The sequence below is a fragment of the Ylistrum balloti genome, unplaced genomic scaffold (genome assembly GCF_031769215.1).
Source record: "Ylistrum balloti isolate Yb309-2 unplaced genomic scaffold, AGI_CSIRO_Ybal_v1 Utg370230, whole genome shotgun sequence".
Classification (NCBI taxonomy): Eukaryota; Metazoa; Mollusca; class Bivalvia; order Pectinida; family Pectinidae; genus Ylistrum; species Ylistrum balloti.
In genome coordinates, this window is record NW_026782190.1 from 1,492,006 (window position 1) to 1,617,055 (window position 125,050).

Below are 125,050 nucleotides of genomic sequence, written 5' to 3' on the forward strand. Positions count from 1 at the left end.
TGATAATGTGTTTCATCGTAACTTTCAAACTCTTTTATGCCAATACATTCATTGTGGATTTGATAGAATTTTGTAATTCGAATATTGTTTAGAGTATTCCCAGTCCTACATCCAGATAGCTTAACAGGGACATTTAGATGCAACCTTTAATAAACTCCTTCCGATTTCCTGACAAGGATTTCGTGTAAAATAGTACTACAATAGCCTGAAAATATCCCGGGAGCAGTTCCTAGTGCAGAGACCCCAATTTAATTTTCCATACAATGCAATAACTGATATTAACTTACCGATGGAAAAAAAAAAAACGATGATGGAGCGAAAGTAAGATTTTTTGTTGTTCACAATTAACAAGGGTTCGGATAAGTTGAATAGTGTACATTCGTGATGGACTGGTGATCAACTAATAAGTTAGAATGTAAGTCGCTATTAGGCTTTTTCTTAACGCCTTTAAGTAATTGATTTAGAGAATGTACTGCGAAGATATACTGTCTATACATGGTTTTTCATGAGGTTACCCAACATGTTTGACTGTGAATATCGTAACATTATAACATTCAACAGCTTATCAGATTGAAGTCTACGTTCCCAACTGAACAAGAAGCAAGGGGTCTCGTAGCTCTCTAAACGCTATGTTTATAGACGTAGCGTGATTGTAAATCCTTGCTCATCGACACTGGTCTGGTTGATATTCACTTGAAACAGCAATATTATTATCCTCTGCATCCATCTATATCACAACACCTCGGTATCTTGCGTTTGGTAAGATGTTGATCATTAGATAAATCCTTACATCTCAAATGTATACATGATGATGTATGATTTAGAACCTCAATTTATATTATTTTGAATTACTATAACAAGCTAACCGGTAATACGTATTTATATATCAATGTATTATAATGTAAATGTATAATGATAGCCAATGATGTACATTTTATAGGATACATATTTTGTGCTGTCGCACGGACCCTTTGTTTACAACTAAATAGATACGGTACAATTATTTTGACGACTGTTTGTTTGTAGCTTGTTACGTAAGTGAAAAGTAGTCGATAAGTTTCTAATATTTTTAGTTATGAAACTTAAGAAGCTTTTTAATTAGAAATGGCCGGCAGTCGTCGAGCAAACGACGGGAATTAAAGTTAACAACGTAGATTTCGGCAAGTAAACCTTAAACAATGTCCTCATGTGATCTGATCATAGAATTTATCAAATATCGTTAATACGATATTCAAGGGCCTATTTCCATTATCCTACTAATGCCATTACAAGACGTTGTCCACTTAGGAACAAACTTGATGAAAATTATGGAGAAGTTTTACGGTAATCAAAGTGATCTCAGTGAGAAATATTGTGTTTCTTTGTGAAGCTAGGCGTGTTTTATGACCAATCGTTTACCTGCTGGTTTCCTTGTTGTATGTCTTGTTCTTATTAGCGGGTGTCGTGGATGAAGCACAAGAGTTAACTCTTCCGAAACACATGGTCTTATTACCATTGTACTTTTTCAGGCGCCTCCGTATAAATCTTTCTTTTCTTTTGTACTTTGCCCTAATTGTCTTTAATTTTAAGTTTAGATTGTTGTTTTGTTGACATGTTGGTATTTTCTTGTTGTTTTTAGTAACAATGTACCTAGATCAGGTGTGGTGTAGTCGCTACGATCATTTCAAATGATTATTATTATTACAAGCTAACTGATAATAATTTTCGGTATATGATCTATATCATTTCGCCAATTTGATTGATGTCTTAATTTTGCAATTACCTAACTTTTTTCATTGACTTACGTCCCATTCTAATCATCCGTAAGTGTTATTCACTAATCCATATTGAAGTCGCCATCTTGTTACCGCGAGCCTGTAATCAGACAATGAAGGTCAAAAAAAGTTATTTAGTTTTTTTTATGAATTAAACAAATTGCTAGAGCAAAATACAGTAGTTAACTGAGTTAAAAGAGTTTATCTTTTGAACATGGGCGTTTAGAAGCTTTGAAAATTTTTGATACGTTATCACGTATCATCTTCGTACTTATCAATACACACTGGAAACCACACATGTGTATTTTGTTTATGTTATTTACCTTTAGATGAAAACGACGTTGATCCACACATCATCTTTATAACAGAATCATACTAACCCTTTCAGTACTTGCAACATTTCTTTTAACAGCACCATGTTCTCCAAATTGTACTTTTTACTATAACTTAGAGGCCTATCAAATACAGCGAGCAGACGACAGCACAGGTAGGTCCATAAAGTAATATAATGCTGCAGCTACATAGGCAATGGATACGTCACTGTTTTTGTAATTTAAAGCGGCCATGTAAATGCCGATGCCGCATATAATCAGTTCACAAATCACTGTAATATTGGACAATATACTTAAAAGCAAAAAACTAAAAGTCTCAGGGTATAGGTTCTTGTTCATGTGAACGCGAATCCTGTACCTACATCTCAATTCATGAAGTTTTACATTGCTGAACGTCCGTCAACATTCGGTTCCAAAACGCCGATAGATTTCTACATCTTCTGCATGGACTCCAAAAGAACTAAAAAACATTACCGAACCATACACGTTAAATTCTTATGATCTTGAAGCAAAGTCAAATTTCACTCAGAATGAAAAATGGAGAACATATCTGTATGACCCCACTTTGGAGGACATATCTGTATGATCCCAATTTAGAGAACATATCTGTATGACCCCACTTTGGAGAACATATCTGTATGATCCCACTTTGGAGAACATATCTGTATGATCCCACTTTGGAGAACATATCTGTATGATCCCACTCTTGAGAACATATCTGTATGACCCCACTTTGGAGAACATGTCTGTATGATCCCACTCTGGAGAACATATCTGTATGACCCCACTTTGAGGAACATATCTGTATGATCCCACTTTGCAGAACATGTCTGTATGATCGCACTTTGCAGAACACGTCTGTATGATCGCACTTTGGGGAACATATGTTTGTGATCCCACATTGTATGTTTAGATTTCCTGTAATCTATAAGTAATATTTCTTTCATTTTATATATTAAAAGTATCTTCATGGTTTAGGGTCTTCCGCGAACATAATTGTACTTGATTTATATACAAATGATATATTTCCAACCTTCCACTATCACAAAAGGAGTTTGATATTTAAGTTAAGGTTTTATCTCATTATCAACCAGTATTTAACTCCGCATGATAAATTTCTTGCTGAAGTCCTAACAACATTTAACCTAACTGCTCCTGTTATCAGTCTGCATCGGCATTTCAACTTTCTTATGCTTAACGAGCATTGATGCGTATTAGCAACGTTCTCTCGGTATTCTCGTCATCCTCCACAAAGTCGCCACGAATATGTTTCTTTTCTGTGCCACAATTGAGACTATGAGGTCCATAATTAATGCGTTAACAATGCTTTTCACGTTCAGATATGAGTCTGGCATTGTTTCTTCGAGTTCCCGTGTTTCAAAGGTGCGTTGATCAGGAAAAGATAAGTCGCCCTGATTGATAAAATTTCACTTATAGCTACATGTTTTTTTTTCAGAAATATTTTACTCGTACCATTTTCATTACACACATTTCTAGTATAGTACAACAGCGACGATTTTTGATACACTGAACATTTAAAGCCGCTTGTAAGATCGCAAATATACCAACCGACTTTTCGTTTTACTCAGAAATCCTACTTACAAATCCTTAAAACTTTTCACCGTGAAGGTTTCCGTCTAGAGCTTAGAGTCTGAAACAGCTAACCTATACCAAGTCTAGCTGATCGCAGACAAAAATGGATTCCGAGATTTCAAATCTAAAGCTACTCTGCTCTTGTACGTTCAACAAAAAAATATAGACTATTGTCCGGATCGCAAATAAATCAAATTGTGTACCTGGTTTGAATTGCCATCACTTTTCCAAGATTCAAACCGTGATAGCAACATTGGCAATACTTGAAGTTTCGAAAAGTCTCCATTCGGACAGTTCCCATTGATGTTTCTCAACATTAACATTGTCCATAACTATTGCACAGAAAGATGTAAGGTTTTCGTATTTGGTACGTGTGTTCCTTGTGACAAGTCATTTCCGGTGGTACCAACATTTTGTACAATATGACATTGACCTTCACCTTTGACCTAAATTTGGAAAACTGAACTATTGCACTGTAACACATAAGTGTTTCACAAAGTGTGCATGCAATTACCACAAGCCATACACGGTGCAGTTCTAATGTTCCACATCAGAATTTGTTGCAACTGGCGACATAGTGTTTTATAAGCACAACTTGATCTTACGTTTTTGGCTCTCCATGTGTGTTGTCAAAACGTGTAATTTTTACCATTATTCAGCTCTATATGACCTATGTGTATTGTCAACACTTTTGTTAATTTTTAAAAACTTTTATCGGCTATTTTTGACCTTTGTGTATTGTCAACACAATATATCTATCTGAATCTTTTATCCTACAGAACCGAAATGCTACCATGAAACAAGATCGTAAACAGAATGAACATGCAGTTGCACACAAAATTAAAAAAAAACAAACAAAAAAAACGATGTTTTGAACAAGATATCGTTGGAAAAATCGTATATGTAGGTTGACTAAAACAATAGATCTATCAGTAGGTATGGGGTTTATTTCATGCCAGATTATAAAGAACGTAATTCTTACAACCGATAACTCTCTAGCTGGCTTGTCGACTGATTTGTTAACGTCATAATAAATCTCTCGATGGCATTCTTGAAACCAACTAGACAACAGACAGGTGCCTATTTTTCTCTGCTTAAAACTAATAATCCATGACTATAAACTATATCTGTATCGCCGAATTCAAAATAACTAGTACTTTATGTACTGAGATGTATATCAATCCTCCAAATATTTAAGACGTAATAAAAGGTATCATGTAACGATACTGATCATCCCGACAGCTTGATTGTTCACAGACTGCTTTGATTTATTTAACATTGGTCAGTCAAGGAGAACTCGAGATCTTATCATATCGTTATATATATATATATAGTAACAGTGACTTTGACCTAAATTTTCATATCCACTTGAATAGCAATCGAATCAGCATGTAACAAGCAGTCATTAAGGAAAGCAGCGTCTAAAACTAGAATCCAATTTTGAATAAGATGAGTGAATTATACCTTTCAATTTTTACATCAAGAAAGTCATTCCAAGTAAACCATTTCCAATATCAATCCCACGTAAACACTCGATGGTGAAACGGACGGAATGACGGACAGTGGCAATACAATATTCCATTCCTATATTTAAGTCTTGACACTTTCCCTGTGAACAATCTTGTCGTTTTTTTTTTTTTTTTTATTATTATTGGCGCTACGTTTTGAAGCTGCTGAAGTATTATTGTCACGTCGTATGTATGTATATGTTGTTGTCTACGTTCGGTATTTTCGTTATCCCTGTCGAGCGACCGTACTTGTGCGTGTGACCAGGTGAGTGGGAGTTCATGGAGGTCGCGTGAATTCCGCAGGGGTTGTTTACCGGTTATTTACCCGATGTAACCACTACAAGGAAAATATACAGGCACAGATTGCAGACTGTGGTAAGTCTATCTTAATATCTCTTTCTTCGCATTATTGCTTTCTTAGCCTTTTTCTTAATAAATATCTTTGATAAACACTCGTTGTTTGTGCGGCTCAGTCATGCGTAGCATTGTTGTTTTTATGTCTAAGGCTACACTAGGGTGTCCTTTCTTAAATTGTATCTTAGTATTTGCTAGGAATGTTATTATTGTAGCTGTTTCTATAACTTCTTCCAGTTATTATAAGTTATATGTATTTTATAAGCGTATAGAATACTCAGGTGAGAACGTATGCGTGTTTGAAAAAGTATGGAAGCCGTGAGTTGCCGTATAATGTCTCATACATTGTTTGCTAGATGGTCGTTATGTTATTCTGAGCCTGCATTAGTCGTTCATTATGTTATTACCTTTATAACTCTTCGAAATGTATCATGTACTGTGTAATTTATGAGTATTTCTGGGGATAATTTCATTTATAATAGTAGTTGATTGTGTCATAATAATGTGCAAGTGTTGTATGCGAGTCAATCTTCGTTACTATTCTTTTAAGCTTTTCCCACCGGTCACAACGACACCAGCTACCTCATCAAGGCCACGACGGTTTTATCAGTGAGAGTCGGCACCAGGGCCTTAGCGGACAGTAAGGTCAGCCAATCACGGGAACTACAGGTTTGGCATTGGGGTACACGTTCCGAGGAGCATATCGGTACAGATATGGCATCTATAACTGTGAGCTCTACTCTGCTTGAGATTTTGTGTGGCACGCACAGCGCCAGAGTACTACTGCGGAAGTAGTTCGTCAGTTGTCTGGATAGGAATCCTCTGTCTCCATTGAATCCAGTATTTGGGGGTAATCTTGAACTTTTCATTCCTGGTGTGAAGGACCGTTGAGGGGTGATCAACAGAGACTTTGTGTAATACTGAAGTGTAATCTTTTGTGTGAATCTGAGGGAATGTGTGAGTGTGCTTTGTTTACGTTCATGTTGTAAATAAATTGTTAATCTTTATAATGGTATTGTGTTTCATTTTCCTGATAGCTTCTCGCCGCTCGTCCTACGTTACAATTATTACACGGCGTAAGTGTCAGGATTTATGATAAAAGATATTGCAACATATAGCATGGCCGGAAAGAGCTTCAACAAAGTCATAAGGGCCAAATATGTAATGTATGGCAACGACACCATACTACAACCTTGAATAAATCTTATATCTGAAAATAAACCTTTTGAATGTTATTGCGATAATAGATGCCTTGATAGAGACAACAAAATACCACTAATTCTTTTTCTGAAGATTATTACTCTCAGAAATAAGAAATAAGAAATATATAAACACATGCGGGACTTGTAAGGTGTGAAAGACAAAACCTATGTGATAGGGAAGTATAAATGATAACAACATGCATAAATACATTCTTCATATAAATTCTTCATGACTAATGTAAATTGCATAGGAGGTTTATTTTGTCTTGTCGTAAATTGTGAAAATGCACGTTATATGCACATTGCACACTACTCATATTTTGCTAATGATCCCTTTTATATCTGTGCATATCTGAAAACAGATATGAAATTTACATTAGTCATAGAGTATGTTCCTTGAAACTCACTTCACAGAAATTACATAACCTGATCACTGAAAGTCTTACAGTTTATGACTGTTTCTATATTTGTGGTAATTTGATTCCAACAGCTTTGAGGTCTTTTTGCTTCAATGTAAGACTGTAGTTAATGCAGACATTTTAAGATATGATTGGAGCACTAGCTTGTTTATCAATGTTGCTAATTGCTTCTGATGATTCAATCTATTATCTTTATTAGAAAATAAACAATTATCCGTGTTCATAAAAGAAAACTTGATAGGATCAAGTTGTTTTTTTATATCTTGAAATAGAACGTTCACAATTTTTGTTCATTCCAAACGCCACGTGGTTGGCCATGCTACAATAATATGGAATATAAAACTGATAAAAGGCTCATATGTGACCAGCAAGTTCGAATACAAAGCTGGAATCGGACACAGAAGAGCTAGATAATACAGCTGTTTCGTCCTTCTCAATGACACTAAGGGCCTATATTTAGAAACCCAGGAGGCGATGGAGGGAAACAAAAATTAATTGTAAGGAATGTCAAAATATAGAGCTGGGATGTATTATCCAGATAAATTAATTGATGTCGTAATTTTTGTATTTCTGATAATTACAAAAGTGGAGGTTACGGCAAACCTAGAGGATAAGAAGTTCGCCGGCAATCTGTGTCTAACACATACAATCTCAAAGATTGTTCAAACGGTTCACAAATGAGAAGCACCTTTCAATACAAATGTACAGCAGGGCTTGATAATGAACGATAGGACTTATTCCTTCACTCATAGGTACAACTTACGACTTGTTGGCAAGGTCATACAATGTACATTGAAATGGAAATTAGTGAACCTAGTTAACATATTAGAAAAAAATATAATGGATGTCTTCTACGAAATATATAGATAAAGAAAGAGAAGAAAAAATACACAAAAATCAAAACATGCTATATCATTTCTCATTTATTGTGGTATGTATGATAAACCTGTTGTTCAGTTAGCAGGTGCTTGGTCAAATAATATATAGATTTACCAGTACAAAACATGTAACTTCTTATACAATATCAAAGATGTATGTCGCGAAACAGATATCGGGTTTATTGTAAACTTTGGAAGTCTTCTAGGCTATTTTACGTAATAGGTATTTAGTTTTTCTACTGTAAGTTGCTCACTGAATAGTAAAGAGAAATGATGCTTTACTTTATATATATTTCAAAATAATTTAAAGACCTTTTGTCGGTCCAATATAGCAGAGGACGGTTATGGTTATGTTCAATATCGCTTGCGGCACCCCTGAAACATTTCATGGCAATACTGAAGGCACAAATGAAGTCTCATGAGAAAAAAACTAACCAATCACAGACTGATACGCCCCTTTGAAGCTAACGAAGTTTTTTTTTCTTTCTATGACGTCATGCTATGGTCTCAGTCGTGAAAATCTTAACATTGATGTTAGAGTCAACTTTAACATGGGGAATAGATCTCTAATCTTCTCCTAGCTAGATCGGTACAATCATGAGATAAGTCCAGTATTACATGGGGACGCGTGTAACGCTGGATTCTGTCTGATTGAGACAAACTAAAGTCGAAACCAGATGCTAAAACCTGATCTCTGCTTGACGTTAAGCTTCACTCCAGGTTTCTGAGAGCTAGTTGGACTACTGACAATATTTTTTGTAACAAGGACGGGAGAGACGCAGTATGCCTAACAATCAACACAGGTTCGATGGGTACTGGAAACGCAATACTGGAAAAACAAAAATTTGCTCACAGTTACCTTTAAAACATATATATATATATATAGCCTGGCTACGATATACAAAATTGCAGACCCCCATAATATTCATAATGGTACGAAACTGTCCTGTAGTTATCTATGTATCAATACTTTTGGTATTAATGTTTATTTACAATCTTTAAATTCGGAACTACCCAAATATATTTCTTCAAGAGACAGACAGGGAACACTGAAGAGAAATGACAAGAATCAGTTAGATGGTAAATACAAGCATACCAATTCTTCTTTGTTATAGTCGGATTGCATCAGCACATATACATGCAATAATAAACATGCTTCGCAAAAAACGAGTCAGAGTAAGGTGTAAATCTAACGCTTGTTATACTCAGGAAATTATAGATAAAAGGTTTCGTTACTAGTTTCCTTATCTATATATCATATAGCCTGCCGCAAGGAAAAAACTTTACCCAATCTACCAATACATCTGTACAACAAATGTTCGCCTTACATGATATTGATACTCGTTAACTAGCAATGCAGTGGATTAATATTCCTTTCTGATGTAGATCACTTTATAACGTGTCATTATGATAGTGAAATAAAACGTTGCATACAGGTTACATATACGACAAGCCTTTGGGACTTAAAGTCCATCAGCAGTTCATACAAAACTTGCAACGGTCTTAAAGCATAAATAATGCTAGAGGTCTTAAATATCATGAGATGTCTTAAGAAGCATTTTACATCATATTAAAGTTAACAACATTCTTTTCCTGTGTGACTGGTTTGGCATGTCGTGCGCTACACATTTAAGATGTTTTAATCTTAATTTCTCCCATCTGATGACTTACATGTGTCGAAACACCATAAAAAGGGTACGCAGATAAGTAAACTTCACGATCGATAAAAAAAATGTTGCCGCAATTTCCCTAGCAACACTTGTGACCTCCTTTATGTCCTTTTCTTCCTAGACGGTGGATCGTGTCTTCGGCTGCGATTAACATACAATTTGCTGAATAAAAAAAACTGAATTGTTAGTTGTTTTTAAGAATATTGATGTTGCTATTAGATTTAGACAAAATAATAATTTAAAACAGAAAATCAGATGTTTGAAATGGTAATGTTGTTATTTTCGGTTTCTTCTTTCTCGTGAGCTGAGTAACGTGATAATTTTAGATTCGATTGTGCTCAATCGTTTGTGAACACTTGAGACGAAACGATTCAAAAGTGCTTATGAGCATTTCAATCAGATAACTGTCGTTAGGGGTTTCTTTCTGACAAAGGCCTCATAAGGTCGGAGACATTTATAGATATGTGGGCGATTCCGTATTAAGAAGAGTATATTTTAAAATACAACGGAGTTGCTGTTTCAGAAATACACATAAGCTATCATAAATCCTTGACACCAGCACTCTCAGAACTAATTGCTTACACAAATATCTTGTGTTGTACATTTCTAAATGGCAGGCAGGGATAGGTATTAATTGGGTTTTATTATTGCCCCGGGGAAGTATCCGGCGTTGGTATAGCACACTGATCTGCCAAGATCTCTTGGCGTCATATTGATGTACGAACGACTGGTCACTGTATTTGATATTGTCAAAACGTCTCGATTGGTAGCAAGCTTAGTAACAATTTATCTTCATTATAAATAGTGTCATACACTGTCCTTCGAGATCCGTAACGGAAATTTTAATTGGATTTCTAGTTTTTAAAAAGTGCTCAATGAAGAATGACAATGTCATCTTGACTGATGTTTACATCCAGGTTTCTTGACTTAAACATCGAGAACATATCATCACATATCAATGATTTGGCAACCTGATTAATTTTGTATTGATTTTGGAATACAAGTTTTGCTTGTCAATGTTTTGCAACCTTACAACCGCTGAGGTCGTTGAAAGACAGTGTCAGAAGATATATCAAAAGTTTCTATAATAAAACGACCTAGCACTGTAAGGATGTTGTTCACCTGTATCAATTCAGAATCAAAATTAAAAGTTAAAGAGGTAAAAGGGAGGGTCTGTCATTCACTGACACAACAAATTTAAGAAATATTTAAATACACATCATATATGTAGATTTGAAAGCTAAAATACGAGCAATTCATCCGTAACTTTAATAACGCCACGTTACGTGCTTGAATTGACCCAGTATCGTCGATGAAGCAGATGACGCTCTCCCTTTCGCAACACATTGTTTCATTTCCCTTGTATGTTTTAATCCTCTTCGTACGAATTTTTTTTTCTTAGTCTACACACGTCTGATTGATACTGGGCTTTATTAAGGTTTTGATATTTAATAATATATTCATTTCATTTTTGTTTTTATAACGGTGTACAGTGTACAATTTCAGAAGAATTTGTGTTTCCATAATGTTTGTTTTATTTGCTTTTTTTTTCAAGAAATATCTACTAACATACAAAAACGACATGAGATGAAAGATATCAACATTTCTCTACAGAAATGTTAGACTACGTTACTCATCCATATTTCAATATGTTGGACTACGCTACCCATTTCTACGAAACATTATTTCCCTTTTTTCGTTAGTCAATGAAGCTGTCATAACCCAGAAATGCTGAATCAAAAATACAAGTATTCGTCAATAGAGGCAATACGTATCCCGGTATATCTCAATAGAAATGTTGGTAAGTAACGTATCCCTGTATATCTACATAGAAATGTTGGTAAGTAACGTATCCCGGTATATCTACATAGAAATGTTGGTAAGTAACATAGCCCGGTATATCTACACAGAAATGTTGGTATGTAACGTAACCCGGTATATCTACATAGAAATGTTGGTAAATAACGTATCCCGGTATATCTACATAGAAATGTTGGTAAGTAACATAGCCCGGTATATCTACACAGAAATGTTGGTATGTAACGTAACCCGGTATATCTACATAGAAATGTTGGTTAGTAACGTAGCCCGGTATATCTACATAGAAATGTTTGTAAGTAACGTATCCCGTTATATCTACACAGAAATGTTGGTAAGTAATGTATCCCTGTATATCTACATAGAAATGTTGGTAGGTAACGTATCCCGGTATATCTACATAGAAATGTTGGTAAGTAACATACGTATATCTACCGGTATATATACACATAGAAAGTAAGTAACGTATGTAGAAATGTTGGTAAGTAACATAGCCCGGTATATCTACACAGAAATGTTGGTATGTAACGTAACCCGGTATATCTACATAGAAATGTTGGTTAGTAACGTAGCCCGGTATATCTACATAGAAATGTTGGTAAATAAGTAACGTATATCTACCGGTATATCTACATAGAAATGTTGGTAGGTAACGTATCCCGTATCTACATAGAAATGTTGATAAGTAACGTATCCCGATATATCTACATAGAAATGTTGGTAGGTAACGTATCCCGGTATATATACACAGAAATGTTGGTAAGTAACGTATCCCGGTATATATACACAGATATGTTGGTAAGTAACGTATCCCGGTATATCTACACAGATATGTTGGTAAGTAACGTATCCCGGTATATCTACATAGAAATGTTGGTAAGTAACGTATCCCGGTATATCTACATAGATATGTTGGTAAGTAACGTATCCCGGTATATCTACACAGAAATGTTGGTAAGTAACGTATCCCGGAATATCTACATAGATATGTTGGTAAGTAACGTAGCCCGGTATATCTACATAGAAATGTTAATGAATAACATACTGATATTATTTGTGTTAGTATGGTAACCCAGCTCAGAGACTGCAGCTTGTTATTTGTTGTACATGTCTTATAAACAACAAGGAAAAGAAATGTTGTCAAATGGTCATTTATTAAATGACAGGAACATTTCAAATACAACCATAATATCAATCACTGTTGTTATATAATATGTAGATCTGAATGTCATTAACTTCAGTCTATATGTACAACAAAAAGATGGGGTACAAATTATCGGCACCAATGAGGGGCGCAAGATACATATGTATGGAGGGATACATGATATGTAGAAAAATGCACCTCATCACCCCATTCAAAGGCTATTATAAATTATATCTGGCTCCGATTATCTTAAGTTGATAAAGTTGATAGTATTCAATTGATAACTTGTTAACGTTCTTGCTGTTTAGTAACTCCATCTACTGCTAAGTTTCCAGTTTAGAGTGGGATTAACAACAACGGAACCATCGTGCAAACCTATCAGCTTCAACCACGTCCAACTTCATATATTTCACAATGACATCACTATAACGACGTGAGTGTTCTCTTTGTCATCCTTGCTCTGCATCTCTGGGATCCCTGTGTCGTGAGATCGTCGGTCAGTTGCCAACATCTTGTACGACGTGATAAGAAAATGGATATCGACTTGTAAACACTATAGGTTAGGGGTGCAGGTATCCAAATAGGGAAAATAGGAAGATCAAAATATTCATGCTTACCATACCGCTTGGTGGTTATCTGTCCCTGTTTGTGACATTGCAGAAAAAGGTCGAGATAAGCGACTAACATAAATTGTCGAAGATTCTGCCTTGTCCTTGGTTATACCGATATCCTTCTCATCTCCTATCGGCTATCGAGCTCATCGTGATGACTGTACTAACAGAATAAAACAAGGGAGAGTACATGTGGAAGATCAGAATGAGCTATATACATGTATGTATGATGATATTAGATTTTGACTTTTTGATGTGGTGGGGACTACCTTACAAAACAACATGCAATAGCAGTCAGGCGTGGATCTAGTTTTACCATCTATAGAAACTTCATTTAAGTGAAAAACAAACAAACATACAATATATCGACAAGTTAATATGATATTATTTCAAACTGGAAAATTCAATGAAATTATGGCAAAATTTGACCAAAAGAAATATTTACACGGAGAACACCAGCACCTGTGACGTATTTCCTAGGTGTAGGCGTCCTCTGCTTTTTCGACGAGACAGCCGATACATAAAAAATACATTCATATCAGAAAAAAAAGCGCCATGTCGTCTTTTCCAACTCACAAAGGGACACTAGAAGCCCAAAGCAGACAATAAATGTCAGTACCAGTGAATAATACTGTTTGAATGCCGCAGTAAAAAGTCTATGCAATGAAACATGTTTTATGTTATATGCAGTACAAAGTCTGCATAGTACCAATTAAGACGTCTATTTTACTCTTTCCTTTTTTTGTATTTTACTTTTTCACAAAGTCTGAGATTATGTATGGTGTCAACGAGTGAATGAATCAATTACGAGCAACGTCTTAGTGCCATGAAAAAGTCAATGCTCGGAAATGGTAATAAAGACTTTCAACCGGTCACATTGTTTTAGCAATGCTGCACACAGTCGTGAACCCCGATACCTTGTACATGCAGGCGGGGCGGACGTGAAAACGCAATTTCCTCTCGTTTCATCGTCATTGAGTATGACTGACAGTATAGTGAACTTGTTCGAATTTTCTTGCTTTCATTATTGAAAAAAAAACATACTGCAAAAGTAATATCTAATATAAAGAACTTGACTGTAAATCTAATCGGTTTTCCGAATTGAAATATAAATACGAGCCTAATGTTTCCTATCTGAATCTGTACCATTAAGACGAGAGGTAGTTCATTGTCTTGTTAAAAGAACCTGTATTTAAAAATATGCTGCACTAAAAACTGACGACATGTCAATTCAGCGATCTAAGTGAACGAGACTGCCAAGGAAAACTCGGGTGGTTGGGTTGGTGACGCTGTAACGTTTGACATCCGATCATGTAGTAGCTTTCCAACACCGCGCAAGCATCTTGTGCACTCACTTCGCGTACATTTGGAGGCCAGAGTAAATCGTTACCACTTTTTTATTTTAACCTCTTTCGCACTTTACTGTTAGAACCCACTTTTTTTGAACGTCTAGCATATTTCTTCGGTAATTCTGAAAACCTTCTGATCTTTGTGTTCGCAACTTTTCCTTTTGTCCTTGTGCAGATGGAACTGTAATTTCTATGACAGCCAACCAATCCCTTCTAGCGCAATATAACATGAGCATGTAGACGAAAGGCAAACAGGAAGCAACATGACACGTGTTTATGTCTCGTGAGGACCGTTCCTTAGCTACTACTCTCTGAACTAAAGAACGCAAATATCGACTTTGAAATGAAAGATGTGTGTCTGTCTGCGCTAATCACTATAAACAACAAGAATAATCTGTTATTTGAATCAAATTTGATATCCATGTGCATATGTCTGATGATATTTTTCTCGCGAAATCCGTTATCATTATTACATATACCACATTAACTTTAGAAAACAGCAATCGACTTTGAAATAAAAGGTTTTGTTTGTCGGTTCTTATCACTGTAAAAGAAACGGGGGAACCTGGTATTTTAGTAACACTTTGATTTTTTTATGTCAGAAGGTTGTGTTCTAAAAATATCCTCTGCTACTGTCATCGTCGCCATTTTCTGATGTTTATTCGACAACTGATTGTCACAAAACAGCCGAAGTCGGATAAAATTACGGATGATACGTGAACGTGTTATGTTGTACATACGTGTCTGATCTCTGTTAGACTTGCTCTTGATTAAACTTGTGGTGATGCCACGTATCATGTTGGTCGCCTCACACTGATCCTCTGCAAACTGGTAATTTAGCTCTGGTGTATTCTGGTGACGTCCTACATATATCTCCCCATGTGTATAATTATTTTTTAGGTCTTGATTACAATCAGTCCGTTGTGTCTTGTTAAACGCCTTACTTAATGATATTCCTCATATGACTCATAATGTCATTTCATACCAATGGAATATATCTCCATTAAAGAGAAATTATTATGTAGCTATGTAACATTATAAACAAGTTGGAGTCTCTGAACTAATCAAAAAGTTGATTGAACTGTACATTATTATTCAATTTATCTTATTTCAATGTTTTGGTTAATTAATTAAATGAATAAATATTCTATTCATTTCATTATTTGTAATATATATAAAAAAATATTAAGCTAACTGCATGATATTTTTTGCTTTTTTCATATTACTTCGCTCTGCAGGAAAATATTTTTATGTTAGTGTAAAAATCAAACTAAAACAGTTTATTCTATGGTTACGCTTCCTAAGCTTTAAACTATTATACACTTAATGATTTGACAATAAGTTATTTATTACTTACAAAGTAATCCTTATAATTGATAATTGAAACAGTAACTATGTAGTGACGCCGTCTCTATGGCAACGATTGTGACATGATTTGACAATAAGTTATTTGTTACTTACAAAGTAATCCTTATAATTTATAATTGAAACAGTAACTATGTAGTGACGCCGTCTCTATGGCAACGATTGTGACATCCGAATGGTCACGGATGAGATATTCCCATACAGACGTACATAGGTATATGGAATTGTTGCTTTACCCGAAGTTTATAACCGTATGGAAATATTTTCAAAAGTTTGAACGATCATCATGAAATGTTAAGTATTTCACATAGATATCCAAATGATTTTATGATCTGCAAGATCACGAGAAACACATCGTTAATTGTGTCATCAACATGTAATTTAAAGATCGAAATAAACGTCACAGCGTGAAATACCCTGATCCATTCAAGGTGTTAAACACGATAGTAAGATAAAGACAACTTATTTTCATCCACAAATTTGGGTCACAACATGTTTGCATATCTACAACAATTGTCTTCATGTCAGTGAACATATAAACATTTGATATCTATCATAGCTTCCAGCGATTAATTTGTCGTTTCTTTGTGCTATTTATATATTGCACCAGATGTTTGTTACCTAGGTCAATTAATCAACTGAAAATAGTTGACACGCACCCAAAACCGGATACAAGTTTTCCTTTGGTGACAGGGATTGTTCTTCAACACAAAACTCACATTGACTGAGTCGAGTATGACTAATTGCGCGGAAACAATCGTTGTTACTGAAAGCTTTATAAGAATATTTAGAATATGTGCACTCTAGACACAATCCACTAGAGATCAAAGTAAGCACCGAATGATACTTCTTAAGGCTACTTCAGTACGGTTGAATATCCTTCAAAGACAAATATATAATGAGTTGAGTTTAACACAAACCTCCAGGCGAGACACGGTGCCAGACACCCAACTTCAAAGCCATTACAACGTACCGACCCTGAGATTCGTGTGATGTACAACGCACATTAAAGGATCAAGCAGGTCTTGTCCACAAGGTGTCGCACATGGAACCTTTAATTTTGTCATGAAATATTCCAACGGTGTAGAGAGCGAAAGTCAGTGTAACTCCTGTAGTATTAAGATAATTTTAGATATATATTCGTTGGCACCATTTTAGAAAGACGATATGGTCGTTAATGGAAATTGAAACTCCTCATAATAATCTCCTTTTCGTATATATCCATAAACCGCCAACATTAATGTACCAATCACATTTATCCGTGACCCTCAAAGAAAAATGTCCCACTCAAATTGATCCGAACAATAATGCCATTCGTTTTATTTATCCGTAAACGCCCAACAATAATGTCCATTCCATAATTATTCGCAAACGCCCCATAATGATGACCTGCCTTATTTATCTAGCTATCAACGTTAAAGCAGGTTGATTCAGAAGCATTTTTTCATTAAATTATATTTATAGGTTTTGGTTCATACTGGAATTAGATAGTCAACATCAGCATAAGATAGTTGTGAGATGTAACCACACTTTGTTATTAACAACCTCTTTCCATTGGATATCATTGTATTAAAATTCTGGTCGTTTTCTATAAAGACCACTTTGCTACATACATGTATGTACATTGACCATGAAGAAACATCCACCATTATAATGATGTTTTCCTGTATATGAGTAAGTGTCATGATATTTTGTTTCTTTGATTTGTGTATTTATTTAAGATCTAGTACAGTTATTATATAGGTAACGTATGATTTAATTTCGATAAAATATGATAGACTTGAATGAATAAAGTTCTACACCAAATAACATTGTTTCTGTATATTTCATTGACGTAACTACATTGTGTAGCGTGGATTGCCTATTAATAATACATATTGGCCTAAGATAGATATAATAAACGCTAAATTGAAATATATAAATAGGGATTAAACGCTGTCCTGATTACATTTAGGTCGAATTACATTACAAACCCAATTGTGCTTTGATCTTTGGATGAAACTCGCCATGACATTGATACCGCTTGTATTAAATATTATCTATATATACTTTTGAACCTTATGATAAAGCCATTACAAAGACTGTTAATCTCCTGATTTACTATTTCAATTATTGTACGTTGAATCTGTTAAAATTGAAAAAAAAACCTTCAAGTGCTGATCTCAGTAGATTTCAACAGCGTTGTATGGTTTCAGTAACCTTCTAATACTTCTGATGCAGAATGTTACGCAAAGCACGGGAATTTCAATAAAGTATAAAAAAAAAAGATTCAAAGAGATTAAATGAATAGCTATATTTGTCTACTTGCACAGAATAATAACAATTTTTGCATTATTATTTTTCTTATAACGTTAATGAAATAGATTTTTGTGGGAACTTTTGTTAAATAAGGAAAGAAATACGATATAAAGCAAAGCGACGTTCCCATTTTGTACCAATACCGGTTGAGATAATTCCACCTGAATTTATATAATTTTGTATTCACAAAATTTGCTTATGATATTTCATACACTTTTGTACGAAGCTTAGAGATAAGAAATGTATTTATACAGCTGGCTTACGTATGAAGAAGTATAGTCATTCTATACTAATAACATGCTTGCAGGTCAAGACCTAAATTCAATTATTTGCCGTGAGTTGGACGTCGTCTCTATTGTAATTAGCCTGTAATACTCTTCACTTGTCCAAGTTCCTTCATCTCAAAGTTACGACAAACGTTGTATAATGACCTCAGTTGATAGGATCATAAACCTGCCTGATTGTTCAGATTGATATGGATGACGGCGTTTCGTTTACGTCAATCTCAGTGATCATTGTTAATGGGAATAAGAGAAACAATATAAATCTCATAATTTTGAAAGAAAAAAGGAACGGCAGAGAAAAACATCTTTTACATTGTGATATCTATCTTAGAAACAACCAATGAAAGATATCAATACGTGCTCGCAGCATCTACAGATATTCAAGTGGATAAATGGGATGTATAAAACACACAAAAAAAGTTGAAAGAACATGACACATACAAGATGTATGTGTTTTAAGGTCATACCAAAGTATGGCCTTATTTAATTATATTCTTTTCTAGAAAATGAATCATCCCAATTTTTGATAGATTAAAAAACTATTTTAATATGTTAAAACATTGTATGTATAAAAGTCTGATTATGTTACTTTTAAAGAAAATAATTAAAAGCTAAAATTAATAGAGTTTGGCTCACGATTGTTTGTTGTATAATAAGACTTGTCAAATCAACTAAGTGATAACGTCTGATTTCTTAGGCAGGATGTTTAAAACAATAGGGACAGTGCCGACCTGTCAAAATAATCAAACTCAATACTGAAACTGAGGAAAAAATCTATACAAGTACAAGGAGAATGACATAAGGTGTTCCGGGAGGGTAAGCGCCTTCTTCTCCAACATCCCGCCATGTAATCTGTGGTAATCAAAGTAAACAAAATAATAAAATAAACCCAGAACCGCTAGACAGACCAACAGGAACAAGCTTCATATTACTCAAAGACTTAAACCAGAAAATTGTTTTACCATCTTCATCAACTTTAATTTCTCGAAACCATATATGTGATGAGTTAATCAGTCAAGTTTCGACATCTTGCAAAATAGTTTGATATTGCGGAAAAAAAACTGAACATGGGACGAACTGTGATATGTAAATACCACAGGCACGCTGGGGAAGCAGTGAAATTTCAACCTTGTAATTCTACATGAACGCTAGGGATAAATAAAACGATTAATGCGTAACGCTTTTTATACAACTTCACGGAAACTTGTAGGTTTTTATTTCAGCAAAGGATCGAGGTGATCGGCTGATGTAAAAGAATCTGTTGTTGAATTCCTATTCCAGTGGGATGATACGATATTTTAAGACCAGACATCATGAATAATCTGGAAAAGGAATTATAAGATCCTTTTTCGTAAACATTTCTTTAAGTTCATCTTTGTATGAAAACAAATGCATTTCGGTAAAAGGAGTGGCACATTTTGTTCCTATATGTATCCCTGTAGTCTGTTGGAAGAGTGTTACCAGTAACAAGCAATCTCGTCGAAGACCAAAAAATTCGATCACGTTTACGGTTTTGTTCTTTGTGTATTTCTACTTTGATTTGGACCTATTCATCCCGAAATAATCTGTTATTTACAGCCCTTGTTTGTTCCATCGGTCACGTTCACATTTCTTTGAAATCAATTTCTCATTACTAGAAAATGAACGCGTTCTTTCATTGTACAAATTGGGCAAAGTGGTGTACAAAGCAAAAAAAAAAAAAAAAAACCCAAACGTACTTATTTTAGAAGAAGGCGTTCTTCTTTGGTCAAACAACTCATCATCACTCTTTTGACAAATTCAGATTCAAATACTTAGAAGATACAGTTGTGGGTCGCATAACGTTAGACGGTGTGCGATGTGCGATAAGAAAACTGGACGATATAAGCTATCACACATTTGTGCGCACGTTGTCCGCTTCTATTACATAAATTAATTAAGTCATTAATATATAGGTTGTAGATACATCAGATACCCACTGAATAGTTAGATACACTCGTAGTTTTAAGCGGTTTGTTAACAAAGAGTCACAAATGACCAACATTAGTGTACGGGCACTCATTATATATATTACATATGTAAACATTAAATGGAAATCTCTTCATGTTACAGCCATGAACAATTTAAAATCTCATACCGTCAGAATGGAAATTTTCTTTTCATTACTTTCTTTCCTGTATAACTATATATTACTGTTGTGTTTGTTACATGGGCGACTCAGCCAGTACGGACCCGGACCTGCCATGTCACTCGTATACAGGTAAGCTTTTGTTGCCTAAGGCATCACTACTCGCCACTTTCTGAGTTGTGAAACTATATACGAAAAGATTAACTAATGCAGGTCTAGAGTCATTTCGAAAACTGTCGAAATAAAAATGACTTTTATAAACACCGATCAATTTAATGTTCATGTGATCACTGTTTAGTAATAACATCACGATTTTTCCATTTAATTTTCAATTCGTAATATTAGCCAACCAGTTTTACGAAACCGCACAAAATGTGATATACTATCACACAGTTGTGCGCACGATTCTGCATTGGGCGTGTGTGTGCACGACGTATGCACGACATGCGCATGAAGGTTTTTTGGTGCGTTGTGCGTTACCACTCCTGTATAGAAAAAAATTCCAAGGAAGTATGAAGAAACCATAAGAAAAAACACAGTCTTCCATCACTAAATGCATACGTACATCATCTTCAATAAAACACATACTACTGCTTGATGTGGATTTTATCTAATGACCTAGACCTGATTATTACGCATACGCATTTCTTTAGATTAGATCTTTAGATTCACAAGCTGCGATAAAATATCAAATGAAGGTTTTGAATTATTTGTTGAATCGTCAAATGAACAAAATTGGTCGGCCATTGTCACTTTATGTTCAATAATACATTTGTTTTGTATTCAAGTCATAGTCTGGGCGACAATAAAATGCATTTTACAGCTGGCTCCTATAAAAATCACTATTTCTTATACAAATGAGGTAATTTGTCAAGTCTTTAAATCTGATATTACTTTTAAAGCTTAGATTTCATCTGTATATCACGTCACCCTTGGAGATAAGTGAATAAGCGCTACTGTAACAGCAGACAGACTGTGGTAACATATGGTACGATAAATCAGACAAGGAGCTTTCGGAGAAACGGAATCATCACTGCATGTTTGTATTATCAAAAGAATTTTTATCGAATACTTCATTGATTGCATCAAACACAAGGACATGAACCTAAAATGTCAAGAACTTGTATACATGTAGATGGTATGTGTTAAAGATGCAATAGGGTACTAATAATATGCACGGTCTTGTAAATTCACATTTTACAATTCTCTGGCGTAAGTTTATAAGACATGTAAATGAAAGCAGACAAAGCCAAGTGGAGCAAAGAGTTGTACAATAGTTCGTTGTATTTAACCAAACATGTATCAGGTGTATGACTTATATTAAGAAATTTAGAGAAAACAAATAAAGGAAAACTCACTAATATCTCTACGATGTTCAGAAAGGTCCATTTACCCATAAGAATGTAATACCACGGACGTGTCACTATCATAATCACAAGCTACAAAAGGCTCAATATTTCATTGAATGCGTTTTCGTGTGTCTTAATAAAACTATTTAAAAAATGTAACTTTTTTAATGTATTCAACATACACTCTTGCAATGGCACATCATTATGAAATTCAGCGATTTTAAGTAATTAACAATATTGATTAACTGGTATGATATGGTGTTGTTTTAGGATCTGTTGCCGTGGCTTGCATTCAGCACTGAAAGCAGGAAACAGCCTGGCTGATATCTTCAAACATCACATCTAATGTTTTCCTTTTATCCTATAACGATTAATAATATCAAGAATATCACGGACATCTGTAAGTATCCACCACATGCAGCTGTATATTAACTGCTTACGTAATGACAAGTATCTATACTGATGAAAAACGGAAACCTTTTATTTCGACTTTTTTAATGTTATCGATTCATAGGCAAAAAATGTCGTTTTGTAAAATTCCTTTACAATACAGTATCTCCCTTTTGATACAGTGAATCAGACAATCGGTCAAACAGAATTGAAATTTATAGCCATGAAATCGAAAGAGGTGATATCTCAGTTTCACAGGTTCAATACTGTGTTTTTCAGCAGTCAGTTCGCATTTAAGCCCTTAGTAGCATCACTGGCGAGTCCCAAAAGAACGAAACAGTTGTATGATGCAGTTCAGTTTATTATTTGGCTCTATTCTATCTTATTCAAACTTTGAAATAAAAAGTGCCATTCACTAGCACAACACACATGCCACAAGACGCAAGGAACTGATCAAAATACACGGAGAATGTTGCCATATGAATGTCATATGCAGGAGGATTGTTGTTCCTAATATATACGTCGCTCTATTTCATCAAAAACATACCTGATTGGAAATACATTTCATGCCACTTTAGAACAAAGTAGCACGATGTACCCTCAATGTGCAGTATGGGATCGTGTGTTCTCTTGCTGCAAAACAACATCACGCGATAAGTGAAGCAATATGAAACTATACGTGTTTGATGTTCATTAGCTTGCCTGTTGGTTCCGTTGCTGTATACATTGTAAATCTTTATTTTTGTTCAAATTTTGCCCTGGTGTTATTAAATTTGAATTTGGCTAATGATTATGTTGACATGTTGGTATGTTCCTCATTGCGGTTGTAATGCCACCTCAGATCGAACATAATGTTTCTGCTGAATTGATGACGCTGAATTACACTAATGTTTTTCCAATTCGACAGGACACCCATACACGACCGTTACTGTTAGCAAGATGAAATTGACTTATATGTGAACAGCAGCCCCAACTAGTTTGTGAATCGCATCGTGCTATGGCAGTCACTCTAAGACATTGAAGCAAATCTGTGTGGATGGAGGGAAGTCGCGGACTGCAATGCTTCTAGAACTGATTCGTCTAAGTCTTGGAATGCTTTAGCGGTCAATGAAGTGGACTGGAAGCGATTACGCAAATGCGACACGACTTGAGATGTGCATCAACGATTCATTCCTTATGAAAAAGAACTTGTTAGATGCAGTTATTTTTCATCAAACTATGTTGCATATAGGGAACAATATTTTTACTTAGAATGCAATATTTGCAAAGTGCGCTTTTTCAGCGACGGAATGAACCGGAATTTGATGATATTTCTTAAGTTTCTAAATAATGATTTGGTGCATTTCGCAAGTCTAGACAATAATGTTGTGGTCTTGCCAATGTGGCGTCACACGCGAACGTCCTGTTTATCCCTTACCCAGTTGTGTACATGTGTTGAAAACACCTCAACAAATTATCAATCGTTTTAAAGTGCATTTCAAACTGTCTTGAAACATTATTTTAAGTTATACCGACCTCTTGTATGCCAATAGCACCCAAACGTTCATTTTCGCCCACACATGTTATATTCCTGAAACGATGAGAAACACTGATACAGTGCGTAGAATACTACCCATTAAACGCTATAACTTTTGACTACCCGCATGATATGCGTTGTAGATTCGAAACTCGAAGAAAAATGCGAAACGAAAACAAAGGTTTTTTTTACAAATCAAACAAGCTTTTAATGTTTCAAACTGTATTTTTTTTAAATAATCGACGAGAAAAATGTAATTAGGCAACAACACATTTAAGTTTGATATTCAGCGTTAATACATAATCCCTATTTATTTTTGTTCTTCAATCATGCTTCAATAATGTTGCAGACGCTTTATTGCGGTATTACGTCCTCGTAACGGTCAGGGTTATACAAGAAGCATCCATTCGTGATGAGCACACTTACATTTATGTTTTAGTGTCATCACACTTAAATATCACTCGCTCGACATGTTTCTAGCAAAGAAGTTGAACTATGGCATTCTAACAATCTGATTTCATTTTTATTGGAATGATTCGTTTCAACAAAGACATGATCATTATCGTATGTACAAAAGATTTTTGTGGTAATCAATTCAAGTTGACAACTTAGTACTTTCCTTAAGGATGTGTTCCTTTGTAAAGTTAAAAAAATAACCAGTTTTTTCCTGTTTTTGTTAAACACGGTTTGATTTAATAGAGCAGTTTAAAAGCAAACGATCAATATGTTTCATCACTACTTTTTCTGATACAGGCGTCAAAATACGTGTTTCAGACAAAAATTCATTTTCATATATCATTCGTTTTCTTCCTAAATAAGGGGCAGTCTCTGTTATGTGCATTTTCAATTAAACATTTCCGTCTTTCACAACAAGGTAAGGGTATGATACTTGAATATTGATAAACAAATCTGTAAATGCTATCTGTTCATTTGCTTTAAGGAGCTTTAATCTGCATAAAAAACAAAAAATGAAAACAATTTTTGGTTTGGATAGAGAAATCTTCATGAATAAAAAGAGGGCATCTCTGTGCTTTTATTTTTGCAATTTTACACAGACAGTTGTTCGAATATCAAGAGACAGGCTGAAATATTCGTTTTCGAGTCCTAAATGTCCGGAAAAGTGGTTCACTGAGTCGGAATTGGCGAATTTCAAATCAGTGATTTATAGTAATGATTAATACAAAATTTAGTTGACAATTTCCCAAGACTTGCAGAATTATGCCTTAAAAACCACGAAACCTTGAAAGTGTTAACACTATTAACCGAATCATGCCATCAACTAGGCCGTCAAAAAAGAAGTCCACGTGAGATAATTAGTACAACTATTGATTAGAAAGTGTATAAGAACATTATTCCGCACTTCCGGTCAAACGTCAAAAGAATACATCCTTAAGTATATTTATCATCAGCAGCAAAATTTACAATGATACTTCTAGTATGGCCGAACACATGGCACAGAATATAGTAAAACATGATTAACATATCTAAAATTTATAGAGTTATATATATGTTTATGTAATACTTGACACTCTCCATTCAGAAAAGGCACAGTCATTGTACATTACCAATCAGTTTGATAGAATATAAGTTTAACGACATTAAAATAACGTAAGGAGACAATTAAATACTGATCACTATGTGTATTTCTCTTCTCCTAAATAAATGTCGTTTGCTGTAAACTCGCACCCATCAAACTTGTTAATCTTATTTCGAATTTTTGATGATTGGTACCAGCATACACGTTTTCATAACATATTTGACCTTTTCTTAGAATATCTAAGCTACTTATATGTAAATACATGAAAAACAAACATTTGAAAAAATGAGCCAATATTATGTTTAATACATCAGTCACCAAACCATTTCGTTTTCTGTTGACATCTATTAATCTGGTAAAATATCTAAAACATCTCTAGATGTAAGCAACTTAACACTGATGTGCTGTTGTGTAGTGATTGTTTGATGGATGGATGGTCATATCATTACTTGAGACTTCAATGTGTTTTGCTTGGAGCTGTCAGCAGCAAAGACCACATCAACATGGTAAAAATGATGACTTTTTAAAATCACCATGGCTTCAATTAAATCTGATATATTTGAATCTACAGCATAATCACCTTTCCTGAATTTATAATAATATTCAAATCCAATGCCTAGGCACCCGATATGTAATATCGTGATGTTTAAAAGAGACATGTGATTGTTTTAAATGCATTCTCTGGATAATGCATTACAATATACGACAATCTGATATGATTGCGTTATGGTACCAATACTGCAACACATCCAGGATTTGAATGTAATATTAGATATCATATCCATTATGAAATTATTTACAGGTTTTTGGTTTCTTCTTCAACTTAGCTGTAATACGAATATTGCATTTCAAACCCAAGCGGACTATTACGAACATATTGCAGCCTTTCATAGACACGCGCAATCACCATGAAAGGCTGCAGTATGTAACAATCCGCTTGAGTTTGAAATGCAATATTTGTATAACACTGAAGAATACTACGGAAAGCTCCTAGCAGGACATCCCACACGGTCACATTATAATCACACTGGGAAAACCAGTCATTACACTACCGTTTACTGAATATTAAACTGAGAATAGTATTTTTCTCAATGTGAATGGTCTTTTGTACTGAACATTTTCATTTTTTAATAGTTTATGTGAAAGTGTTTATCATCAAATTTCAGTCAATTCAACATATAACCATGGCAATCTCCGTATATGTAATATCGGTGCCTGGTAACTCTATTATTTCTATCGATTACTCTTATGTATATATATATGGTTATATTGGTATCCTCTTATCGTTGAAAATGACATAACATGAATTATTTCATCAACTAAAACAGTATGAATTGCACAATGGTGTGCTAGCTAGATATGTACCATGTAGCCTTAAATTTAAGTATTTGTATTTTCAAACAACACATGGAAGTATTGTGTTTTATTATCGCAGATCCCAAAATTTCAATAGTCGACGATATCAATGGGGATTTGACAATATCTTGTATATTTACCAAATAAAGAAGAATAGTTCATTCCTACCAAGCTTTCATAACTGACTTTCTTAGTGGGATGATATCAATAGATAGGAAAGATTTATCTTGTAAGAAAAAAACACCATTCACAATGTGTCATATGTTTGTGTTTCTCATTTGCTATGTTTTCTATCCAAGGCATAAGTTTACGTTTACAATCACATTTTTAGTCTGTTAATACCATCTAGAAAAAAATACCATCTAGAATATCTTCGAATTAAATAGGAATCGAGAGTAATATCTCATAAATACAAAAATATCTAAATAAGTATAATTTTTGAATTGTTAAAGATTAATTATTTCTGTGATTAAGCATCCGCTTACAGTATTGCTTTCTATCACAGATTGATTTTAATTGATACCCATAATTGCCAACGAATATATAACATTTTACCCAACAACAATGTTGTATATACATGTAAATAGGATAATGATATTCCACCTACAACACTTTCCAAGCGTCAACTTTATGGTTACTTTCTTCCAGCATGAACGTAAGCTGAATAGATCGTTAATCATTTAGCTGTATTCCGGCAACCGCTTCTATGTAAGAAATTTTCCATGACACACACGTACATTAATGCAACCGAAAAATCAAATTTGGAGAAATGGATGAGCTTATACAAAGTTGCCAAGTCAAGTGTTTTGTTCGGTGTCGATTGGTAGCTTAAGAGTCATGAAATTGTTTATATTTGCTCTGGACTCATTGTTACATTTTGATGACATCGAAGCAGTGCCTGGTGTCACTTGTGTATGATTTGCCCCGGTTCTTGGAGAATCAACAGTGCCAGAGAATCTGCTGAGACCTGTGCTTGTGTCAACGTCACTATCTTCATAAAACTGATTTGATTGAAATTTTCCCTTGAAGTAGGAACCATTCTTAAAGTTGGCTGGCGTTCTTCTGGTGGAAGACTGGTAGCGTACAATTTCACCCCGAAGCTTCTGTCGTTGCATGGCCGTTTTCAAACAACAGCAGCAGCGAACTAACTCCCTCTTGAAATTGATGGTGAACATTCCTGGAACAGAGTAAACTTTGTGTAAGTGTTTTTTGTTGCCCGATGTCACAAAGGCAATGTTAGGTTGACTACACTGAGTTAGACCATCTCTGATTGGCCTTCAGCCCTATTTGAACTTTTATCCAACGACCCCATTTCCTTGCTTCTCGACGGAAGGCTGTGGTAAACATCCCTGTAACAGAAACGTTCGGGCTGTAAAGAATCTTCAGTTACCTTTGCTTAAAGTAGCGCGCAACTCGTATATTAAAGGTGATTTTGGTAACCTTGCGAAGGTAATCATATACCTATAACTGGGATGTAAATCCTTTTAGGTCAGTATTGATTTAAGTCATTTCAAGAAATGAATAAAAACTTTTCGCTCGATTCAGCGTGTAGATTCCATCCGAAGCAAAGTCGAACAGGAAACCAAAATAGATCATTTAACTTTTATCTCCACCTAGACATCTAGGATTGTGCAACATTGCAGTCAGCCCATAAAGCAGCATGTATGCAACCACTCTTTTTCCGTGATTTAAAGTACTTCAGCATTGTTTGGCACCTAGTGTGTTCGCGAGAGGTATAACTCATCATTTCAATCCTAACCGTTTTATTATCTCGATGGTCGGATATAGTGATCCTTGTAATTTATATATATCGTGAACATCGGGAATGCATGCAATTATGCTAAACTTCAGAATGTTTCGTTTTTCTTTAACATAATAAAGCTTCCAAAATACACATAAAACATTATTTAATATCAAGAATGTCGCATATAGCATCAAAACATGCAACAAGGTATCTACATATGCGAACCAACAATATAGCTCAAAGGTTAGAAGGTATCATCTGTAAGAGTTGCTAAGAGCATCACGTCGACTTATGAGATGAAGGATTAGATCAAATGTCAAGCTAATTATGTTCCGTTTGTTTTATGTGCTTTTCACATGTTTCTGAATACATAATAGATGAAATAGACCCACTGGCACATACAGTATTCCTCCCTGTGAAGCCATACAAATGATAAGCTATAGAACACCCCCATTAACACGTCTACGTTTAAGACTGTATGTACTTTTACCTCACGGAGTTAATGCAGAAACAGGAAACGTTTTTAAACCTAACAGCAATGCTTGACTAGTATTGTGTTCAAAAAAAGAATCATGTTTGCATGGACACCAAGTCCATTTGTTCTTTAATATTTGAATAGAAGTAATATTTTTTCCAACAAAATATAATTTACTATCTACTGGATGTGACTAATGTAGCTCAAATAGGTACATCGCATATATTCCAAAATTCTATGTTTAGTATTATATATTTCACGCAGCCTGTGAAGGTTGGGTCTGTAAACATGGACACAAATTATCAATGTTATGTATGCTAACCAACGGAAAACACAAAAACACTTAAAAGTATCAGCTTTATCTGATTAGCAGCAAGGTTAAAGTAGTCCGTCATAATCACAATTCGGCATTTGGTCTTTGTCAATGTATGTTGTTTTCCCTTAAAACAGCACCAGGAGTGCCATGAGAATGAGTGGCAAAATATCGTTCATTTTTCAGTTAAATCATATTCTGGAAGCAATAACAGAATATTCAGCATATATATGTAACACAAGTCTATCCAGTAACAGCAAAATACCACAGGAGAAAAAACGACATTCCATAATTTTGTTCTGTTAAAAGTTATATCTTCTATGTATTAGATACAAATTCTGTATAAAATTATGTCCTTTATTTCTCTTAACTTCATGTATTTTTTTAAAAATAGATAACATGTACAGTAAAGCACAGGATAACACCATATTGGTTCTATATAATCAGGCGACATGTTTTATTTATGAATTAAGATACACACTTTTCCTGAGATCTACTGACCGTACAATAACCATTTAGCTCTCAGATTAGGATACTTACCATAAACTATTGGATCCATGCAGGAGTTAGAGACAGCGAACAAAAATAATCCTTTCTGTATCTTTGGGTCTAACTTCTTAGCGGAATCTCTGAAATAAAACGAAAAAAATGAGACTTGACTATGAGTAAAACTGTTTGATTGTCAAAAGATTCCTTTTATTTTTCCTGCTAATTACAGAGTAAATGTGTTGAATGGTTACGAGGGAAAAAGTACTTGACACAATGATTACATATGAACCGAAAAATGTTGATGGTTTTCGATCATCCATCATCATTTAAGAAAACGGATCGAAATGGGTGTTCTAGTTGAAAGGAAGAAAATACCATATTATCGGGAATGGCGAGCATCCCCTCAAGCATTATAGGAGTGTTTAAGTGTGTTATTTACAACCGAATGCGATTTTGTGTATATTCTGAGAGAAAAAATCCATTTCTTTTCACAAGACATGTTAAAGTAACACAATAAATATGACTGATATCTCAATAACGGGTCGAAAGATAAAGGGTTTGATGTTTACGTTGGATATTAGCTGTGACATATAACAACATCAGCAGACTTTGATCATGTACATAATATACACATTTAGATCAGCTGAATGAAGATAAAACACCGAATGAATTGAAAACACAGATAAGACGCCGAATGTTTTCAATCGTCTTTACTTTATATTATTGAGCAGGATATGGTAACATATAATAACATTAAGTTTCTTGAGTAGCATATGTTTGTTCGAAATGAAAACAACGAACTTTCACATTTGTTTGGTATCATTACATTTGATATAATGTTAGTTATATTTGTGGTATTGGTAAGGACTTGCTGTCCTCGCAATAGTTTGGTGTAACAAACTGATGACCTTTGATAATTGAACAGCGCTATAGCTATTTCAAGAGCTATCGGCAGGAGATTCTATAACTTCTTCCGGGATAATATTAAGGTTTATCTTAAATAGATAACTGACAGATTTAGGGATTTTGATTTTCTCGGTAAGGGTAAAACTTTAAACAAAAATGGTTCAGATGAGTGTTTAGCCTAAGGTAAATAAGGTAAGCATTTGGCAACGTTAACAAATCTTTATGAATATAGTGGGAAAAAATGTTAATTGTGTTTATTTTACTAGGTAAGAAAAGCAAACCCATTTGTATATTATATTATGCGAATAGTTTGATCGATTGTGCATCTGCAGGGTAAATCTATACAGGCAGATTCATCGTATAATCACCCCGATTGATAGTTGATGATATTGAAGAAGGAAAGTCATCCTTTAAACACCAATTTGACGTAACTCATCCATTGATGCAAATTTTTGCTTCTGCTCTTCACCAGTTCGTTTGTCATTTTTGTCCTGTCTGTTGCTTTTGAGATATATAAAGTTGATAATAGGAATTAAAATAATGTATTTAACATAATAAGAACGCACGCGTTTTTATTTCTACGAAATCATGTACATAGACCGAGTGCTTCCACTTACTTGTCAAACCACCACCAGGCAGATATTACGAAATAAGGCGTCCAACAAAGCACAAACACGCTGACTGAAACACAGATGGAAAGTGTATGTAACTTCTTGATAAATATGTTCATGATCATTGAAAGTTAGCAAACGAACAACCTGATATGCATTTTGAAAAGCAAAAAATGGGAAGGTCAAATACTTATCAATTTACTATCATAAAGCTTACTCGATATCGTCTGAAGAAATCAATTCCGGCATAGATTCATCGTCGTGAAATTACAATCTACTTTGATGTGTAAGAAAGTTATGTAGTGTATCAGTTCTATCTTTCTGTTACCATTTAATGTTTAATTTAGAATAAATCCATCAAAATATGAAAGTGATTTATTCTGTTTTCTGTCTGTATAGCTGTAATACATATTCGCTTTTAGAAATTAAAAACAGACGAGAACATTAAAATCTGGATGCGATTAGGAGGTAAATAATTTTATATCGAAAATATCTTAATGATTACAAAAAAAGTTTTGCCCATTTCCTGTTCATGATTTAATCAAACATGTTCAAAATGAAAAGGGATGTAAAACTCTTTACAAAAAAGAAAGAAAAAATAAGAAACTAAAAATCAATCAGCAACGTACATTTTCAGTTGTACTTATAATAATTATAAATAATTGACTGGTATAAATAACTCATAATCACATCATGCACTAACTCATTGTTCTTGTGATAACAAAGACATTGTGTTTGTTATTGTTTTATGTTTCAAGTGTAAATTTTGTTTGCATAAAGCTTAGATGGTAATGTCCAAAATGAAATCAAACATTGTTTATTATAAGATACTATCCTTCAAATTTTTATGTGAAGATTATTCACAAACACTTGCGAGTCTTAATTCAGATTCAAATATCATATTTGAGGGTTCGCGTATTGAATGATCAAATAGATTCTGACTTCTCTCAGTGTGGAAATTAATCTGATTATTGACGCCTACAGAATGATAAAGAATCCTAGCAAACCATCAATTCTGTTTACATAACTGACATTTTTACATCATAATCAATTTCTGCTCTCCAAAAACTATTATAACCAGATTTATTTTCAACATTGCTTTAATAAGTAATCATTTTCAATTTGTTTTTGAAAAAGGCAAAAATAATCCGATCGTGTCGAAAAATATCGCTGTAAATTGAAGAATTGATAGCTTTTTGGCAAAGGGACGATTTTCAAATTATTTTTGGAAACGGCTTATACAATCATGATGTTGTAAATTGTAATATTAAGTTATGTTATATCAAGTGAATTGGCTGGAATGACGTTGTTCAACGGAAAACGATCACAGTAACAAGAGGCCTAAAGGGTCGATATCGCCGCATTATTTATGAATTGTGATTGTCAGAATGAATTTTGTGGATATATAGGATGTTACACAGATTTCCATTCATATGAGATTTATAAAACAAGTACCGTTTCTCATTTCATCGATCCTCTGGAGAGGTATTATTCGTGACGATTTTCCTTAGTTTCTGATGAACTTGGAGATTTTGTAAACATTCGTGTAAACAGTACTTTATTAGCATAAGATTATAATAATCAATTTTCTCATTCTACATATCTCTTTCTTTGACGATCTCATAATGCGTATAACGCCATAAGATTATGACGTCACAATTTTAACATTTGGCCCTGTTATACCATATTAAGTATGAGTGATTACAATAATGTATGTAATGTACATTGGTCTGTTATATGCCAACATCTTGCACGACAATCCTCGTACTGAGAACAAATCAATAGCGACATGAAACAGAGGTGCAGGAGAGCTGCAATTCAAATATAAAAATTCGCAATAGGGTAGTCGAAATTAGCACGTTTATACAGCTCGGTGGAAAACTGTCTTCATTTCCAATTCTGGAGGTTGTAAGTGCACGATGGACGTAGTCAATAGCTTTCTTGTTATTTTAAGCTCAAAACATCATCACTTTATCTGCGAGTGAAATTGAATGACTTCACGAGACCTTTATGACGTGTTTTTATAAGATCTTCGATAAATTCAGCCTGGTATTTCAACATAAACAAGTCAGCCCAAAACATGGGCACAAATGCTCACATATGTATTCCGATAGCCTGTTGGAAGATCTTACTCGACGAAAATGCTGTCAACCAGAAATTCGAAAATATTTATGATTTCGTCTAATGTATATTTATTTGTTTGATTTGGAACTTTTCTCACGTAATCTTATCTCTTTGAAATGCGCAGATATGAAGACACTATCGACTCTTAACTCAGCGGTTACTTTTTAATGAATTCATGTTCCCAAAACTTTTTTATATTAAATAACTGATGATGGATGGTGAAATCTATCCTGACAACACGTTTTTAAACAACTTTGATTTAAATGGATACGACAGTACGACATCTAATCAAATCATATCTGTTTGTTGACATCTCATCCATTCAACTGGCCAAAAAACAAATCAAGAAGATACGTCAATATAATCATAATTCAAATTCCATAAAACCAGGCCAAAATATGAACAAATCTAAGATTAACACGGAGACTTCTGAAAAAGCTTCATCGACGACATCCGCCATGTACACTTTAGTCAATCCAAGTAAGATGTCTCGCGTTCTCTAACGAAAACAAGGTAAATAGCGGAACCGATGAGCGTCAAACACGTCAACTTCATATCGAACAACGAAATAGAATATTTAGAGTATAGGTTAACTAAGCTGATTGTAAAACATCCCCACAATATCCAACAACCTGCATCTATTGAAACCCTGTGTTACCACCGAGTTTGTCCATCAGTTGACAACTTCTTTCACGAAAATCTTGATAATGGAAGCAGGCCATTGAATTTCTAATCAACTTTGACATGTGAACACCATACGCCGAGAATGCAGGGCTATTGCTATCCAGAAATGGAAAGTTGAGAATAGGGAAATGTAGATCTAAACTATATTTAACTGTTTATGAGGGTTTGACTTCTATTTTCCCTATGGTACTATCAGTTCGATTAATATAATCATTACCATTTGATATAGATTAAATGAATTGCGGTTTTCATTATGAAGAATTATCTTTTACATATGCCTAGGAAGAAGATAGTGGTCATTTAAGCGTAATTATTACCAGAATTAACAGTATCTTAGCCTTATACGCGCGCCTTAAATCAATATGAGAAGCACATTTTCAACCGATATTGGCGCTAGACGCTGAAAGCAAATATGTTAAAGCATTTGATATCATAACTAAATATAAGTAACAAGTATCTAGTTTCCGAAACTCAATTATCCCCAATGTCGTTATAATTCGATCACATATAACTAATAGTCATATTAAACGTTAACACAGTGGTTTGATGGCAACAGGCTCACGAAGTCGGTTTACATGTTTTAAGATGAAGACAATACAGTCTAACCAGTGCCAATACAATGTTTACACAATGTGATAACACAATATACTGTACCTTGTTTTGAAATTAGACCTAACATAACATATTAATTCACACATCGACTCTTTCTGTATTTAAAACTTAAGACATCACTTATCATGATTTTCAGTTTGGTAATTAGTGGTTTCGTGTCATTATCTTATTGGACTTCTTTCATACACGTTTGATGACGAAAAATTAAAATTGCATTTTTTTTCTATATCAATACACCTCAGTTTGTTTTATAGCTGTGGACTGAATTATACGCTTAACTTTACAAAACACTAAATCAGATTTTATATGGTAGCCGTTAGTTCTAATAGTGAAAACCCTCTTACCTATTACTAAAGTCATTTTTAATGTCCGTGTACGTGCTCGACGTATGTTTCCCATAGATGAGCGACGTAATCGACTTCGAGCCTTCGCTGATAAACCGGTTTCTTCTGAAAAACACAATAATAGTTTTCATTACCATATACATTATTTTATCATAGTTCAGTTGATTAAACGTCCCTAAAAGAACTTTTTACAATAAAGCTGAAAACTCTTCCAAAATGTACTTCTTTTTCTTCATTCACTACCACTTAAAAACATTGTATATATATGCCTGATACAAATAAACAATTATTACCCCAAATTTATAAAACAATTCAATCAAAATAGAAATGTGTTTTTATCAATTAGGTACTGTACAAACCGGATGATGAATGATAAATGTTATGTTATGATGTTACTAGGCTTCATAAAGACAATTAAACCCATATGATGAAGAGCTGCCATCCCTGATAAGACTTCATAGAGCATGACAAGTGGTGTGAGTGTTAAATCCGGTTCTTAATTTGACATACTTTACCCATTAGGAAAGGTATCGATAACTTAAATGGATGTGATAAGACCAGGGGCGGATGACCACAAAATTGTGATGTGTGTTAATTCACAGTTGCACTTTTATGATGTTTAACCCTGCCACGCATGGTTACGTATAGCCGTGATCTTCGTACGATGTCTTCTCTCTAATCCCAACCTACTCAGAGGCTATTGACTAAAAAAATAACATCATATCGCCACATATATATATATATTATAGCAAGGGCGTTGAGATTGCTGCAGGTAGATTTTGCTTGTAAACTCCGCTATCTTCCATAACCTCCAGTTACGTTTTAAATCACATGTACAGTGGCACGGTACATAATATGTCTTCATGGACATGGCGATTAAAATGATCAGATGCGATTTTTTTCTCGATACTATTCATTTTTTGTTTGTTTTTGTCTTTTTTTTATTTAGCATTCGACCAGTTTTTTTGTTTTGTTTTTTTACATTCCTGAGTCCCCTTCTAGACCTCAACAATTCCAGCTTTCAGCATCACTGTCGAGACCTAGAAACAGCTTTATAATGCGTTTTAATGAATTCAATACTACGTTCTGCTTCAATTCTATATTTGTGTTGAAAGATGCTATTCGCTAATAAGTTCGTCATTTCTTCTGATGATTTGGATTGGTGTACCTAGCGGGTGATATCGGAGACTGTCATCGATCGGGTCACATGTTTATTCTATAGTTAACTCCTCATATTCCTTTAACCACTAATTGCCAATTATCTTTCACGTGAGAATAACTTTATCATTATTTAGTGTAATACTGATACAAATCAACTTTCCTGAGGCAAACGTTTGCTAATGATCAAATAAAATAGTTATGCCTTAAATCAACGTCAAGCAAGTTAATGTCTAAAAACAGCAATGACTACACACAAGATTTACTATCATGATAAATTTGCAACGACTGAAAGTAAAATGTGATGATTTTGATACGTCCGTCACGTTTGGAACACTAAAGGCGGAGACTGCAATGAATATAGTGATGGAACAAACATTACCACACCTAGTTCTTTTTATGTTTAAATTTACGATTGAAACGTTGAAACAAACATATAGAAAGTACAAACGGTTGCGATTTTGTGTCCAAAGTAATAATTCTTTATCCGATGCAGCAAGTCATTGGCAACAATATGATTGAGAGTATATCACTAACGTTTCGTAGACGGTGTTAAATCCTATCATCAAAGGTATAATATAAATGTACTTTTAACGTGCCGAACTTTTAACATTTCTTTGATCAATTCTGGTTTCTCTCAGTCGTCTCACAGGTTTCACAAGCTAGGTTCTTAGCATCCCTGGTGGGTCCTAAATGGACGAAATAGTTGTATGATAAAGTTTAATTCATTATTTGGCTTTACTGAATGTAGCTCTACATTTGTATAGTAGAAACAATATACATGTAAACGTGCCGAAACGTATCGATAAATACATCATACGAAAAACATTCGGGACGAAACGTCGCGTTGACCAAAACACGTGCAAGCCACGTATAAGTTCTAAAGTATATGATTTGGGGGCGATGGTCATGACAGATGGGGGCACTGGCGGCCTCTTTTATAGTTTCGTAACACTGAAATGACATAAGAAATACATAGTACATGTATCATAACAATTACCCCTATTAAGGAATACTGATAGCAGACTTCCAATCCTTGTGAAACCCGTTCATGTCTAAGCGACGAACAACGAGTATGAAGCACATTTTAATCAGCTTTATATTTCACGGATTGGGAACAGACGACATAACCTCCCTCACTCAGGCAGTGATGCAGAGTAAAGGTATTACTGAAGGTTTCTAGAAGGAATATAATATTGTATATTTTATTTGTAATGGACTGTATGCACTATTTCTATGAAGTATTTACGTGTGGGCTTATATATATCTACATATATATATAAAGAACCTTTAACTCAATGTACAAAAACGCTATCGCAGACTGAAAATGCCAACTTACATTATTGGATGAATGCGAAGTGCTGTGTGATTGGTGTTTGATCTGATAACCAGGATTGGAAAGGCATGGTGTTAGTAATTAAATAAGCCATCAGGACTGAACAAAGCCACAGTGGGAATATCGCCTTTCAATAAACTATAGTTCAACAATGAATCAAACAGCATCATACAATTATTAGTGATATTAGGAGCGACCGAGGAAATCGAAACGATGGGGAGGTGCACTAACCAGATACTTAAAAAAAGGATATCACAATTTCCAATACATGTACGTGATGACCAATTTGTTGGGTTTATCACCCCATGAACTGTCAGGGTCAGTTTGAGGAGGTGTGATCATTAAGTAGCCGATAGCTACCTATATGAACAATATACGTGGAGTCCGTCGCTTCCTGAGAAACACAAACCGTTACGGCCGGAAGCATTGAACTATACACCCAAGACCCACTGATTAAGATTACAACGTAGACTAACGCCCTATCGACTGAGCTTGATTTCGAAATAGCGTAAATACGAATACCGTAACCGTGCCACTATACAAATGAACCAAGACCTGGCAAGCGGTGACGGAAAATACTAACTTACCTCTACTCTGTCGTGTTTTCTTGGATATTTCGAGTAATATTAGGGAGTATGAGGCGGATATGATGAGCAGAGGAAGGGCGTATAATGTGATGATGTTGAAGAGATTGTAAGCGAGTTCATGCTTGGCAGTCGGAAAGAAGTTGAAGGTGACGCACTGTGTATACCAGGGGTGTTGTGGGTGGTGCTCAACGTGAAATATAACACTCTGAAAGTATAAAAAAAGAAAGAAATAGAATTAATGCAAATTATACCTATTAGATATTAGTAAACTACAAACAAGCTCACTTATATACATGTAGGTAAAATCATTTGGTGGATTTTAAGAACAAGGATATTGGAGATAAACTGATGAAATATTTAATTCTGTCAGTACTAGTGAGTAGTAATACGTTTTAGCTATGTTCATCCGGACATTCTCATCTACGTGTTGTTTGTTCTAAGTGGGTATTAGCGTGAACAAAAAGAGTACACGAATTATTTATTCGTTCCGACGTGTTTACTAATCTATATAAAATAAGGCATTGTATCTTGTAATTTTGAAGTGTTCGCCAATAGGGAGTTTACTCATTCGTTAGACAGACTGTTTCATCTGCCAACAGCGCTATTGCTGAAGTAATTTGTGCAGGTCTACGACATCTTAATACGAAGAGTAATTATGTTTAATAAAACCATGCGTCTTGTCTAATGTTTAGCGCATATAGGTCGCTGACTGACATCTTAGTACGATGTGTCTACAAGAAATGTTTTACCATCTCGGCGTTCTTATCCCAGTCTCAACTACGAGGATTTGGTATGAATCTATGTGATTATCAAAGAAGCCTTCAAATTATAACATAATCTGATATTTTCGTCTACTCAATCCATTAACCCTAATCTCTGGGATACACACAAGTAGACACATCTATCATATGTTGATACATGGAAGAGATAGTGAGTAGCATGACGAGGTCGGTATAAACAAAAAACTTAACGAAAACACTTTGATAGACGTTCCGCTTAGTTGAAACAATCTGGCGCGCAATTAGACAGGTGTGGGATATAGTTTTCAACGACGTGGGTGAGATTAATTGAAAACAAAAATGAACAAGGCATGCCTGCTGCATTTGATATCAGATTATTGTTAACAAGGGATCAGCAGATTTTATCTATGAAACCTTTCTTCTAATACAAACCATACAAACCAAATACGTTTCTGGCATAAAATGCTAAACTTTCTAAATTTTGTTTTATTGTTTTGTAACATTCTTTGACAGGATAATGGAATGTGATATAGAGGAATAAAAATTTAACCACAAACGATTATTTTTTATGGCGGATATTAATAGATACGTGAAATAAAGACAAAAATAAGTCGTCTGACTAGGGGAATATAACGTTGTTTCCAGATTGTATCGCAGCGTGAAATGTTTGGGTTATTTTACGACGTGAGTTCCTTGTGGTACGGGAGTCCTGTCACATTTAATCATGAGTAATTAGAACAAAGTTGCTTGCCCAAGAACACATTCAAGACAACACAAACTGGTCTCAGTCTCCAGAGCAACACAAACAGCCTCAGATCTTTCCGATTAAAGAATGGAACAACAGGATCTGCTATTCTACCCCATCGGGCAGAAATATCCACACTACCGGTGAAGGTAAGTTATACTGCCCGCACAGGAAGTGTTATTTCGTGTTCGTGTAATTGTTAATGACGTCATTTTTTATGACGTGTCGTGGTCAGTTTGGGGTCATTGACGTCATTAAAAAGTGTCATCCGGGCCTCAAATGCAAATGACTATACCGCTGGTGATGTCACATGTATTAATTTGCTTTTTTATTTCTTAAGAGGGAAAATGGTATAAAATGGATCATTCCCTACTTTGAGGGTAAGACTAATAGAATCTTCCCCTACCCTGAAGGTGTGACAGAAAAATCTCCAACCCGAAGGGTGATTTTTTTGTTGTTGTCTAATCCGAGGTTCCGAGGGTTGGATATTTCTCTGTCACACCCTCTGAGGTTAGCGGATGATTTTTTTCTCCCACCCCATTATTTCCGCCACGACGTCAAAAGAAAAAAATCCCGCGGTACAATTGTCTGAATGGCGCATGAATATCGCCATTCACGTTTCATGACTTCACCGTTTCCATGTAAATCATTACGCAAATAAATATAGATCTAAAAAATCAATCATATTTATTAATTAATAATTTACAATATAGTATATCATTTATTATATATCAATGAAATGGATCAACATATGCAATATATACCACCTTCATATATAAACAGTTGTTTTTCTCGCTGTCACTTCAAAGTGTACCCTTGCCGACATAACATGAAATATGTTCCTATGGGGCGAAAAGTGTCAAATATTTTCCACATCCTACCAGTTGCACCTACTTTCACCACACTTCCTACTTTGAAGTTCACGATTGATACCAATTCTGTTATGTTAAGTTTGGATTTGCTTCAGGATGCCGATAGCTAGCAGACGATGTCTGTTTACCCGAACTTCCAGTTTAGCACGTGCTAATCGTCACGAGGCTATCTCCCCCTAGGGGTTGACAGGCTGATCTTTCCCGGCTAAAGTGAGAGACAAGGCTGTGAATGGTGGGAGAAAGAGAAATATCTACCCTCGGAGGAGCTAACTGACGTCTAACCCTCGGTAAAGCATCGGGCGTCTGCCTTTTACACTACTGTTCAAATCCATACAAATGTACATGTATTAGACACGTTCCGTCAAAGTAATACTTTAACGTGACATGTAACACATGGCCGATCACCTCATTAAATGTCTCACTCATGCGTAAGGTGCGCTTTCGACTGCACATACAGATAGTAAAGTATATTTTAGCGGCACCGTATTGGCGATAGTGATATTTAGATTAAGATATGACAGAATTTAACGAAAACCAAAACCATGGCCAGAATTGTAACGTTATTTTGAAACATTTAGGTTGTTTGAAGACGGTGTCCTATGAGAAAGGAGCAGACCTAGGTAGTATTGTACAGCGCCATTTTACTGGAATCATACCATGGTAATTTCCATGAGTCAAAATTTCGCGATTGTCCTTTAAAACGGTCGAATCGTATTTCAACCAATCATAATTTCGTAATATGGATATAAACTTGATATCTTATACAGGCGTGTCTCATTATTTCACGAATTAGATTTTTGCGATCACGTTAATGTATCGCGAAATAGCGAGAATATCCTCCCCGCGAAAATAATGTACGGTATTTTAACGACGCCGAAAAGAAACCATTACCCATAAGCTCCATTGTCAAGCAGATGGCATCAATATTTATATATATTGTAAATATGCCTTCATTGTTTCACCTTATTAATATACCCTCACTATTTATATGTTTCAATTTCCTCGGAAGGTTTTGTGCAGTGTATAATCTAATTAAAATTCCTTTTGTCCTTTTATTTCTCTAGGTACACTACAATTGTAACGTACCTAAATGAGTGTGATTACAAGTTAGTTTTAAGTGGATTGGTGTGTTGTAGTAAAAGGAATAAACAGATGATAAATTTCCCTTCGGAATCCTACATGTACTCTAGTGCATATGCTGAATGTGTGTAAGGGTGTCTCTCGGGTCGGTAGCGATAGTGAACATTTTTATCGTTCTTTATTAAATGTATTTTATTTCATAATCTATTAAGGTGATTATTTGGAAATAAATTGTGTGATAGTTGGCGGCATGTATAACTGTATTAGAAAAGTAAAGAAAATGAATGAGAGTATCAGCTACACAAGCTTCTATATCATGATTCTGGGATCTTATTTTTTTGCTCTAGTTTTGATATAACAGCTAACCGGCGTTTTTTAAAAATTATTGATGATAACTTTTTTTTCCGTTTCTTCTTTCTTTTTTTGTTTTTGTTTTTGTTTTGTTTTTTTTTTTTTTGTAGGGTTGTTGGAGATTTTTATATTTTTGGCGCCTTTAAGTATAATCATTTTTGTGACTTTTCCATTGTCTGCTGGTGAAACCATGATGCGTTGGAGCACAACTGGCCAAGTGTTTAATAAAGCGTAGCCGAATCGTCCCTAGTACATTGTTGTAATATTGATTTTTTTCGATATTCTGTTTAAAATCTCATCGCACTATTTTTCAACCTTAACGCATAATATATCAGAGTAAAACCGAAAACGTTGATCGATTCCTTACTATCTACAACGTACATCATGACTTCACATTTGTCTAATAACGATGACTATGTAGTCATTGAAACGTCATATTCTAATCTTCTAAGGTTTGTGTTATACAAACTTTTATCCTAATATCATATATTGTTATACAGGTGATCCCTGTCAGAAGGCGTGGCATTGTGTGAGATATAATGAGCGAAGAAAATGTATTGATTATACAGAAACTCGTAGTTTGGACATCATTTACTCTGTCACGTGATTATTTGACTAGGGTGAATTATTCTGAATGACAATAGGGATTTTTTAAGATACGAGTATGTTTCGTTGAGATATATAATTTGGTTTCAGTAGAGATCATTATCGATCATGAGCTGATATCATAAGGATGTCTACCGGGTGGAAACTTACTGCCAAAAGGTTTATCAATTAATCAATCATCCGGACTTGTGAATCTAGTAGCTCTTTAAACAGTCAGTCGAATACCAAACGGAAATTACAATAAAAAAATCCGAAGTAACTAATTCGACATGACATGCGATGTTTTAAGTTTTTAATTAGATATATCATGCAAGCTCAGCCGTCGAGAATTTGACACATTTGTCACTTACTATGGTATCAAAAATTATTATCCAATAGCTATAACGCTGATTAAGATTGTGTGGTATCATTGGTAGGAGGTTAAGATTTCTGTGGTACCACGGATAGGAGATTACGATTATGTGGTATCACTGGTAGGAGGTTAAGATTGTGTGGTATCATTGGTAGGAGGTTAGGATTTCTGTGGTACCACGGATAGGAGATTACGATTGTGTGGTATCACTGGTAGGAGGCTAAGATTGTGTGGTATCATTGGTAGGAGGTTAAGATTTCTGTGGTACCACTGGTAGGAGGTTAAGATTGTGTGGTATCACTAGTAGGAGGTTAAGATTGTGTGGTATCACTAATAGGTGGTTAAGATTTCTGTGGTACAACTGGTAGGAGGTTAAGATTGTGTGATATCACTGGTAGGAGGTTAAGATTGTGTGGTATCATTGGTAGGAGGTTAAGATTTCTGTTGTATCACTGATAAGAGGTCACGATGGTGTGGTAAATTGATAGGAGGTTACGATTGTGTGGTATTACTGATAGGAGGCTACGATTTGTGTAGTATCACTGATAGGAAGGTAAGATGTGTGATACCATTGATAGGGGGTTAAGATTTGTGAGGTATCGCGAATACTCTTATCATGGAAGGCCTGTAAGGCAAAATACATTGGTACAGCTAATAATCCCTGGTTAATATATATCACCCTCTCTCTCTCTCTCTCTCTCTCAATCTATCTCTCTCAGTGTGTTCAATCCTCACTGACAAGCATATGGCTATCAACGTTTTTTAACGTAGATCTTAACTTTTTTTATCAGGTTCATTAGTTTTTTTACTTAAATGAATCTACATCTTCTTCCTATTAAAGAAACTAAACCACGTCTTATTTTCAAGGCTTAGGGTAAACTGCCATGTTGAATTTGTTTACTAGTCCAGTGGAGACCTATGCTGAATCTTTGTCCTGTAATTTGATACAAATAATTATCAAATCACTGGTATTCAAAACCATGAAATTAAGGAAATTTAGGTGTAACTTGAAATATATATCATTTATCTTAACGGCGTATCTTAAGTGAAAAAAAAAAGTATTAATACATGTACACAAACGTCTTGACGATTTTCATTTATGAATCTATTATGTTTGGCAATTGCGCTTGAAATGCAGAGTCAGATCGGAGTTAAATGGCATCAAAGGCACTTTAACAGACTGATATAGAAATTGAAATGAAAACAAATTTTCTAAGGTATTTTTTTAACTTGAGGGTACAATATTGGTGGCGGTTTCAACATCCGTGTTACTGCCTAGATAATGACATAAAGTGAGTTTTGCCTCAGATAGAAGCCGGGAACAATTAAGCGAAAGTAGATGAACACTAGATAGAGTTAACAGATGCAATTCCCAATTGAACCGTGTTCAGGCTTAAGGAAATTATTACAAATTAAAATTGCAATACAAGTTTGAATTTTGCTTAAAAGAACATTTCACCAAAGAAGCAATTTCAAGTTATACAAATAAAACTAAATGAAAACTCTGTATGTTATTAAAAATATTGATAGTAATTAACTTTACATTAATACTACAGTTAGTGTTCAAAGGTAACCCAAAGTTCTAAAATTAACAAAACCTTGGAAGTGTTTATTTTGACCAGAAACACAAAGATTAATTCCAGCGGTGAGTTTAAATTCGAACATGCGCATTAGTGTTTTTATAGTTGACGACTCCAAAACAAATGGCTAACTGTGACAACTCACTGATTCGCTGTCACGAGGTTAGCTCTAATTCGCTAAAATCTGAATCAGTGAAGAAATAAAGAACAAAACATTTGATATTAGTGAAGCTGTTTAAAGATAGAAGACGGCAACCGGGACCGCCTCACTTCCGGTGAACGATACTAGTGTTGGTAATACAGTTTACACGAAGTTTCACTCGCTAGCATTCAGGCATGGACACTTTAGTATACTCCTGTAACCACTTCATATAACGGCATTATATACATATATGTCTTTGTCACCACTTGAGGTAATTTAATTATCATATTGCAACTTCCGTTTACATGACACACGTGGTCATAATGCGTGAACTTAAGTCCCCATGTTGAGGTATGTCTGTGATTTCACGTGTTATCGGAATAAAGCTGATGCATTAGTCAAGTGCATAGTAGTAAAGACTATGTTTAGATATAATACATGCATTTTCTGTTCAAATGCATGTTTTTTTCATCACTGAAAAAATACAGCATATTTTTGGCGTTGAATACAGTAATGCCCCTCTGATGTCAAATCAACATCTATAGTTATTTCTATGATTTGAGTGCCTCTGTTTGAAGAGGCTGCTTTTTTGTTTAAGTCTCCTTGTGATATTGCGGAACTGCGACTGAATTTATAGTGGTATCACACTGAACTATATTGCTGCGAACATTCAACAGGACACCAAACCAGGTAAGCTACAGACAATGGGTAAATTATTCTTTACACTGCAACATTACTGATCGTTGAACGAGGAGTAGTTAGTACCATTTATAAAGACTCTACTATGTCTCGGCTAGGAGGCAAGTGCGAAAACCTTTCACGAAAAGGTGAACGCTCAACTAAATGCCAAAAGCGAGGCAATGTCTAGAAAGACACTTAGTCGCTTAGGAAGAGGAGAAAAGTCAGATTGCAAATTTAGTTTCCTCGTTTTCATAGTTGGATCAGCGGGTTTGCATCACAAGGGCCTCAAAAACGCAAATGCATTCATTATTAATTACAATACAACATTTTCAAAACTATCGTAATCGACAAGACATATATATTTACTTTATACGGTGTATTAAAATCATGTTTAAATATACAAGTAGTGATAATCTGAAAACGTTCATTATATTATACTCCAGTGTTCGCATACCTCCAGTCATCGCTTAAGTCAACTATATACCCAGTCAAGCAGACAAAACATGCTCCTTTGCGGAATGAATTAACTTGCTCAAGTGCCAAAATGATGGCACACGTGTAGGCACTTGTTGTTTGTAAAAGCGATGAAAGTAGCATGATCAGAGACAGATTGACTGATAGAAGAGAATGTGCTAATAACGGTCAAAGGGGAACATTAGATTTCTATAATAATAACACATAACCTATCAGCAATGATTGATCGTGTCGCGAAACACGATCAATGGCCTTGAACCCTGTCACACCCCTAAAGCTTTTTCCAATGCATACTAATATCCTTTAACAAATCACGTGTTTAAGACTCGTGTAATGTTTCACATGCAAATAGGTCCGTTCCTGATTAAATTTGATTTCGGAACGATAAAGCAAGGATTGTACGCTGATATACCGTATTATACAGCCCTCGGTGAAGTAATACCATGTTTTATCTAGACTTTCTTCGGATAAAAGGAGCTTTACAACTCCTCATACATAAATAACGTCCTCATTCTATGACTTGGGGGACGGGTATATTATTGAAACGACACCGAGTTTCGTGTTATTGTCAGGCAGGGTCGACATCGTTGTAATCCATCGCAATGGCACATAAGGCTCCAGGGAACCGTTGCAAGGCGTATTGCTCACATTTGCTGTCTCCGATAGATTCCGTCCACATAAATCTTTACCGAATAACTGACAAATGATGAAAGTGGTCAATAGGTCCTATCTTCATTTAATGTCTTCTCTCCTTGAATAATATATGGACATGATGCTACTCTAAAAGGTTTCGACTTTGGGTGATAAATTAAACGTGACTTTATCAAACTACGTTGTATATCTGAAGTGTCACTTCTTCAGTAACTCATAAATATGATTTAAAGAACGGAATATTTGCAATCTTCGGAACAACCATGTAAAAATACAGATATCTTTCGAAGTTATTTTGAATTTCAAGTGTCTATTACAAGATGCTATGTACAATGTAGTTATATGTTTTCTTTTATTAAACTCCCGTTATTTATGATTCGAAGTGAATATTCTGATGTACCTACAGAGGATCCAATTGCTTCTCTTAAGCCTGGGTTATATAAAGAATACAAAGCTATATGAATATGTCATTTTCTTGGAAACGTTAAGTTTTAAAGTTTCACTATTAATTGGAGCATTTTCTTTACACAATCTGTTCTGATATGACTTTAGATGCTACCAAGGTGTTAAGCTGAGTACAAACAAAAGCAAACCATTACTCTTGGTTCCATTGATTTATTGATCTCGTTCCTCGAACCAGTCGTGGTCGTATGAAGATAAGACGCTTAAAGAATCACTGGAAGAAACGATATAACAGAGTGAAAGGGTATGAGTTACAATGTACCAGGATTCGATATCTCCATACAAATTTAGTGATAATTGCATTAAATACAGATAAGAAATTTCACCGTATTATGCAGATTTGTTTCCTTAGAACTAGTAATGGATTTGAAGAGACGTTATGAAAATTTACTCCGGTTAGGAAAAATGTACAATATAAAGATTTCATAGTAGGTAGCCCTTTACATTCGATAAGACCTTAAAGATAGGTAAAAGTCTTATTCTTATCCTCTCTCAAAACACGTCTGAAGGGATTTTATTCCCGATCTATCTGAAATGCATCAAATAAACTTTAAACTGTCTAAAACTCAAACAACTGACATGTTTGTTAAAGGTTTTCGCATTTTCGCACGAGGAGTTTCCTGGTAGTCTGGTGTATGCCTTAAATCAGACTTACTTACCCTTTGTAAAATATACATATACATGTATATCAAGCATGTGAGAACGGCGCATGACCTTCAACAATTTGATCTACTGGTTTCATATAAAGATTACAATAAAGAAACGGTGGCGTTTGTTTTCTTTATAATCATGCTGAAATATCACAAAATTTCTGTTTTATACTCTTTTCTATAGATATACACAGGATATCATATTGTGTTATTTCATTAACCAGATAATGTTCCTTATATAATATCTAGTAAATTTACAATAAAAAAGACTTTAATGACACGTCAGTGACATCAAGCATGGGTGGGGAGATTTGAAATAGATAAACTAGTTGTGGCATCGCACGATACCAAAACACCACGCACACGAACGATATTGACAAAAAGTATCTGAAAGACGTCTGAGCATTTTCGCAATGAATTGAATAGATCTTCTTGAATCTTTAATATAAAACTAGTCATTTTTGGGGGAACAATCATGGTCACCATCCGTGTATAAATCATTAGAATACACAGAATATTATTCGGTCACAAAATGCCGAATGGTAATATCATCAACCGTTGCTATCGCCCACGCTTTGTGCTATCGTGTCACATGATTCCACAGTCATAACTACATTTATTATTCTATCCCACGAAATGTTTCAAATTGGTCAAACTAAAGCATAAATGCTACAGAACATTTACCGTCTTTAGGCGGCTTATGTTAAGGTCAATAGTTAAGTTTGCAGTAAGTCATGATTATCATTTTTTTCCTTTTTTCGTTTTGAAATTAAAGAAAAGTGAAAAAATATATCTTTTCAAATATCATTACAAAACGTGTAATGGAGCTTGTCCAAAAATATCGACTTTCAATTTCAATATTATCATTTTCAGAGAATGTAAGAATACAATACGCTGATAGTGCGGATCTTATCCTGATATGGGTTGTGATATAAATAAAAAAATTGCCATATTTAATAGGTATTTAGTTGCAAGGTAAGGATTGCATAAATTATGGAATGTACATTCGTTTATATAGATATTCACAATTTAATTTGCTTTAGAAATCTATTTAACAGGAAAAGCAAAATAAACTTCAGAAAATAAACACATAAAACTAAAGACATGTCGGCAGTCTCGGAAAAATTAAAAGAAAACACTGTATATTGTCGGTCTGTTGTGTATCTTAGTAAAAGGATAGTTATGAAGCCAAAGTTGTTCTACTTCACCATTTCACACTAAATCTAATTCCTTTTAAACTCCTAATGAACTTATCACCATGTGAGGCAAAGAAAATATTGACCATCTCGAGAGATACTGCTTCCAACTAGACATAATGGAGAAGGCACTCTTATGTAATTTTTTCTGTTTGTACAACTCGATGAAATGAATGACGACTCGGAACCCGCAGTGAAGAATATAAAATTTTGGACTGCATTCGTAGTGTTTACATGTCGAAGTTGATTCGATATTCATGGACGGCTTTTGTACAAGAAGTTGTCAGCTGACCTGACGGAAATACTCGTAACATTGGGTTTCAAAAGATGCAGATTTATTTTTAGGAAGGTCATCATAGTGATCCAATAGAAAAGTCTTGTATCTATTAGTGCGATATGAAGCTGGACCTGTTTGATTCTCATTAGATTGCTTGTTAGTTCCGTAATTGAATACATTGCTCTAATTTGAGAACGTGACATTACTTACTTGGATTGACCAAGTTTTACATAGTGGGTGTCGTCGATAATACTGACTTTTATGGACACCTGGTCTTATTCTCCTTGAACAACTTCAGGACTGATCTCTCTTTATCTTTAACTTTCTTTATTTTTAAATAAAATTCATACTGAAATTGATGGTTCCTACCGTATGGCCAAATATTTATGAATTGAACCTTTTGTTGTCTCAATGATTTAGCCCTGAGCAAAATTCAAGAGTTTTTAAAGGACTATTCAGTTGTATGATGCAGTTTTATTTACATTTGCCAATATCGTTTTAGTTAACCTTGTATATTATTTGTATTGCAGGATGCGATTCCATTATCTTGTCTCTTTTGTACAATCTTATGTAACTGACCACATATGAGACAGATGTAGCTATCAACATATACGCTCCTTAGAGGCGGTTGCTAAGTGTGCCGGAATGACGTACACAAATTTGGTAAGCATCGAGTTTTTTTTTTAGAAAACATGAATGACAATAGAAACCAGTAAAATAAACACGTCTTGTCCAGCTTCAGTTCATTGTAAAGTTGTGTTTAGTCTTGCTAAATATCAATCTGTCCTTTATCCTCAGGGAGTTTGTAACCGACAAATTTTTACAATCGTAGAAAAGATGCTGAACCATTCACGTGTTTTCGCCAACGCTGTTTTCTTCAAATCTACTATTCACGGCATCGTTATACTTGTCAGAAACAGATATAAACATGGGAAACAGTTCGGAAGTACGTTTTTGACATTTTCATATGATTGAAGAGAAATAACTTGTTTTACGCGGTGCACATACATCATGCTACGTTTATATGTTTGTCACAATGTCAACAATGTTCTTCCGGAAATTTGTCACTAGTGTATTACACACAAAAATCGATAGTGATAATAAAAAAAAAAGTTAAATTTGAATGAAAATAGCGAAACAAAATGGCTGCCTCAATCTTATTTTGTTCTCCACAAGTCTGCTGCTGGTTGTCCATCATGGATCCAGTGTGATTTGTCGGCTTCATTGAGTGATTAGTCAAATCTGACTGTTGAAGAAGTTGTTAAGTTGTAACCTAAAAATATCTATTTTGTTCAAAAAAGGTCATTATAGGTAGGATGGAATGTTTGATTCTAGTTGTTTTTTTCTCGCGGACGGCATTAGACTGAAGGTATATAACACCAGTCTAATTTACTTATTATGAATAGCATCATGGATGTTTCTAGTTCGACTTGCGTGCTTATCCATACATTATGTAATAAATGAGCGATATCCACACAGAAGAACCTCGAGATCTGCTCCTCAATATGTACGGGAAAAAGACTCTGGGGATATTAAGATATTGTGTAATTTATTTTTAACTGCCTTTTAAATGATACTTTGAAAGAGATAAAATAGGTCAGCAAGTTATTTAGGGTAACAGTTAAATTTATGTCTGATCGAGGATATTCATTTATAATACAGAGTTGACAATCAGGCATTAAGCAATCATCAATCGGAACTCCCACTATGCAAATTATGTTTTATTCATAACCGCTGTGCCGTTTATTAGAGATTTAATTTCCAAAAACATACTTAATACGCTGCCATCAGATTGAGCAACAACCGTGTGACTTTCCCTAGTTCATACTTCAGTAACATCAATCCCTCTCTATCGTCTAGCGCTCAGACAATTCATTACCAAATGCGAATCTTCGGACAACCTACAACCTGTTACAAGTCTCTCCACGGAGTTTTATTTAGAATATATTGTCAGCAGAATGCGCTCTCCTAATCTAGGTACAGTGCGTGAACAGTTCCCACAACTCCGTATTTTTATATACGAATGTAACCTCTCAAGTCCGATTGGTCTGAGCTCACTACAATAACATTAACGATCACTTACCCCTGACAATATGATATGTCGTCAATGCATTGCGCTCTCGGCCTACAAGATAAGATTGAATTAGGGACGACTAACTATATTGAGGTACTAGTTCGATGTTTCCGAGGATTTCATTACTGATGCTCTATAAGTCTGGTGGGCAGGACCTTTGTCACTCACTCTTCTGTTGGTTATTTTAAATCAGGAAGACAAAATTGACATTTAAACACGTATGTCTAGCGTATATACCGAAATATCAAACATACAACTCATATTTTTGCCATTGGAGAGAAGGCATACAAATATAGGGAGAGGAAAAAGCCTTTGTCATAATGCAAGTAAAATGACATCCAGCTCGAATAGCATGTCATGATATTATTCTTTTTACGTATTAACACGTATCATCTACATCGCTGTGTATATCATCCTAAAATGTATGCAGCAAAGGAGCGAACTAAACAGTTTCTTCGTCTCATCAACACAGCAAAAGGTCATTAGGGCCACAAATTGAACAAGTAAACGTATTGAATTGACCCAGTGCAACAAAGAAAGCTCAGGCATGGTTTTGTTTATTGTTAATTTATTAACGTCATAGCAACAACTATGTTGATCTACTGATGGCATCCCTAATCATGTGAAGTAAATGCACGTGTTTTGTGTGTGTGTGTGTGTGTGTGTGTGTGTGAGGGGGGGGGGGGGGGGGTGTCTCCGATATATTCATGTGAGCCCCCTTGCGATAGTTTGGCAATGATGCCAACTTTATACCACATTGAAGTATGCTAACCAGCACCCAGCAGGATACTAAACCCATACCATATTGACGAACATTACTATTTAATTTCCATAGGCAGATCTATTGCGGACAAAAAGATCCAAAACTTAACGAAATCAAGCAAATGGACACTGTAAACGGCCAATGTTGAAACGCTCACAAATAAAGCTTAACACATTAACTATGGAATTCCCATCTTGTTAAACTTGGCGATACTCTATAATTTGGAATATATCAAATATTTCAAAAAGAAGTTTTAGACATGTGATATGATTTTATCGCTTGCTTGCCCTGCAAGTAAAAAAGGCTGTGTCCGTTGGCAATGAGTGGTACAATGTAGCTACCATTTTTAGAGCTTCTGTTTAGTATCGACAAAAAGTGGCCATAGTAAGTCATATCTCATTCAACCTGCCGCAAACCTTTCAGATAGTCAATAATTTTGACTATATCAAATATTTCAAAAAGAAGTTGTAGATTTGTAATATGATTTTCGAAATTTTCCCTTGGTACGTATCGACCAAGGGACACCACACAAAGCATGCTGCAACTTGAGGCCGACCATGAGTTGTGATGTCAAGGGAGATCTAAATAGGAAAAGGAGATTAGATTCCAAATTTACTCGCTTTTTACGAGTCGTGATACAGGGAGAGCAGGCATAATTCTAAGGGCCTACAACTATGAAAAAACAGTCGGGTAGTTTTTAATCTGAAGGGTGTTTTTACTGTCCTAAATAAGGATAAGACCAAACTTTTTCGTGTAAGCAGTAAAGCAGATAATAAGACTATCGACATTTCAAATGAATAACAATTCCATGGAAGAATTGGAAGATCACTTGAAAACTATTATGGTTGGGAAATTAACTGGCATGGACGAGTAACCGGTATGTATTTGTAGGTAAACCAAAACGAACATATCTTCTTATTTTGTACGACTCGTCAAGACGAAACGTCGCGAATTGCAAGGAGATAGATATGAAAAATACGTTTTACAATTGGGAAGGTGTGAGTGTGTATTTTCTTAACTCAATGATTACAATACGGTTATACACTGCATTTCAATCCTATTGAAATGAGAAGGAAACAAATAAATGTTCCGATTGCTTATTACTATTCTACATGACACATATCGCAACTAAAACGTTAAGTTAACGCTCGGATGTGAATGTAAATAAAGACAGGAGATAAAATACAAAAATTGGTGCGGCAGCGAATATATGCATTCTCACGGGTAATAGTTACCATGGATAAATTAATGTCCTAGCTTAGTGTTATAGCCGAACATAATTTGCATTCCACGAATCTCATATGTATCATAATTTGCAGCTTCATCCTACGCCATTATACATTACGTTTTCTCTAGCCAATCCTGGCAATGGGTTTCGCTTACAAACATACATTAACACTACTTTAAGATATTAGCTAATAGCTGTTCTTATATTAGTGATAGAAGATAATGTTCAATCTTGTCTTTCCTGTGTACCGAGTGTCGTCATGAAGATCTGAGTTTACCTAGAATCGTTAGGTTATTATAGGATAGAGTAATGCCTTCAAAGATTGTGCAAAAGGCGCGCAAGTGAAAAAAACAGCTTTTGATAAAACTTTAGAGTTAGATACAATAGAGCCAAACATTGATCATACAGTTGTGTCGTCATTCTAGGAATCATCAATGATGCTACATAAACTTCGGTGTCGTCCTTCTAGGAATCATCAATGATGCTACCTCATACTTCTGTGTCGTCCTTCTAGGGCTCGTTAATGATGCTAAGAGCCTAAATTTGAAGCATCGGAGGCGAGTATTCGAAACAAAAGTGGAAATCGAGATGAGAGGGGCACACGTCCCATTATGCGAAGAATGTCGTGAAATGACATTATTGAAAGATAACAGTTCGTGGTTTTTCGGATGCTTTTCCATATCGATGTGCGTAAACGTTGACCTGCAAATCGTATTACGGGTTAAAAACTTATAAGAATTCATTCAGATAAACGATGGCTTGAATATATATCCAAACAGTAAGTAAAAAAAATGATGATAACGTGCATGTAGAATTGCTATTATTATTTGTCAATATACAGAGCGATTCATCAAACGTTTTCCTTTTCAAAGGATTTCCAGTATGTTTTTGTAACTCGATGGCTCTAGATCCGTAAAGGTTTTCCCGGATGTTAAAAATACTAAAGTACCGATACATATCTCTGTTAATGTAAATGCTGTATGACACAATGCTATGTATTACCTTAGTTCATGATTCTATCTTTGATTTCAGGACTTCAGTGTACCGTACGGAGCAATACTTACTGATAAGTATTTCGAACAAAGAGACGTTCTCTTAGTTTAGATAATAATGGGATTTCGAATGGTGTATCAATATGACATGTAATGCCAAAAAATGTCTCCAAACTTCCGGTATCCTTTATCTGTACACGGTTTTATGGTTAGAAGGAAGTAGACGCATTGCATGTTACCTATTAATGTGTATTGACATTACATGATACGTTTTTCTTCCAAGGTCATGATTGCAGCCAGCATGACAAAGTGGTGCTCTGCCCGATTAAGAGCAATCCGGTGTTTTAATTCAGCAGTCTTGCCAATACACGCATTGATTATGATCGACTTCCCCCTGGTACTTGCATAAGAAATAAAATCTGTTTCTGGATTTTAACTAAATCAATATCACCCGATTTAAACGGCTAAGCAATTCTGTAATCATCAATAGAATGTAATTGTATGAGAAACATGCATGTTTTAGATATATAATGATACATCTGATAACACACTTATAAGAGGATGATTCTGATTTCCATAACTGTCGGTTAGAGCATTGGCCTTAAGTAAAGATTCGAGATGAGTGATCCGACTCTCTCCCATGACGGTGTGTGTTTTTGATTTATGCTTCATGTGTCCTTGGGCAAGATTTTGTTCGATATATTGTTGTTTTACGTTCTATTAACTACCAGCGCCATTAAAGGATGTGCCAGGTTTGGATGGTTTGGAAAGCCGAAGTTTCCGGAGAAAAATACTGACCTTGGTTAAAACACTTTACAATAATGCAAATGACATGAGACGGGGGATTCTTTAATGAGGCGAGCGATTCATACTTCTGTATAGGTCCGAAAGGCAAAGAACATGTTTTGCAGGGAGTACTTTGGATTTTTCCCTCTTTACGACAGCAGCGAGATACAGCTACACTGTCTTTCTTCACTCCTACATGTTTTTGGATTCTCAGATACCGGTTCCAATTAATCAATTTGAATGCAATCCTCTTCTGAATCGTTTCAAAAAGAAACATTAAATATCTAACACTAGAACATATTGATGATAGCATTAACACGTATTACTTTCAGAAGGTAACTAGTTTTGTTATGGAGCTCAGTTTCAATTACTATATTCAGTTGTAGCAAAATAAAGAAAATAAAAATCCTTTTATTTCGGGAAATTTGTAAATTGAGTTTTCTCGAAGGAATCCTGTGTTGATGAAGTACTTGTTTGAAAATAAATTGGAACAAAAATGAGAACAAATCCGCTATCGCTTTATATTAACATCTATCTGTTATTAGTGTCCCTGTTACAATAATCCAATTTTACAAACTCATATCTGTCAAGTTTGGATTACTTCTAGAAGTGAAGACCATCTCAGCATAATGTTATAATTATATTTTTTTTTCTTTTATTTTGTGTCATGTAACGTTTGTATGTTTCAAAAGCTATTGCGAAAAACAGTTGTCAATAATACATTAAATTACATCCTTGTTGGATTTCGCTACACGTAAAGAAATACCAAAAGCTGTGACATGTATACATAAAACCAGGGTAACATATAAAAAACCACACGGAGACTTCTGAAAAGGTACAAGGATAATAATACCACATGTTCCGAAAGAGTAGGCGTCTTCTGTTTCATTTAAGACACCACGTAAAAAACTTTGTCAATCCAAGTATTTATATCACATACTGAAATGAAAAAAATGTACACAACTACGGAACCAACAAACAAACTAACGAGCATCAAACACGCCTAGCTTTTTTCCCATGCTACCAACAAATGTAACGTACATGGGGGTACAACGACATGGCTATTCATCCAAGTGCTGGACTTTGCTTTTGGTACAGCAGTTACAAAAGCTAGCTGTTGGCTTTTTAAGCTAAACTGCCAACAGCCATGAACATAGGACTAGATAAAAGAGTTTCGGAAATTGAGTCAATTCTCATTTGTAGACTCAAACCGAACGTCAAAACGTCAAGACATACCTCAGCATGTAACTAACAAAAACTCTCAAAATAAATGACAAACCCAAACACTAGAAATCGTCATAAATCAGTTTTCAAAGTTTGACAGACATGATTGTCTTAATTCTAATCCTATAACCGAATGGACACGTAGATGTGCAACAAGTTAAACTGCAAAATATATCAGCAAATGACTATCTGGTTATAAACCGGAACTGACAGTGTATATTTCGGCAAAATATACATATTTATAAGAGTTGAATATTTGCACACATGTAACAGTAATTCAAATGTTGCAAAAGCTAGCTTTAAAGATTCTATATCCCACTTTTTGATCGAGTGCAGGACTGGGTAAAACAACGTGTATAGCGCAACTAACACAATACAATAACTTCAATTTTCATTTTACTAACGACGACGGTCCCTCCTTCTACACAACACAGCATCAAATGGTTTCTATGGAATTTACATAAATAAATGCAAATCACAAAGACAATAGGAAAATTATACGGCCGCCATGGTAAAAGCGTTTTTATTAACACTATTGCTATTATTGCGTCATATCCGAAGCTCATTAGTCACCATATGGTCACTGCGCCGTTCATGCTATTACGTATATTCATCATCAAGGGGATGACTGTTGCCAACGATGATGCATCAGGTTTTTTACTGATTATATCGTTGACCCCATCAACTGCACTTTGTTCATTACTTACAATGTAGGAATAAAATATCAGATGATTTATATGGTGCACAGTAAGCAACTGTTCTTGACAATAAAGTAAAGAATAGGACTTAAACGTGTTTTGAAATAATGAGTCACAGAGAATGTATAAATTTACTTGTAAAGAAAATAGACATTCATGAACACAACAAACTCAGTTAAACTAATGCAATTCGAATATACCTATACAAGTTTCTAAGAAGGTATTTCTTCCAACCGTCTAGAAAATTAGAAAGGACCTCTTTCACGAACGATAGAATTTTGCCCACGACCCGATTTAATACAAATCATGAGACATTTAGCATCCCAATACACTCCCCTGAAATAGCACTTAAAAAATCAATAGGCCCATAGTCCTGAATTATTATAGAATTTGTTATATTTACTGAGGGTATAAGGTAAGGTTCAGAAATGGCTCTATAACAAGGCAAGGGTTCATCGCAAGGCTTCTTATAACCACTTTTTTTGTTCATTGGAATCTATTTGTCATTTTAAGCAAACATTATTTGTCAAATTTGGCATCAGAAAAAAGTTATGATCAATTAAATAAGGAAAAATGTTATTTTTTTATTTTTAGAACAAAATATGAAACAGAGATAAAGAAAGTTCAGAGATGACATTGGATAAAAAAACAACTTTGCAAGTAAAGTAAGAGGCCTGGAGGGCCCATATCAGTTCTTTAAGATACACCATTTTCATAGGCATCGCCCACGTTTAACTACAGGAATCAGGCTATAATAAACTGGCTCAAGAGGATGGCTGATTTACAATACAGATTCATTGAACTTACGACTGGCAGACTGGAGGATTTTAGGATTTGTCTGATGCCTATAACAGCCAAGGTAGTATAACATTGATGCAACATGTGCACACATGCCGGACATTCTTTTCCCTGCAGGGCAAAGACAGTAATATGCCTTGATAGGGTCATCTGAATCAGTTGTTTCAAATTGGATCCATACATAGTACTTTGTTTGTGAATGGTGGCGTGAATGAATCTGACCTCGAATGAGATCATCCGCATGCTGGTAAACCCAGATCTCATAGTCACCTTCATTTAACTAGCACTCAACAATATAACCAGGGGACAGTTTGATCTGGTAAAAACCACATGCTAATATCTCAAGGTACTCAAGATTCAACTGAGGAAAAGGAACATTTGATAATTCTAGTTTTCGCCACTCACGTTTTGCTCTTCGAGTCATGTTTGGATCCTCCGCAACCCGCTTCACAAGAGCATTATCTCTTTGCAAAAGATATACCATGCGAGTTGCAATTTGTATGTCTCTTTGCTTACGCTGGGGGTCTGAAACGTATATGGCCCTCTGAAACATTCAGGCTTGCGGTTACTATACGTACAAGTTTCCCAACGATTGTAATTAGATGAAGTGAGTTTATCTTTAAACAGTACCTATTTCTTCAATCTCCCATGGTAAGACTCCACAACCCAACGTACCTTAGTACAGCAGCGATCATCGTTAGCTTGTTGGGAATCCAGTTTGAAACACTCCTCCTAAGATCAAACTTTATTCTAAAAATCAAGATTTTTTTTTATTTAATTGATCATAACTTTTTTCTGATGCCAAATTTGACAAATAATGTTTGCTTAAAATGACAAATAGATTCCAATGAACAAAATAAGTGGTTACAAGAAGCCTTGCGATGAACCCTTGCCTTGTTATAGAGCCATTTCTGAACCTTACCTTATACCCTCAGTAAATATAACAAATTCTATAATAATTCAGGCCCTATGGGCCTTTTGAATTTTTTAAGTTCTATTTCAGGGGAGTGTATTGGGGTGCTATAAATGCCACATGGTTTGTATTAAATCGGATCGTGAGCAAAATTCCATTGTTCGTGAAAGAGGTCCTTTAAGTTTAATATTTTAAGTGTTATACGAAGCTTAATTAAACCAGATGTGCGTTCATTATGTGTGATATGAGAATACTATATCGGGAGTAAAAATGACCTCCTTTGTAAAACACATGATTCATGCTCAAAATGTCATTTTCAAAGTGAATTATGTTTCATTTGTCCTTGTTATTTATTCTGTGCATATCTATTTTTAATTCAAATATATTGGTTTAGAGATATAAACGGCTCTTTATAGCGATACCGCATTTAACATTAATGTCATGTAGAATTAGGACGACAGAAATACCAAAGGGAACACCAATACGAATTTCACACCCGTTACTGTTTACGAGCTTGCTAGTGTGTAGCTGTCCACCTGCAACCTTTAGGAATTTTGATTGATTGGAAATGGGGGGAAATATAACAAAAGATCTTAGAACTGTTCGAGTCAAGGTGATAAATGATGTATTGAACTATCTTGCTCAAGTTTTTTACTCGATTTCGAAAAAGCACCACAAAATGTCAATCCTATATAAACAGGAAATATCTTTACGATTCAAGGTTAATAAGAACCGGTGTTTTTCTGCGTACATTAGCATCAAACACCTTTATAATTCAAGGTTAATAAGAACGGGGTTTTCCCGCGGATGTTCGGAAATGTAATTTTCTCACGTCGAGTAAAATTGTATTATTTCAACCGAAGAAATAGTAATGAACATTTCGAGCCCGTCAGCTTATAAATTGAGTTTGCCATGAATTACTTCAACCTCCTCATGTGAATGGGTACGCCCATCGCATTAGTTTTACAGCTCCGCCCGACGGATAGATTGGTAATTGTTGCAAGTCTCAGTGAGGACATCGATATGTCTGACGTTGATGTCTAACGAAATGAATGTATACAAATGTAGACAAAAACACAATTATAATCTGTCGAAATATTGCTCTGAATGTATGGAAAAAAAAACTTATCCTCGTTCTGGTTGAAACATAATTCTTCAAATGTATCAGTCGTCTCTCAAGAAAGTCGTATTAATTCAAAGACAACAACAAGGCAGTCATCATTCCATCTTAACTGTAAGATCTGAATCATAACATAACCGTGAGGGGAGAAGACATAAAATTTCAAACAAGAACTATTATGGACGGATTTGACAACAAAGACTTAAGCCGACTGGATGGATGGGATCTTGAAAATTAAAAAGAAATTTTCAATATGTCAACATAGTCATAATCCTAAACCTAATTCAATCAAATTGGGGTAAAATATGAGGAAAGAATGATTTACACAGGGACTCCTGAAAAAAATTGAAGAAAGAATAAGACCATGTGTTCCGGAAGAGTGAGCGTCTTCTCTTCTGCTTCATCGTCGACATCCACTATGCAAATGCAGTGGAAATCTTTAATCAACCGATATATTATGCAAACACGTGCATTCAAAATGAACATGACAATGCAAATTAAATTGCATTACATATATTGTTTGTGTTAATTGTTTACAAATGTTATTATGTTTAAAATAAATCACTATCGGTAAAGAACAAGATTCTTGAATGAGAATCACTTGGTTTAGTGTCTCATTACCCGTGTCAATAAATGTGTTTAAGTAATGGTGTGTTTTTAAAAAAGGAATAGTGAATGTTGGTGTGTATAGTGTTCGGACTGCTGCGCCTCAACGCATATTGCTATATTACGTCAACAGCATTTTACTAGACATAACATTCCTTTCAGTCTGTGATTGGTGAAGTTCATTTGAAAAATACTGTGCATTCTGGCAGATTTTTCAAAAATATTTTTAAATCGTTTTACATTTGGTTAACATATATAATAATATTCTCATTGCTCTGGTGTTTCCTGTGTTTTAACATACCCTTACATGACGGATGGGGTATCTGTATGTTTCATTTCATAACCATTATACCATGAATGTGGATTGTTGTTGCAGTAACAACAAGAAAATGCAACCATGACTGTGTAATCTAAACACAAATTATATAACATTAGGGCAAAATATGAACAAAACCAAGATTTACACGGAAATACAAGAAAAAAAGTACACGGAGAATAAGACCAAGTGTTCCGGAAACGTCTTTTGCTTCATCGAAGACACCCGCTATGTGAATCTGAGTCAATCTAAGTATGTAATGTCACTTTTCCAAACGATAACAAGTAATACAGCAAAGGAATCAGCAAGCAAATGAACGTGCATGAAACACGTCCAACTTCCTGTCGCACAAAGAAATTGTTTTCGGAATACAGGCAAGCTTTAATGTATCATTGAATTGCAACAAAGTAGGTAGACAGCAGAAGTTATTATTAACGACTAGATTATTGCTGATTGGAATGATGGATATCAGCTAGAAACCAATTATAGATTACAGCACAACTTTATGATGTGGTATATATGGTTTTGTTTATGGGGTTTGGTGTCTTTAATACATCCAGGTTCGTATGAGGAAGGGGTGTCACGAGAGACAAATATATACATTAATGAAAGGTATTCTCCTATTTTGAATACTAATAAGTTACAGATGCACATTCATTTTTGTATCTGCTTTACAATGCAAGATTTTTTAACATCCGGATACTGAATAATAATTGCTATGTATTGCCTCCTTTTTCCGACAAGGTAGTTATATACAGCTAGTTACTGCGGAAATGTACATTTGATTGTCATTTTCAGTTCTTCTGTTTCTTGTTCTCGGATCCGTAGTATTAATTGCTATTTTTTTCCTCTCATGCTCCGTTATGTTATAATGCCTCTTTAATACTCGCACAATTCGAATTATCAGAATTATGTCATACATAAATATCTCTAATGTGTAATATTGACTGTAGCAAGGTATCAAATCTATAACACACGAAAGCGTGACTCCCAAGAAAAATAACATGTACTGTATACAAACTACCTCGAAACCAAATATGTGAGCATATTACAGAAAAAGGCTTATCCGAAGAGTTTTAGTCCATTGTATTGACCAATATTATGTAATATCAGTTTATATAGGAGGCTGGAAATCGCCGCAGCTAGCATATCTTATTAAGAGAATTTGTACAATTAGGCCAAACGAGAATTCCTCAGCGGGAATTGGAGTGTGTGTTTGTTTGCGTTGTGTTTGTCTGTCCTCACGCATTTTATCTACATTTCCTTCACTCCCAGATGAGGCATTGAGGCATGTGTCAATCGCATGCCACTCCTAAGTTTTGGCCTTTGATCTGCGTGTTTGACCTTACATTGTGTTTTACCGGGTTCCATTTCATGCATTTCTTGTCACTGTGACCCCAATTTTAACCTTTGCTTTTCAAAGAACAAATTGCCTGGACTCACTTTCCTCGTGAACTTCATACTTATGGCAAAATGTATCAAAAGGATTTTTTTTCAAATTACATTTCCTAGATTTCTTATCATTATAATTTCATACTTGGGTCATGAATCGTCTTTGGCGATTTTTGTGTCAAGTTGGTCACTGTCACCTACTTTTTAACCTTTGATTTACTAAGAGCAAATGGCCTGGACTCAGTTTCCCACACCACTTTCCACGTAAACTCAATATTTAAGAAAAAGCGAATAAAAACTTTTTAAAAATTACTAACTTTCAATTTATCCAAAATTCTTAGTTTCATCAGTACAAAATAAAAAAAAAAAAAAATAAATAAAAAGCACGTTACCCTGAAGAATTATCACTAACATTCTTCAGAATTCCCTTTAATTTCTTTGAAAACCTATTTCCAGTGTTCCCTGAAACCCCTTGAATTTTTATATGATACAGGTAGACAAAATAAGACGTTATTACCGTATGTCTGGACCCGTTATTTCTATAATAACATGTTATCAATAAACTAAAATGATAACCTATTTATTTGTTTGTGATGCTAAGTCTTAATTCTTCATACAAAACCTTCCTAATATGGAGAGTTTGTTGGAAGAGGATTTGGGTCATTGACTAACGATCTGTACACGATATGTTTTATTACGTTAGTTATATGAATTCTAGTGGACACATCTTTTTATGTTATTGTCAATGACATGTTATATTTAATCAGAAAGTAATAGTCAAAAGACGCTGTTAATGTTACAAGCAAGTATGGAAAATACTTTCGGCATTCATCGCAGAAAGAATTATAAACGTTCTTAACCTCAGGCGAACGATCATTAGAGAGCCAGCATATTACAATTGCTGTAAAAAATTCACAAAGTCACAGCCGTTTCCCGAATAAGACAAATAATCAATTCCTGGCGCTTAAGAATTGTACCTGCAACCCACATTGCACATTGGTTTATTTTGAGATCTGCATCTTTTTCAGTGAACTTTTTAGCCTCCTTTGACTCAAGTTTGGAAATTTGTTGAGCGTTCTCCTCTGTATGGAAAGTTTTGGGCGCTTTCCACTGGCTTAGACATACTACAAAATGGTAGTTACTACTCCCTGCTTAACCCTCAGCATTGTGGCAGTGTAACGACATTGTCAATATAAAGTGACTGCACTGGATGTCCCGTCAGTATAATAACACTATCGCAAGGTAGGGGGGTGGGTTTCGCAAACTTAGCGCAGCCACCAACAAGTACATGCACTCGCCTTGCTTACAAAATGAGGTCGTCCTTAAATGATCACATCTGTTGAACTAAAAATGATTAAAACTAAGCTCAATTCCGACTGATAGGTCCTCTCAGTTTGTTTCGCTCAGGTAGTAGCAGATTGTTTTCTTTTTTCCCTGACCTGAGACCCGTGCAGAAGCATAAAAAGAATACGTCAGCTGTCTCTCACTGCATGTCGTAAGAAACAATGAATTCTTGAATGTCCTTTGCAAGTCGGGAGTAGTTTTGTTATTTCATTTTTAATGTTTCGGACAAATCTGAGGACTTACCAAGGTCAAGTCTTTGCTGCCAAAATAATTCTTCAAATAAATAACTTAAATGACTGATGTCAAGTTGAATAATTGAGTTGAGTCACATTCCCACTGATTACATGTACGTAGTTGAAAGCCATATTTGGTTTAAGGTTGTTGACTACAGGATCTGTTATCTATTGTTAATTTTGTTTAGCAATGTTGAGCCAGACTAGTTGTCCCTGTTCGAATATTGTTTTTTCCCATGTTTTCCCTCAGTGCAATAATTCTTATTATTCAAAGACGATCATTTGTCAGAATTTTAATGCAATTGCTTAATGAGAGCAAAACATGCAATTTCAACTACGTACATGTAATCAGTGTTTTTATGGGATGATTACAGAAATATGAAGCATGGCAATTGGGAATAGAAATAAGAAGTTATTTGTATTAATTTTAGTTATTTAGACTACTACGTCTTTGCAACAGAGAATGTTCTATAAAGTTTGAGGATAACAAAAACAGGTGGACAAATTTGGATTGCAAGTAGTTAATCTATCACCTGTGCCCCTTTAAAATATGGAGCAAACAAATAAAGATGTATTAATGTGTTCAACAAAAATATTTTATTATCTGCTAGAAGGCAATTGTTTACAGTATGTATACGAAGGTGGATCCCTAGAGGGAAATCAATTTGTTATTGTTAGTACCAAATACGAGTCATGTCATATAAAATATCACATTAATCATGTATCATGATCCTATTTAATTATGTACCGTATTAACTTGATCATATGACGACACTGACACATGATATGGTACTGCGTAGACGTCATCTGGACATAAACATTTTTAGGCAGGATTATTTTAAATAAAACGAAACCAGCTTCATCTGAAGAGGGCTACTGGCAGACAATGTGATGTCATTATCTGGGCAACCATTTGGTCATATCATCGGGCTAACCAGTCATGTTCATTTAATATTGGGTAACAAGATAAGACATGATAATCCGTGTTTAGCAATATAGTGTCGTGCTTCCTTGTACAGGTCCATGAATTTTGTGTACCACGTACCCTAACCTGATCCTATCTCCCAAGGATATCGTCTTCCTGAGCATTGATAGTAAATTGATTTAGGTTTGGGGTTTAGTGGTTTCAGTTTTAGTGGTATTTAAAATATATTTGCAAACTGTACATGAATATTTTTTTACTGAATTAACCTTTCAAACACATGCATTTATCATTCCTCAATAATTCTTTTAAGATTCCAAATATGCTGTGAAAATGAAATAGAGCCCAACCACATGTGTTGCAACATCTTGTTTATCTTGCGAAATTTCGATCTTACTATAGTACTGTTCAAATCGACATATACAGAAATCTGTTAGACAGAAAGGTGTTCCACAACGTGTGACCGTATGAGTATTTACACTAGTGGCTGGCCGCCAGATTATGAAGATGACAATATTTCAATTGGCCTTACATGCCTATCTGTCAATGCGATGTATGTCTGTCACGTGTCTGCTGACTGAAGTAAGAGGTAGTCTCACAGGCTATGTTAGAGTATATGTCCCTCTAACATAACCTGTAGAAGCTATGACTACCGACGTCATCGTCACAGAAACATAAGTGTTTACCTCAGTCGCGTTGAAAATTATCGGCTTACTGACTGCAGACGTAAAACTTCGGAAAAGTAATAAGTTGATGTTTAAATGTTGTATAATCTGCATCGTCACTGAATAAAATTTTGTAATGCATTTTTGACAAGCCATTTCCTGAGGTACCAAATAATGTTTAAGACACATTGAAAACTATAGTCATACATTTATATATGCCTGCATAATCCATAGAATAGTCGTTGCTTTAAGGTCGGCCTCCCTTTGTATGTGATGCAAGTGGATTTGTTTTTGGGAGGCTGCGATATCTTGTAAGCTTCCTTGAAGTCGACTTCATACTGCTATCACACTGAAGCCGAAGCCCACAGCAGCAAACCCAACCCGATTATATTAGACTGGCAACGTGCCAACTAGTCGTTACACTGCCATGATGTTAAATATTAAGCAACAATAGTATGCCTCGACCTGGAGACTGAACCTTAAACCGCCGTGTCAAAGGCGGACGTTCACCATAAAGCCAAACGTGATGCAGTATCAAGAGAAACATTATCCAGCGGAGCACCACAACTGGCCATATTGTGCTGACAATGTACAAAAGAGTTGTTTAACTTCTGCTGTACTTGGCGTTAAACAGTGAGTGTTTATCGAATGTATAGATTCTGCTTTATCACTGCCAGAGACAGAACAAAAAGTCTTACCCTTACCACTATTTCGCCAACTCACGCTCAACTAAAGGTCAAAAAATGGCTAGAATAATATCAAAAGAATCGATTAATCACCAAAACACTGACTCCGATTGATTGACACTAAATTCAAATGACAATTTCCTGATGTAAATTTCATGGTAAAACAAAACACTATTGTGCTTTCATGATTAATTATTAATAGTATCAACGATATTCATTAAATTATAGTTATTCTTTTTAAAAGAAGAAGAAAAGCTTATATATATTCAATGGATGGATTTTAGTAAATACCTTAATCAAGATAAGCTTCTGGCTTTTATTTGTATTATTTATTTCGATTAATCAGCAGAGGATGGCGCTGATAGCAAGAGGAGGAGAACATGTAAACAACACAGATTACAATGTCGTCTCTCCTTAAAAGGACGACGGTATTTCACAAGAGTCCAACATGAATTGTCCATGCCTCATACATCTAGGCCCTTATTTACAATTGTAATGATGTGTTCAAAGAAGATTAACAACTTCGTTTCTATATAAAGTTTGTTTTTTTTGAGTATTATATTACGTTGGCCACATCCAACGCTTCAACTAGGATATTAACCTGAAAGATTCGTGTTGTTTCTGTGTTTCCCCTTAGGAGACGAATACATCATTTTGTTGCAAGGTTTCGTCTTCTTTAAGGTTAACAAGTTGTTTGATAAAGCAGATTAGGTTTTATTTCTTCCGTGCCTGAAGGGACACAACTTTAACAGGTCGGAATCAAATTTTTTATTGTTGTTCCGTTTTCTGTTTCTCAGATATAAAGCATCAATAAGAATCGAAAAAATCCTTCTTCAACACACATTTTCTTTCAAGAAACTTTTCTTTTCAATCTTTCTACAGCAATGAAACCTTTTCATCCCTATATTTTGTTAAAGTCTTTTATTTGTTATGTTATAAGCACTACTGAAACAATTAATTAATGAATTGATAATTTTGCAAGAGTTGAAACACGATTGCAAATCATATTTGAATTGTTTTCTTTCCTATGGAATAGTTCACTCATATCCAATCCTTTCACAATATAAATATTCCTCGACTGAGATGATTATTTTTTTTCGTTGATGTGACCTGACTCTAATATGATTGAAATAGTAATGGTGATATAAAGACAGGCTTTTATCCTAATCGGGATCAATAACTTGCTTGCGTAATTATACAAGAAAAATATCCTAGCTAATAAATTGTCTGAAAGCAGATGAATAGCGGAATCAACATTTGAGTGTGAAACGAAAATTAAAGGGTAGTTGTACGATGCAGCAACAAACAGTATAGTATGAAGATGGTGCCTGGGAAGGACTGGTCCAGTAATGGACGCTTTTATAGTCGAGTTTTTTTTATAGGATTGAGCATCATTGCAACAACAAGAATCATACGTGGGTGTTCTTTTCTACTGTCATTACAATGAAATGTCAAAACATTGACAAGGTATCATGACTCCCAGACCGATCTTATTACACTGATGACGTGCTAGCAAGTCATTCTACCCAATGCTGAAGACAACACGAAGTTCTTGTTTAACGACTACGGTATGTAACGGCATAGGCCATAACCTTTTTTACTTAGGTAGTATTTCAACTTAAAACCAAAATCGAGAGTGTCAGACGAGAAAAAAGGAAGAACTTGTACTTTATAGAAGTGAACAATTTCATCTGAACAATACGAATATAAATTCAAAATAAAACTGCGAGGTCGTAAAAGAAGCAAGTAGTCGCTTCATTTTGTACTTTAAGTTTTAGAGACATTATATTCTTGTCAGAAACAACATTGTGGTTTGTGCTTAGGTCGTTTAAAGTTCAATGACCCAGAATGATTTTTATAGAAATATCATTTATATTCATATTGAAAAAGAGAGACATTCTGTAGTGTTTTTCAATAAATTCAATAAATACAATTGAAAGAGCGAAAGATGATCATTAGATTGAAAAAATGTGTCATGGAACACAATACGTTTGGCCATCGTGCATTTCCCAGGCGCTCTTTGCCGACTCTCCGTCCAAACCAATCAACAAAACGAGATGTGAGGGAGTATCACCGATATAAATTAAGGTGTCTGTTGAGTGACACTGATGACAAGAATAATTACCCTTCAGACACTTTTAATCCCCCCCAAAATTCGCATTGGTTAATTACAAATAATTCATTATATGTAAATGTTAGGAATCTAGTGACCATAGAGGGTAATTTCCAAGACACATTAAATCTAAAACCTGAATTGAAATGCATTATACAGCTTCCTTCTAGGACCTAAGAGTCTGAATTTTGAAACCTAAAATGCGACTGAACGAAATCGAAATTGATCAGAAGAAATGTCGAAATATAGCTGGGGAAGTGCACAAACCCCAAAATTTAATATATGTCGTAATTTCCATGTATCTAATGATTTTGAAAGAACTTCAAATAGATGTTAGATATAAGGAAACAACAGCTTGAGTATCATAATTCATACAATTTTCTAGTGTCGTCTACCCGTGCACTATATACATTACAATAAAAAAAGCACATATTTTATAACCATCGCAGTGTATGTCTTTGAACCAGATTACAAGACTAATATCGGAATCACAAACCATACAAAGGAAAACCATTCTTGAATTAATAACTACAAAGCTTTAAATATTTTCATTGCGATCGATGTAGCCGAAATGACAGATGACTTTCATTTGTTTCATTTCATGGTTGAAACAAGCCCGATAAAGGGATATTAACGCCTACTTAATCTATGTATTAACGAGTTGCATAGGAGGGAAAATAATTGAAAACACAATTTATTGTCATTTCCAATCTGGATACTCTATCTTATACGTCAAACGATAGACAATTACGTCAGCAATCAACTACACGTATATCGAAAGATGCCTTATTTGAATGTTGCAACAACATCCCGTGGAAGTCATGATAACAAAGTCCTGTAGAGCTATTTGATATACAGATGTAAACGAAAGATAACTCAAATTTGAATAAAGATTTTAAGAAACCATCATTTTGAATTCCCTGTACCATTGCATAAGTTTGTGAAGAGATAAACATCCTAAAACAAAGATCTTTTGGTTATTGACTATGCTTTAAGGAACAACGGAGTTCCTCCATAAAACCAGAACAATTTGGCGGATCAATTCCCTGAAACACAATCAATGCATAACGTCTCTCAAATGGGACAAAGTCAGAAATCACGGAGAAAGCATAACTGCATTGAGTCACGGCTTAAGACAAATGAAAACATATCAGGACAAAATCTAATAAACAACTGCAATTACTATCGCTCAAAGGGTCAAAATATCAAATAATGTTAACCAGCACAACTGAATAAGATCAAGGTCTTGCTCAAACTGTTTGATGCAGATTGCTGAAAAACAACCCCAATGTCATAATTTCATAAAAAATAGGCAGCATTTCAAACCATGTAAAAGCCACAAGCATGATAATTAATGGCATATGCAAAGTTTGAATGCACTATGCTTCAAAAAATGAATGCAAAAGTGGACAAAGTCCTTTCTACAGTCCAAACGACGTAAAAGCTTAAACCTATGATAACATACCCTTCTCGACTTCGTTGCAGCATTTTAATTATTTCCCATCTAATAGGCTGACATCAATATTTGTCCACCTGAATGGTGTGGTTATCCGAAGGCATCATGCCGCCAACCGTGCAGAAGCATAACACGCTAATGACCTTAAAGCTGCCGTGTTTATCGCCTATCCTCATCCTGTACTCATAAATATAATACAACTAGTCAGCTGTTCACTCCTGGTTTTCTTCTGGACGTTCTCAAATTTTAAAATTGCTGAAGGCTTTTTTAAGGAGGGGGAGGGGGGCGTTTTGGACCCTTGTTTATCGTTTCAATTTAATTTTACACTCCAAGGGTCTTATGCACGAAAGTTTTTTCATCGGTAGCGTAAGAGGTTTAAAAGAGTGACAACGTAATTTGAGATACAAGACAAGAATGATTGGATGGGGATGGTGGGGTTGGGGGTTGATTTTCAGAATGGGTGTTTGATATTTGAATGGTATTGTTATACCATACAACTTATCAGAGAGAAGAGCACATACATGTATATGTGTATACCAATATAGAAACACCAAGTGACTAAAAATAGACACGGACAATATCAGGCAACATATAAAGAAACTTGTTGTTATGATTATAATGAGAACCATGCGAAGAGCAGTATTAAACATCATTGGAACATCTGAGAATAAAAAAGTCATTGAATACATGTAACTAGTGTCAAGTCTTTAACTGGACTGAGGTTTACCGTTCCCGAAATAATATTTACCAACCCTATACATTTTTACGGATTTGGCTAATTATGATAAACGCGATTTTGAGTATGACACTGGCATTGTAAATATTTCGGTATTGTTTCGCTGTTTTATGAATGTGAGCTGTCATGGAATTTAAAAGATTGTTATTTTGAACTAACAAACAATTATTGATACCCATTGCAGTACTTATTTTGAGATTTTCAAATTCAAGTATATATACATTTCCAAGGAGGAAAATTGAATTTATAGGGGATCAGCCGAGAAATTGTGTAAATGCAAGTTATCCTCATCAGAAAGATTTTATGCTCGTTTAAGGAAGCTTACACACTCTTCACTGAAAGTGCCTTAAAGTGTTAGACACCAAAATGTTTCACACAAAATGATGAAAATGACCTGGGAACTATCACGGTTTTAGCTTAATACTCAATGAACAGCTGGTAGGGGTGCTATAAAAATACAAGGTGATTCCAACGAAGGGAAAAGTGTAAAAAAAAGAACTACCAAAGATGACCAGTTAGGGAACACCTTACTGTCAACATTTGCTCTTGTAACATGGGAAACGCAGTCCAGATCCTTCGTTCACTTGCGATATTTCTTTTTTGATTACAAATATGTTTTACATACTTATATTTATCTTCACGACCACATATACGGAAACATTGTCTACAGATTAATCGGTATACTTAGTGATCATGTACAAACGTCTTCTGAACATCATAAAATATGGAATGGTCAACACAAAGAACACAATGTAATACTTTAACTAAAAGTACCATCAAATTGCTTTCTGATGCAGTTATTGAAATGTTTTCTAAAAAAACATGTATACATTGATAACGTTAGCAAATATGACTTCATTATATACTATATTTTGGAAGATATAAATTATTGAATTAGTTTTTTTTATTTGCCATTTCATACCTAACACAAAACAAAATAGAAAAAGTAACAATTCAAAAATATCAATAATGTATGTCATTAGTCGGTATATTAGAAACACGATTATCGGCTTCATTAATATGCCAAAAAATGTATAAATAACATTACAAAGAGTTTAAGTATCAGACGTAAGTACTTGGTATATTAAAAACTGATGCTTCATAGATCTTCAGATTGTCGTTATACATGATTACATTTACCAAATATAGCTGAAAGATCTCAAAAACAAGGGGATCGTTTTTGTCACAAACTTCCCAAGGTAATTGACTCGATCGTATGGCTGTCGGGCACACAAGGCCATCGGATACACTACTATATATATGCATGGGTATAAAAGTTGTTTTAAGTTCGAACTCCACGTGAATACCGTGGTGTTATATGTAGTATATATGCAATGTATTGAATTCAGATACAGATCATAATGTCACAACGGATCCTACAATTGACGATGGAACTATATGGTTGATGCCATTGTAATAAATCATTTATTGTAATAGTTTATTACTTTATTTACAGTAAGATTAGTCTTATTGTAAGTGATTGCAAATTATTAACGTAAGAAACGCTTATTGTAATAAGCACACAATTTTTAGTTACCGTTATGTCATAATCATTGCAAACAAACATGTACCATGTTAAGCATCGTGATTGATTTAATAACAAAAACATGCCGTTTTATGAATAAAAGACCTTTTAAAGAATTATAAAGTTATAGCGATACGAAGACGCGCATTCACACACGCGTATAAAACGCACAGCATACATACATACATGCATGTGCGCACATTGAGTATTAGTGGCGATAACAGAAGAAGCTAGCTGGTTGCTGTCTTCGATTTGTATTAATTGTAGACCAGATAACGTCGTGAAAAACATTGTGTTTGTTCTGTATTTAAACAATGTTCCTTATCAACAGGTATCTTTTTTACAGTCATATGTAACTATCAAGCCGCTTGTCAAGGGTTCCCTTAACACTTCATAGCGACGTGTCTGGGATGACCTACTTAGGTACAGGAAGGACCGCTGTCCACTTGGTATTATTTCATGTTGTAACCTGTGTTATTTCTTTTACAATTGGGTCACAACGTGGCTTCTTATAAAGATCTCGGTATCAACAGGAAATATAGAGTTATCACCTTCTGAAATTCAGGTACATTGATTAAACATGACCCTTGAAATGAAAAAAAGTATCTAGATATTACATTGTTTTATCCATTCTATGTGATATGTCGACGCTGATTCTAATATTTCGTCAGTCAAATAAGCGTCAAACAAAGTCAACCTTAAGGTAGTTATTATTACATTACACAATTTATCTCAATAAATGTTGACAAAAAATCTTAAAAGACTATTGATTCATTGTAATGTAGAAGAAACAGACCATGGACTTTCTTTTAAAGCACAGTCCACTTTTTATCCACTGACTGCCCATGTACTATTTGTGCATTTTTAACTATTTTGATATATCAGGGAACTTTTTTAACTTTTGATATCCCATATATCTTGTGAAAAATACGAATTTCAAATAAAAATCCATCACACGTTGACAGTACAAGGTATTTGTCATATCTGTATCTTTAAAGAAAATATCTATATTCAGTTCAATGAACGTTTTCTTGTTTCAATTGTTTTGACGTAAAACAAATTATCTTGTTATAATGGTTTAAACATCTTTTAATCGCTTTTATTGGTCTCAATAAAAGGACGTGATGTTTTTGGGGGATATCAATGTAATAAAAACTAAAACAAAATAAAAATTCGAGGTTATGGAATCAGGCTATGGTTGCCTGTGTGGGAGACGATTCTGCTCGTAACATCCTCACTATTTTTGGTTTGGTTTGGTTTGATTGGTCTATACACCATCTAACTCACACATTTAGTCTTATTCATATTAAAAATGATACAAACAGCTATACAATGATACGCTTCAAATAAAAAGTAAAATATCAAACTTTAACTGCTCAAAGCTGGATCTACACGATATTACCATACTTGCATAAACTGTGTCAAGTTGTTAAAACATGAGGTGGCTATATATTTGTATACATCATGCAGCAGACCAATACCAGGCCAATCTTATTTTTCACACACGACTACAAGTACATATCTAAGACTAATCACATTCTTCAAAAATATCACATATAGCTGAAAGGTCAATCGTGTCTACCGTTGTGATTCAAAGGAGAACAAAAATTCCACCTACGCAATGAAAGTTTCGTGTGAAAGAGAGTAGAAAGACTTAACATTTTAAGTACTACAAAGCACAGAAATGTTTTGAAGTGCCTGTTAATGACAAATAACTTCCTCGTGCTGCATACAAAAAAACAGTGTGTTATTACGTAAGGGTGAAATGGAATGCATTTAAGTCGAAATAAGAATGAATCGATTTGAGAAAATTGTTGTTTGGTCCTCTAGGGGGTTATGCTAATAACTGAAACGGAGATTCCATTATTCAAACAAAGCTACCATAAAGAAAATTTAAACATGGAAGATTTCTGATGTTCATACTACTGTGTATTTATTAAGAAATCTTTGATTTTTTTTATTTCGGCAAATTCACATTACGAGATATCCTTCCAACGCTAAACCCTATCGTTACGACCATTAACGAATCCTAGAACAGTGAAAGAGCATAATTATCCAATCTAAAAAAATGTATTGAAATCTGCAATTAAAATGTGTCTTTATTATGCAAATTCCGTCATGTCACTAGCATATTTTGATGCCCATGATTGATCTCACTTGTGACTGTCCGTAGCAAATCAAAAAGAATCATTGGAAGCATTCTGGCACGGGTTGATAACATTACTACTTAAATGTTAAGAACAATGATATCAGTAGTTAACAACAGTGTTCGTATAATTATCAAAGACAGAACAATATGTTATGTACGTGAGCTCGCACTTTACTTTAAACAAAGTTAATGTTACTTAATGACCATCATTTTTGCTGCTAGAAACATGCCCTACTTCATCACAATGTCAAATGATTTTGAAATAACACATAGAAAAAGACTATAATTCTCTGTGTATCTGTCGAAAGCCTTAACGTCTCATCGCTCACAGATACATATTTCTACAGATAAACATGCAAGAAAACAATTACGGGCCCAATAAGCAATATAAAGAGCAGCTAGGAACATTACATGCGTATACATTAACATTACCATATCTAGAATATACCTCAACACTACATTGTACAACCTGGTACAATTACCATCTGAGGATTCTGGCCAAAACACGACATTAGATATTGATTTTCTTCATGAAACGATCATATAGTTTGCATGAAAATCGTGAGATAAAAAAATAAGAAGCACCATGCTAAAGATAAAGCTTGGTGAAAAGCTGTTAATGCCGGTTCCGAAAAAAAAATTACATAAAGACCACTGAAAATGTACACGGATGATAAGATAATGTGTTCCAGAAGGCAAAGCGTCACTTATTTCATCGGTGACACCTGCCACGTAATATTCGTTCAGTCATGTCATGTTCCCAAACGAGAACGCGTTTTTTATTGTATTTTGATATGATGGTTACACAAACGCATTGTGAAAAAGACGATAATCGCTTAAATGGCGACTGAGGCACGAATCGCTTATTGCTCTCACTTTTATATGGTCAGAGTTACCATTTCATTTTAATAACATAAATGGTAAATGACAAGCGATTTGAAACACACGAATTTAAGTCGGAATGGAGTATGATATGTTATCCGCAATGAGTGATTATTTGTTTTAATTCATTGATCAATGTCATTTAATCAGCGGGTGCCCAAAGTGATATCACACAAGGAATAGCTGTCGACACTAGGGCGTTTACTATCATCAAAAACATCTCATGCTTTATTTTTCCACTAGTTCTTCATCGACTGTATTGGTCAGTGTCTCATCATTCTCGGGAAAAAAAAAACCTTCCTTAAATGATCTTGGTTGTTATAAACACTAACAATCCAAACCACAGTAATTAGATTTGTTTTGGAATGTACTATCCGCGTGTGTATTTTTGTATCCTTAAATTACCTTAACTATTAAATGACATTAACTCTAAACCAAACTTCTAAGGAATTAAGTGTCTGTATCCATGGCCCAAAGATAAATCTGCTGAAACCGTTACCCCACAATACCTTTTTATCAATATCCTTCTTCCAAACAAAGTGGCGAATCGATTGGCTTTTAAGGTAGGAAATACATGTACCTCTATTGCTGATAGAGCTAGTCAACGAATAAGGCCTACAAACTGCCTTTACACATTTGAACGTAGTAACTAATTAAACCTAAAGGTAGTAACGGATTAAATGTAAAGGTAATAACTTATTAAATATTAGAGTTAGAACTGATTAAATTAAATGTAATAACTGAAACATTACATTTAACAAAACAGATATAGAGGCATCGCACGCTTTGATAAAACGACATAAAAAGTATTAAATCGTGGCTAATCTAATCATCAACATGTTATAAATACGAATTGCAATAAAGCAGACCGTATTTGACAGAAATATCCTGTAGCGTGATATCAGGAGCAACGAAATAACAGTTTGATTGCCATAATGATGCCATTTATATCTTACATCATTACCAGATAGTATTTTAACTTATAAAGGTAAAACAATATCTGTTTACGTGGGAAGAAGGCCTGAAGCACCCATTCATATGTTGTAAAGATGTTATCAGAATATATCTCTAAAAGACAGTATATCCCTGTGTATTTTCAGGGTAATCTAAAGGATTAGTAGGTGAAATATATAAATTTTGTGTCTAGTATCCGAGTCGCTGTAAAAACCTGAAAATATCAGAATGCAGGAAAAGCTGGAAAATTTCCTGAAAACGACAAACGCGATAAAAGGCATAACGACATCCATAATCTCAATTGACCTTCCAGTCATTCACGTGTCATTACACTGCGTGTTGGAGTTTCAATCATGATGTTTTGGTTAGTATAGAGGAAAACTTTAATTGCTGTAAATAATAGTTTATGTCGACCTCGTTTGCAATAATCCCAAAATCACTGTGGGCCTGAGGTTGATTATGTGATTCACTTGAGGGGAATGAGAGATCAAGTAAGCACAAATAAGCTAGAAATGTCGCCAGGATAACATATCGATAACCTCATCCGCTTTCTCATCAACGCCAACCTACTTCCTCTCCCTCTCAAAGTATTTGCATATACATATTATGTGCTGGAACAGAACGAACGGGTAACCATGTGATACTTCTAAACTACAAGTTGAATGTGTGAGATTGTGTCTATCTATGTCATCATTTACCATCTTTTAGAGGCGAAAAATTGGTTTTATACAGCCGATACAGAAATGATGGTTGGATCCTAGTTTAACATACAGATATAAGTTAAATAATTATCATATAGGTCATATGCATGCCTTGTGTTTCTATTGATGTAGAATTCTTTTTGATCCTACGCTCACACCGAGGTTATAGTCAATAAGGGAATCCTTTATACGACCCAATCAATCCGGTCCTCACTCACACGGCAAAATGGAGGATATATTTTACAGACAAACGCAACATAAAAGTATGAAGATCTCTTTATACAGCCGTAAACAACCCGTACGGGCGTGCTCTTATTACGTGACTATTTGTCATCTTAGCAACTTTTTCAAAAACGATGAACTGAAATAAACTCATTGACAGTTTTTATATCCGAAGTATGTAATGAGCTCATTGCTTTTGAAGCCTAGCCATAAAGGTCGCAAGACATCGCCGGAACATTCCATACGCATGACTTCTTGATACCTGCAATCTGTCGGATGGGTTTATCATTGTTATGACAGTGATGTCGGATGTAGAACGAATGAGACTGTTTAAGTAGATAATAATTATTCCTATTTGTCATTATCTTGAGAAAAAAAAAATCTACTCTCTTGTTATTATGATAAGCATATTACACTGATATATGTAGTGGTCTAAATCCCCATGGAATGATTCACGTTGTTTTCTACCTCACTCGATATTACCGAGATATAGTCTAAGGAACATTGTCCTCTGAGTAGTGAACATCTGTATTCAATCATGTCCTCATTTCTTTTAGCTTCAGCGTTTTCCTTAAAAGGATATCAAGGTAAAATCATTTATTTTGTTCCTGATTGTACGTGGTTTTTATACTTCTAGTAATTTGCAGTCGAATTCCGATGTCCAGCTTGACCACTTCTTTAGTTCGGGAAACCACCTTGAAATTGAGCACTGATAACATCACGTGATTGTCTTGAAAACAAGGCAGTTCATTTTGTAAACACGAACACATGATGAGTGGAAGAAATGAGAGCGACAGTAGTGACATTCAGTAAAATCTCGTTTTCCAGCACCGGATTTTGTTGTGGATGTAGCAAATATTATTTGATAACTTTAATTCATTTTAGAATTACGAAATATAAAACATTAAAATCCAACTGATTCAGGCATTTTGGTTCAAAGGGAACGGTATTTCGTGCGCATGCGTTATCAGATACGACAAAATAAAATAAAAAAAACACATACAATATATATATAATATATATATACATACATACCCAGACTGTTGATTCACAGATAGGAATTTTTATAATTAGTATTGAACCCATTTATATACAAGTATCGATAAACAGCTGTCATTGTTCATATAGTGATACACTGCAATTATTTTTTTAAACAAAATTACATTATCAGCATTGCATGTATACCTGTTCACTACAAAAAATCATATGATTCATAGCCATCCTGGAAATCACATGTAAGGCTTTAAAAACGATAAAAGTGAATAGGTTTGGTTTGTTTTATATCCTCTTAACAGCTGTCTCATTTTGGACGGCCTTTCGGTGAGTAAGAGCTGTAAGCTGAGTAAGAGAGTAAGTAGGAGCTGTTGCACGTTCGTGTAAGTATATTGGTGATAGTGCGGAACTGAAGACGACTTAGAGTGCTACTGGTTTAGTCCAAGTCCAAGTAAACTAATCTCGGAAGAAACAGGATTTGTTTATGTAAGAAAGAAAACACTGACATTTAAATGTCTTAACAGCACTTAAATATTCCATGTGGAGTAAATATGTTGCCCTGTAGCCGTAGTAGATGAGGTCAAACTCATTATTTTGGAGCTGAATTTTCAGTTGGATTAAGCGGTCATTCAGTGGTCGGTGTCTTCTTCTCTTGTGCACAGTTAATCCTCCAGCAGCAAGTTGAATCCGTGTGATGTCATTTGTAGTACTTTTCAGTACTTGAATGAAGATGTTAACTTGAGCGTGGGAATTCTCCTCTTGACATTGCTGTGCCATCTTTCTAAGATGTTGGTCGTTCTAGGTCCGTCATTGTCGTAGTGGTTCTGTCGCACTTCATTCATTGTGCGGTCACATAGTCGGTGAAAGTTGTGGTGTCCAAGGGTAGTCCGACGTCCTCCAGGTCATCCAATGCATTGAACCAGTAGTCTTCTACGTGATGCAGTCGAAGAGGGGGAGAATGCCACAGCACGGAGAATTGGTCTATAGAAATTTTCGTTCTCTCTGTAGTAGGTCTGGAGTCCTAGTTGTTAGGTATATTTCCAAATGCACTGTGTGAAGTGGAAGAAGCCACCTGCAGCGTTACATTCAGGAAAGGCGGCATCGCCAGTATTGTGTTGTCGGGTTAAATAGTAGTTGTTGCTCCTTTATCACACATTTCAGCTTCTCCAGGTGCAGATGACTTCTGACGCTCCTGGTAGAAAATCGGATACAAGAGGGTACATCTGGGTGCTGGTTATGGCATGAATCATGTACAGTTGCTTGACAGATTTATTGCAGAGTGAGCGTAACTCTGAGGGTACTGATGGTGGCGAAGGCTAGGATGCGGAAATTGTCTCTGTTGTCATCAAATAGGTGAAACTGGTCGCCATTGCAGGTTTGGGTCCATTCATCGTCCTAACTTTGGTAAGAACATGCTTCTTGAGTGGTAGAGGGATGTCTTGCAGGATGTATCCTCAGCTGCTTAGCCATGGTTCTGTAGTTTGGCGACTTCTTCGTCGTAGATGGCGAGTATGTGCTTGAGTTCCTATCTGCAGCTCTTCTTTATGCTGTTCATGATATTCTAAAGTTCTCCCTGGAAACGATCGGGTAGATGATTGTATCGGTGACCAATTTTCACGGGAACGTCGGCGATAGGATTGTAGCAGGAGAATCTCGAACACAGCATTTCAAATGGGCAGTGTTTCGGTAAATGTTCATTTCATAAAGTTTTTTTGTGAATTGTGAATAACAGTGAGGAAATCACCGAGATTTTAACTAGTTCAAAAAATGTATTAATGCACAAATCGGACCGTGCCTTCATATCGTAGGATACATGTCTAGTAACTTTCAAGTTGAAAGCAACCTGACTCATAGAGAAATTAACTGAATAATACTCGCCTACTTTTATAAGAAATCTGGGTTATATGATTAATAGTCTTGAAATCGTGTCTATGTAAAACGGAATGTATACATCTTGTTAAATAGTGTGATATATCGCTAATCTGAAGGCTCTCTTTTATATCAAATAAATCGTGTGATTAATTACAAAGTAGTTTTATGCTATCGATATTTGTTCGTTAGATCCTTTTGAAAAGATACAAAGCACTAAGATAACTCGTGTATTTGAACGATTAACAACAGTTACATCATTGTTTATCTCGACATTTGTAAGACAAGCATAAAGGTACACATTCACTAAGGTACAGTGCATAATACACAAGTGTTTTTTTTCACCTTTTAGAACTTTACCGCGTCTTTTATTTAGAAAAATCGTTCTATCCTCTTTGACCTTAGTATTTGATAACAGTTTTTGGTTTGAAGCTGGAACTAGTAAATACAATCGCCTTATATGGAATTAGAACACATATAAATGCATTGATGAGAAATAATCCCGAAGCCGCCTAAGCGGATTTGCTGTGAAATAGTAAACCAGCGTGAAAAACCACTGCCAGTTTTAATTTCGGCAACATCATACCCCAATATATCAAATTGATTATCGAGGATTACAACTAATGCGTTTCTTGCCTGATAAAACCGAGATATGTACCGAATATTTAGCTAGATCAGTCTCGTCTTAAAGTGTGTTTTCCTCCAATAGATATGTCTGATCGAGTTTATTGTTATACCGTACGCGGTGCCTGGAAGCCAGCGAAATGGCAATTGTTCTCTGATGAGGAACTCTTGGTATGGAAAGTTATCCTTAAATAAGGTCTTTTTACAGAGAAATAAACCATTATCTAGATAGATCATTATCATAGATATTTGATATATCTACGCGATGAAAACAAATCAGGTGATGCCAAGCGGATTGGTACACTCTGATGAATTGATGGCGTACCATTTTACGTTGCTGCATTGACCAATCAAATTTGACGTTAAATTATTGGATGATAACTTAAACGAATAGAATTGGCAAACAACAATGCTCGTCGATATATTTTTGCAATCAGTCTGTTATCCATGAAACGTAATTTACAACCCAACCCCACCTATCTATACCCACCACTGACTGTAAACAGAGACTAGGTTAATTTATCCGTCATTGACATCATTCGTTGACACGTTTACCTTGATCTACCTGACGCCAGAGCACGAAAGTATGAGGCAATTAAAATTAAAATATTTCTCCTCTCTTCGCCCATTAAACCTATATTTATCCTTTAAGTTGAACGTTCTATAGTAATATATAACCCTAATGAAGCGCATATGTTAAAAGTGCATGTAAAATCAATGAGATCTTAGGATGAAATCGTGAAATTGATTATTAATAAAGGTATTCCCATGTTGTATAAACTTTTCCTGGCGTAAGATGCAACATTTATCGAAGATCCTGCGAAGTCTTTTTTGAATTGTCAGACTGTTTCACATCTGCTGCTTATCCCGATTATCTAAAACACGAAACCAACAAAGGCTGTTAGCAACTAGTCAGTACAGTGAACGTGATTATATCGGTTTCCGATTCTGAATTTTCCATTTCTAGATAGCATGCCTGCTTCCCCGATCCCTGGTATATATATATATATATATATCGCAGTCGATTCGAAAGTCGATTTATACTTTAGCTTTAGCTTTATGAGTTTCGGGGTAATTTTTTTATTTCGATTTGCCCTCGTAGTATCAATTATGGATTTGGATAAAACCGTTAAAGGTATTTATTTTTGTTAAAGATTAAATGGATTACTCCAGGAAGTAAAATACGTTTTTCGGTGTCAGTAGGATGGCGGCGAGAGGAATATCATGTCGCTGTACTTACTACCCGATATTTTAGCTATATACCATACAGTTTCCACTCTATGCAAGTAAGCATTGTCGTTGGATAAATGATGTAGTCCTAAGCAAACCCGTGTGGCAAGGTTTCCCTTGACACCCGTCTCGTTCATAGTGTTAATGGATAGGGTAAAGAACGTGAATTCACTCGGTAACTTGATATTGCATCGGGACAAGTACACTGACAACGGGATAGATTAAGCACACTTAAGATAAAATGAATCAAGATAAAAACGAAGATCGAAATGCAGAAAATAGATATAAAACAATTGAAAATGCGGAGGTACAACAAACGAATGAAGTGAGTTTTCCTTTATTAGCAGAATTATTGTTCACAAGGGATACAATGTACATTCAGCGCCACATGTTTTCTATGGTCTGACGAATTCTAATCACAGAGATCGATATGGAAGACTTTATAATTGTATTTAAAGTACATTTTACCGTCTAGCTTTTCTCGCTATTGACATGTTTAGCGTGCACACCAGATAGCCCCGCCTGCGTAGCTTAGAGTTATCGATATAACAAAACGCGCCGGAAATTCGTCAACGAAGCAATTTAAAGAACGAACGTCAGGACCTTTGATATATTTGAATTTCTATTTAACTTAAAACCTAGACGGTATATCTTTTGATACTTATGAAGCCAAACCAAATATATAGGTCAGGTTTTTACTTGAATTTAAAATAAATAAAAGATATATGCATCTCTTTGCGAAAAATCGATTGACATTTATCGTTTGTTACAACCAAGAAATTGCGGGATTGTTAACACAAAAAGTTCATTTACATGTTTCTTTCAGATTTGTTTTGTTAATATGTTTGTGTACAAGTAATCATTAGATGTAAATCGCAGGAATTGTAAAGGATTATGAACTGTACCTGTTGTTTCCATTACATGGCTTGTAGGAGGCGACTAAATTTGGTTTCTTGTTTCCTTTTTCTATGTATCTATCTTTAAAAATGTACTCTTTTTCTCTCGTTTGTCATGACGCTCCATCACGATTGAACTTTAGATGCGCGTTCAACGCTGTGAAGAAAGCTTTTGATTCTGTGTCTAACCTAGACATGTCCGAGTCTTAAATGGTAGTCCCACTCCTCGCGGATCACGATGGTAATGCATTGACTATGTTGAGTGTGTTGTCACCGGATGTGGTGTCATTCTTTTATTTCGTACATCACAACGAGGCTTACTCGAAGATATAGCAGTCTCCAGAAAACAATACTGGATACGTGCCTACAAAATGTAGCCATCGTTAAATGTCAATAAGTGTTTAAATATGACATGGAGCATTTCAAAACCAAATAACAGCAAAGAAAATACTGTCATGTTAACAGAATACAAACTCAAATACAGTGAAATTAGGGCAGATTATGTATAAATATTAGATTTACACGGAGATACTTGCAAGGGAAATAAAGACAGTGAAAAAATGAATTAAAATAAACAAGTTGTCAATAACAGATGTCTAATTTGGATGATAAAATAGCAACTGATTTATATTTTTTTTTTCAATGGGTAAGTATGACAATAATTACACTTGAATGAGCAAATGGTATCACTGCATCAACAAAGCAGATGTTTCCGTGTGCTTATAAAAAGTATCTATTCGCTGTCAGAGTAATAAGAACGCATCCCCCCACCCTTACTCCAAATCAATTGGTGCCCTCTATAAGATCACGTTTCTCTTTAAACATAACCCCCATATTAACGTACGTTTTCTACGTGTAGTTGATTAAGTGCCGATTCGGTGGTCGGTATAAACCTATTGCTATTAATGAAACAAGAACCCTTTTTTCCTCTGTTTTTGCGAATAAGATAAATGAACATTGCAGTTCCGTAGTTAAAAATTGAATAGATTGCTGTTTACTATATCTGGTGTTAGGTGAACCAAGTTCGAATTTTTTTATAATCGTTGAAAGTATGTCAGGTTTTCTCCGAATAGGACTCTTTTACTTAGTGTGCAGAAATTCAGACAGTTTGCATCACGCAGAGCGCGGATGTATATATTCTTTCAATGTTTATTTATAGGAACTTTAAGGCCGAGGCAAGCAATTAAAATGTCTTACATATAACACAAGAATATGGAAGACCAAGAACGCCATGCATTCAGATTAATTCTAAACACATTATTCCTGTGTGAAAGAAGCCGACAGTAGGTGATAAAAACGTCAACTTTATTTACATTCCATGTGTCACCATGCAGCGCTTTTGTTATTTCATTACGGATAATTTTAAAGTGTTGTCACAGTGAAATGTAATGATCTGGATATGGTAGCATGACATTTCATTCCCTCACATTACAACATATTAACCAACCATTGTACGTCTGAATGCTGAGCGATAAATCGGGATACCGGTGTACGTGTATCTCTGATTAGTCAGGGCTTGGGGACAGAATCAACCTCCTCCCTCATTTTAGATGATGCTATAATGCCAAAGGGAGGTGGTGTCAAGGGAGACGACGTTAAACAGGTTATGAAGGTTAGATAAAACCTTAAATTGGAACTGTAAAACGAGAAATAGAAAAGCAAAAATCGGCATCAAAACCTCTTAAAATATTGATGTGGAGGAGCGCTCACTTCATGATTCAAATAAATTGGGAAAGTTATCAATATTGGCAGGCTTCAAAGAAATGTCAACACGTTCGTGTTCTGCTCTTAACAATGTCACTATCCATATGAATTTAAACGTGACATGGAATATTGCTGCAGATATTTGCAACTGATGTCAACAAGCAGGAATTAATTAAAATATACAGCAGTAAAGAGACTTTGTCCAATAACAAAATGCAAAAATCAGCAGCGATTGAATTTTGGTTGTCTTCGTGTGACATTTACTGCGGTGATGATGTTCATTAACTTGTGCGCTTCCGGTAATAATGAATAAATAAACTTTAAATTTAAAATTGCGAGACAAGTTCCAACTTAAATTTATCACTCTTGTTGACTCGGATGGAACGCGTGGGGGCCTTACTTTGGGAGGAAACCGCAGTACTCCAGTGTGGTCGGGCAGGTGACTCCATACCTTATCATGTCCATTCCAGAAATCGAATCCCGGACGCTGGTTGTTAGGCGAGTGGGTTACCACGGCGCCACCTGCCCACCTTTGCGTTCTGTCGCCCACTAAAAACTCAAGGTCATTTGGAGATAGTGATCATGGAAATTCGAACCGCGGATGGTGCGTTTTTAAAGTGTCATGGCTTAAAGATGTCATATCACCGAAACACTATAAGACACCTCAACCTCGGTCATATAGCTCTAAAACCAGGATCACTACAAACTGATGAAAATTGAACAAGAGAACATTTTGAAAATTGTTATATAATTCTGTAATGAAACAGAACCTGAAATTTTCTGTTTGGCAGGGGATGAATACTCATTCTGATGATTAATTGAGCACTTAAAGGTACTTAAAGTTCTCAGGTCACAAGTGCAAGAACCGAGAGACTGAGATTTTACAACTGAAATGTATATATTAAAAACACACATTTGAGGTATTTTTGTTTCCCCCATGTTCCTATCTGCTCTAGTACTTTTCTGTTGGTGTCCGACCTTCTTCACGTGAAAGTGTCTTTCGAAGTTCTAAAATCTAATATCAAACACTGTTCTTTTTTTTATTTATTTAAGACGTATGATTAAAGTGTTAAACATCGATGGCCTCAGAAACACAACGCTAATGAACGTTTTAATTTGACTTTTGGCATTGTCACAAAACACATGTGACCTATATTTTCTATATTGACATGAATACGTGGAGAGAACAGCTGTAATGCATTGCATGCATTTATTCACATTAATCAAGTTTTTTAATCATATAAATATTGCATATGTAAAAATGACATTTCTATAGATGTGAATGTATCCAATTTTATAGACTGAAATTGTTCATCTATAATTAAGAACAAGGAAAAAATGACGTATCATTATTATTAATCGATTCTTTTTTATAAAGCATTTGCTAGTTCAATATTCAACGTTTAGTTGGGAAAACTTTATTTTTGGCTGTGACTAAAATTCAATGACAGCCCTTTGTTTTTACACGGGCCTGTGAAAAATGTTTCCATGTAAGTCTTTCTTCTGCTCATATTTGTCCTGGTTTTTGTTTTTTAATTTGAGTTTGCATTTTGATATATTTTCCTGTTTTTTAGACTTATATATTAATAGCAGAAAGGAATCCCCATGTAAACAGGATGCATTACATAACAAACTTTTGGTATTATAGTAGTATTAAATCGAAAAGATGGGTATTTATAAATAACTGCCGACACCTGCACCCAATGAAACTAAAGTCATGAGTTATTATAACTCGCCTGCTCTATCATATAACAAAAAAGAGTTCGCATTGCAGAGCAATTATCAGTCTTCCTGAACGGATTAGGGTCATTGAAATGTTGATACATCACACAGCAGAATAGAAATACTAGAACCAGTACCAATTAAATCAATGATTTAATTCTAATGTACCGCCATCTGGCGTCTACTGTCTAGAACTAGAATCCATAACAATGCGGAAATAACCTAAGAATTCATTAAAACCGCGAGGAATTCAAATGCGAACTCATGGTCTGCACGCAGTGCCTGTGAGATGCCTAGGGCGCGAAGAAATTTCAGCAGTGTTGGTTATTTGAGTAGGGTTCAGCTCTTTACACACTGAAGATTTGTTTACACATAAGTACTAAGTGATAATAAACGTCTGCGTTGATGCCATCGACAATATCGCGTTATGTCTATCCGAACTGTAGACAACAGTTACACAAAATATGAACTAATCAAATAGATCTTGTATAAAGTTCTAACGAGTATAGTCAACTGATTGTCAACAGCAGGGTTACTGATGTTTTATATTTATTCGGATATAATTACTGACGATTTGTTCTTTTCTCTCAAAACCCAAGCTTGCATATATATACATACTGCCTTGTAGGTAGGATGTGAGGAATGAAACTGCTGCCAACATAATACTGATGGTGAGAGGTGAAGTTTTGACACCGACCTAGATTATTTCCCTTTGTTTTCGCTCTTGCATTAAGTTCAGTGTTCGCCTTTGTACGGAAAACTGTGGGCGTTTCCAACTAGTCGAGATAAACCACAGACTGTAGAACTAGGAATAGCTGTTCTTGCTAACTTTTCTAGCATTGTAACGACTGGTTCGCCCCGAGGTGAGTATAATGTGACCGGAATGAAATCCTTCGGGGAGTCTACGGCAGTACACTCCATGGCACTATATCAATAAACCTTACATCAACAAATTGCAGCATCCTACAAGCACCTGCACTCCAAACATGTACTCTCCTCACATATATGGGGAGCGGTCCTTAATGGCGAGGCCTATAGATTGGACGTTAACCCATATTTTTTTTGACATTTTGGTAATACATGTGAAAACGGATATCAAATATTCCTCAATTGATCTCAAGAAGCAGTTATTTGTATGACCAGCAAAAGGTAAAAGATATTTGGTCGCTCCGTCTGAAATTGCTATAACTTATGAAATATTCATCCCTTTGACGAATATGTTGCCCGACTTTACTATAGATTAATTGTTGCAGCAGTTTTGCTGACAGGCGATAATCTCAACTCTCACTTCTTTTCATGACAAGGGATAAATTATTCTCTTCACAAGACTTCCTTCTTCGATTTGCTATCACCTTTTTTGCCATTTCTTATCAATTATTCTGCTCGACAATCGATCGGTGACGTCAATGTTGATGTTGCCAAATACATTATTTATTTCCATAAAGTGATATCTTTGGCCCCATTGAAACGCATTTACAAGTTGTTTATTACCGTCACAGATAAAATGATATGGTGTTTAAGGTATAAATGTTGAAATAAATCAATATACATGACCAATGGATTAATGATACTCAACTTTCTTTGTGGAAACCACATTGTCATCTTTTGTCCTTTGAACAATTAAAGTGCGATTCACAAAATTGACATTAATAAGAGGGAACCGTTATGCTAAATATTGTATTCGCAAAAACTTTGTATTCATGCAAGCCAGTATATGGATAGACGCTATATGTCTTGTGCAATTATTTTGAAGGAAAACTAAGATGACACCATGATACTTATTGAAAAGTCAATATCATTGGTTGAGTTTGGTGGTATAGATGGGAACAGTTTTGATTTTATAATGGTCTGATTTAATCAAAGCGTTTTCAAACGCACATGTAACAGAAACCATACAACCCTTCATATGTATTTTGAGATATACCAACCGTAATGAAATCAACAAACCCTTCTACACCAGCCGCTTACCTCCATACAAGCTTGTAATGTAAAGTTTGGGAACAACGTTTTCGCAAAGCTCTATAATAAATAGTAATATTTCATTTTCCACTTTTCCCTTACTTGTCTGTAAAAGTGTTGTTTTACAAACAGTTGTTATTAGTAGGGTTCATATGATAAAATATTCTAGTTTTACAATATTCCGATTTCTGTGATAGTAGTTGACAGCACAGGGGTTCAGATATCCTCGTCGCTATTAAGATCTCAAGAGGGAATACTATATTTCCTCCTGCAATATGAATGTAGATGTGATCGACGCCCCTGTACACATCCAATGGTCGTCATGCGAACTTGACATTTATAGAACAAAGGACATGCGCACACTGCCTTCATTGATAGCATCAACTGTCATGTCTATATGTTAAAAAGGGGGTGGGGGAAATCCACCCAGCAGCAATATATAACTTCAACGTGTACCAATTACTTTGAATACATGTTGTTATGATACATACGATGAACCACTATAAAATTGAATATCACAGGTGGAACTTTTATTGTCCTTGACAATGACACTTCTTTAAATAATATGGGAGCATTGCAGATAGAAACTAATGGATACACATTTTCACTGGTCAACTAATTACATTACACCTGGAATGCCGACGCTAAGAACAAGCATACAAGTTTAGGAATATATGGGTAGAAGATTTAAGGAAAGATCTAGTGATTACATGGAACAAATAAGAAATAGAATTGAGTTTAAAAAATCTGAAAACCGTAACTGAAATATGGTCACAACCTTCCATATATGGATGACGTTATTCCAACAGGTATAAAGTAATTCAATGGTTTGAATGTTTGATATACCAACACACTTCTCCATGGAAATATGATAATGAGAGTCCATAATAAAACAAAAAACAAATATGTATTAGATAAAAAAAAAACAATTACAAAGGCTACAGATAAATATCAGTAAGTTTAGGCATTCATAACGGTATATTAAAAGACCACGATCCCACAGGTAATCCATATCTTGTTGTCACAGGGTAGATAATAGCCGACCAAGTAAACAATTCATCTATCTAGACACATATCAAGCACATTTCATTAATCAGTAAACATCATGTGACAAACCGTTCAGTTATCCTGAAAATCAAATGGAACTATCGCCAATTTCAGGCTAACATATGGATATTGTACCAGGTATCTGCTGAACTGTCAGAAGAAACTATAAAACTCTATGTTCCCTTGTTCCTTGTCACTTACAAAAATAAAACACTCCTGTAGGTAGGAATTCAGTCAAATAGGCCTTGGAAGTCCTTTTAAACATGAATGTCATCTAATTTCGTGCCAAATTAAATGATTACAGAATCAGAGGGCTATTTTGGTGTGAAGTTGCTGGCACATTTGCGTATTGGTATAGCACCCGCAGTGGTATATTCTTTGAAATAGATGGGCAAGTTTCTTTCTTTTTGGCTGTCATGAAAGTGAGAGTTTAACTGAAGCAGTACTATCAGTAGTTATTTAATTTAAAGTGTCATTTCATTTTAAGACTTAAACTTATGTGAAGACTATATAGGTGATGGGTCTACTCAATGAAGCTTTTATAGTGTCAATAGTGTCATGAAACTACAATTCTAGAAGTTTCATGACATTCAACACGGCTACATTATAATATGAGCTATTTCTGTTTACGCGCTTTTTAAAGCCTTACACAAAGAATTTTATATTTCTTAAGGTCCAGCAAAATATAAAGTCATGAAAGAACGGTCTACTTATATATACGAGAAGAGTTAAGGATTTATTGAGTGCCTGTCCTTGTGCTAGGGTACGATATGTTGATGTTGAATCCTTGTGACAGTGCGAAACTAATGTCGTCGATATAGTGTTATCACACTGAAGTGTACTTCTGAATACATCAAGAACAAGTCAGTCGGTACATTACCACAATTATGAACATTAAGCTGGGAGTACAGAGCGACGAAATTTTTTGTGCAGATTTTGGTATATCTTGGCAGGGTACAGGACGCGTATCCAAATGTGCACGTTAGACCATGTAATAGGGCAGCAAGGACAATACTTATAACCTGCCATGAATAGACATAGATGTTCAGACAATATTTATGGAGTATGAAGATCATAAAAAGGACACACACATGAACTTGGCATTTAATGAACTTGACAGTATTATTCAGCAGTTTCATTGAGAATGTAGTAACTTATGGGGCTAGTGTACATTCCAGTCTGGTTTTAGCATTTCTTTCGATCAAATCCTCAGTCACCTCTCAGGTTTACTCATTTAGCATCGTTGGCGAGACAATTGCGTGGTGCTGTTAATTTATTATTTGGTTCTGCACTGTCGAATTCTGTAGTTCTAGATTCTCTTGTTTTTATCTTATTCTTAGCCAGTTATTAAAAGAAGTAAGTCGTCTTTCTGTCATGTCTCTGTTATCATATAACAGTGTCATAGCACTTTAGATTAACACTTTTCAACGTGCGGTGTACGTTAATAATTCACATGGATATAGAACCTGCGGTGACCCTCTTCCTCGGCCTGATTTTTTCCTAGACACCTCGATAATGTTCATTGTGTCATTGTGCCCTAGCATGAAATAATGGTCAGACAGAAATTGCCATGAAACTTAAATTGGTGATTGCTTGATATCACGATTTGCATTAAGGTCTAGACTGCCTACAAATCCAATTACTACCTTATGACAATCTAGGTTTTTGCCCGTCCTTGTAGTCGTATGAACTACATATATCGACAGCAAAACCATCCCTCAACGAAATAGCAACAGAGTATAAGATTCCATCGGTGGGCTACCGTGCCGTAAAGGAGAGTTCGATTTGCTGCTACGGTCTACTGAAATACACGCTCCTTGTTATTTTCCTTGGCATTAAAAAGTAGATGTTGGACACTAATTGGAGTGTCTTTCTTGTAATGACATTTTAAAATCTGCTTATATAAAGGACTTTAGTATTGTTAACCGCATTCGTTCTAACAGAGATATAATGATAACATCTAGCAACCATCTAGATACTAAAGGCGTCTCTGTTGAATGTAAAATACGGAAGAAAGAGATACCCGGAGAGATATGAGAGTTAAAAGGCAACCACACTGAGTACCGAACGACCCAATGATTAAGTTTACTTAGTGTATTTGATAAGTTTGCTTGGTTTTTCAATTGGAATTAAATGAAACCTTTATGTCTCACCACTAATGAGTTATCGTCCACCAGGGACTACTCTCTTTTTTCTTAAGCAGAGGGAGATGCTATGATCTATAAACCTGATAGCAATCATGGCTATCGCTGCAATGGCATCGTTACATTATGTCTGTCAATGTGGTACTAAGTAAAGTGTTGAGACATGTTTAAAGGTTAATTAAAAAGATATTTCAGTTATATGACAATGCAAGTAGGTAACAATACAAATTTTCACTAGTGAATAACTGGCGTTTTAGTCTTCTCAAATATATATTTCTAATATTAACAAAACTCATTTAACCCTCTTTATTAGACACAGTTTGCTTAAAGACACATACATTCTGTCATGAGAAAACATGTAAATTAAAATAGTTCATAGAGGAGGAAGAAATAGAAAGAACACTATATCTCAATGGATGCATTAATTGAATCAGTTTTTTGTTACTAGTGTAAGGCACTTACAAACCCTTATTCTAATGAGTTTCTAAACCGGATTCCTTTTACAATCATTACGCAATGTTCTTTACTAGACTCTGAATGTACAGTTTGTATGTCTTGTAAAAAAACTGGTTGAATTAAGAGAAATTGCGTTAACCCAATACATCGTATTTTAAATGGTCTCTGCCATCAGATGCATATGTTAACAATCATGTTTGGCATGCATACTTGACGATGTTCAGCGCCTTAAGTGTGCTCTATAGTCGATGTTTAATGCAATGTTTGGCGCAAGAACACGTTGTAAATATACAATCAGGCAAAATAAGGAGGGGGGGGGGGGGTTGGAAACAATAACATATCTAAGATACAGCGTTAGGTTCTATTCCCTGACCGAGACGCACCAGACTATGAAAAAATTACAATTCACTGCTTAATGCACTGTGTTTTATGATAGAGTATCTAATGATTTGGCCATTGCCAGTATTGTCTGAACAGATGTAGTGTAACTTAATCTCATCGGCAATATATTGAATTATGAGAGAACCACTAATTTCCACACTGTTAAATGGAGGCTTACACAAAGATATTGCAGCTTTCTACACGTATAGTTTACAGATACACAGAGACGTCTTCCTTAAATGAATATAGATGTGAATCGGACGTGAAGCAATATAAACGAAACTTACTAGTGATAATTGCTGTTGTGCTAACGTTAAACTTCACAAATACGTTGCCAAATGATTTGCTTTAATAAAGCATAAGGTTATATATACCTTAGATATGTTCATGTGTGGGGACCCTGTAGTGCACAATTTAATCAGCGGAAAACCGACCAGTATAGGGTATTGGTGTTTCATACTTTTTTAAGCTCATTAAGCTATTTCCAAGAGATAATGATGTCATTATCAATCTCCTGTGTCCTTACCTGCTGCGATCTAAAGGACATATACGACCAACCCTACAGAACCGTAGTCGCACACTGTACCTAAGTATACGTAACTCTCATAGATATGACGGGAAAGTATCGATCAGAACAAGCGCTAGTTCGGGTAGTAGACTTCATAAAATTCTACTAAAAAGATACATATTCATCATGATTATTTATTTCAATCATAATTATACCTACCATTAAGTGTTTGTCTATCATATATTGCCTCTCCTTGTCAAAAACACTTAATCAATGCAGTAAGCAAGGAAGCAGGGTTGTGTTTTACTGCATGCCGAGAGAAGCGACACCTTGTAGGGTACCCCAGATCGGGGCTGTTATTTATTTAGGGACTTGTATAGTTCAATAAATGGGGTCTGCTGTGTTTCATTCAAAAAGTCATTATCTACATGTAAAAGTGGGCCAGAAATCGTGGTTTCAATATAACCAGGGTGTTTCGTCCTTGTCATCTTGTCATCGAAGGCGACCAGAACAGATCAGCTGCCTCTTTCCAACACTTAGAAATCTTTATCTTTGTTTCAGTCTGATCTTTCTTTCTGTGTGTGTTTTTTACTCCCAGTGTTCCTCTTGACATCTGTCCTCATATGACTCCGGCTGTGGCACGTTGCTAACTCCGTAAAACAAACCTCTGACAGGTACTTGACAATGGCTTTAGTTAACAGATTTGACAATACATCTAGGCGCTGAGAATGACTCATAAAAGCGGCATGGCGGCTCTACAATAAAACCCAGGGTGGCGATATCATTTAATTGCCTTTTCCTTCGACTATTTTTAATCGATCTTAGAACCTTAACATAGCATTAAAACATTTCCGAATAAAAGGGGATTATATTATATAGTCAGTAAATCAAAATGACATACACAGTCCAGCTTTTTATACACACGTTTGGGGAGTATTTTCTGGGTAGGGGCCAAGCAAAATAATTGCCTTACTTCCTTGATCTCAAACGGTTGGAGCCAAGTAAAACATTGCCATTTCGCCTGTGATCAATCATACCAACCGAATTCGGTGACAACGCGCACAGTCGTTCGGAAGAGAGATGCTTCAGAAGGACAAAGCATAGTATACGGATGCTTTAAATTACGCCTTGAATATTATGTGAAGCATACACTTTGATAGGTCGACATTGAATACAGGTCGGTTGTCCTTGACTGGTCCACTAACATCACCACCAAGTGGGGAAATTGCAAGGCAATCTGAGTCATCGTATAACTTTCAAATTCACTGTAAATCTGTTTTCTGTATTTAGAAACACGTAATTATCTCTCCAATGAAGACAGCAATTGCCTATCAGTAATGTCGATTTCCCCATATCCGTGACGACTAAAAGTCATCAATACTATACTTATCTCCCGTACTCTGAGTCAATGTCAAGGACGATGCCGATTCTATCGGATTCGTTTCGTCTGCTTATTTCTAGACCTCATTGTATTTCCTGTCGATATAGATACCGAGGAGGAAGCAAGAGAAAGTCAGAGTGTTAAAATCCATAAAAGTACAGTGTACCCTTGTAATTATGAATTGAATTGCATCAGACTGCGTTCCGTCCTTCTAGAACTCGCCAGTGATCATAAGGGCTGAAAGATTGAAACCACGGAGGCGAATAAAGAAAACTAAAATTGATCCAAAGAAATGCAAAACGTCAGATGGGGAGATGCACTAGCCCCATATTCAATCAATTTCATATATCTAATAATGCCAACAGAATGTCTGGCAGGTTACGAAAAAATCCGGGGACCAATGTTCGCCATTTGTGAATATATGTAAAATTATACAATATAAATACAAGTCTATAATATTTATCAATAAAATTAAGAATTACAGCATAGCCAAATAAACAGTTAAACTGGTGTGTTTTGTACACATGCGTTATCCTAAATGGCGCAAAAATGAACATGTCTATACATTTGATCAACAGAAAAGGATTTTCGGTTTATAATTCATCTCTTTATATACATATTTCATTGTTCATAAGGTACGACAAATACAATGTATATGCAACGATGGAAAACAAAATCAGAAAAAAACGTTTCACGGTGATGTCGCATTAAGGTTTTACATATTGAGGTCACAAAACCGATACCGTAGATGTTTCATTCATCTCGTCAGTTTAAGACAATTTGCACAAGCCAACTTTGTGTTTAATATGAGCTGCACGTTGCAGTTTAATTTGCTGTTGGCTATACACTATATAATTCTGAATTCAGAGGTGTTTTACATTGCTGATTAACGGCCGATTTACAATGATGATATACTTGGGCCGACTACCGTAATTATCTAGGACAGGACAGTGAAATCCTTATCTACGCAGTACACATCTTAATGAATTCTGGATGCGTTGGGTTTGTCGCCTTACGATAGCAACGATCCCATACTCTTTAACTTTAATCTCAGACTAGCACATGTCAAAATTCGTTGAAGTACGGTAATCTGTAGCACTCACAGTGAGGCCAATCTCCGTTTCAGAATAAACTATGTTCCTGATACAAGTCTTTTTTCCAACGAGGTGTTTCCACTTTTCTGTACAATTTTGTTAGAACTGTACAAAAGGCAAACGTGTGAATCAATCAAACGAGACAATCAAACGAGACATTTACACTTCGTTTCTGTACCAATGTACACAGTTTTTAGTAAACAAACGAGACATTTACACCTCGTTTCTGTACCACTGTAGACAGTTTTTAGTAAACAAACGAGACATTTACTCTTCGTTTCTGTACTACTGTAGACACTTTTTTGTAAACAAACGAGACATTTACACTTCGTTTCTGTACTACTGTAGACACTTTTTTGTAAACAAACGAGACATTTACACCTCGTTTCTATACCAATGTAGACAGTTTTTAGTAAACAAACGAGGAGTTTACACCTCGTTTCTGTACCACTGTAGACAGTTTTTAGTAAACAAACGAGGAGTTTACACCTCGTTTCTGTACCACTATAGACAGTTTTTAGTAAACAAACGAGACATTTACACTTCGTTTCTGTACTACTGTAGACAGTTTTTAGTAAACAAGCGAGACATTTACACCTCGTTTCTGTACCACTGTAGACAGTTTTTAGTAAACAAACGAGACATTTACGCCTCGTTTCTGTACCACTGTAGACAGTTTTTAGTAAACAAGCGAGGCATTTACGCTTCGTTTCTGTATCACTGTAGACACTTTTTAGTAAACAAGCGAGGCATTTACGCTTCGTTTCTGTACCACTGTAGACAGTTTTTAGTACACAAACGAGACATTTTACGCTTCGTTTCTGTACCACTGTAGACACTTTTTAGTAAACAAACGAGACGTTTGCGCTTCGTTTCTGTACCACAGTAGACAGTTTTTTGTAAACAAACGAAGAGTTTACACCTCGTTTCTGTACCACTGTACACACTTTTTAGTAAACAAACGAGGCATTTATACCTCGTTTCTGTACCACTGTAGACACTTTTTAGTAAACAAATGAGGCAACACCTCGTTTCTGTACCAGTGTAGACACTTTTTAGTAAACAAATGAGGCATTTACACCTCGTTTCTGTACCACTGTAGACAGTTTTTAGTAAACAAACGAGACATTTACACCTTGTTTCTTTACCACTGTAGACATTTTTTAGTAAACACACGAGGCATTCACACCTCGTTTTTGTACCACTATAGACAGTTTAACCAATACAAGCGATGCCTACCACTAGAGACTGTTGAAAATTACACACAGAGCATTCGTTTCTGTTACTTTTGAAACTATACAATGTAACAGATCTATAACAGAAAATGTAGCTGCATAACTTACTATTGATTTAAATCAATCAATTAAAATGCCGGTATAGCTTTAAATAAAGTCTTCTTTCTTTATAAAACATTTGTAAAAGAAAATGTCACTAGGGAATGCACTCTTCATACGTTCATTACCTCTTTGGCCATCTAGTGTTATTTTAGCGCCACCTGTCTGTTTCGTGTTTCGCGATAACGTCAATGATGATACAAACAGTTCTAAATCATGGCACGTATTTTAGAAATAAAAATTTCCTCAGTTATGTTACAGAAATAACAAAGCCGTACAAAATTCTTGGCTCCGCACCAGCATTGTTTGATATATAGTTTCCTATATTCATTTGTTTGCTACTTACCTGTAGTATATCAAAACAGTCTGTGAGCTGTCGGTATACGGGATATAAATTCTTCATATGTTTACCCCTATAGAATATACAACTCAACGGAAAAGAGAAAATTGGCTTCTGCTTAAAACGACAAGGTCATTGTGATTCGAAACGTTTCAAATAGCAAAACATTCCCATTTACATGTAAGTTACTAATTACAATTCGACTACGACAAATCGGTATTTTTGTTGATTGCAAATGTATTGAAACTGAACACCAAAATAGTTTTGTTTGTTCATCGAAAAATCGTTCAATATAATTGTTCTGGTAGAACCAACGTTTGTCTGCGTTTGAAAACATGGAGTGAAGGCAAGTAAACTATTAACTTCATTTATCATACAATTGCAAATGAAGTTATTTTAACTTATACTAATCACTCTTGTTGGCCCGGATGTAAGCGCGCGAGGGGTCTTATCGTGGGAGGAAACCGGAGTACACGGGGAAAACCCACATGGTCGGGCAGGTGACCCTTACCTTTTCACTTCCTTATCACGTCCATTCCAGGAGTCGGACCCCGGACCGCTAGGTGATTTAAAATTATACACATAGATAGTCTATCAGTTACTCTCGACCAAACAACCTTTTTCATATCATTAGATAAACTAATATATCTATGAGTTTACTTTAAAGCTAAAAATGCGGAGCTTTCGGAGAAAAACCACTGACCTGCTGCCAGTAACTGATCATGAATGACTCAAAACCGCTAACCATAGGCAATGGGTTAGTAATTAAAACTGGCAGACGCCGTAACCACTTAACCATCGCAGCCTCGCATGTAGTGCACGGGGAAGAATATACTTAAAATCAGAACAACGGAATATGCTTATACTATATTGGCTAAAACCCGGGCAAAATGAACAAGTATACAAATTCGATGTTGTGGACTTTTGTAGAGCAATGGAATCAGATGATTTGTAAAGGGGAAATATACACTGCTAGTCACGAAATGATATGATATGGTCACAAAAAGCCAACAAAACATCTTAAGAAAATGTAATATGATAGGTAATTTACTCATAAGGAATAGCATACCCTGTAGAATAAATAACAGAATACCACGTGTAATGTTAAGAAAAAACAGAAGATGATATTGTTAAATAAGTGATATCAGAATGCAACATACATTAATACGATCGACAGATGTTGTGATGTGAATTTGTTTTTGAGACAACATATCATTACAATAGTTTTTATTTTTTTGCTTGTGCTATGGTATATATGTCAGTTGGAACTTTCAGATTCTTCATATGTTCGACATTGTACTAAATTGGAATATAAAATACAACAGTAAAGAATTTACGACTGGGTTGTCTAATAAATCACATCTTTAATGGCGTTACGCTGACTTTTACGTAAATGATAAGGTCGTGCTATTTGTTGTCGAAAGGCCCTAGAACAAAACTGAAAACAAAACTACTTGCGTGAACACAATCGTTAAGGAGCATTATATATGTTTATGTGTTAACAATGGTACTATCGGCACATATTTGTTCACTCGAGAAGAAAATAGCTAAATGTAACACATTTGTTTACATTGCTCCAAACGTAAAACAACTACAAACATTTAATATGATATCTACCTCTTTGCCCATACTCATATACAGATGTGTAATAACCAGCCTCATTGTACAAAAAGTAATAAATTATTTACTCTAAAACACATTTCGTTGGAGTGCTTTACCTGCTTCTTACAGAAGAAAGCTAAAACTTCTGATGAAAACAGTTGATAAATATATACAAAACTCCAGGATTGTGAAAGCTGCCAATCTGTACCTCAAAAATAGCATGGTCCCTCTGTTAGTTGTAACGATTTGTCATTTACATCTTCGATTTTTTATGATGGTTCCTTTGACGATAACTTTGTCTAGCATATTCTAGTTATCACACGTTTTTCTGTGAAGATAGACTGTTAAGGATCTACCACTGAAACTTCCTCAATATCCACCTGTAAACTACATTAATCTTGCCTGTTAGAAACAACGCGAAAATGTGAAATGGCATAATCAGCCACCACACAAAAGGAATTTCTTGCTATCGTGATGTGTCTCTGACAGTTCCATATCGTGAAATCGCCAGTCGCTTGTGCATTGTCTTCCTTTATTTTCTTTGTTTCGAGGAAGTCAAATTCCAAACAAAATTTGGGGTTTCACTGGATACCCCCCCCCCCCCCCCTGCCTACCAACCCCCTCCACTCCCAAGTAAAACACCGACTCCTAAGAGTAACTAACTAGTATCAGTGAAGTAACTTCTTTCTCAATTGATGTAAATTAAAGTTTATATTCTATATTTGACTTGTTTTGTTTGGACTGGATACTTCTTAAAAATCGCAATGGGTTAAACATGTATGCTGTCGCAAGAGGATGGGTGTTCAGAGAGATGGACAAGGTAGATATTTCAACTTAACGTCATTCCATTATTAAAATGCACTGAAAGTTTGTAAGCTGGATACATCAGTATGCCAAATGAGTCCATTCATCCTTTTCGGAACCTGACTCATAATTTACTTTTACACCAAATCAAAATACAAGTACAAGGTTCAACAGGCAAGAAAGCAATTATTTTGTAGCGAACAGTAAAAGATAAATGGCCTTATCAACAGAATCTTAATTCTAATTCAAAATCACTAACACGAGGACAAAGTATTAACGAAAGCCATTTACCAAATTCAAGGAGAATGAGACCGGGTGTTCCCAAAGGGTTTGATAATGAAGGGCAATCCAAGTAAGACATGTTACGCTCTTCAATGAAAGATTTTTGAAAACACTGAAATTCATTTAAGCGATAAATTGAAATTGGTTTTTTATCCGATGTCTTTTGTCATCTTAATTCATTCCAGTGAATAGTAACTACTCCAATTTAAAAATGGTAAACATTAAAAGGGTCAAATATATTTGACATCAATAAAAACTACAACGAAAATATCGACATGCCAACAAATTCTTATTTCAAACACTGATTCAACAAAGGCAAAAAACGAAGAATGTGGAGATTTAGAATGGAAACCAGTGAAAGGTTCAGACAGGACAGGTTAAGGTTTTCCAGATGGGTAACCGTTTTCTGTTTCATCAACGACACCAACCAGTTCAGTCTAGGCCTATCCAATTAAACACAATGGAGCCACCAGGTATTGTAAGGGACATCTAGCATGTTCAACTTCATATTACACAAGGAAATTTATTTCATCTCCCTGAGCAATTATCGAGACCCTGTGTTGTGTCGTAGTTGTACATATGTATCTGTCAACTGTTGAAACTAGCGATATTGGAAACATGCCATTGAACATCGAATCAGCTTAACATGTACACACCACAGATTGGGAAAGCAGGAAGGTTGTTATCTAGAAATGCAAAGTCACATATTGGCAAATCAAACCCTTTGTGATGCCCTTGTTTCGCTGTAGGAAAAGATTAAGGTACATGTAATATATGATAAAATGTATTTGTTTCTATCTTAGAGGACTGATCTTTATCAATCTATCACGAGTTTATATTTGTAATACAATAGGATACAATAGGATATTGTATGGACGCAGGCATTAAATTGCCTCTATATCCATATCATTGCTAGTATGCAGTATAAAATACATAGTATATAAGGTTATATCTCCGGTGACTGATTTATGATTTATAAATTTTATCTCCCCATTTTTACCAATAATCATCTAAATTAATCTCAAACTCTACTACTGTTTTGGATCTAATAACCGACTCAGGCAGGTCATTCCAAATATCGACGATTCTAAATGTTAAGGAGTGTTTTCGAACATCCATCTTGCAACGTTGCTCTTTTAACTTTTTTGAACTGCCTCTAATTCTTAAGGAGGTATCAATTTGATGTAACCCCTCTGTAATTTCTTCATCGTAGAAGGTGTTGATTATTTTAAAGACATTAATCATGTCTCCTCTTAACCTTCGTTAAATTAACGTTGGAAGTCCTAGTTTTTGAAGTCTGACACAATAAGGTAAATCCTTTAGGCTTGGGACCAGTTTAGTGGCTCGCCTCTGGATCCTTTCGATTGATTCGATATCTTTCATTTTATACGGGTTCCACACACTTGAAGCATATTCTAAATGTGGGCTGACTAACGTTTTGAATAGTTCTTTGAAAGTATGCCCATCGAGGTCGATAAAATATCTTCTTATCAGACCCATTATGCTATTTACCTTGTTAACAAGTTGTTGGATATGAAATGAAAAGATGAGGTCCTTGTCAATAATAATGTCAATATCTTTTTATGCTGTGGTATTTTCCAATAGAATTGGATTGCTTTCTCCTGGCATATAGTAATGTATGGTTTGTTTGACTTTGATGGGTAAAACCTTACGTTAAGGGAGTGGAATTTTAAGAGCCAAGTAGTGGATCATATTTCAAGTTTATTGAGATCATTTTGGACTACTTCTCTATCATCATCGTTTTAATCTGTCAGAAAATTTTCGTATCGTCTGCAAAAAGCAGTGCTTTAGAAATAGTTTGTTCCGGAAGGTCATTTATGTATATTACAAATAATACTGGCCCAAGGACACTTCCTTGAGAGATTCCACTTAAAACCGGATAATTTTCTGATTATTGGCCATTGATTATTACCCCTTGCTTTCGGTCACTCAAAAAAGTTTTTACCCAGTTAACAATCTGGTTATTTAAACCATAACTTGTTAGTTTCCCAACAAGCCTGCAATGTTGCACCTTATCAAAGGCCTTCATAAAATCCATATAAATGATATTTATTTCTCCGCCGTCATCTAGTATTTTTGTCCACTCTTCCATCAGTATTAACAACTGGAGGGTTGTTGATCGCTTTGAGATAAATCCGAACTGCTTATTGCTGAAAAGCTTATTTCTTATCATGTGCTTTACAATAAAGTCACGGACTATTTTCTCCATTGTTTGCCCAATAACGCTTGTAATGCTCAAAGGTCGGCAGTTACCTGGTTCAGTATTCGACCCCTTTTTAAAAATCGCCGTGATGTTGGCCTGTTTCCACGCCGACGAAACGATGCCATTAAAAGACTTACATATCGCCGCATATACTTTCTTTAGAGCTTTTGGGTGCATAAAATTAGGACCTTGGGACTTATTTCCATCTAATACAGATAGAGCGTTGCAACTATTTCTTCTGTACATTGTCGTATTTCAGTTTGTGGTTCAATAGGTCCTTTCATACTCATTATTGGGATATCTCCTGTGGGTTCTTCTGTAAATACACTGCTGCAAACATTTGCTAATACTTCCGCTTTGCCTTTGTTATTGGTAATTCATTTAGAAGGATCTCCATCTATACCTTTTAAATATGAGATTCCGGCTCGTACTTTCCTTTTTGAATTGATGTATTTCCAAAATTGTTTTGGATTTGATTTTGCATTACTAGCAATAAGACGTTCTGTTTCTTTGCGTGCTTTTCTAAGTAAGGTTTTCACTTGGTTCCTCAGTTTAGTATATTCTCTGTATTAAGTTTCCAACCTAGTTTCCATATACCTTTGCCATGCTCTGTTTTTTTTTTTTTTTTTTAATTAATTTTCAAACTAGAGGATTCCTTCAGCGGTATTCTTGAAATAACTTGACAATTTCCGTATTTGATTGGCTTCATTTTTGGAATGAATTTTTCAACATTGGATTGAAATATTTCAGTAAATCGGTTGTACGTAGAATCTCCATCACCAGTCATAATTTCCTGCCAATCTACTTTCATTAGTTCTTCACCCATTTTTTCGTAGTTCCCTCTGTTATAATTTCTGCGTTCATTTACATGATTAATATGTATTTTGTATTTTTTGTATCAAATATTTCTTGTTTGCTTGATTTGTCTTCAGTTCTGTTTCCTTAGTTTAAATGAAACAAAAAAAATGTAAACTAACATGTGCTCGGCAGAAATATGCCAAACGAACAAAAAAAACCGTGTCGTCGTCATCGCAATAATTACACCCTTTAAAGGAACAATTTAGTCATGCTCATTAAATATTTTTTCATGTCGAAACGTCTTTTAGGGAACTGTAGTTCTGTACTACTTATGAACTTAGCCTTTCCTGATATTTGCACTACATACACTTTCCATACGTTTTTTAATTAACTACATGATGTATAAAGAGTTCGTTGTAGGAACAAACAGATTATATGTAAATATAAGGGCACGTTGACCTAACGGGCATGCGCAAACGCAAACCCGTCTCAAGAAGGTCAGCAAAAATGTCATCCATCTCGAAGCGGCAGCGACTAAAACGAGTTACAGAGTCTCACACCAAACGGAGACACAGGAAATGGTTGCGGAAATCCTAGAATTACTGTTGGACAAGGCTATGAGAGATGGAACTCATTATATAAAATGAATTTTGGTAAATCATAACTCCAGGAAAGGGTTTCTATTACGGTACCACCGCTCTGTTCCTCCATCGCGTGGATTTGTTTACAATCACCTTTGTTCCCGCCAGAGGGCGCGTCTTTTCGCGCTATATGACGATTCTTGCTGTATTTGACTAGAGCTTTCCCAAAAATCAATCTGACCACATCAGAAATTGGCTACATAGCAATTAACTATCAAACACTTTTTTGTCGTCTGGATATTTATATTTTTATTCTACTTCAATTTAAAAAACGTTAGTTGACTAAATTGTCCCTTTAATCGTTATCTTCACAACATTTCTATTTTCGGCATTGTTAGCATTGACCATCTTTTTGATAAACTTAACTTGTTGTGCTGGATGTTTAACCACGAAACAAAACCGAAGTTGAATATGACCGGTCTCCTACCATAACTCATAGAAGAATATAGAAAACTTTGAAGAGACAAACACATTGAGCTGTTACTCTTTAATATATGAAATATATATCCTGGTTTAATACAGACTACACCTAATGCGTCGTCGCCAGATCTATAACCCAGAGATTTATGTCTGGTATCACTATTATGTCCTTATCAGTTAAATCCTGTAATTACTTTTGATAAGCTTTAAACCTTTTTCAACAGTATACTTAGGTAAAAAAAATCCCGTTGCATATAATCAGAGGACTTGCCATCAAACGGCCATTGCAAGGAACTAAAATGCTTTATGACACGTACAGTGAGTACGTTGACGTAATCTCCTATAGACACGCCATTGCTCTTCACTGTTACGTCTGGCTCTCAGTGTCGCACGCGATGTAAGCACCGTGCTGAAGCGTAGGATAATTTCTGAGAATATAGACGAACTACAACATACATACACACACACACACACACATATATATATATAAAACATTAAATATTTTTGATAATGAAATATATTTTATAAGGATTTCAGACTGGGCATCTTTAATATTAGTTTTCAAACTATGTAAATATTTAATTTGTCTAACAAATCCGTGAAAATAACTATCGAGTAAAGAGAACGGAATGAGAAAAATCAACATTACGTTATTCTGTATTAATTATTGTTTTTGCGGAACTTTCCATGAACAGGTAGTCGACTAAGAAATGACTGTGTAACATTGCTGCGGAAAACAAATGATGGTATCGTTTGATTTACCTGATATCTTGCCAATATACTTTTGTATTATAATCACATAATGACGTTAAAATAAAAGAGCCGGAACAAGGCATTATTCTACAGCTAGTGTTTGGGTATTTCTGGATATCGCATATACATACATATAAAACATGTAATACGTCACTACTGCACTGGGATTCTAGGTTACAAAGTCTTCACTGACAAATCAGGAAAAGCTGATACAATGCCTTAAATAATGTGTCTGACGATGACAACGAAAACTTGTTAACATGGATTGGTACCTGTATCATATCTGTTTCTCGGTACCGGGGCTTGGAGTACTCGCCGTGCTAGCCACTGACGTATGCGACGGCCCCTTTGGAACATTCAACACGGTAATTTAGTGTGAAACTATGTATTTTTCGAACATTTTAATAAAAAAACTGAGTTTATATACAATTCTACTGCGTTTCTCCCCTTTTCGTCATGCGCATTAGTCGTTTCAGGGCTAACTTGAACTATGACCGTCGACTGAAACAAACCCCAAATCAGGTTATAATATTTTTATGAACTCAGAAAAGAAACTATATTAACTTTGGTGAAATTTTTGATTTCGTAAAATCGAAAGATACGAGTTCCTTGTTTTTGATTTTTCGTAACTTATCTCAAATGTCACGAATCAAGTGTGTGAGCACGTGCTTTTCCGCGAAACATCCAAGATTGATAGCGACGTTTGCAGTCGTATGAGACAACAGCCAACAGCAAAGCAAAGCTAATTGGTCTCGGTAAAAAAACAGCACATGAGGCGAACATAGTCTTCTTAGTTATATTATACATTATTTCACGTCCATGTCATTCTCGATGGATTTCACCAATGTGTAAGTAAATATCGGTGAAGTTTTTCACGTCCATGTCATTCTCGATGGATTTCACCAATGTGTAAGTAAATATCGGTGAAGTTTTTCACGTCCATGTCATTCTCGATGGATTTCACCAATGTGTAAGTAAATATTGGTGAAGTTTTTCACGTCCATGTCATTCTCGATGGATTTCACCAATGTGTAAGTAAATATACTGCCATCAAACCGAGCTACATTACACTATCAATATCTTCTATTTTATATTCAAGTCATCATGATTTTGTATCATCACAAAATACGATCGAACCGGCTACATTATCGAACTTAACTGCCTATTATTATTTCGTTCTTGGTATAATTGTTTGACCATTATTTCCTACACTATCTTAGGATACAAACTATCCTCAACGCTTTTTATTGATGTATCTATTATCCCTTATGATGTCATTTAGGTTTTCTGATGATCAACAATTTGACCATTAAAAAATTCAATACATCTTTCTATTACCTATTTATTGATTGAGCAAAACTTCACAGGAAGCCGTTCAACAATGTAATTAAGTTTCTTTTTTCATCTTTATAATTGACAAACGTTAAATGACAAGTAAAGGGTAAGTGTCTGTAGATCCAATAGGATATAGACAGTTAACTGCTTTAAACAGAGGTAGTTCAAAGACTAGTCCATAATAGCACACGATTAGCTGCAGATATTAACTATTGATGGGCATACGGATCCATCCTACCTCTCTGTAAAACGCGTATGTGAATATTGGTTGGTTGTGAAATACACAATCTTGTTTCAACTCCATAACAATATCAATTATCCAAATAATGCTTGGTAATTCATAGTTTTACATTGGAGGATGGCAAATAAATTAATTGTTCCTAGTAGGAATGCATACAGCTAAGATCTTAGTATCACCTCCTGTTATCACGCTATCTCAGGGAAATCTTATGCTGGTATGTTATCTAAGGTATGACCATTCCAAGCGTTTGTTGTATATGTGAATCGTGTAAACAAACCGTTGTTTTGTAAGTTCGAGATAAGAGAGGGTGTGTCCTTGACAGATCAAGAGCTGCAAGTTCTCAACTATTGATATTGAGTAAAGAGTGTATTAAATTTGCCCGTAGCTGCCAAAAGATTTTTTTTTTATGTAGCTAAATTGTTCTTGGTCTCTTTATGATCCGTTATAGTTGGTTTAGTTAACTCAACTGTCGCACAATTTTAAATTATCACTAACAATGATAACTGAAATACCTTACAAAGATAATATTTTGTAAGCTTGCCAGCACAATAAGGAGACACACCTGTATCTAGTGGAAAGTTAACTCAATCAAATTTTAATGTCAAAACACATTAAAAAAAGGTAAAGCTTTTACAGATATGTTCTAGCATTTAAAAAGTAATTATATCTAAACTGCCACTCATAACTTCAATACTTCAAAAGATGATGTGACGTATAAAAATAATCAGTCTCCAAAATGAATCCCACAAACATCATAGAACATGACTGATTTCTCCTGAAATGGAGCATTTAGTCAAATTATACCATTATAATGTCCATTTTCTCGTTCAATCCAGAACCATGTTACATGTTTGCTACTGCTTAACATCCTCATTAAGATAGATGCCAAACTTTTATATCGCCTCTACACTGTAAAATACCCTGCCGAAAGCGCTGGGTAGGATACACACCTTGTCACATTATATTGAAAATGAATTAGGTGTAATACGTGCAACGACAATGATGAGCCTTGGCAAGAAAATACCATTTTCAAAGGACTCGGACAAAGTATGACAATTTCAACATAGAAAAATAATGAATTAATCCACATCAAACAATAAAGAAGTACATTTTTTTCGTTCTTCCGGGACGATTTTTTGAACCGAAGTGGTGAAATCAAGGAGGCAACAGTGGGAAAGCGAAACCTAGACAACGAAAAAGTCCTATAGCATCTCCTCTCTTGAGGGCTTTCTGATTATATTACACGTTAATCATTTATAAGGATTACTGTATCACTGTATTTAAACGTCACCGTGTATATATTAGGGTCCTCTGAGGCATGGTACAATGGTCTGGCCTTCATTAATCATTAATGAAAATCCCATGGATATCACTCGCAAGGAGTATGGCGAACGTAGTGACTGATTTTATATGTACACATAGGAAGAAGAAGAAAAAAGAAAAAAAAAAGTATAAAATCAGTCATAAAGTTGCGGCACGGAAGTGGAAAGTCCCAGAAAAGCTTTGTGCTAATGACGGACATCGTGAAAATAACCTTACGAATGACAAGTCATTCGGAACACCTACCCCTCAACAGGCTTCGTATTTTACACCTTTAAAATGGATTGTAAATAGGACTACTAGACAGTATAATGCTCCACACGACACAATACATATTAATGCGTATCAGTTCTACGGACTGAAAATGCCTCCGATCAACAAACATTTGTTGTTTGTCTCCTATTCCACATAAGCGTCGTTATCTTGATACGTGATAAATACGCTAATCTTGATCGCGAGACAGGAAGCAGATGGCGTTTTAACATGATTTCCAGACTAGAACGTGATTTTCTTTAATTTGCGTATTAAACAGTAATTTGTTTGAAGGTGATAAATCAATATGTTTTAATAAATTCGTGAAAGTAGGGAAAGAAAGAGTAGTGACAATCGATATCAGATTTATGCGTTGAGAGTTTTTCGCATGACCGTTTATATTATGTTATATTATACTTTCAAACGCACATTTTGCCAATCTGGCACCGGAAGAAGCAGATGAGTTGAGATAGCAAACCTTTTACAATCTCCACGTGTCGTCAGACCGTCTAATTTAGTCAAGAAATAATCATATCAGTTGTTATTTAGTCGCTTTGGTTATTATCATAAAAACATGAATATAGATACTTATTTGAATAAATCATGGCTTCTGTTAATTGTTTTCGTAGTGTGTCTACTTAAACCAGTTTTGTAATATCGTCTGTGTTGAATGACCTTTGGAGCTTCCAGAAGTCAAGAGAGGTAAAAATAAACCAAGCCTGATGGCACCAATTAATCCCTCCTGTTTGGGAGCTAGGACCTCAGACATAAAAAAGTAGGGATGAAGAGGTCGCGGCATACTGTCGTATTAAGTGTATTGATTAACAAACATGGTGCGTTATATATACACATTCTGTCTATATAAGGAATATTTGGAGTACACAACAACAACTATAGAAAACGGAAAGAGGATTAGATACAGAGATGTTCATGGAAGGTAATATAATACATGTTATCACGCGTGTGATTGTTCTTCTAACTGTACATAAAAATAACTCTGCGAGAAAAAAAATGTTTTGTTTATTCACATCAAACGTATCATGTATCCGTTTAACGTTATTTAATAAAGTCTATATTTAATATAAGGCGATTTCTTACCTTCAATGTTACCATTTGAGATCTGATCTCATTCTACTATCGTCATCGATGACTGATACAGAACACTACATGATGAACAAGCAAAACGTACAGAAGACAGACTTGAGGCTTGAAGCTTGTAAGAAGCATATATCTATATGTTCTGGAAACATCTATAATACGACATATTATCTGCGTTTCGCCTTGATACGTTTTCTCCTGAGCCCTGTTCACTCTTACTTATCTTGTTTTTTAGTGCGTTGTTTACAAAAACAAAAAAATACCGCTCTAACCTCACAGCCTCTTCACCCTCTCCAGTAAAGGAACGTCAGTACATGTGCCAGAATGTATACTCAGATAGAGTATACAACAAGAGAATACCAACATGTCACCAATCACAATCCAAACCTCGATAACACTAGACAAAATATCAACATGTCACCAATCATAATCCAAACTTGGATAACACTAGACAAAATACCAACATGTCACCATTCATAATCCAAACCTCGATAACACTAGACAAAATATCAACATATCACCAATCACAATCCAAACCTCGATAACACTAGACAAAATATCAACATGTCACCAATCATAATCCAAACTTCTATAACACTAGACAAAATATCAACATGTCACCATTCATATTCCAAACTTCGATAACACTAGACAAAATATCAACAAAACAAGGATTGACACAAAGTGTCGTGGAGAGGAACAAAGAGATTAAGACCAGGTGCTTCTGCTTCATCGCCAACACCCGCCATTGGTCAATTCAAGTAAGTAATGTCAAATTTTCAAATGAGGACAAGGTATATAACAAGGGAGTTAATCAACAAACTGACGAATATCCTGGGAATCTTGGCGCCTAATTTGTTTGATCTTTATATCACCTTCTCTCCTCTGTTTTTGCCATTAACTATCAATACTTATGTTGTCAAATCCAAAACAGTGTCCCATCTTCCAATCGGTCCCAGAATCAAACTTTCACAAGTAGGGACAAAATATACAAATAATGCTTAAGATTCTTCAAGCACTTCATAACAATCGGATAATAAATTCTTATTGTGCAATATGGCGGCTTGTCAGTCATAATTTTTTCAGATCAGTCCCAAAATCGACAAAGCATAACAAAGAACTAACAGGGACCCACACTTTCCCAGAAATAATGATAGCGACCTTTTATTGCCAAGATGGTCGACTGTCTGCAGTTCTGTTTTCTTAAGCTGTCCTAAAATCAAAAGGTCACAATTAAGAACAATGGGAATCCTACATTTGAAATATGAGAAAGATTTATCTATTTCTTCTCAAAAAATAATAACGATAGAAATAATTGTTTCCGAAATGATAGACAGACAGATCACAGGGGTACCATCAGTCAAACATACAGTTGTTATTCGATTTTTTTCACGAAAGACAAATCACAGATTCAATTGATGACGAATCTAAATTAAAGATATATCGTATCACATGACAAATGACGAAAGTCGAACTGACGACCAGAAGCGACGTAACAGAATACAACGCTCTGTATTGCCTAAATCACTAATTCTATTATCCTTCCTTACAAATATGATTATGTTTGACCATCAAGATATGAAACATGATTTACGGATGTACTCCTTTGAGGAATCACGAAGGGTTTTTTTAAAGAAAGATTAGATTCTAGAAAGTGCTGGACTTTTTTCCGGTAAGGGTGTCAAAATATTAGAAAAGTGCATTACTCTTATTTTTTTTCCTAAATAACAGACATTTGTTACTTTCGCCTGACAACAAATTGATTTTCATCTTTCATGAAAAGGTATGGTATGATACTTAGACAGAACGGACAAATGATATGAAAGTGCGTAATTGCGATTTAATTTAACAAGCTCAAATCGGCATAGCAACCAAGAAAGAACTATTTTAAGAAATTACTTGAATCCTTAACTTGATCGTCTTCTAGTGTTTTTTTTTTTTTTTTTTTTTTTTTTTAATTTATGCGTGGAAGTTTTCTAGAAAATTTATCATTATAAAAAGGGATTCACTGCGCTACATTTTTTTGTAATTTTCACCCTAATAAAAATCTAATTGAATTTAAAAATCACGAAAAAAGCAAACCTATATGATTTTGGGTTCTAAACATCGCGGGAAGTGGTCCGTCAGGTTGGATTTCAGGTATTAAATGTGATTTGTGATAATAATTCCTGCAAAATTTAGGTGAAAGTTGAGATATACCAAATACTTCCTTAGATATACTCAATACCTTGGTCTTGGCAACGAGAAGACAATGAAATTGTTGCCGCAATTAACCGAATCAAGTCGTCGGAAATGCAGAACACAAGCAAAATGCCATATGTAAAGCGCCTTATGTAGTACAAATTAAGAAAACAAGCGATAATATGAAACACAAAAGTCCAAGATGTCACGTTGGATTGTTTATACCGAATTATGTCCTACTTCCGGTCAAACATAAGAAGGGTACATCCTTAATTGAGACGTATTTTGAATAGCTTTCGCATAACACTACTTAGCCGACCGCGGCTGTTTTTGCCTTTGAAGTAAAACATTATCACAAATGAGATGTGTAATGGGCTTCTCTCTCCTGAATTAGACAATCAAAGTCCTTAGTTTGCAGCATTTACTTAATATTCTTTCTCCGATTTGATTGGGAACAGACTGGCTAGGCCGATATGTGTTTGTTGATCTAAGCACGATAACACCTGTTAAACTGTATCAGTAATGGTAGGTTTCCATCCTATTTACATTTATTGTATAGTGTGAAGTGTAAAGATAAAGATGTCCGTGTATTAATTATATCAAAGGTTTATATTTTGAGTTTTTAATGGCGCATCTGCTTCAGTTTTTTTTCACACTTTAAAGTCATAACGGCATTTTGATGTCTAGTGGGCGTTAAACATAGACACACATTTCAAACACCTTTAACAGATGCTGCCAACATCCCACATATTACCGTGAGTGAAGTAGCAGTACGTCTTCTTATTGTTTGTTAGTTTGTTATGTAACTCTATATTTGAATTAAAAAATAAACGTTCCTAACAGACACATACGTGTCCCAAGAATGATAAATTGGTTCATCTGCTGAAAGGCTGTCAGAAGCATTTAAAATCGATATTTCTGTGTTCGATTAGCGTTATCTTTGCATATCGTATCGATATAATACACTGTAAAATAACGCCTCTATGGACACCATCACCGCACGACCTGACGTACAGTTGCGAAGAAAATTATTACCACACATTGTATTTTGAGACTGAAGAGAGCCCAATGTAACACAGGAATAATATTGTGCGTTAGGTTAACAATGTTTACTCGACTATGCAACATATGATGGGTAATATGACTCTGGTTACATCGTACGATCTAGAAACAGAGGCGATGATAGCAATGTGTGTCACCTCTTATTGAAGTTTTATTACTAGTTCTATAAGATATATTTTGCTGTTTGACATTGAATATCACAATGATAGAAACGTGATTCAGTATTTTTCTATTGTAAAAAAATATAGTCTACATATAACATTTATTGAATATACTTGATATCCAATGTGAATCATCTTCACACAATATGTCAGCCTGTTGAGAAAAGTTATTATTAGCTTGTTGAGATTCGTTTGAAATTTCGCAACCATTTAATAATATAACGTCCATATTTTGTCATTTATCTGTCATACAATTACCTTTCTCGTTTCAATCACAACAAGGTAAAACTCATATGAGAATAAACAACAACGACATTCCAACATGATTTTATTTAAATTTCAAATACAATTTTAGTTAAAGTAACGAACTGACAACACAGGATTTTCACGGTCAGGTTACAAGGAGAATACAACCAGGTGTTCCGAAAGTGAAGGCTTCTAGCTATAAAACATGTTTGACTCGCCCTAGTGACATGTTAGGCAAAGCTTACTAGTAGTTGGCAACTCTTGTATCCATTTAAAAAACAATAATATTATTAGTCCAGTTACCCGTAGTTCGTGCTTCGCAATACCCCGTAGGTTATACATAACTGTATGTATGCAATGTATAATATTGTTAACTAACCTATGTTTCAAACTTCAAATGCATAGAATATCTGCCATTCTATTAAGTTTAAAATTTCGCCACTCTCCTTATAAGGATCAACATTTTAGACGCATCTCTAACGGCAGCTACAACAACATAATCAAAAAACTTCAGCTTCCTCTTTTTGTGCTCGTCCCTGAAGCACCAGAGTTTACCCTCTTCAATGATACTAATCATCCTCCCTATGGTATCTGTTTATATCTTACTGGACCAAAATCTATCCGAGGGTTCAGAAGGAGTCAGTGTTCAGATAACATTTAAAAGACTAGTGGTGACAGATCACATTGACCCTTTGTGTTAAGTTATTTTGTAAAAACAAATTAGTCCGCCTTTAACCACAGAAACTCGATACAATTACCTCGTCACAACACCAACCATTAAAGCTTTTAAAGCATTCAGTCATTTACAAACTAAATTCATAAGATAAAAAATAGTAACAGGCTTGTCCGATGCATGGCGGGGCGACAGTGAAGAGTCTGGCGAATTTTTTATCCTGGATAAATAGGTAACTTCCTTTTGTCTAGTTTTATTAGATTATGGTATATCGTGTCACATGATATTAGTTTAGTTTGAATTTGTTTCATTTTAACCCGAATCCTTCCGAGCTGAAAGTCAATTAGAGATTGGCAAGCAGCAAATAATGGTAAATTGTCTATTATATAAAGACAAATCTCACAAGTTTCTTCGGTTCGGCTTCAACATAAAAACGGTATAGTGTGGGCAGGTTTGTATACATATTTAGAATGCATCACATCAGCATCTCTTTCGTCCGTCTTCCCATATAAGATCAATTAAAGTTATCTTTAATTCTGTAGAGCGCTGTTCTGTCTGTTGTTCACCACTCCTATGTTATTCAATACACCACGCGTTACATTATTACAACTGGTGTGCCCGTTGTAAGTATAATGTGACAGGGTGCGGTATACAATTTGATATTGGATTGGTACTATCATCAGCCTCTTAAAACACACCAGCTTATCCAAAATGCATAGAGAAATTGAGAATATATAACCATAGATTTTATTAGGACGTTAAGCAATACAAAATCGATCTACAAAAACACTTTGCCAATTCTAGAAGATTGCAATTGCAAGTATATGTGTAGAATACCTTAACTTATCTAGTTAAGAATATATTTGAATCAATTTATTTATCTAGAATGTATATTTGTATTGGAAAAACTATTACATGATAAAGTACATCATATAAGGTATGGGAATTTAACCAAGATACGGTTAAAATAAGTCCTTCATGCAATTTAATTGCTGTTATTCGTTCAAAGTGCTTTACCTGGTTCAGATATATCAAACTAAATAAGTCTGTTAATGCGGTTTTTGATATCTGATTAAGAAACAGATATCCCTGCAGTAACTACAAACGTATTTTCTCTACATGCGTTAAACTTTTATTTAAAAACTTATATCTCTGCCGCAATTATTTTCTTAATATTGAAATAGCCAAGCAAAACCTACAAAAAGTCCGATCATAGCTCTGCCCACTATCCGACTACCTTTGTCGGATATTTCTGTGGAGAATTACAGACTATAGAAATTGCAGCAAAGGGGCTTAGTCTGCAAAGTTCATTTTTTCAGACAAAGATTGGGAGAAAGGGCATTGATTTAACGATATAAAGATATAAGATACAATTTAGGTTTTTAAATTCATACATAATGTATCTTTTTCTGATTCTCTACTAGCTTGTCAAGGAAATGTCAGCAACATTTAAGGCAGGCTGCCACGGATATGCTCGTCAAATTGTAGTTTTATTAAACGTGTTCACTTACAAATCAAATCACAGGCATGGAAAATCTAAAGGGTTTCTTTAGCTCAAAAAAGTTGCACTTGCGATGTTCTCAACAAAAATTGATTTGTAAATTGTGAAGATAAACAACTCAATTTACTTAGAATTAGAGAAATGTCTGTTTACCTTTCGCAATGAGAAGAACCTTGCAGTTTTCGTTTATTAATTACTGTAATTACTTCTGAAAGTACTGTCTGTGTTCTTGTGAAGTAACGTTAACTAGACACAGATAGATTAAGATTATAGGAAGTTCCATGGCCGACATAATGTCTGTTGGTTTCGCTGTTATGAACATTAATATTTGTGGAGTATTTGGTCTATATTTTGATTGACCTAGATTTACAAGATAGGCGTTCTCGATGAATCCTCTAGAAAAATATTTTCATATTTGCCGTGAATTGTTTCAATAGTAACTTTATAGATTCTGTTTTTACCCTTTTTTCGTCTATTTTGATTTAAAATCATAATTCTTTTAAGTTCATATGAACGATAACTTTTCTTAGCAGAGGATTGAATTCTTCGGAAAAATGGTAAATAAATAATGTCTTTTTCACCCACGTTACTGATACATGCGATACATATTGATGATACATATCAAACAAACAAAACCGTACCATTACCAAATCTAACTATATATTATAACCCTCCGGTAGTTTACTGTAATCTGTATACATTACGATTACGTTAACAGATGTTTATCAGATCACATTTTAGCAACACAACCACAACAGGCTCTTCTACGTCAGCCGCTTCCCACTACAAAATCAACAGGGTCATTTTTTACTTAACTGTATGATAACAGTGATGATTTCAATTTTCCTGTTGTAATGTTTCCAATTCTGGAAACAACATTCGTGTATCAACAACATAGCATGTTTACATGTCGCAGTTGATTCGATATTCGAGGACTTGATCTCAATATCATGATTTTCATGCAAGATCTCGGTAACTGATTGATGAAATCGCAACAACGTTTTTTTCGACAGAACAGATTAATGATACTGATAGGGCAGTTTCACGATAGTTTTAATGATTTCGTTGAGGAATTATTTGTATGCACGAGAGTATACCAGTTGGTTTCGTTGTTGTTTGATATGTTCTTATTTGACAACGTGACAATGATTACATTGTGGATGTTGTCAAAGAAGTAGAATACGCTTACTCTTCCGGAACGCTTGGTCTTCATCCCGTTGTATTTTTAGAAGTATCAATATCAATCTTCTTTTGTTCATATTTGCACTTGTTTGATTGTATTTGAGTTCTGATTGGGATTCTGTAGTCATGTTGGTATTGCCTTGCTTTTTGCCGATTATTATAATGCAGTTGTTTTTGATGAGGCGTCGAAAACGTCAAAGCAGCCTCTCGAATCTACATACGAGTTCTGTTTTTCGAGATTTATTATCAAACGATTTACTTCATCAACAGAAGAATATATAAATTGTTTGTGATAAAACATTATTCGTGTGAAGAGATGGGGGTAATTTTTTGTAAATGTCTAATTTTGTTTTATCTTAATGATAATATATATATAACGGATAAAATTTAGTCGACACAACGAATCTGACATACAAGAGCTTGTGATAGATTCATATATGAAGGATCAAATGTGAAAAACTACAGCAAAATGAAATGGAAAATAAATATGAACATCCATATAAGATAATGTTGCTCATACATATCTTCATTATATATAGCACGCCAATCAAAAAGTTCATTGAAATTCCACTGATAGCTTTGGACGTACAGGAGTATGTTTGTTTTTGCTTTATCATGTACCATAACTAAATATCGAATCACTTAATGAAATTGAATCAGGCAGAAACAAGTAATTAGTTTACGGCCGTACTTGTACATGATCAAAGCTTGATCGAATTGGAGGCGCCTGGGCTCTCTGGTTATTTTTGTGAACACTTACGAAGAAGGCATATTTAAGTTCGTAAGAAGGAAACAAGAGTTAGGCCTGTTATCCCCTTTTATCTATCACTTGAAATATACAGCTCTAATCTAGTTACAATCCCTTGGTCGGTCTCGGTACATAGCCATATCTCTATCTCAAATTACTTACCTAACGGTGGTAAAGCATCAAGAAAAGAGGTTTATCATCTCATATGAATCGTTTCCACTTGATTCAATTTCAAAACCACAAACTGCCAGTAGGATGGTTCATTACGCTAATGTTTGATTTCTTATTTCCACATCTAATGTTGGTGTTGCAGACAAGATAATATGAACACGTGAGGTGAATTATCTTTGGTTTTTACATATTACAGTAATATCGTGATTATATATTCGTAGACACCTCCTGGCATAACAAGATTATTAATCATTGCCATGATAGAAATCCCGGCCACAAACACTATTACCCCCCCCCCTTCCCCCGCCCGTCTTAATCTCCCGACATGTTTTGTATCTTAATTGCTGATTAAGATAAAGTTTATAAATTGCAGACTACTTTTAAGCTGTATAATAATATCTTGAATATAACTTTATGTTTCAAATATTGTTCGTGTCTATTTGTTTGAAATATAAGATTCAACATTAGTACATCTTTTGCTAATCCTCCCAAAACATATTAACTCATAAGCATGTATTATTTCGGTCTGCAACAGAAGTTTATGGAGCACCAATGTTTAAGACGAGTGGTAAAGGGGACGTTGACATGATATATGTGGGAGTTTGTATCTTACCTGAGGAATGCTTGCAACAAGGCTAAAACTCCACGCTAACGTCAACATTATTTTCCCTCGTTTATCGGCGTCATTTAAACTCAAAGGATGCAAAATAGCAAAATAACGGTCCAGACTAATAGTTACAAGTATAAAGGAGGACAGATAAAGCCCGAATGCACGAAAAAACATGAGAATCCTACAGGTTAAGTCTCCAGCAGTCCATGCCACGGTGATGTGCCAGGAAATCTCCATAGGTAACATGATGAAGGTGACAATGAGATCAGCTATGGACAGGTGTAAGATGAAAAGGTTTACTCTAGATTTCACATGCCTGTTTCTAAATAAAGTGATAAATACTGTGAGATTGCCACATGCTGCTACCACGAACAGACAGGTATATGCAGCAACCGCTACCACACTGTTCTCATTGAAAGTCATATCTTGAGGGAGCCCTGCCACTTGCACCACTTTACAGAGTGTCGTGTTTTCAGGGTACTCCGTCACATTATCCGACCCCACGGGTACACAACCGACAGGAGTGGTAACTTGAAACATCATCTCTGGAAACTCCTGAAATGTATCTGAACTTTTGTTATGGAATGTTGAAAAAATGCTATCTTGATAGTCCATCGTTACGTATCGTGTAAATCCGTTTCAAATCACATCTTATTGGTAATATGTTTCAGAACTTTAATATGTTATCTCAAATCACAAAAATGTACTTGATACAAATTGATATTTAGATAGTACCGGACGACTTTATACCATCCCATTAAAGGCATCACTGCGAAGTTGGGCATTCAATTACGTTAATCATAGTGGATACGATTCAAATTAATCTGTTTTCCTCTGTGATAAGTTAAGAAGCCTCACCGTCATTTACATTTTATCCTGTCTGAATCACTAATGAAACTGTCAGCTGAAACAGTTCCAAATAAAAAAACACTCGTCTTCGATCCGACGGCATGCGCACTAGGTACGTTGTTAATACACTTGCTATGAATGGCTCTTCGGTGTAGTAAGTATCGGAGAGTCTGGTATTAGCGCTCTCTACTGCTCGCCGTGTCAGCTGCTGTATCAGTCAGGAGCCTGATCGATGATGATCTCAACCATTTCGTCGTACTCACCACTCATAGTTTTCTTTACCACCAACAAAACAAATCATCGTTTTTCGCCTACCTCGGGACAGTTTCACGTCCACATTCGTAATACTATCATATTGCTGTTATTGATATATATATATGATTCTGGCAGACAACTATTACTGCACTCAAGACATTATCTTTTGTATCAGTGAATCTCCCTTAATCTGACCACCCATCTGTTGTATAGTAATCTCGCCAGTGTGATTGAAGATGTCCTTATACAATTACCAAATGGTTTTCTATGCAATAGACTTGTACGCAAACACCAAACCTAGGTACATCCATTGTTGGGTGTCAAATTCGTTCATGTCGCGCACAATCTACTTTTACTAATTGTGCACAAGATTGGCGTTCTGTCTGATGTCATTACCTGACGATATAGCTAGTCAGAATTCATTGAACCCGCACGCAACGTATTTTATACCTTATTTCACGCGTTGGAGCCTTGTATCATTATCGTTGCCTAGAGGGGTAACCTCTAACAAAATTCGTTAGGGCCAATGACGAACGAATGTAAACAGAATTAAAGAGACGGAAATGTTCACGTACATAGCTGGGACATCTATAAGTTTTTTACGATGGCTCTGAGATTTAAATTCTCTTTGCATCATTATAGGATGAGCTCGTGTTTGGACCAGGTCAGCAAAACAGTACCGAATTTTTGGGATGTCTTTTACTTGGGTTAACAAATTTCATCAGCAATTTGTCTGAAACCGGTGAAACGTTTCATAGCCATGCTGCCGTTATTCTCAGCCCTTCCTATTGTACTTCCTTACACAGCTGTATCCCTCAGCTACCCAACAAGGACAGTTATTAATTGTACCTTAAAATCAATATTACTCTGTGATAGACACTCAACTTCATATTAGTAATAACACGTGAAACCACGATATCATAAGATTGGGTTGGATGTTATATATGTTTTAAAACGACCTTTGTGTGGTCCTATGACGGTAAACACTGTTATTTTATAACCTGGACTATCGTAAAAACAAACTCAAAAAGCAAACATGTTTTTATATATATTTCACAATAGATACACCAAATATTAGATGTTGATTGATGTTTCTTTGTTTCTTTACTCTCCTCAAAACATCTAAAGTTACAGCATGGACATTTCAATTGTCCTGTGACTTGTAGAGCTATTCAGTTTCCTGTTTCTTACTACACTATTATATACTTAATTCATTCTAATGTGTTGCCGTGTTGTCTGCAATATTTGGTGTTGTTGGAGAGTAGCTCGGATATGTTTCGATGTTAAGCTCCATCCGAGGGAAAATGTCATTACCTTATCACCTTCGGTATACATTCCATTCCTCAAAAAGGGATACTGTTATTTAAACATCAAACTAATTGAAAGTGATTTTTTCCAGTTTTGACAAGCTCTTCGATAGATAAAGCCTCGTTTGGTATGAAGTCGAACCTACTTGATAATAGGTATTATGCCTGGTGGTTCCGTTGATGTTTAACTTGTTCTCGATTTAGCAAAATAATATCACATGACTGGTACCATTCATTAAACATAAGTTGCTTACCCGTCCGGAACATCATGATAAGAAGTCTCCATGTATATCCTTATTTTGTTCTTAGTTTGCCATAGTAGCACTGAACTTATGTTTTAATTTAGATTCTGGTAACTTGTCGTTCTCATGATCTGTATCAATGCATCTTGTCTTAATCTTACATTTTGACATTTTCAATGTGAAAATAAATTATTTTGTTGTAAATAAACGTTCCAGATGGCTAGCCCATTGTGTGATATATGATTGACCTGTAAGAGGATCAATAGTAAATTTTCATACAAAGAATCGATAATGTGTGAGGCATTACATATGTGCAGGACTATCTAAGAAGGGCATGCCAAGACTGCGTGCCTAAATAAATCATGCAAAAAGTGTTATTGGTTTGAAATGATAATGTTCTGGAGAAGCACACCAAGAAAACCAATACATTATGGCACTAGTGCAGTTATATTTGCTGACCTAAGGTATGTATACTATCACAGCAATCGATCTTACTGCCAAACAATACACGAACAGTTTTTTTTCACAGGATTGTGTCTTGTACAACTGTCAGACAATCCTTGATTAAAAACCGACTTACATCACTACACTATCACTAGATTAACTTTTCCGGAGTTATAAATAAAGAAGCAGATTTTTTTTTTATATAAAAACGACATTTCGTTGTATTAAATGTCCAAACTCCCAATATGATATGAGTATAGAGAATGTATGATAAAATTAAACTCTTCAAGTATTATGATGTTTGTTCAGAGTACTATCTCTTCGCAAAGATGTCTAATGATGATGTTATTCCATCGCGATATTACAATGAAGTGTAATAAATGATCATAACATATGATAAGAGAATCCATCCGGTCATTTTAAGGTTGTGACCTGCTAACGAACCTTACTTCAACTTACTTTATACAAGTGTATAATTATTGATTGTTACCAATTAAAGGGTATCATATATGATCATCATAGATGTACCATGCATGCAGCTGTTGGTTGTCATCCACACAGGTGTAACATGTGTATAATTGTTGGTTGTTATCCACTCAGGTGTAACATGTGTATAATTGTTGGTTGTTATCCACACAGGTGTAACATGTGTACAATTGTTGGTTGTCATCCACACAGGTGTAACATGTGTACAATTGTTGGTTGTCATCCACTCAGGTGTAACATGTGTACAATTGTTGGTTGTTATCCACTCAGGTGTAACATGTGTATAATTGTTGGTTGTTATCCACTCATGTGTAACATGTGTACAATTGTTGGTTGTTATCCACTCAGGTGTAACATGTGTACAATTGTTGGATGTTATCTACTCAGGTGTAACATGTGTACAATTGTTGGTTGTCATCCACACAGGTGTAACATGTGTACAATTGTTGGTTGTTATCCACACAGGTGTAACATGTGTATAATTGTTGGTTGTTATCCACACAGGTGTAACATGTGTACAATTGTTGGTTGTCATCCACTCAGGTGTAACATGTGTACAATTGTTGGTTGTTATCCACACAAGTGTAACATGTGTACAATTTTTGGTTGTCACCCACACAGGTGTAACATGTGTACAATTGTTGGTTGTTATCCACACAGGTGTAACATGTGTACAATTGTTGGTTGTCATCCACTCAGGTGTAACATGTGTACAATTGTTGGATGTTATCCACTCAGGTGTAACATGTGTACAATTGTTGGTTGTCATCCACTCAGGTGTAACATGTGTACAATTGTTGGTTGTCATCCACTCAGGTGTAACATGTGTATAATTGTTGGTTGTTATCTACTCAGGTGTAACATGTGTACAATTGTTGGTTGTCATCCACTCAGGTGTAACATGTGTATAATTGTTGGTTGTTATCCACTCAGGTGTAACATGTGTATAATTGTTGGTTGTTATCCACACAGGTGTAACATGTGTACAATTGTTGGTTGTCATCCACACAGGTGTAACATGTGTACAATTGTTGGTTGTCATCCACTCAGGTGTAACATGTGTATAATTGTTGGTTGTTATCCACTCATGTGTAACATGTGTACAATTGTTGGTTGTTATCCACTCAGGTGTAACATGTGTACAATTGTTGGATGTTATCTACTCAGGTGTAACATGTGTACAATTGTTGGTTGTCATCCACTCAGGTGTAACATGTGTACAATTGTTGGTTGTTATCCACACAGGTGTAACATGTGTATAATTGTTGGTTGTTATCCACACAGGTGTAACATGTGTACAATTGTTGGTTGTCATCCACTCAGGTGTAACATGTGTACAATTGTTGGTTGTTATCCACACAAGTGTAACATGTGTACAATTTTTGGTTGTCACCCACACAGGTGTAACATGTGTACAATTGTTGGTTGTCATCCACACAGGTGTAACATGTGTACAACTGTTGGTTGTCATCCACACAGGTGTAACATGTGTACAATTGTTGGTTGTCATCCACACAGGTCGTTATATTTTCGCTGATCGGTTGTTGCCAATACAGATCAGCTTTCATGCAGTTGTTATTTGTTATTCATACAGTTGTATTATTTGTGCAATTGCGTATTCAAACCTCCCCCTGCAAAAAAAAGGAAAATATCGAATTCATCATATTTCCCCACGTTTAATTCAATGTGAATTTTTATTATGATTATGTTGACATGTTGATATTTTCTTGTTGGTTTTTCTCATCAAATTATTATGTTCCTTGATTTCCTATGTATCAATAGCTTATGTCCTTCACATCACTGAGGAGGTCTAGAAGAATGACAGCTCAATAGGATGTGGATCAGATAATTGTTTTACTAAACTGTATATTTTTAATTTCTACGTTCTTCACTTCCTGTATCTGTGTCATACAAAAATATGTACACACATCAAGGATATGTGTATGACAGAACATACAAAAATGGTGTGGCAGTGGCATGCAAAACGCCAAACATGTAGCAAGCAAACAATGATAAATGTCTTATTTCGAAAATCACAGAAAATAATTCACCTAAACAATTCTCTGTTTGCTACCCATTAATTACAGTTGCATGTGAAAACGCCAGTTGTTTTATGAAAAACAGCATTATGTTTCTCCAACTTGCGACTCTTGACGGGTATTCTCCATCACATGTACCCATATAAATGTGCCATCGACATGTCCCGGATCAATCCATTATTATGCTGACATCATATCGCCTGCTGCAAATTCTATTCTTGAGGGTGAAAATAATGAATTGTGAAAAAAAAGAAGATTTAAAGTAAAATATGCCAAATAAAAAAGTCGTACATGTTATACAATAGCGAGTCATTTATTTTAGAAAAAAAGTCCCATTCTTCAGATATCCATTTACCACAGATAATCATATATGAAAACATAAAAACAATAATAAAGAATATTTTCTAATTTATTTCAAACATGCATGACATATATATACAAAACAATGACTTGCAATGATACTTTTTATTTAGGATCCCATTTTAATCTTTTCCCATATGCTTTTTTCAAAACATTGATTATCATTTCAGTTTTATACACAATGAAGGCGACCTCCTTGATCGGCCACATCATCCGAGAATACCATCTTTATACGTCATAACAGTGAAACCCGTAACAAACCATTACGACAATAGATTTGCTGTAACTATTCTAATTCTGATTTCGAGAACATGTTCTTGCTTTAGTGAACTTCTAAGCTTCACTTGCTCATTTACTGTCATTGATTTAGATTAACAAGTAGTTATTTCCCTCTGCAGATAATGTAAAGTGTTAATTGTCTAATTACTGGATCCAAGTAATGAACCTAACATGCACTGTTAAAGAAACAGATTTTTACTGTGTAACGTATGCATATCAGAACTGACGTCATCTTAACCAGGGTTTTGCACTATATCGGTAGTAGTTGATGGATAACTCACAGTGGGATGAAATTATCTGAAGGAATCGATTTTTGGATGTTTTATTGAATTTGAAATGAGCGTACGATCCTAAATTGTCACATATTTTACAAAAATGTGCAAAAGAACTGGACTCTTTGGATTTTATCTATCTTTCAGAATCTCTATACGCCAAGCTATTTTGTTAGCTTTATATCTTGATGTGTACACGTTTTATCAAACATGCTTTGACGAATCTTTCATTGTGGTGTCCTTCCACAATGTGAAATCACCTAACCCGCAATGTCCGAATGTTTTCATCTTAATACTCTCCTACTATGTCCATGATTGGATAACCCTTGTAGAAAGCTGAAAACAGGTATCGAAAGAGAAAACGAAATCGCAAAAAAGGATGAAACTGATATCAATGGTCTCACGTGAAGCAATTTGTGAAGCAATTTTATACAGCAGTTCTGTACTATTAAAGCTACAGGAGATATAAAAACATGTGGGAAATTTGCCGCAAGAGATCACTGCATTGATTGAATAATAGATAACAATCCTACATTGCTTTAACCGTGGTTTTGTAACTTGAAAGTGCCACGGAAAAATATGACCTATGTCCAGAAACACCAAAGCATAAAAAAGCACATTACTCGTCAACTCTGGGTGATAACGGGACTTGCTTTCAAAGTTAGGAAATACATTGGACTCTGTGACACGTGTACCTTCCCCTTTCTACTTTATCATTTCTATCGATCAATTTTGGTTTTCCTACGTCAACTCCTAGGTTTAAAATTTAGATCCTGAGTTTCACTGATAAGGCCTAGAAGGACGAATTTTATAGGAACTTAGTGATGATATAAGAAATTTTATTTACAGTGATGTTTTCACCAACCAGAGCAATATATACTTTCCAGTCACGACAGTGAAATTCGCCGACATTCCGTATCGAGCGCAAATGAACCGAAAGTTGAATAAGTTGTTATATTTATCAAATAGGTACCGTTTGGTTTTCTTATATTTGGAAAAATAGTTTTGTGAGCGATTCTTACTATATGACAGCGTAAAAATGATTACAATGAAAAATGGCATATGCAAAATTGCGTTATCTTACTTTTTAATTTCTGACGTCAAAGAACGCAATATTTCCCGAACTTTCTAACATCGCTTGATTACATGTTTGGGCATTTTGTTTCAGTTTATACACTTGGCCGTAAGTGTTTGACCATTAATTTCAGTATGAGAATTTCAATCCTGCAAGTGACTCCTTCTGTGGCTGAAGGTACCAAGCGCTACACCCTACTTAACGATTTCCCGGAACCAGCAAGCAAACAATCAATGATAGTACTATGAGGACCATATTAATCACCCATAAATTTCGTCAACTTCTTGCCCGAAAATTATAATAATGGGAACAGGCCCTTGAATATCAACTGCGACATGTTAAGAACATAGTTTGGGGATGTAGGACTATCGCTATCTAGAAAAGAAAATTTGACAATAGGAACAATTAAATCATCAGGTTTATCATACAGATTGTTGGAAAGCTGTCCGTGTTGCTTCGGCGTATAGTTAATGGTATGAGGCGAAGTGCACTTGAAATGTACCAAAAGTGTGGTGACTATAGCCGATATTGATATTTCATACTGTTTGATTAGTTTATATTCTTTAGCTAGTAACATGTTTCGGTGATTTGATGACGTATCTACCAATAAGAGACATTAAGAATTAATTTTGTTTTCCTAGACACGGATTTTTTAACTGATTACTTGCGTTTCTGTAAATATGTTTTCCTGTCCACTTGGTATAGTTACGCTTAAGCATTCCAATATATTCTGTTAAGTTGTTATTCAACACTTTTCTCGAACATGCCGATTATTGCCTCGAAAGTAGATGAAAGTGTACTAGCTAATTTGGGTTATACTGAACATTCATCTAATTTACTGTCAACTCTCTGCCATGTTAGATGTTTTTGATGGTACACAT

General features: G+C 35.2%; 1 protein-coding gene across 1 annotated transcript; it reads right to left on the minus strand.

Moving 5' to 3' along the window:
* Positions 1 to 27,456: 27,456 nt before the first annotated feature.
* LOC132552005 (adipokinetic hormone/corazonin-related peptide receptor variant I-like) lies at positions 27,457 to 117,176 on the minus strand. Its single transcript, XM_060216150.1, has 6 exons — positions 116,565 to 117,176; positions 38,218 to 38,422; positions 35,137 to 35,241; positions 31,379 to 31,442; positions 29,907 to 29,995; positions 27,457 to 28,011 (listed from the first exon to the last, which is right to left on the minus strand). Exons 1-6 carry the CDS (start codon positions 117,174 to 117,176, stop codon positions 27,632 to 27,634), a joined length of 1,455 nt encoding a protein of 484 aa, XP_060072133.1. The 3' UTR covers positions 27,457 to 27,631.
* Positions 117,177 to 125,050: the final 7,874 nt, after the last annotated feature.

Coding starts and splice junctions, on each gene's coding strand:
- LOC132552005 (XM_060216150.1), bottom strand. CDS start 117,176: ATGGACTATCAAGATAGCATTTTTTCAACATTCCATAACAAAAGTTCA. Junction 31,443..35,136: donor AAAAATGACTTTAGTAATAG/GTAAGAGGGTTT, acceptor TCTGTGTTTCAG/TCAGCGTGTTTGTGCTTTGT. Junction 28,012..29,906: donor CATGGATCCAATAGTTTATG/GTAAGTATCCTA, acceptor ACTCTGTTCCAG/GAATGTTCACCATCAATTTC.